The sequence below is a fragment of the Fundulus heteroclitus genome, chromosome 22, assembly GCF_011125445.2.
Source record: "Fundulus heteroclitus isolate FHET01 chromosome 22, MU-UCD_Fhet_4.1, whole genome shotgun sequence".
Classification (NCBI taxonomy): domain Eukaryota; kingdom Metazoa; phylum Chordata; class Actinopteri; order Cyprinodontiformes; family Fundulidae; genus Fundulus; species Fundulus heteroclitus.
Window position 1 is genome coordinate 9,158,466 of NC_046382.1, and position 121,896 is coordinate 9,280,361.

The 121,896-nt window shown below is 40.7% G+C and overlaps 4 protein-coding genes and 2 long non-coding RNA genes across 6 annotated transcripts in view; 1 reads left to right on the forward strand and 5 right to left on the reverse strand.

Annotated features, from left to right (window-relative positions):
- The window catches only part of btaf1 (BTAF1 RNA polymerase II, B-TFIID transcription factor-associated), a 17,816-nt gene extending 13,716 nt beyond the window's left edge, over positions 1 to 4,100 (reverse strand). Inside the window, 3 exon segments of the mRNA XM_036125937.1 lie at positions 297 to 411; positions 1,968 to 2,091; positions 3,673 to 4,100. Coding sequence (XP_035981830.1) covers positions 297 to 411; positions 1,968 to 2,091; positions 3,673 to 3,686 — 253 coding nt within the window. The 5' untranslated portion in view covers positions 3,687 to 4,100.
- An 8,309-nt stretch (positions 4,101 to 12,409) lies between these two features.
- Positions 12,410 to 18,773, reverse strand: ccnj (cyclin J). The gene is made up of 6 exons (XM_012862414.3): positions 18,636 to 18,773; positions 18,385 to 18,476; positions 17,553 to 17,763; positions 17,118 to 17,417; positions 14,680 to 14,839; positions 12,410 to 13,367 (listed from the first exon to the last, which is right to left on the reverse strand). Exons 2-6 carry the CDS (start codon positions 18,451 to 18,453, stop codon positions 13,004 to 13,006), a joined length of 1,104 nt encoding a protein of 367 aa, XP_012717868.2. The 5' UTR covers positions 18,454 to 18,476; positions 18,636 to 18,773; the 3' UTR covers positions 12,410 to 13,003.
- A 12,334-nt stretch (positions 18,774 to 31,107) lies between these two features.
- LOC105926145 lies at positions 31,108 to 39,594 on the forward strand. Its single transcript, XM_036125939.1, has 3 exons — positions 31,108 to 31,438; positions 32,203 to 34,083; positions 37,488 to 39,594. The coding sequence occupies exons 1-3, from the start codon at positions 31,381 to 31,383 to the stop codon at positions 38,120 to 38,122; spliced, it is 2,574 nt and encodes an 857-aa protein (XP_035981832.1). The 5' UTR covers positions 31,108 to 31,380; the 3' UTR covers positions 38,123 to 39,594.
- Positions 39,595 to 43,202: 3,608 nt separating this feature from the next.
- blnk (B cell linker) lies at positions 43,203 to 104,193 on the reverse strand. Its single transcript, XM_021316339.2, has 24 exons — positions 103,097 to 104,193; positions 102,884 to 102,946; positions 69,927 to 69,973; positions 60,140 to 60,205; positions 58,083 to 58,129; positions 57,486 to 57,523; positions 57,299 to 57,407; positions 57,094 to 57,185; positions 56,939 to 57,008; positions 56,737 to 56,811; positions 54,098 to 54,123; positions 53,961 to 53,989; positions 52,038 to 52,091; positions 51,894 to 51,921; positions 51,754 to 51,805; positions 51,326 to 51,389; positions 51,208 to 51,235; positions 51,048 to 51,078; positions 48,454 to 48,529; positions 48,277 to 48,305; positions 48,125 to 48,183; positions 47,962 to 48,045; positions 47,717 to 47,872; positions 43,203 to 44,726 (listed from the first exon to the last, which is right to left on the reverse strand). The coding sequence occupies exons 1-24, from the start codon at positions 103,163 to 103,165 to the stop codon at positions 44,610 to 44,612; spliced, it is 1,509 nt and encodes a 502-aa protein (XP_021172014.2). The 5' UTR covers positions 103,166 to 104,193; the 3' UTR covers positions 43,203 to 44,609.
- A 10,164-nt stretch (positions 104,194 to 114,357) lies between these two features.
- Positions 114,358 to 116,287, reverse strand: LOC118557210. The gene is made up of 2 exons (XR_004927706.1): positions 115,461 to 116,287; positions 114,358 to 115,351 (listed from the first exon to the last, which is right to left on the reverse strand). It is a non-coding gene; the product is annotated as an uncharacterized LOC118557210 (long non-coding RNA).
- A 2,873-nt stretch (positions 116,288 to 119,160) lies between these two features.
- LOC118557211 lies at positions 119,161 to 121,533 on the reverse strand. The gene is made up of 2 exons (XR_004927707.1): positions 121,492 to 121,533; positions 119,161 to 119,577 (listed from the first exon to the last, which is right to left on the reverse strand). It is a non-coding gene; the product is annotated as an uncharacterized LOC118557211 (long non-coding RNA).
- Between the last annotated feature and the right edge of the window lie 363 nt (positions 121,534 to 121,896).

The following is a 121,896-nucleotide window of genomic DNA, read 5'->3' on the forward strand; positions in this document are numbered from 1 at the left end:
TGCCTACCCAAATGTTTTAAGTCCCAAGAAACAGGAGTTATTGTGACATTTGTCGGCCATCTTTGTCAGAATTCACATTGTTTGTGACACAATAGCAGATCTCATGCTTTAATCTTGTTCTACACAAACGGTAAACTTGTTGCAACTTAATTTTCAATTGGGACCACTGCTCAAAATACAATTCTACAAGATGTTCAAAAGCCTGTCAGCACTACTGCTCCACCATAACTAGTAAAAAAAACTAAATAAAAGCAAAAACACAGCATTCTGGGAAGGATCTGGGTGGAGTTTCTCACCTTCCTTTGGCTTTGGAGCCGGGTTCCACTCAGGAATATTTCTCACGATGGCCTCCACGGCCTGGCCGGCTGCTATTCGAGTGTCCCAGCTGGGACTCCGTAGATAGGCCAGCACCTTGGAACCAGGAATTAAACTCAATTAAAACGCCAAGCTTTTCACCTTACGTCCACGGATTGGAGTTAATCGATAAAAGTTTAATCAGAACCAGGTAGCTTCAAACAACAAGGAATTGGATGCGCACAGATTCTCAATAACAGAGATATAGATGGTTGGATTGGTGCAAATAAGCCTCAAAATCTCTGTGTCCTCTGACCGTTCATCAGAGAGACAGCCTGGGGGAGGAAACCGTCTCTGTGGCGGCTGCTTAGAGCAAAAAAAATGAAAACACGCTTCCCTGACAGATTCGAACAAACTTTACGAGACGTTGCCTCTTGACCTAGTGATAAATAACTGGGATTCCGTGTGGCAGACGAATCAAAAGTGGCGCATAACTGCGAAATGGAAGGACAATTGTCCATTGTAGTCAGACACGAGGAGCTCTATTCAGAGAAGCAGCCATGACAAAAGCAAAAGCAAAAAAACTTAACCATGTGGTCGACATGCTGCGGCCCAAGACTACAGCAGCACACCACCCTGATAACGGCGCGCTGAAGCATCCTGGTTGCTGAAGCATCCTGGCGTCCGTGCGGCCTGACGCCTCCGCCCCCCAGCGGGGAGCAGAAAGCGAGTCGGAGCCGACAGGAAGACGGACGCAGCGTCTCACTGCAAAAACGAAACTTAAAATAAGTTAAATGTTCTTAAAATTTGTGTATTTGTCCTTGATTTGAGCAGGTAAATAAGATGATTCGCCAATGGAACAAGATTTTTGCACTTAAAATAAGAACAACTCATCTCCATCATCTTATTTCAAGTGCAGGATGTCTAATTATCTTATTTTAGGGGTCAAAATACTTATTACATTGGCAGATAATCTTATTTACCTGCTCAAATTAAGGACAAATATACTAATTTCAAGATAATTTGACTTATTTTTAGATCAGTTTTTGCAGTGCTCCCTGGGAGAAAAACCGGCCGGGATGCAGCGAACGGCTCCAGACTGGAGCTTCACCTTTCAGCGGGGTGATTATTCACGTCCACGCTGACCTACATCCACCCGTGAAGCAACAGTAAAGATCGGAGAACCTGATGAGCGCAGACGCTCTAAATCTGATTGGCTGTTCGGTAACAGGAAGTGTGAGGCTCTAGATCAGCAGAGCTGGTGGAGATAAACTCCAACAGACTGTCGGCAGCTGGAGTTCAGTCTACAACGTACCGACTCAGGAGGACTGAATGCAAAGCACGCCACACTTTTCAGATCTTTTTTTGTTGCTATTAATGTCATGACTTTTCTTCCATTTCAGTTATACTTTGTTGTGTGTTCTCTATTCCATGTAATCCTAATTAATAAAAAAAAAAAAAACAAAAAAAAAAAACAAACTTGTTCAGTTTGTGTTTGCAACATGGAGAAAATGTGAACAACGTCTAATCGTCTGCTTAGCAGGATTGCATGATGTAAAAATCTATATATATTTTAGAGAAAACATTCTACCCGTCACCAAATTTCCAGTTTATCTGTCAGGATTCATATAAAATAAAATAAAAAAATTGGTAGAAAACAAACAAATCCAAACCTTTGTCAAAAGGTTATTGAGTTCATGTGGATGTAGTTTCACCACTTCTCCAAGCTGCTGGGCCGCCGCTTTCCTGGTCACTGGCGTTGTTCCGGTGTCGAGCAAAATAAACAAACGGTCCAGTCTGGAAGTTAGCGAGAAAAAAACAAACCAAATCAACAAAGCAATAAAAAAAAAAAACAATATGTACGCTGCCCTCAACGAGTCTGTGGCTGCTGGTTACTCTCCTAAAAAATTTTTTTTTTTTCTTCTATTGCAGGTTACACTTTCGGTAAAAAACACCCAAATTAACACTTATCACCTCGTCCCCATCCAATGACTCCTGTTAGTGACGTGGCTTTGGTCCAGGTAGGTGGTGTTTAATTCATCTGAAGACCCCCTGGATTTATCAGAACTAGGAAAACTGCGCCAAGAACATTACTACGCCTTGAAACAGCGCGTATATGTAAAGTTAAAAAGAATAAAATGAGAAATGTACACGATGTACACAAGCAACACGTCCAGCTGACGGTTTGCAATCGGCATACAATTTCAAAAATCCAGTTATTTAAGGGTTTTGAAGGTTGATTTGCATTAAAAGTTTAAATATTCCCTGTGGTCAGAACCAGAATTAATTTAGAGCCTTCACACACACACACACACAAAAAGGATGAAATTAGACCTTTACATTCTGGGGCAGAACATTCTCTTATTGCCATTTAAAAAAAAAAAAAAAAAAAAAAAAATGAAAACCCCAAATTCTGCTGTAATAAACATGACCTTTAGGCTGGATAACAAAGGATAAATATTCATCCTAACCACTATAAAAAAGACAGCATTTAAAAATCAGACATCGGTAAATAATCAAAGACATTTTTGTGACTACAGCTTTTCAAAAAAGGGTTTTGATGTAAAAAAAAAAAAAATCTTCATTACTCTTAAATTCCTGTTTGCGTCCATTTATTTTTTAAAACCAACACATAACATCTTCATATAGTTATTTTTAATGCTCCTACAGATGCTCTAGGCTGTTTTTCCACATAAAAATGCCCTTAAAACCTTTGCCCACACGGCTGATTCAGAAGCTCAGGAATATAAACAGCACGGATTTTAGACGGGTTATAACAGCTTTGGACCTTATTAGTGCTCAGATCGTTGCATGGGGGGGAGCTAGATCCCTGCCTTAAATGTAACAAATGAACACATCAACTTAGAAACAAAAGTTGGCCAACTATAACCCAAGGCCAGGCTGCAAACACCTGTTTATTTAATCTCCTTTAGGTTAGTCCCAGAAAAGTCGCATAAACACAACAACAGTGCTCGGGGGTTGATCACACGCGGATAAAGGCTCTAATAATGAGCGGATGCTGCGTTTCCCAATCCCCATTTACCCACGCAACTTTCCAAATAACACTTCTTCTTTACTACAACAGACACAGACCCGATTAATGATAAAAGCCGATACCAATTTAAAATAAATAAATAAATAAATAAATCGTTTCGCGACAGCTGTAAACTTTAAAGAACAGGGACAAGTTAGTGTTAAAAGCAAATTATCCGTAAAGGCAGCAGGACGGAGTCCCGGTTTGGTGGCAAACGTTAGTCGGCCATCATGCTAACCCTGAAAGCTAGCGGCGGTTAGCATGTCGGCTAGCTGCGGGGGGGAATTATTGTAGAAACACCGGTTGAAAAAAAAAAAAAAAAGAGCCGCCAGGGCCCAGCTCACCTTGACACGGCCATCGTCGTTCGTTACAGGAGCTCCAACTTCCCACATCCAACACTAGTTGTATCCCTTCTTCTCTCCGGAGGTTCCGACGCGGCAGGAGACAGCAGGCGAAGTCATTAGCTGGTTAGCTGCTAGCAGGCTAACTCAGGCCCTGCCGGGGCTCCGTGATCCTCACTTAATCCAACGGTTCACTCCGAGCTCTCACAACCATGTCCTCAAAGCCCGTCCCCGCTGTCCCTGCGCTCTGTGTCCGCGCAAAACGAGGTCTAACGTCGCCAAGCCAGAGCCCGGTTTACCCTTCAGAACTCTTCGCGGATAAAAATTTTAATCTAATAAGGATTAGAGAGTTATTTTGTTGCTCGCTGAAGGCTACCGAGAAGACTGTTCTTATATGAGGAGCCATCTTGCATTTATTCCTTCCTCCATGGCAGGCGAAGGCTGATTGGCTACAAGCGTTTGGGAGAGCCAATCAAAATGCGTGTTAAAAGGGGAAAGGAATACACGGCTGAAGGGTGCGGAAGAGGGGGAAGAACCCACTTGGTACTTTTGTCGTTCTCCCCGTCATCCACACTCTTAAATTCAGTCCAGGGAAACCTGTTGGTTGGTCTATGTTTATTAAGCTTTTGCATACTTAACTACCCACCATTAGGTGATATTAAACTTACTTTAAATGTACAATATAAGTACAACATATGCGCACTATAAAATCATTTAGTGAAGATGCAGAACTAATGTTGCATTTCAACTCGGAAATCACGGTTTCCGACCGGGAAAAAAATCGCCATAGTCGGAGTTTCTGATCGGAAAGTCGGATACATTTTTTAAGTCCGATTGTCGGATCCAACATGGCAATTAACGCCTCGCATCAGCAACACCAAGCTGTGATAACATGTTTATTTTACAAGACACAGTTGTAAGAGTACGTCTAAAATCAATGTTATATGTAGCGGTTGCAACGCTGAACAGAACAAATTTAAAGTGTTGTTTGCTTGTGGAAAGCACAGCTATTAAAGGATATTTATAAGAGGTACTATGAACAAAACAACAGCTTTGCTGTCCTTTATTGATTATTGATTTAATTTTGGAAGCCCAACTTCTCCGACCATACTACCTGGAATGCTTTTTACTCGGGTTTACCCCATCACCACATCCTAATTTCGTTTTCCGAGGCAAATAGAATGCCACATGTGACTTGAGCTGACCATGGTTCTGAAAGAGAAAGAAGGCCAGCCAGAAGATATTTCTGTAAACCTACTACAAATGTTTGTCGCCTATTGAACATGTCATGGTCAGTTTGTTTGCTTATTGCTATGTTATTGTAAACCATCATAGAATCAAGATTTAAAAAAATCTATCTGTCCATAAATAAGCATTCATTGCCTTATGTGATAACACCACACAGGCAACTGGCCAGAGATCTATTCAGTAACCTTATTGTATTTTCCTAGTTTTGCTACTGTTTTTTTTTTTTTTTTTGTATCTATTTTTTAACATGTCACTTGCAAAATCGACTTTTTTAGCCCTTACATACATTTTCTTGTGTAGACTCTGGGAATGAAAATATTTGAATGTGGTCTGTTCAGATACTGCATAGATATCTTGGGTTCATATTTGTCAATTTCTCTGTTTTCTATTATGTTTTTTGAACAATTTCGTCACAGTATTTGTTGCAGGATCACTAAACAGGGTCATGGGTTTCTGGCTTACCAACTTTGCGTATGCAGGGGAAATGTGGGGTTAAATTTACCAAGAATTCAGACCAAAGCATTTCAGTTATATTTTATATTGACCACAACTGACTGATTTAAATAAAAAAAAAAATAAAAAAAAACCTGAAAACCACAATATGTCCCTTTTAAGAAACAATTGTTTTCTACTCTTGCGTTGCTTATTTTTAATAAAATTAGTCCTTTAAAGGTGTTCACATGTACTGTACTTCTGTATTACTGCAACAAAAAATGTTTAGCCCAATGCGAGAACAGTACAGCGTATAATCTGTCAACCTTAAAATACATTGACGTGGACCAGGGCAGACTGGAAAAGGGACAGATTTCTTAAAGATCTTGGCAGATGTATTCAATTTAGGTAATTTCCAAGCAGAACCACAGAACCACCCCCATTATGGACACACCTGTATATACCATCGCCACCAGTAGCAGAAAAACAACATCTACTCGCACAACAGTCAGAAAAAGATGATTGGATTCAGATTGCAGTGCTAAGTCACTGTCCAAGATGATATAACCACCTTTAAAAATTAAATCAAATCAGTTTCTCTAAATTGCACCGATTTACAACACATCTCGTCTAAAGGCTCTTTACTGAGTCAATTCAATCAAATCATACAGACTGGTTGGTCGAAATGTTTTCTGTCTAAGGTGACCTACCGGATTGCATCGAGTCATTGACTTTCAGCATTTACTCCTCCTGAAAGAGCGTGAAGCCACAGTGGACGGTCGCTTGCATTGTGCCATTGACTTTGCAGCAATCCCTCATACCAAGCATGCATGAAATGACAGTGGAGAGGAAAAACCAAGTTCCTTAGAACCACTATTGAGCATTTTCTCATGGATAAACCTTTCCTACACAAGCGCACTCTCACAAACACCTACAGGTGCTTGGATCCAGGTGCTTACAGTTTCACTTCTATACAGAAAACCCCTATCATCATCTTCAGCTGTCACTTTATGCATGTCGTATTGATTATTTCTGTATATACTTCAGTGATGGTATCAAGGCGTTACTTGATTATATCTGTAATACTTTATCAGCTGGTTGTGCTTTTCTTTTTACATCTCTCTTTGCTGGTGAAGAAGCAGACAGAGGATGTTGTATCGTTCTCTCCCTTTTCTCTCCTCTTTCTCTTTCCCCTTTTCTCATTTTTTTCTCTTCTACCTTCTTGTTTCAGTGTTCATTAAACATGAAATAATCCCAGCATTAACTATAATAAAGCTTCTTGCATGTATAAATCAAGCAGAGCACCAGTAAGGCTCCACTTGTCAAAGTAAAATCTGTTGGGCTCTTTTTGGCATTAAGACAACAATTCTTAATGCTACATTGCCAGACAGGACACTTAAAAAAATTAATAAAAAAAAAAGAAGCTCGACCAGCAGCTACTGTATGTCTATGAGTGAGACAGAGTTAGGAGAACATGAGATCACCAGCAGTGGCAGCTCAGCCAATATCCGCCTCCAGGACGGCATCTCTTGATGTTTATTTTGAAGCGATGACTATCCATGGAAACCAGTCGGATGGAAAAATACAAAAAGGAACACAAGCAGCTTCATCCCAGAATATCTCTGTGATCTCTAGCATTTGCTTCAGCTACACCATCCATGATAGCATCCATCATGGTTATACATGGTTTACCTGAGCCTAAGTTCAGGTAAACCACATATGGTTAAACTACTGTTGCTCAAATTCGACTACGGTGCTTCAGAATCTATGTGAAAAGCTGAGAAAGGCTCTTCATCAGTCGCAGTGTTGACTAATGTCAGCTGAATCTGCTGGATTCTTGTGCCTCTTGTGTGACGTCATCAACCCAAACACACATGCAGCAGAATTGGCCGTTGTTATTTTTTTTCTCTCACTGTGAAATCTCACCGTGAAAATTCACACTTCATTATCCAACTGTGTGCTCGCAGCCAATGTACGTTTGAAAAGTGAACAAAATGCATCACTGGATCCCGTCTTCCACCTCAAATGACTAAATTAGCTACAAACATTTTTAATAATAATAAAAAAAAAACATATACACCAGTTTTGCACAGATGGCGTTCACTAAAGACAAATTGTGCCTTGCATTTGATTTCAGGTGTATTAAATGAAGTGTGGAAACACAAACATGACAAGCATCCAGAAACATTCAGAGGACAAAAGCTGAACCTTTCAGTTTAAGATCATTTAATGACTTAATTCTGGATTTTTAGAGATTAACATCATTACGCATCAATAGAAACGTTTTCACGGTAGATTCGTTTTAAAATTGTACTTCGACTGCAGCAAAAACGTGTGAATAGCAGTTTTCAGCAGCAAGACTATTTTTAGCAGTCTGTTACAATGACATCAATTTATCTCTCTCGGCTTCCCCAAAGGGAACACTTTAAACATGTTTCCCATTTATGACGGCAGTGTTCTTGAATTGTTGTCTTCCAAGCCAGTCTTTCCTTGCTGTTCGATTCATCTAACTGCTGTTTCAGATCTAGACATCACTTGGGACCAGACCATACAGGATAACTGCACAGTTCCTGCAGTATAAAAGTATATTATTATTAAGAAAACCTCAACTCAGCTTATATGCTTATCAAATGTTGCTATGCAATTGCTAAAATAAGCTCCGGGCAGTGCGGCTTGAATTAAGCCAGTATGTGTCCACACATGCAAATATCAGTAAATTCTATTTAGCTTTATCTATACTCTTATCTAAGTCACCATTTATTGCACCACTGATGTATTATTCAACTTATTGTAATAGTAAAAGGCTTAATTGCCCCCACTTTACAACCTCGCCTTCCACTAAAGCAGATTTATTCAATGCATTTGGTGACAGGTGGGGGAAAACCACATGCTGATTTGCTTTTTATACAGCAGGAAAATCTGAAATATCCTCAAATATCCTTGTTCTGCATCTTTTGGTTGTTTTATTCAGTTAAGTTACTTGCAGTTTATTTGTATTGCGTCAATGCACAATAAATGGCATCTTAAGGCACTCAGCAAAATCATGTCCGTCCATAACTAACTCGATTCAAATTCACATGAAATGAATCCGTTTCATTTAAACAGAATAGAGTGAAGTCAGTGAGGCGGTACACGGTTGAACGGACAATAAAAAATTAAGCTGCCGACAGTATCGAGCGACCCTTGCAGCTAAGCGCCGCTTCGGCCTGTGTGGCGTCAGCATCGCCGCCTCCACACCTCTGGGCAGCCCGCTGTGTGATCTCCTACGTCGCCACTAGGTGGCAGTGGAACCAAGAGACCAAATTTCCTAAAGTAGCCTACGAGCTCAGGCAGGGTTGCCAGATCTGACAGTTTCCAGCCCACACATAAGGTGAAACCCGCCCAACTAAACTAAACTAAACTAAACCAAACAAAACCAAACTAAAATAAAATAAAATAAAATAAAATAAAATAAAATAAAATAAAATAAAATAAACAGTCCTAATCTCAACATTTATTGAACTCCTGTTAAAAGTGTAAAACTATTACACACCTGATAAAAACACGGCATAAGCACACAACTGCACTAAAGCAAAGAGAGAGAAAAAAAAAACAACTTTGCCCATACAGTCTCAGAAAATGCACAACCAGGCAACTAAATAACAAAGATCACTTTCCCAATCATGTTCTCAAAGCAACCGTAAAACTCTTTATCAACAGACTACCAACATGAGTTCTAAATCTAACTTGATACAAAATAAAATCTCACACAGAGATCAACCTAATATTTATCTTTCCCACACAGCCATGAAACATTTTTTATATCAGCTGCACACTTTACAATCTATTCTTTTACCATCAACATTGTCCAAAACCAACTTGAGTTAACCGGTGACGATTAATTAATGATTGATTAATTAATGAGGTTTGACAGATTCTAGATATTTAAAAAATAAATTAAGTAATAAAATGAGTGCACGGTAATGGCATTTAATTAAAATTTGCAATTTTTTGCTTGCAATTATAAAGGAGTTTCTCAATGAATGCTTCCTACAAGCCCGCCAAATGTTGTAAAAAGTAGGCCAAATTTTAAAAACCCACACAAAACAATGTTTCTAGCCAGGTTTCATTTAATCACATTCACCCTTGTGTTTTTTATTTTTCTCCCTTCTTATGCGACCTTTACTATTTCTTCTACCACACATTAGCACCTTATCGAGTTATTGTAGCTTCACTGTGTGTCGAGCCATGGTCACATCTAACAACATTGCTTTTGTGACGGGAACTCATTTCAATTAATGTCACTTCAACCCTCTTTGAATTTTGCATTCAGAAATAACAGGTCTGTTCAAAGAGTGTGAAATCAAAAGCTGGAAAGAAAAACTGACTCTAAAGGGCAATTTGTCTAGGAGTTAAGATAAAATGAGAGCGTGTGGTTCATGTCTTCACAAAGCAAAACAAATATTAAGCATTTGTTTCAAGTGAACTTTAAATTATCTGTTTTTTTGTTTTGTTTTTTTTCTGTTATTTTTTTCCATCAGAATGAAGGTAGCTGTGACAATGATTTAGCTGTATCACCTCATGCGGTTTATCTGGAGGAGTTTCAAAGGGACACTCAGGAAAATCTGAATAACATTGCAGAAGGAGCATGAAGGTGGATGGCTGAATTTTTATTTTTTTTATATTTCTCACTCTCATGTCTGAGCTGGTGAAAGAAGATTTACCAGCACATGAGAGAGGCAACGCACAAAATGAGTGTGGGAGATAAAACACATCCGTGGTGCTGATGCTGCCCCCTGCAGGCTGTGAACTGTCTCTTCAGCTGCTGCTTTGAGCCTCTACAGCAGGGCTGTGAAACTCATTTCTAAATTGGGCCACTTTGGCATCATGAAGTCATTAAAAGGGCACGTTGCTCTACTTTTGACGTCATAATTTCATTCCAGTTCACATAGAAATACAAAAAATGCACAGTAAAATAAAAGTAGCACCCTTAGGCCCAGTTTATCTGCAAGACAACTTGATAATGGGGGCAGTTTCACTTTAAACTCATCATTCTTTTACTCTTTTTGGACATTTCTGGGTTGGTTTAATGTGTTGTGGGAGCACTGACATCTAGTGGCAGGATGATTTTACTACACAGCTAAAAATCAACATCAGCGACAGAAGGCACAGTTTTAGCCACTTTATACAGTTTAAAAGGATATGTGCCTCTACTTTATGACATGATATCTGTCCCTCAAGAGGGACAGATATCATACCCTGAAATGCTTGTGATGTATGTGATAGCGGTTGTACTGAAACAGTAATTTCCCCCTGGGATTATTAAAGCATTTCTGATTCTGATAAATTGCCTTGACGGGCTAGATTCAGCCCGCAGGCCTTGGGTTTGGCACGTGCACTACAGCGAGACGGAAGTGGTAAAAACATAAAACCTGGTTCTTATTTATTTGATTTGTAATAACTAAATACAGAAAAGCATGCAATGCATTTTTATTCAACCCCCACAATTACAGTTGTGAGTCTTATGGGACATGTCTCCACCAGTTTTGTCCATCTAAAGATCATAACTGTTTTTAAAAACAAAATATAGCTTAAGCTAAGTCAGATGGATCAATTGATTGCATCTGTTAAGATTAATGTTAAAGGCTTGCCTCAGATTCTCAGCTGGATTAAGGTCTGGACTTTGACTAGGCCATTTACACTAATGAATAATGCTTTGATCCAAACCTTCCCAGTGGATTTCTGGTTGTATGATTGGGTCGTCGTCCTGCTGAAAGGAGAACCCCTGTCCCAAGTAACAAGTCTTTTGTAGCTTCTAACACAAACACTAAACCCCCCCAACATAAAGCACAAAATAATTTTACTGTGAATTATTTGCTTTTTAACTGATAACTGGTCCCAAAAAAAGGGGCTCAGACTTTAAATCAGACATAAATAAAAGAAAGGTTGAATGTTTTGTTTTGTTGGTCTAGAAAGATTTAAACAAAACCTGGCAGTTTTTAAGTCTCTTTGAGTAAAAAGTCATGTTTTTTTACCTACTCTGGGTTGTAAATAAAATTTATGTTCAACAAGATCTGAGCTTGCCATTAGAAATCTAATCCTTAAAAAGTTTTTTTTAATGTATGAAGTGTGTCTGCATCAGCTCCATTTGCTGGAGGGCCAAGTTTGTACCAGTCTTATACTGCGGTCAGTCCACATCAAAATTATTCCAAGGGCCACACTTTGGACACCCTTAGCAGGTTTTATTTCCAGTCTGTCTTTATCTGTCCCTACCAAAGCAAAGCATCTCAAAAGCACGATGCTGCCACCACTATGTGTCACCGCATTACTTATAGACAAGTAAAATGATTAGATTGGGACTGCATATGACACCTTTTAATCAATATTTATGTGGTTTCTTGTTTACCTTCACACAATTGCAGCACAAACCTGTCCTCTCATTGATAAATACTAAGTTTCTCCGTGTCCATAAACAGTTCAAACCAGCTGCTGTCTCTAAGCAAACCACATAAAAAGAAACCATTATTTCAGTTTAACCAAAAATCCCACTAGATCTTTCCTGTTTTAGTTGAGTTGAGACTATCAAGACTATTTCTATTTGCTGTGTGTCACAAGAATGAGATTTTAAAAAAAATCAGTGTAAATACATGGTCTTCATTATGCCTTTGTGTAATTCTGGCCAGATTATCGGGGTTTTGCAAGCTCGAAGGTCTGGAGTTGCCACTTTCACCTTTTCAAACAGGTCCAGGCATCATGGACCTTTCCAGCTGTCGATCTGATCAGCAGGGAGACGGGTTGAGTCTCAGACCGGGGCGTGTTTTTGGTGCAAAAAGCGTGAATTGGCCTCAGAACCAAAGCTGGTAAGAAACATCCTGCCCTGTGAAACAAACCCAGAACCGCCACGGGGCTGGAAGGCCACACGGACATGGAGATGTCACTACTCCAGAAGCATTGCAGCTTAATGTCAATAAGAAAAAAACAAAACATAAAAACCTTTCATATTCAGTGTGCGTAAACATCTGGTTTCAGCTGTCTCCCTCACACACATCCACATATATGAATTAAAGAAAAATCAGCCACGTATGGTTGCAGTCATCCATGTTTAAGGATTTTAATGCAATGAAGCAGACAGAATTTCAAGTTGTACCTCAACTATCGCTCACCTGCCCCCAAACAAACCCCCCTGAACAGGGGTCATCGTTAACATAGGCTTGTATTTTATTTAAAACTGTAGACGCAGACAGCACTATAAGACGGGGGATGATTTAACAGGCTGCACATCTACCATCTTTGTTTTTGTGCAAACAATTAGAAAACATAAAAAAAAAAGAAAACCACAAAACTCAAGTCAACACAAACAACACAAACTTTACATTAACCCCCTTTTCTGCAACGGCTAGCTTAACTTTTAGCGCAGGGTTAAATACGGTGCATCTGAATCACCTCACCATCAACATTCAGTCTTCATCTCTCAAAGATTAAGAAAAGAAACATTCTCACACGGGCCTTGCTCTGAAAACCACAGCCGAGCGGCCCATATTGCACACGCTGACGCACCCGGAGGCGCTGCACAAACCCTACAAAGTCTCTAGCGATTTAAAAACAACATCTTGTACGTTCCGAGTGACCCGGACGGCCGCGTCTGGCTCTCCACCGGAACGACAAACCCCGCCGATCATCTGTCGAAGCACGCGGCAGGGTAGCTGTAGTGCGAGCTCACTGGGTAAGCCCTGGTGGCGGCGGCGGGCTTTGGATCCAGGGAAGTGGCGACGGGTTGAGCGTCGCCGTGCTGGGGGGGGCCCTGCAGGCCGCCGGCCGAGTGGCCGAGGTAGGACGCAGACCTGTGGCCGGCAGCCAGGCCTGCCTGTGGAGCCTTCTGGGGGCAGTGCATGGAGGAGGGCAGCTGCAGGTACTGCGTCACAGTGGCTGGCTGGCCTGAACTGTGGAACACCGTCTGGCCCTGCTGCTGCTGCTGCTGCTGCTGCTGCTGCTGCTGGCACTTCTGCTTGTTGGCCTCTTTCACATCACTGTCATGTGCACTGAGAAAAAAAACAAAAAACATTAGTAACACAATAACTAACTGATGCCGTTTGGAAAGATTCGCTGTTGTTCATGTGGATTATGTGACCTGGTGTCTTTGGTGGAAAAAAAATGTTTAAAGTGTTTAATGAATGCAAAAATACTCGTGCTTCTTTAACTTTTCCACATTTTGTAAAGTTACAACCGCAAACTCGATTGTTTTATTGGTATTTTATGTGATAAGCTGATCCAGAACGCTGTTGCCCGCGTCCTCACTAAGAATAAGAAAGTAGAGAACATCACCCCAGTTCTAAAGTCCTTCCACTGGCTCCCTGTATCTCAGAGAATAGACTTTAAAATACTTCTGTTAGTCTATAAATCCCTGAATAGATTAGCACCTAAATACATCACAGACTTGTTATCAGTGCATCAACCCTCCAGACCACTAAGGTCTTCTGGCTCCAGCCTGCTCTGCAGAACCAGAAAGTTGGTTGAATAAAGGGTTGAGTTTGAATTCAGAGTTTGTGTGTTCTCCATCTAAAAATAGGTCGCTAAGCAACAGCATAAAACGGCCAGGGCTGCACTTAAAAATGTATATTTTGAATTTGTTGATAATTATCGATATAGAACAATATGATTTATATTTTATCAATATGCTTTTTTTCTATATCGTCCAGGCATTTAGGCCTAGATAATTATACTTTTAAATCTTAACATTATCTCACGTTTGCCTTATTAAAATAATATATGAAGATTTTAATATATGTCAGTAAAATCTAACCATCATTTATTTTACCATTTTTTCCCTCCCATTTAATTCACCAGGCTGGTAGCCAACATTCGTACCATTGTTGTCTTGAGGGCATAAAATCCTTCCAAGGGCCACAAATGGCCCACAGGACATACTTTGGACAACAAACCATATTTATGCGTTAGAATGGCCTAGTCAAAGTCCACACCTAAATACAACTAAGAATCTGCGGCAAAACTTGAATAATTATGTTCAAACACCATCTAATGTGACTGAACTTACAAAGAAGAACGGACAAAACCTCATTATCTTAATAAACAAAGCTGGAGGGGATATAACCCTATGGCTTTAATGCCAGGAAAAAATGGGTGGCTCTAAAAAGTTTCAACTCAGGTGGGGTTCAATACAAATACATGCTACACTTTTCATTTTTTTAAGTGTAAAAAAACTATTTGTGTAAGATTTCCCTTCCACTTCACTATTACGCACCACTTTGTCTTGGCCTATTATAGAAAACCTCAGTAAACACATAAAATTTCAGGAGACATGAAAACTTTTAGCAAGGCCCTGCAGGTACACACATGAGGAGCTTCTCCACACACGGCATGAGGTTCTCCCACGCGCAGCCCGTCAGGCGCTGCAGCCGCGGCGGCCAGCTGGGGGACAGGTGGAGGATGAGGCGCGACGCGGCCACGCAGGCCGCGGCCACCAGTGAGGGGGCAAAGCACAAAAAGACGTGATCTAAAACAAATCAGAGGAGAAGGAAGAGAGAACAAGACAAGGATTCTGTTTTAATAAATGTTTTTTTTATGTAGAATACCAAGTTTTTACATTTGTAGATTTCTTACAATCTTTTTCGCCAGACTTGTCTGACATTTTATAGCCACGTTTTAAAGTAGCAACAAAAATTTGTCATGAATTCATAATGTATATTTTTCCTACACCACTGAGGTTTTAAATGTGGAACCTGGGGAAAACAGGGAAGGCAGAGGGAAGGAGGTAATGAAGGAAGGAAGCAACGTCAGAGTCTTCATGAAGTTTGTGCATCGCTGCCAACAAGCAACCGGCACCACATCAGAATCAGAACCAGCAGATGATTCTGCTTCACGCTCTTAAAATACTTAACAGCTGTTAAGACTGCAATTTACACCATTTAGGATTTCCCACCAAAAAAAACCCAACAAGGTTCACCAGCAAGCTCGTTGGTGAAGATTCTCAGTGATCCAGGTCATGATCAATCCAAAAAAGGTTAAAAAAAAAAACAATTGGACTTCTGTTCTGAAGCTGAAGATGTCTGGCATCCGAGCTCCCAGCTTTATAGACCTGCTGGTCCCATTGGAGCTTAGATTTGTATTTAAATTCACCTGGAAGTGGTCGCCCTTCACAATGGAGAGTCGTTAGGCTCATCATTTGTTAGTGAAGATTCTCAGTCATCTAGGTCATGATCAATCCAAAAAGGGTTAAAAAAGAAAAACAACTGGAGCAGCAAGCTTAAAGATCCTCAGAACTTGAATCTCAGCTAGCAGCCTAATTCACCACCATTTAACACCTGTCCCTACTTCACTCTGTTGTTCCCACTAGCCTAGTCTACAGCAATTATTCCAGTACTGAAAAAGGCTGCAGTTTACTCTAGTGAAGACAAAAACTTTATTTCCTCAGGAAGTTAAAACATGCTCTCCTGCCTCAAAACCTCAAACTTCTACGGGTCAGAGACGGAGACTAGGGACGCACGATATAATCCACATTAACATCGGTATCGGCCGTTGTTCGTCATTTTTCAACATATTAAATCGGTCAGATAAGTAAAACTGGGCCGAATAACCAATGTTTGTTTCCATCTAGCTGCCATTTGTGCCCGTGTTTCAAGCGTCTAGACTATAACCCGCATTCAAAACTTTAGTTAGCATAGGTTTCAGTCAGTACAAAAGTTCACTAAATTTGGCATCAGTGAATATCGGTTATCGGACATAACGATATTTTTGTCGGATATCAATATTGGGCCCATATCGTCATATTGGCGCATCCCTAATGAGACCTTCCTGGTGTATTGTTGCACTGCGCGGTTCTCCAGCTGCTGTCAGCAGAACAGGAAGAACCTGCGGCGGGCGGTGAGGTCAGCGGAGCGGGCCGCAGACCCCAAAGGTAAGCCAGCGCCATTACGGCAGACTCCACCTACCCTGGGCGCTTTCTCTACTCCTATCTAAAACAAAACAAGGCTCCACAATCACTATCAAGCTATTTCCTTCTGGATAATTTTCACCTAAACTAGTGCACTCTCACAAACTCCCACAGGTGCTGGGTCCCAGGTATTAAATGTTCACTTATATACAGAAAGCTTATAATTTATTTATTTATGTTCTTTCACTTTCTTTTTTTCAGGTTTCACATTACACATGTCAGCTTACATAATAACATATATGATTTAGCAATGGCATCTAGGTGTTATTCGATTGTATCTGTTGCTTTATGTCTGTTGGTTGTGCTGTTCTTTTTGTGTCTCTTTCCAGGTGATGGAGCAGACAGAGAAGGTTTTATCATTCTCTCCCTTTTATCTCTTCTTTCTTTCACCTCTACTCTTTTTTTTCTCTCACTTCTTGTTCTTCCTTTACTCTCCCATTGTCATGTCCATATAATTTAAATTTCTCCTTGCAGGAATCATAATAAAGCTGTTTACAAGCATAAATCAAGTGGAGCATTATGGCGAAAGCTGTTCGCTCCACTTGTAAAAGCAAAATCTGTCGAGCTCTATCTGGCATTGAGACATCAATTCTTATTGCCACATTGCTAGACAGGACACTGGGAGAAAAAAAAAAAACAAGGCTCTGGACTATGTAGTAAAATACCCTGATTGCTGCTAACCCTTATTTTGTGCATTCTTAGTGTATTAGTTTTTGTGTTCATGTTGCCTAACGAGAGGTGCTAAACGGTTCTTCATTGTGTGAAACAATGATAAAACATTTCATTATGTTGTAGGAATTATTTATACTTAAACATCAACAGCTGCGAATGATATTTGTACCTTGCAGGGAGACTTCCAGGAAGTAGTCGGCATACTTGGCCATGTACAGCTTGGTCTTCTCCAGGTTGGCCATTGGCCAGCCATCATGAAGATCCCCGTCCAGCACGGCAATGGACAAGTAGTAGTCGATGAAATGAGCCGCCGTGGGAAGGTACAGGTTCCAGTTGAACGTTTCCAGCAGGAGCAGCTCCATGTGGAGTAAACCCTGCTTGGTCAGGACCAGGTTCAAGGAGCTCATGCACCTCAGGCTGTTCAAGGTTTCCAGCTTTGGCACGCGGTCCTCCCTATCCTCGAACTTACCTGTCGGGAGATCAGAGCCAAAGCACACCTGGTCAGTCCCATCAGCCAAGCGACAGCGTACTCCTGGGGGGCGGGGGGGCGGGGGGGGGGGGGGGGGGGGGGGGGGGGGACTGCGAGGTCACCGCTAACACGTACTTGCCAGAAGAAGACAGGAAAGCGAGACCATGTGAAGCTGCTGCACCGTAACGTCGTAGTGGTCCATGAAGAGGTCCAGCAGGTAGACGGCCAGGTGTCTGCTTGTGGGGCAAAGCCAGAAGCTGTTGCTGATGATGGAGATGAGGTCTGCAAAGTATCGCCTGAGGTTCAGCTGAGGGGACTGCCCCTTGTAGGGAGGCAGTTTGAGCTCCTGTTAGAAATCACATCCATTTTTTTTTAAATCAATAATCCAAAAAGAGAGGCCCAACTGTAAAAAGTGATCATCCACAAAATGTGCTGAACCAACGGAGCACGGTTAGGTTACGCATAAATTAAACACTGATCTGGCACAACATTATGACCTCTGCCTCAATGCAGCAAATTAACATTCCCCCTAAAAAAAAACTTTGATGTGACAAAAGCACGGATGTGACCGAGTCGGACGATAAACCAAACATGCTGGTCTGCCATGATGCCTGGGGGGGTTGGAGCCAACTGAGGTAGTAGGATGATTTGGTCAATGTTCTGCTGGAAAACCCAGAGCCCTGGATGCTACTTTGACAAATATCACCTAACTATATGTTGCTAAAATGACAGCTGTGGGCTCTTTACATTCCCAGAGCCACACCTCAACAGGCCATGTCAGAATAAAAGGTGGACATGCGCACTAAATAGGCAGGTGGTCATAATGTCATGCCTGATTGGAACAACATCAGTCAGATACAGCACAAACCAAAGTTGTCAGAAACAATACAGATGCATTGTAATAACTATAAATGCATTGGAATAAAATCATTATTTTTTTCTGTGCTGTGGCTTCAGTCGCCCTCACTTTGTTTTTGAGCGCCTGGTGAATATCTGCAGCAAGTTGTCCCTTCCACCATTGGTCCTCCAGCTCCATTTAACACCGTGCTTTCAGAGCGCCTGGAAGTCAAAGCAAAGGTGGGAACGCTCGCAGCGTTTAAAACGCAACTTTTCCCCGCAGAGTTTCTCTTTTAACAGCTGGAAGCGCAACAGCAACCTAACAGTTCGCTGTTAGCGACCCATGTGGTGGCACACGAGCGTGGCGTGGCGCAGACTCACCCAGGGAGCACATGTGCGGAAATGTGCGGTCAGGTTCACTCACTGCCGTAAGGTCCAGTTTAAACTAGCCCCACATACCCGGTTCGGCCTCATGGCGCGCAGGCTGCGGCGGTACCAGTTCTGTCAAACTACACAGGTGCGTTCAAGTGCTGCCCGAAAAAAAAAAAAACCCGCTCCGCACCCAGTTACCAATCAGGAAAAAAAGAAAAGAAAAAACACGCCAGGAGACCAAAATGTGTGATACAGAGAGTGAAATCAATATCAATGTATGAAAAAAGTCCTTTTTAAAGTTAAGTTAAGTTTAATGTACCAGTTATACTCCACAAGGATTGTGTGTGTGTGTGTGTGTGTGTGTGTGTGTTTTAATTAGGAAACCTAACATAAAGAGATTTTTAAATTTCCTACTTAAATTACGAAAACCAAGCCTATATAAAATTCTCCAGGTTATCCCTCCTACATTAAAAATGTTTTTTTGTGAGTACTTGAAAGCATCACACCACATCATCGTGCAACGGGCGCTGCTAATTAACAGGCCAATCCTTGCGCGTTTTTTTGGTAATTGGACGCACTCATCAAAAGCTTTTAGTAGAAAACAGATTTTTTTTCCCCAAAAAATATAGATAAGAAAAATAAAATAAAAATAGTAAAAAGTTTATCTTATTTCTGGTAAAATAAATAGATAGATAGATAGATAGATAGATAGATAGATAGATAGATAGATAGATAGATAGAAGTGCAGGCTGAGGTGTGGTGGGTAGAAAATGGGCCACTTCTTCATTTCTCTTCACCAGTTATTTTTTTTAATCTTGTATTACCTTACATAAGGAAAGCAAACCAAAGCAAACCACAAACTCAACTCATTCTATTTCAGTTCAATGTTTTGCATTTTAAAACAGACATCAAGGAGCCGCTCTCTTTTTTTTCCTTCCACCAAAACAATCACGGACCTCAAAGCTGGATGAATATGTGGGAAAGCCCCCTCTCACCCACATAGAGTGTGGAAAATAATCTGTGATGCTGTGGGCCCGTTGCTCTTCCAAAGTGCCAAGAAGGTCGTTAAAGCCGGTGGTATCATAAAGTTTTCTAATTATCAGAGAAGTTTAAATGTACCATAAAAGTGGACCCATGACTCCAGACCAGCATCCAGATCTAAAGAACGGTCAAATGTTTCTCCCTCTGTGTGCAAAGAGAAACGGGCATCTATCTAACATCAGATCAAGTAAACAGCTTCTCATATAGATTACCGCATGGAATCAGAATTCAGGTAAACCCAATTCATTTATATGGCACCAATTCACCGCGAAGGTTAGCTTGGAAGTTTTGGATCAGCTAATGAAACGTACTTGCCGCAGGTAGGTCACAAATAAAAAAAACCCCAATAAAAATATCCCATCCAGCGAGTCTTATTTAGAGATATCTGTCTTGTACGTCATCTTGTCCTGTAGTGGTTCTGTGACCCATCTCACCTTTGCACTCCTCATGGTTCTGGCTCATAGGAGGAAGCTCATGCAGCTTCCTGTTCTGTTCCTCTCTCTCATGAAAGTAAAAGTGGAAGTGAGCGACCAATTCTCCCGGCGCCTTCATGATGCATGTTTTCCAATAAAAACTGCGTTTTTTTTTTTTTTTTTTTTTTTGGCTTGTCGATCCAAAACCTGGACTTAAAATGGATCGTTTGAGAGTTTGAGCCGTTTCGTTGACAGAGCATGCCTACAACGTGAATCCGTATTTATTTTTTTATTGGGAAACAAACAAGATATAGGAAGCAATAACAGAAAACTTCAGCGTGCAAAACTGTTTACCCTCCCTAAAGGCGGTACTTTGTAGAATCACCTTTTGCAGCAATTCCAGCTGCAGGCACCTTAGGCCGTGGGCCAGAATCTGTAGGACGCTTCCTTAAGAAGTTTCGTATGAACTGTCAGGGGGCAACTTTCTTCCACCAGGATAAGTTGCTACACATAGCAGTGATCTCAAAACACCAATGTTCCCACGTTTTCGCTTGCACATTAATAAGTTATAGCCGATAAAAAATCTAAACTGTGGCGCTCCGGTCCAAGAGGTCACGTGATTCGATTTTTGCTGCTCAGCCAATCAGATCGCTGTATTGTCAGCTGTGCGCGTTCATCAGTTCATCATGGCTGCGCTCGTAAGATGTTTGTATGCATTTGTTTCCAGATGAAGAAAGCCCAATAATAGCATTTTCTGGCGCCAGCTGGCAGAGATCTTGATGGCAAGAAAAAAATAAATAGCCCAGACCATCTGTCCATCCATCCATCCATCCATCCATTTTCTAACAGGCTTATCCCCGCTGGGTTTGCGAGGTGCTGGTGCCGAGCTCCAGCTGTCAATGGGTGAGACGCGTTGTATAAACTCGTTGTGCCAAACGAGTTATCCCCTTCGGAATTTGTAGAATTTTGTATTGTATTTTTGAAATCAATAAAAGTTTTAACCTCCAGCTTTGTGAAGTCTAAATATTTTAAACATCACATTCTAGTAAAATGAAATTTATTTTTTTTAAACTCCTAATACGTTGTTCTATTTTTAAAAGAGACATATCTCGTTTTCTTAATACGGTTAATATCTCGATAAGGTTCTTGGTTGAATTAAAATCTTATTAAATCTGATAATTTTGGCTGTGCCTTTATTCAGTGTTCATTTGATCACACGTGAAATCCGCTTTATATAATCTATTCATGCGGGTTTAGCTACCAAAAAAGAAAAAAAGAGAACCAGCAGACAGCTGTGATGGACTTAGGAAGGTGGATTTTGGTTTCAGCAGACAGACATTCGACAATCTAATAACATAAAGCTAATATTTTCGTGACACATCTGGAAATGACCGTTTTCTTTCTCATAACGTATTATACTGGATGGATGGATGAACGATAATGTAACGACACCATTGCTATATTTCGTTAAGAAAAGTAAAACATCCTCATTTCCACGCCTAATAGGTTGGAAATGAGGCGGAGTTGACTAGATTCATTCTTCCAGCTGAATGCGCTCTTGGCGCAGGGAATACAAATTCTGGCGGGGATAAGTCGTTTGGCACAACGACACCTGTGCTATCCTAGCGCAGCAGGTCTTGGTGATATCACAGTAAATTGGGCAAAAGTCTGGACTATTTCTGCCCTGCGATGGACTGGTGACCTGTCCAGTTTATACAACGCCTCTCGCCCATTGACAGCTGGAGATAGGGACCGGCACCTCGCGAACGCAGGGATAAGCGTGTTAGAAAATGAATGGATGGATGGATGGATGAATGGATGGATGGATGGATGAATGGATGGATGGTCTGGGCTATTTATTTTTTCTTGCCATCAAGATCTCTGCCAGGTGGCGCCACAAAATGCTATTATTGGGCTTTCTTCGTCTGGAAACAGACACAACAGAAACAACCATCTTACGGGCGCAGCCATGATGACGTGGTAAACTCGCTCAGCTGACAATACAGCGATCGGATTGGCTGAGCAGCAAAAATCGAATCACGTGACTTATTGGACTGGAGCGCCACAGTTTAGATTTTTTATCGGCTATAACTTCTTAATGTGCAAGTGAAAACGTGGGAACATTGGTGTTTTGAGATCACTGCTATGTGTAGCAACTTATCCCGGTGCAAGAAAGTTGCCCCCTGACAGTTCATACGAAAAGTCACCGTACAGATTCTGGCCCACGGCCTACCTTTGGACCAGTCTCCGTGAGCTCGCCACATCTGGCCACTGGGATTTCTGCTCGTTCCTGCAGCCTTAACTGCTCCAGCTCCTTCACGGTGGATGGCTTTCACTTGTGAACGGCGAATTTCAAGTCTAGCCACAGACCCACAATACAGCTGAGGTCTGAACTTTGACTAGGCCGTTCCAACACATTTAAATGTTTCCCATTAAACAGCTGTCGTGTTTCTTTAGCAGCATGCTTTTCATCCATTTTTCCCTCAGGTCAGACCAGCTTCCCAGTCTCTGCTGCTGATAGACATCCCCACAGCATGATGCTGGCGCCACCATGTTTCCCTGTGGGAATGGTGCTCTTGAGGTGATGGGATGTGTTGGGTTTGCGCCAGACAAAGCGCTTTCCTTGGTGGCTGAAAAGTTACATTTTTGTCTCATCTGACCGGAGCTCCATTTATTTGCAGACCGTTGGGTCCTGGTGGGCAGCTCTCTCTTGACAGGCTTGTTGTGGTACCATGGATTTTCTATTTGAAGATGATGGATTTAATAGTGCTCGAATAGAAAATCAACGTTTTGGATATTTCTCTATAACCCCACCCTGACTTTTACTTCTCAACAACTTTGTCCCTGACTTGTCTGGAGAGCTCCTTGGTCTCCATGGTGTAGTGCCTCTTGCCTTGTGTTGCTTCAACCTCTGCGGCTTTTCAGAAGAGGTGTGCTTTATATATATATATATATATATATATATATATATATATATATATATATATATATATATATATAGTACAGACCAAAAGTTTGGACACACCTTCTGATTCAAAGATTCACACTGAAGGCATCAAAACTATGAAATAACACATGTGGAATTATGCACTTAACAAAAAAGTATGAAACAACTGAAAATGTGTCTTATATTCTGGTCCACCATCCGGCGTCTCAGGAGGGGGAAGCAGTGCAGCACCAACACTGTTTACAGTGGGGGTGGTGTGCTGCTGACCTCGACTCGGGACGTCGTGCGTCGGTGGGCGGAATACTTCGAAGACCTCCTTAATCCCACCAACACGTCTTCCATTGAGGAAGCAGAGCCTGAGGACTCTGGGTCGGGTTCTCCCATCTCTGGTGCTGAGGTTGCCGAGGTTGTTAAAAAGCTCCTCGGTGGCAAGGCTCCGGGGGTGGATGAGATTCGCCCTGAGTACCTTATGGCTCTGGATGTTGTGGGGCTGTGTTGGTTAACGCGGCTCTGCAACATTGCGTGGACATCGGGGGCAGTTCCCCTGGATTGGCAGACTGGGGTGGTGGTCCCCCTATTTAAAAAGGGGGACCGGAGGGTGTGTTCCAACTACAGAGGAATCACACTCTTAAGCCTCCCTGGTAAGGTCTATTCAGGGGTTCTGGAAAGGAGGGTCCGTCGGATAGTCGAATCTCGGATTCAGGAAGAGCAGTGTGGTTTTCGTCCTGGCCGTGGAACACTGGACCAGCTCTATACCCTCAGCAGGATTCTTGAGGGGGCATGGGAGTTTGCCCAACCAGTCTACATGTGTTTTGTGGATCTGGAGAAGGCATTCGACCGTGTCCCCCGGGGGATCCTGTGGGGGGTACTCCGGGAGTATGGAGTACTGGACCCTTTAATAAGGGCTGTCAGGTCTCTGTACGACCGGTGTCAGAGTCTGGTCCGCATTGCCGGCAGTAAGTCGGACTCGTTTCCGGTGAGGGTTGGACTCCGCCAAGGCTGCCCTTTGTCACCGATTCTGTTCATAACTTTTATGGACAGAATTTCTAGGCGCAGCCAAGGTGTTGAGGGGATCCGCTTTGGTGGCCTTAGGATTGCGTCTCTGCTATTCGCGGATGACGTGGTCCTATTGGCTTCATCAGGGCGTGATCTACAGCTCTCACTGGAGCGGTTCGCAGCCGAGTGCGAAGCGGCCGGGATGAAAATCAGTGCCTCCAAATCCGAGACCATGGTCTTGAACCGGAAAAGGGTAGAGTGCCTTCTCCGGGTTGGGGAGGATGTCCTGCCCCTAGTGGAGGAGTTCAAGTATCTTGGGGTCTTGTTCACGAATGAGGGGGAAGATGGAGCGGGAGATCGACAGGCGGATTGGTGCTGCGTCTGCTGTGAAGCGGGCGCTGTACCGATCCGTTGTGGTGAAGAGAGAGCTGAGCCAAAAGGCGAAGCTCTCGATTTACCGGTCGATCTACGTTCCTACCCTCATCTATGGTCACGAGCTTTGGGTCGTGACCGAAAGAACGAGATCCCGGATACAAGCGGCTGAAATGAGTTTTCTCCGTAGTGTGTCTGGGCTCTCCCTTAGAGATAGGGTGAGGAGCTCAGTCATCCGGGGAGGACTCAGAGTAGAGCCGCTGCTCCTCCACGTCGAGAGGAGCCAGTTGAGGTGGCTCGGGCATCTGGTCAGGATGCCTCCTGGACGCCTCCCTGGTGAGGTGTTCCGGGCACGTCCCACCGGGAGGAGGCCCAGGAGAAGACCCAGGACACGCTGGAGGGACTATGTCTCCCGGCTGGCCTGGGAACGCCTTGGGGTTCCTCCTGAGGAGCTGGCCCAAGTGTCTGGGGAGAGGGACGTCTGGGCCTCCCTACTGAAGCTGCTACCCCCGCGACCCGACCCCGGATAAGCGGAAGACAACGGACGGACGGACGGATATTCTGTTTTTTTCAAAGTAGCCACCTTTTGCTTTGATTACTGCTTCGCACACTCTTGGCATTCTCTTGATGAGGGTCAAGAGGTCAAAAAAAAAAAATCAAGAGTCAACCCTTTTATAGATCAGTTTTGTTCTGTTTTTATGTAATAAAAGCCCAGTTTCTTTTGTCTGCTGTGGTAGGCCCTGAAGCACTTCCTCTCCAGCTGCAGACAGAGTCCCACTCTGCACACCTCACATTGCCCTGTGGCTCTGGCTCTGGGCCCTCAGCTGTCTCTGGCTTGTAGACAGGGAAACGATTTTCAGACGGGTTCCTCTGTGCCATGTTGTAAAGTAAGACCGCGCACATCACTGTTTGTGTCCATGGGAATGACTCGTCTCTTGTTTAGAGAACAGCCTTAAAGTAAAACATATATGAACTAAGATAAGACAGAAATGTAGACATCACAAAAAAAACTGTAATATAAATATAAATATTAAGAAGTCTAACCCTAACCCTGAAGCGAACACTATTTCATTACGCATGATGAGAAATAATGATTGTATGCAATTTTTAGCAACATAGATATCTAGTGTACATGGATAAATAATACTGCAGTAAAGCTGAATCTAACTTTTAATCCAAGTAGTTGTCTACAGATGTAAACGGTCGGTTTGTAGGCATTTCTACATACCCTGATTTGCATGAAATCTGACACTCCTCATGGTCTTCAGAAATTAGCCTTCAGAGAGATTTGACGACTGTGGTGGACTTCCTGATTTTCATAATTTTATAATATATGTCAGTCTCCCATCACGCTCTCTTTCCTCACTTCTGTCTAACTTAACCCAATGCTGCGCAGCAAAATTCAGTTGCTCAGTGCAATGGCAGAGGTGAGTCTATTGTACCATGCAAAACACTGTTGGATAGCTCCTCTTCTCTAGTTTCAGAAACTGTTTGGGTGTTTCCGTGTTTATCCCATCTTAGGGAGCGGCGTGCTGCCACACTGCGTGCTGCTCGGCGAGCACTCAGTGCTCAAAGAGTCTTGCTCAGGCAGCTAGAGTGAAATACTAAGATTTGAACCAGCAACCTTTGCCTTTGCAGCCTCTCTGAGACACTAATACAGTGGCCGAGACGTGCAAACCAACAACACAACATTTGAAAAAATTACATTTCAGAAAACAAATTTACATTTCAGAAAACAAGTTAACATTTCAGAAAACAATTTAACATTTCAGAATATTTTTTTTTTTTCAGATAACAAATTCACATTTCAGAAAATGCATTTACATTTCACAAAACAAATTTACGAATGACAAAATCAACCGAAAAGGGAGCGTCATCTTCGAAGCTATCCCGGAAGTGACAACGGTTACGGTGTAGGTACCAGATCGACTCGGGTGGTCAGATTGACTCGGGGCCCTGCGCCTTCTGATGACGTCACTATACATGATTGGTTTAACGTTTGCACAATTACGCAAAACATTGTGATTGGTCTGGGCAACTTACTAAAGTAATTATAGCGGGGTGTAGGTTTTATTCGAGAGTGGGAATGCGGTTTGTAAAGATGAACATAGAAAAATGTGAAATCTTAGAAATTCAAAATAATCAACCCACTTTAATTGATAAAAAATTGGTAAAATATTTAGGTATAATGATTAACAAGGACCACACTGGAAACGATAGAACAAATATTCAAGCCATTTTACAAAAAAATCAACAAATATTTGACTCCAAAGTTTTGGAGCGGTATGTATAGTTCTGTACAATAATAGATATTGTACAGAACTATGTGCGCAAAAAAATTAGATGAGATAACATTTTTTTGTCAAAAGACAATTTCTGCATTTTGTGCTCTGGATGTGTGGGAGCCGTGTTGGGTCATGAAAACTGGGGCTGCTTGAGAAGCCTCAACATTTCCAGTAGGAGTTGCAGCTTGACGGGGGCCCAATCTGCTTGTATTGTGTTTCTGACCAGGATAATTGGAGATCAGACTTCTGTACACAAAGAAAATTACTCAATTATTGGTTTTGGAAATTTGAAAAATCTGGCTAAAGTCAATATAAATATAAAGTCCTTCCACTGGCTCCATGTATCTCAGAGAATAGACTTTAAAATCCTTCTGTTAGTCTATAAATCTTTGAATGGCTTAGCACCTAAATACATCACAGACTTGTTATCAGTGTATCAACCCTCCAGACCACTCAGGTCTTCTGGCTCCAGCCTACTCTGCAGAACCAGAATCAGAACCAAACATGGAGAAACAGCATTTAGTTCCTATGCTCCACTTATCTGGAACAAACTTACAGAAAACTGTAAAAATGCGGAAAGCCTGAGTTCCTTTAAATCAAGATTAAAAACACATTTGTTTAGGATCGCCTTCGACTGCTCTAGTTAAACTGTTTTAATGAATAAAAGCCTATAGAAATAATGAATTATATTCAATCCTTAAACCAAACAAAACAGGATGCACAAATGCAGAACAGTGACTGAAGTTTTAAGTTTAAATTACATTCAACTTTGTAGTCCAACTGTTTTTAACATTTGCTTTTAATTTCTATTTTCCCCATGTTTTATGTTGTTTCTACATTTTATTCCAACTTGCTTTTATTCTGTTTTATTTTCCTACGTTTTAATCATGTAAACCACTTTGCATCGTCTTTGTACTGAAATTTGCTATACAAATAAAATTGCCTCCGTCTTTGCCTTCAGGATACGAAGAGAACCCCTGATCAACACCCAGATCTGCCTGAAGTTGGGTTTGGACTTTTTATTTTTTTTATTTATTTATTTATTTATTTATTTATTTATTTATTTAATCAGGACAGTGCACATTAATGAACAATCATATACTCTTGTACAGATTGTAAATGAGCCAGATTATAGCATAGATGCTAATTTACATCTGTCGTCCTGAGGCAGGAACAATAAAAAAAACAACAACACAAGATAACAAAATACAATATCAGTCAAAATATTAGACACACGTTCAGACAATGACATTACAAAAAATAAAATTAGTGAGTGCATGACTGAGAACTTTTAAGAAACTGTTTAAGGTGCTTTTTAAATGTGCAGTAAGTGGGACATTCCCTAACGTTTGTTGGGAGGCTGTTCCAGAAGTGACCCCCTCTGACGGATAGAACAGTTTGTCCAAAGGTTGTTCTTCTGTGGGGGATCTCTAGGTCTCCTCTGGAAGAGGCTCTAGTGCAGATACGTCTGCCAGGTCTAATGTAGGTAGAAAGTGGAGGTGGGGCTAATCCATTCAGAACTTTGTAAATTAAACAACTATTTTTAAAATGCATGAAATTTTCAAACTTGAGCATATTATATTTTTCCAAAATGTTACACTGATGAAATGACAGGGGCTTTTGATCAAAGATTTTTAAGGATTTTTTGAATAATATTTCTATTGGTTTTAAAGTTGTGTCTCCAGTGAGTGAGTAGGTTGTGATGCAGTAGTCTATGTGTGAAAATATCATCGAGTGTATGTGTTCACGGTGATGTTTGTTCATTAATGTGCTCTAACGACCCTCTGAGGCCTTCACAGAACTGATGCACAGACTCAGTTAATACTATTGGAACCTTGAATCATTTCACTAACTCAAACACATAATATAGAGGTTGTGCATCACTTTTTAAATTTCCAGACTTAAAAATGGACAGTAGCCCTGAAAAATGTGCCAGTGATAAATGAGTCCAAAATCAGTGATAATCAGGGATGTACAATACTGGCCATAAGCCATGAGTCTTATAGTTCACGTTTATGACTTTTTCACTTAAAGCTGATGAAAACATGACATTTATGTAAGATTAGACCAATAAAGAAGTGTGGCCTTAACGAAGAGTATGTTTAATACTTTTTTTTCGCTGACAAGCAAGTTTCATCAGAAGGCGTCTCCTAATGTATTACATTTGACTGTGTATACTAAATAGATAGATAGATACTCATGATCTCCAGGTGTTTGGATTGTATTATAACTGTTTCTATGTTGTTATGTTTCCTGGATTTTTTTTTTAAATATATTTCCTTGTTGTTCTTGGACGTTTGGGTTCCTGTTCATTTTATTTTTTGTAGTTTCTACCATTTTAGTTCATTTGTTTTGTGGATTATTTAGTGGATTTGTTCTTAGTTCATTCTATATGTAGTTTGTTATATTCCCTTTTAGATTCCTTGAATGTGTTTCCCTTAAATGTACTCCTCTCTTTAGCTCATCTGCTTCACTAGTCTCGGTCGTTCATCATCTCCTCCTGGTTGCTTTCACCAGTTTTCTGCCTCACCTTTCTCCACATCTCCCTGTATTTAAGCTCCCTGGTTTTCATTACTCATTGCTGGCTACTTCCGTTTGGTTTCCTGCTTCCTGTTTCTCCCTTCCCCTCTCCACGCCCGGCATTCTGTTCCAGTGATTCCTGCCTGAGTGACAAATATTTATACGTTTTGTTTTTGTCAGTAAATTTGCTTTTTTTGCCGTTACCACGCTGTGCCCTTCCGTACTCCTTCACGCCATGACAAAGATCAGGGTTCTTCAATCCTAGTCCTGAGGACCTACTGCATTACATTAATATAAAAATGTTTTAGATGTGTCTGCCCCAGCACACCTGAATTAAATGATTGCATGATCTACTCAACAGACATCAGCGCTGCAGAGGCCTGTGTGTGGAGGCAGGCAAACTATCTATATTTGATGTATTGATGTAAGGTGTTTGATGTAGAGTGACCTTGAGTGTCAAGAAAATTGCAAATAAATAAAAATATTTTTATTATTATTATAAATAGTTTGATATGGTGCAGTGGCAAAAGTAAGGAAACACTGATGATGTGATGGTACTGTTATTGTTAATGACAACAATGTATATAAGACAGGGTAGCAAAAACAGCAAAATAACGATCACCTATAGGGCTGCACGATGTAGAAAAAAAGCACATCGATAAAATAGAAATCATATTGATCGATATCGATAATCATCAACTAATTCAAAACATATATTTTAAGTGCAGCCCTGGCCATTTTATGCTGTTGCTTAGCAACCCATTTTTAGATACAGAACACACAAACACTGAATTCAAACTCAACAATTCATTCAACCAACTTTTTACTAAAAAAAATAAATAAAATAAAGAACGCGTGCTCTCTGACGGGGACAGAGTGTTCCTGGATCTGCGTTGTGATTGGTTGGGAGGATGTTGTGACTGTAATATTAACCTACATGATTGGCTGGAATGCAAAAGGAAGGAAAACTGTTATTCTGTTGAACTTTTTATTGACCTTTTTTCTATCATCGATATACGTCTGTCGATTGATATATATTGTTATTGAGGTATCGTGCAGCCCTAATACAAGAATGCATATATATATATATCTATCTATCTACCTATCTATCTATCTATCTATCTATCTATCTATCTATCTATCTATCTATCTATCTATCTATCTATCTATCGATATTATATATAGATATATAGATATATAGATATATATATATATATTATATATATATATACATTACTTGTTAAAGTATGTGTTATTCATTTATATATATATATATATATATATATATATATATATATATATATATATATATATTATATAATATATATATAATACATTACTTGTTAAGTATGTGTTATTCATTTATATATATATATATAATATATCTATATATATATATATATATGTGTGTGTGTGTGTGTGTGGTGTGTGTGAATTGTAAAATATGTATAAAAAACTGAAAACTTACATGTGCATATGTAGCAACCCCCTTCAAAAGTTCTGGTGTGAAACCAATTACTTTGAAAAGTGATATATATATATATATATATATATATATATATATATTATATATATATCTATATATATATATATATATATATATATATATATGTATGTATATATACACATATATATGTATATATATATAGAAAAAAAAAATAAAAATACATATATATATATATATATATATATATATATATATATACATATATATAGATATATAGATATACACACATATTGTGTGTGTGTGTGTCAGTAGGCATCTGGTGTACAAACCAACTCTTTGAGCCAGTTGTAATGACTTTATTAGGGGGTGTCAGAGTAAAGGAGGCTGATTAGAAATCCACGCCCCACAGTCAATTTAGTGGTCGCAAAAAAAAAAAAAAAAAAAAAGAGGTGTAGAAAACCGTTCATTCCTCCCACGTCATGGCTGCGCGTTGCTTCTCTGTTGCGCGTAAAGCTCCTGATAAAGCAGCCTGAAAACGTTTTTAACATGTGCAGAAAGTTCAGGAGGGGCGAAGGGTTCAGCAAAGCAGTTTAAAAGCGCGACAGGCAGCTTTTTTTTGGGGGGGGGGGGGCATGAAAGCTGCTGAGAGTCAGTGGAGCTGCAGGCCTGGAGCAGCAGCAGCAGCAGCAGCGGAGGCTAAAGGCTAAAGCAGCTCACAGGCTGTAATCCCCGGATGAAACCATCATGGCTGCCACTCGCTGAGCTGTCAAGCTCTCCACAAAAGAGGAAAGGTAAAGAGCAGCAAACAGCGTCCGCGTCCGAGGCCACTCGGCCTGGATCGGGGAGTTTTTATCCCCGCCGGCGGCTCCGTCTGCGGGGGACAGGTCGAGGCGGCGGGGTGCGGGAACTTTTTTTTTTTTTTTACCGTGGCGCTTCGGGTAGGAGGAGGAGAAGGAGGAGGAGGGGGGCTCCTGCAAGTTATTCCGTCTTTGTAAGCTCCTCTTATTGCGCGTCGCGTTTAATTCAAAGCCGCTCCGTTTCTGACAGCGAACGTCACCAAATGCGGTTTTTTTTCTCTTCTTTTTTTTTGTCAGGGGGAAACGAGAAGCGGGACTCCTGCCCTCACTTTCCCCCTTCTCTCTGGGTTTGTGTGCATGTCGCGAAGCCAGTCTTTATGGCTTTGTTGTGGTTTAACTTTAACTTAACAATGGACTCCCCTCTCTCCACCCTTTGGCTCGTTTTAAGTTTACGCGTTGTTCTTGCTTTTTTTTTTTGTTATAGTTTTTTTTTTTTTTTTTACCACAAAGTAACATATTTTTAAAGTGAATATGCAGCTTGCAGACCGTTTTCTGCTTAAAATAAATAAATATCCGTGGTTGTTGTGACTCCTGACCACCCATTGGCATTTAAAAGCAGGGCCAAGCAACAGGTGTTCGCTTTTTTATGCGTATTTAAGGCGAGTTATGGATATTTTTAAACTCACGGCCATGCTGTTGTTTTTAAACAATCCTTTTTTTATTTTTTTAAATTAACCGATGCGTATGTTCTGCACCAGATAGCAGAAGAAACATGGACGTCTGCACAGCCTCCTCCAGGGGCCACGCAAAGCGCCGCGTCGGCAAGAAGAATAGAAACTGGCACGGACGGCTCCACCTCAGGAAAGCCGTCGTTCAGCCCCCAGCTATGCAAAGCCCAGATAAGCACGGACCAAAGAAGACAGCCAAGCGGTGGGAGCCGACCGCCGCGTGGCCCCCGTCGACGGAGCCTCCGCAGGAAGCCGGCGTGGCGAGCGACGGCGGAGGCGCGCTCCGGTTCCCCTGCTCTCGGTGTGCGGACGCGTCGGAGTACGCGCCCAGAGACCTGGTGAGGCACTTTGTGGAGAAGCACCGCGGGAGCCCGCCGGTGTTCCCCTGTCACCGGTGCACCTTCAGCGCCCGCGAGTTCTCCTACCTTCAGGTGCACCTGCTGAGCCACGAGGACACCTTCTCCAGCTGCAGCATGTGCGGGGACAACGTCCAGCGCACGTGGCCCGAGTTTAGCGCTCACCTGGCGACGCGCCACTGCTCGGACGGCAGCTACTCGTGCGGGACGTGCGGGAAATTCGCCACGTTCGACCTGCGGGAGTTCCTGGAGCACGTGTGCAAGCACAACCCAAGCGTCGGCGCCGTTGACGGACGGGACAAGGACCGGCTCCCGGGCCCTCCGGCGCCATGTTGCCAGTTCTGCGGCTTCGAGCCCTCCGGGAAATGGCTGGCGAAGAACCGCGTCAGAGGCGCCCACGTCTGCCAGAACGGTGACCAGAGGAAGGACAGGAGGCAAGTTCACTCCGTGGCGACGAAAGCGAGCGACCCGCACCCCAGGGCGAAGACGAGGCTGACGAGGAGTACCGTCCGGGACACCTGCTGGTTGACGCACGACTGCCTGTCTCTCCCGGGGAAAGAGTTTCTGGGTAAATACTGCCATCTGTCTGATCCCCAAACCACGTTAGAGGAGACCCAGGAGTTCTTGATGCAGTCCGTGGCCGGGGAAACCGACGACCAGAAGTGGACCAAGGCTCTCCAGTCGGTTCTGTCCAACGTTCCTCAGAAAAGCCCGGAAAATGGCGTCGCGGCGGACCTCGCCGTCCTCACCGTCAAGAACAAGATAACAGTGGCGCAGAACGGCGGCGCTTACCCCAAGAGGCTGAAAGTGACCCCCGCCGACAAGGACGTCGCACGTCCCGAAGGCGAGGGCGACCGGAGCGGTCCGGATTTGAACCGGAAACGTTTGGCGCCGCAGGCCGACGGCGAACCCCGCGACGACTGCTCCACGTCCGGAGAGAATCGCAAATCGACAACCGGCTCAGAAATCCAGGAGAACGGTCGGGAACCGGAGGAGCCTGTGGAGGTGGAGGGCACCTGCAAGTCGAGGGGTTTGAAGTTGACGAGCGAGGGCGAGGCGAAGGCGTCCGCCGGCAGACTCTTGACGAAGGGCAAGGCACAAAAACGGCGACGGAGGAGAAGGGCCAGATTTAAAAAAGCGCAAAGAAGATCGGCTATACAGGAGAAGCAGTGGGTTCCTCAAAGCTCTTCGCCTCCACAGGATGAGGCTCACCTGGTGGGAATTGTCCAACCGGAGCACCGCGTCGACCAAAACTGCACCCAAGGTCCCCCGGCAGACTCCGCTGACCCGTCCGAACACGCCGCAGTCTGTCAGTCTGAAGACAAACGTGACCCGCTCGAAAGCTTTCCACCGACGCGTCAGCGGGCTCCGGACGGCGTGGAGGAGTCACGGGAGTCCTCCGATGAAAGCACGTCTGACGAGGGAGCGGAGGAGGCGCATCCACCGGCGGCATCGGGGACTCCTCGTGAGGATCTGCCGCTCCAGGAATCCCGCCGGAGCTCAGAGGGCGAAGGATCAGAGGAGAGGAGAGGCGCCACTGCCGGCACGCCACACGGTAAGACGGCTGTAGCCATGCAGGAGTTTCCTGGTTCGGTTCGGAGAGTAGAGCAGGGCTGCCCCTCCCCCACCTGTTGCGGCGCACTGAAATTTGGCTGTTTGGAAATATTTCGGTTCATGGGGAAAAAAACTAAAAATGTTCAAACTAAAGTGCGCTGCGGTCCCAAGCAGACTAAAGAACTGGCTCGTATCACTGCGTTACCTTTTTATAAAGAGCAGGGTCTCATTTATGAAACATACGTGGGATCCATACTAAAAGTGTTACGTACGGCCAACAACAACAAAAAGTCCAGGTACCGCCTCAGGTTCTGCCCTCTACACGCCCACATTCACCCAGAAATGGTCGACGCAAAGCACCTCATGTACGTTAATGTGTGTTTGTGTGTGTTTAAAAACGGGTCAGCTGATCATTTATTTCATCACAGCCGCGGAGAAAAGGCAAAGAAACTTGGCAAAAACTTCACAGGGATTTTAAATTTGTGAATCATATGTTGCTCACTTACAACGAAACCCGATTGTTGTTTTAAACTCCGGGTTGAAATTCCTCTGAGGCTGTGTTTAAAAAAACAAACGCCACCATTAGGAAGCCAATGGACGCTGAGCATGGGCGTAGCCATCATCTCAGAGGTGAGCGGGATTATTGAGTGATTTATTATCCTCTTCGCTTTCAATCGCACCTCTCCTTTAGTGCGTAAGGAACCACTTGATCACCAACAGCGTCAGTACAGCACCTGGGGACTGAGTCCAGTTCTTTAAACTAACAACTTCTAAAGTTTTAGCTGCCAACCTCCCGGTTGAGTTGACACAAAGACCCTCTGACGTCCGCAGGGCAAGTAGCCGGACCGTAAGGCGCCGAATGGAAACGCCGAACATGAGATGTTTGGTAAAACAAACAAACAAAAAAACATCCAGTAAGCAAACTTCTGTGATTATTTGCGTACAGGAAGCGTGAGGAAACGGTATAAATCCCATTAGGATATTGAACGTGGCACAAAGATACCAGACGATACTGTAATAAGCCTCAGAATTTCATTTATTGGCATGAACATGGAAAAGTGACGCAATATGAAAATCCACGTTTTAGCCAGATGTGCAAAATGAATCAAGATTAAGAAGAGTGGCAGGTTACATTCCTGCTTCCCTTTTTTAGAACGCAGACGTCAAATCATATCTGAGAATGAATCTTTAACAAATAAAACAACATCCCCTGCTGCAGCCCTGTCTCTGCCCTGACCCACGGGCCTTCTCCCTGGGCTACCTGATTACAAATTAAAAATATTTTACAGTCTGTATGAGTTATTCTGAAATAAAACCCTCTCCTGATGGCTGCTTGGTTCCTATTTAAATGTGGAACGCCACCATGAGCACAAGTTCCACACAGAAATGAATTACGGTTGTGTTTCTCTCCATGAACTAACTAGCAAAGGATGTAACACAAACGCTAATGGTGCGTTTAAAGACGGCTCGGTTAAAAACACGTTACAATATGTAAATAGCGGATTAAACGGTCGTAGCAACTGAAAAAGTGTGTGTGTGTGGGGGGGGGGGGGCATGTCCTGATAAAAACCCAGATTTAAAAACCCCGATAAAATGTTGAGCGAACTTTTATTTAGAGTTTAATTTGGCTTATGGGCATTATTTATTTATTTGAAAGCTTTTGTATATTTTAAGTGTCACCAGCGCAAGCATGAATAACACAGGTGCTTATGATGTAATCGATCTATGGTTAAACTCTCCTATGGAGTGAAATTGAATGTCTGAGAGGAATCATCATGCAGTTTGGCTGCAATTCACCACTTCACCATTTGTGTCGCCAGTTTCCCCCGTTTCTAAAATGAGCGTACAACTGGGTCAGAGTTGCTGTGGGGACCGCACGTTTTCCCATCAAGTTGTCTTTTTTAGACCACAAATAAATGAGACCCCAGAGCCCGTTTTCAGAAAGCTCAGGAGCCTTTAACCTGAATCTAATTATGACAACAATTTACTCTGTGAAACGACCCTGCTACCCAGCAGAGTTGTTTGGGCAAACTCTGAGTTTTTCCTACTTTTTAACTGAGATCTGCACAAGGAGGTGTTGGAGAATCCTGTATGCTGGAGAGCAAATACTCCACAGAAATCTGTCAGGAGAGGCTGATCAGACCACGATTAAATGTCTGAACATTTCTGGATTCATATAGTTTCAAGCGTTGCCGTTTTTCACCGTTGTCATTGATTAATCTCAATATCCTCAGCCGACACATCGCTCCTATAACAAGAGGACGCTCTCAGTTCTGAACAATTTCTTTGAGCTGCTCTTTGTTTTTATGCCAACAGCAGTTTTTAATAACATAGGAGATGCAGAGAATCTTTCAGAGGCAGCTGTATGTCAGGAATGTTACTGTTGCTCTCAGTTATAGTAGAGATTAATATTGTTCCATAGTCAGAGACCCACAAGATTAATACAAGAACTACACAGAATGAAAACAATAGTTTATTCTGTATCAAATTTTGAGACTTCCAGCTCTAATTTTCCATTCAGACACCCCCTGAGAACAACTGAGAACATCCATTTTCAAGGTGTTCCACAGAGTCACTCTTACATTCAGTACTAGGCCAATCTAACACGTGAATATGCTTTGATGTAAACCGGGGGAGGGGGCTATCGTCGTTGCTGACAAGCCGGCGGCGTGCATGCTTTTGACACGAACCAAAACAAAGGCTCAGCAGGAGGTGCTTGCAGAGCGTGTTAACTTTCTGAGGAGGTGATTCAGCCCATGGAGCTGGGGCACCGTCTCAGCCGGTCACCCCTGAGGTCCACACCTCCTACTGCTGCAGGGTGGTGAACGTCTGCCCCGGGAAAGGCTGGGCAATATATCAAGATTTTTTTAAAAAAGCAATATAATATGAGACTTACTGTCTTTTGTATTGAGACGGTCGGCGTTGCGTTAGTATTATACTTTTATGTATGCGAGTAGTTTATTTTTTAGCCGTTTCTCATATTTATCTCCAGCTGTTTGGTAAAAAGAATGTGCCTGCGAGACATTTGGGATAAAGCTTTGATTCAGAGACTCATTTTTATAATTATTTTTATAAAAATAAAAATGAACCTATCGAGATAAATATCGTATATCGGCATTCAGCCTAAAAATACTGAGATTATTTTTGGTCCATATCGCCCAGACCTGGCCCCAGGCCAGCCTGTTATGTGGTTTTCTTCCAGGATTGTCCTTTTTATTTATTTAGCTTCATCCATCTTACCCTTCAAATCTGCCCAGTTTTCCTCCCCCGGTGAAGGAAAAGCATCCACACAGCATGATGCTGCCACCACCGTTCTGAATCCCACGCCTACTACAAAGTTGTACCAAAGCATTTTACTTTAAACCTTTTATTCATCTTCTTCTTTTTTTTTTTTTTTTTTTACAGAGGAGGTACATTTGGTACACTCCAGCCTCGATGATCCCACGGAGCAGCGCCACCAGATTGCTGAAGGGTTAAGAAACGAAGAGGTGCCGGCACCCCCCAGCCCCCGTCTCCTCCAACAGGAGCCCTCGCCGGCCGCCGGCCGCCAGCGGCAGCCGCTCCCCAAACACCAGCAGAGGACCCTGAAGTTGGTCGCCATAAACTCCTCCCAGCCGGTGAAGCGACCGGCGGGAGACCAGCCAGTGGTGGTGCTGAACCACCCGGACGCCGACATCCCCCAGGTGAGCCGCATCATGGAGGTGGTGAACAGGTACAGGGAGGTTCGGAAAGTCCTGCTCTCCCGGCGGACCCTGAGGGCCCTCTCCGCCCCGGGCGGCGAGGCCCCGGAGGCGGACGACGACGACGCGGCGGCGGCGGACCAGGGGGAGATCTCCGTGCAGGAGAGGTTCACCCTGAGGCTGAAGTTCCGCAGGCTGAGCAGGAAGAAGTACGAAGTGGTGGGCGTGGCGTCGCCGGGGCGGGACGCCGCGGCCAGGTTCTCCTGCTGGTTCTGCGGCAGGGTGTTCACCAGCCAGGCGGAGATGATGGCGCACCGGCAGCGGCATCTGATGGACTGGAAGAAGCCAAACTGTGAATAGTCTCACACACTGGATGGAGAAAAAACAAAAAAACAATAAAAAATTAAATCTGGAAAAAGGAAAAATAATGTTGGAAACAGTTTTGCTAGGTCTTATTTGGGATTTGGTGAATTTATTTTTCTATAAACTGATGATGCTTCCTGGAAGGTTCACATCCTCAGGGTAAACGCTTACTTTTTTTTTTTTTTTTTTTTTTTACCCCTCATCCAGCTCAGCTCAGCGCAAAGTATTTTGTTGATTGGTAATTATTTGTTGGCCGTGTATATATTTAGTTAATTTTTATATAGTTTTTGTCTCCTTCAAGGCTTTATTTAAGGTGATTTAGGTACACTGTTATGTGGAATCGTTTATTAAGACACTGTAATCTCTTCCTTTTGCCATACCAGCTGTTTTTCGGAGCAGATTACGTACGGGTAGGCTATACAGTGCGGTAGCTGTCATATTTATGGTATTGGAGGCGGAGAGCTGTAAGTTACTCAGATATACCAAATCTGTGTGTGTGTGTGTATGTGTATGTAAAAACAACAAAAAAAGTCCAATAAGCTGTTTTTATTTCAACATTTATTTATCCTGCTTAGGTTTAGTCTGTCAACGCTTCTTGTATGCATCATCTTTGGACGTCGAAAGGAATCGTTGTATTTCTCAATTCTTTTGTATAAACTTCGAATCGTGCTCAGAAGATATATTATTTACTGTGAGAGCTCTATTTTTCATGCACGCATGACGTGGACGGTAACATCCCTGGTCGCCAGACTGTTTTTGTTTCCTGATGTCCAAATTTACAAAAACGAAGAAGAAGAAGAAAAAAAGATTTAACAAATTTTTTTTTTTTTTTTTACCTAGAAGATTTGAGGTTCCGTTGCTTTGGACTTTAAAAGATGCTAATTGTTGAATTGCACTATGAAAGGAGGATTTGTTTCTCGTCCCCCGTTACCTCACCTTATTAGGCCTTAGCCTTTTTTGACAATCTCAAATCGGTGTCCTGCTGTGGCCTCGGTCTCTCCTTAATGCAGCCAGTCTCCTGTATTAGAATGGGGAAATGTGTGCAAAAAAAAAAAAAAAAAAAAAACCCCAAAATGTGTGATTTAAAAATGTTTTAACTTAATTATCCTCGTATATGGCCCCGCTGTAGGTGCTGTAAATTTTTGTTTTATACCCTGAGAATACTCGCCCAAGTGCCTGATGATTATTACTATGCAATAAATCTACATGGGTGTGATAGCATTACTTATGGAACAAAGAATGAAACATGCTGTTTATTTTTCTCTCTCTCTATCTCCCTGTTTTTTAATGGGTGAGTGATATGAACAGAGTCAGACAATAAGACACATTTTTTTTATTTAAACATTTACATTAACTGTTAAAATAAAGAGTCGACCTCCCTCTCGCTGCAGCGACGGCGTGTCATTCCTTTTCCTGCCTGATCATGAAAAAACAACAAAAAACCCTAATAAAACACAAGTTAAACAGTCTTTCTGATGAGTCTGTGGTGCTTTTGGTCTCTGTTCGGCCAGCGGGTCGGTTCACAGGATCCCGGCTGAGGGAAGCTGAGGTCCAGGGACGGCTCGTAAACTCGTTTTACTTCCTCCTAGTCGCGGAGAACACCTGCAGGCAACGCATTTCTAACCGCTGAACGTCTTTGGTTTCACACGTTCAGTCGTTTGCATGGTTTAAAGGGACAGCGCCGTCAAACAGCAGTCACATAAAAGAAACCGTTCATGATCAGAACTGAAAGTCGAAGGGCCTTTGAAGGTATTTACAGTCGTTAAAATAATAATAATAATAATAATCGGAACCACAACTTTTATTGTGCTTTCTTTAAGAGTAGTTTTTTCCTGACATAAAGTAGATCGTAATTGTAAATTGTCTTTTGGGGTTTATATGTCTAACAGTGGAGGTGTTAATATTGAAACTGATGTGCAGTGTCGGTGTTTTGCATGTAGGCCAACAGAAGAAAAAAAAAAAAGTCTAATTTAGATTTTTGTCTAGAACATCTTCCAGATGTCTGCAGGGTCTCCTGCATGGCTTGTTCGATCTGCAGACGGGACTTTTTATGACTTCATTTCAACCATGGTATCAGATCTGTGTAGAGTACGACCGATAGTTGTCCCGTCAACAGATTCGTCCAGCTGAGCTGTGAATCTCTAACCTGACCCTAGCCATATGGATGTCGCTCCGCCTAGCTTCACTCACATCCATCTGGGACATCTCCCATAGAGAGTGATTTCTCCAACCAATTTTATGGTCTGGCCAATCAGGACGCAGGGCTGGAGTTTCATAGATGTGATGTAGTGGAGAAGCGACCGTGACGTGAGACTGTTTTGATTCAGACAACAATGGCGGCTCGCATCGAGGAAGCAAGCGTTAACATTGATGCTGCTATTTCTTTCATGTTGTCCAATCTACCTGATATTGTTTCATTAAAAGAACATCAGAGAACGGCTCTGAAGGCTTTTGTTGGTGGAAACCATGTTTTCACCCTTCTCCCGACCGGATTTGGCAAGTTTTGTTTTCCTGGGCGCGCCCGTGGCGGACATCTTGTCGGTTAGCGCAAACCATGTTAGGAGGCCTTTAGTCCTCGACGCGGTCGGCCCGGGATCGACTCCGACCTGCGGTGCTTTGCCGCCTGTCTTACCCCCTATTCCTGTCCGCTCACTGTCAATAAAACGCGTGCCACTAGAGCCGCAAACACATTTAAAAAAAAAAGTTTAGTTTTTTCCTGCGTCGCTCTCATCAGCGTCACGGGTTGGCTTCGGTGTGAGTGGTTGAAATAGCACGTCAATAAAGATGACAGACAAGTGCCTTATCCAGTCATATGCAAGGATTTTTGATAAGGCCCAGCCTTCAAAAAAGGCAATTCCTATGGATCTGTCCCAGATGGATGTGAGTGGAGCTAGGCGGAGCGACATACATCTGGCAAGATTCAGGTTAGTGAATCTCCCCCAGGGTCAACACCTCAGTTGCTTCTGATTCATGCTCTCTTGCCCAGCTTGTCCATGTAAGGTGAACATTCATGTCTTGGGAGGTTTGTCTACTTCTACCATAGTCTTTCAGTGCTTTGAGTAAGGTTTTATAGCCTAACTCTGCCTTAAATATCTCCACACTTTATCACTCACCTGACTGCAGTTGTTTTCTGGTCTTCAGGATGCCGTTTGTCCACTGATGTTCTCCAACATCTTCTTCAAAGAATAGCTGGATTTGTACCAAACTGAAATTTCACACATCTGTACTATTTTTTTTTTACTAGTTAGGTGACTAGTCAGGTAGTTTGTTGCACTGGATTTTATTTAGAGGTATCAGAGGAGAGAGCGCCACACCATGTCTGGCGTTCTGTTAACTGTGACATCATCCAGAGAAGACGGCTCACCCGCTATTACCATCTAATGTAGACCAGATTACTGGATCAATGTGTGCTTCTGTGCTTTTTTGTCTCTCTTGTTGTGTCTCTGTTCTGTCTTCTGTAACCCCAGTCGATCGAGGCAGATGACCGTTCATACTGAGCCTGGTTCTGCCGGAGGTTTTCCTTCCTGTTAATGGGTGGTTTTTCTTCCCACTGTCGCTTCATGCTTGCTCAGTATGAGGGATTGCAGCAAAGCCATAGACAATGCAGACGACTCTCCCTGTAGCTCTACGCTTCTCCAGGAGTGAATGCTGCTTGTCAAGACTTTGATGCAATCAACTGGTTTCCTTATATAGGACATTTTTGACCCAATCTGTATAATATATGATTGAACTTGACTTTGTAAAGTGCCTTGAGATGACATGTTTCATGATTTGGCGCTATATAAATAAATTGAATTGAATTGGACCATGTGTGATTGACCTTCCACTTTTATGGACTGCTTTGTTTTGCTCAATCTCCTAAATCCAAATAAAACACATTAAAGTTTGTGCTTTTAGTTGTACTTGCGTGTATTTGACTAAATCGCTTTCTGTTATTGCAGAACAGTTGTCGATGACGGTCTAAATTAGGGATTCTTCGGCGCCAGTCCTGCAGCTTTTCTATGTGTCTCTGCCTCAACACAAGTCCAATAATCAGACCATTAGCAGGACTCTGGAGAACTTGTCTGCATCCAAATGCTTCTAATTATAGCTCACAGCTCTTGTTCCTAGTTCCTGTTCCACAGGGAACAGTCATCAGATCCTTCAGTAGATCCAGACAAATCGAATAGAATTTTTCTAATCTGTCCAGAGTTCAACAGTGAGAACTCTATCGTGAGCTCGGCTGATTCCAGACAGCCTTTAACTCCGGTGATTCTAGTTAAATCCGGGCCTACAGCCTTCCAAGAAAGAACTATAAAGTGTGCGATCTTTTAGTTAATTTCTGAGGAGGGCTGTGCGTATATGTCATGTATAAGCGCATGTCACACAAAGAATTGTGAGATTCCTTATATCTTATTAGTGCCGGTAACGGACCTCGTGAGGTTCCTATGCTAAAGGAGTTCCTACCTCCTTCCTTACTGACTGCACTATTCGGACAGCACTTATCATGGCGACCGCTGACGCACTTCCTGTTTGGCTAAAGTGTCCTTTAAAGTGTTCTTACCCAAAAGACGTATTTGGATGCAGCCCTTACCTGCATACTGAGGATGTAATCCAGCCATTTGATGGTGTTGAACCAGGGACACAATCTAACTGGACAACGGACCTTGAGGACTGGAGTTGAAGGCCCCTGTTTTATTTATTCGTTCACACATTACAGTTTAATCACTGTTACTTTAAATATGATCTTTGTCTAATAGTGTATTTACTCACACTTTGGTATTTTTGTCCCATTGGATTGAGTTCAATATTACATATTGTCAAATGCTGTTCAGAATTTGGAAAAGCAAGATGTGGAAGGTATGTTAAGCATGAAGAAAAGACATTAAATGCACAAAATTATTCTAACTTTTTTAGTTGTTCCATCTTCTAACATACAAATATACAAGGTCCTAAGAAATCAGTGTTTAATTTTCTTTGATTTATTTCTGATTAAAACCTGTTTTTGTCTAACTTGCTGCACGAGATGTTGAGTTTTATCACACTGAATCTACATAAATGCAATGTTGTTCAAAATTAAAAGGTAAAATCTCAAATCAAGCATCAAAAATGGTTTTATTTAAAAAAAAAAAAGACATTTTACAACCAGAATGTATATATCAATGTTCACAAAATGCTATAAAGAACAGACATTTAGTTTAGGATAATCCAGACCGACCCAAGGGCTACAGATCATTAAATGTAGCCAAAAAAAAAAAAAAAAAAACAACTAAAAAAGTTCTTTAACACACTACCATTAAGAATAAAGCTTCTACCTTATGTTGGATTATAATTTCTGGATCACAGATCCAGCTACCATCCATGCATTTTCAAGGTACATGTTTCCTACTCTAACAACCAGAACAATATCATCTGAAGAAAAAAAATTTGAAATTTGAAAAGTTGAGGAGCTTAAACTAAGAAATGTTTACGAGTTGTGCCCTTTGTGATGCACTTAGACATAAGAGGGTGCATAAAAACTCAGTCAATAACACCTGAGAAAATCAAAAGCAACCACAATATGAGAAAAAGAAAACAGCAGCAGAACAAATCTTTAGGGAAAAGGTCGTGCAGCGTTTCTACAAAACTACTACGCCCATTTTTACAAAGAAGATATTTAATAGAAGAACGAACATCCGCTATTTAAAAGGCGAGTCGTCAAGCAGAGGAAAGAAAATGTCTGATCAAAGAAATCTCTTTAGGTGACGCAAATGTCGCCTCTAAAACACTCTCAGGGGAAGCACGGTAGTGGCACTGTCATGCTGTGCCGCTCTTTTTCATTCAGAAAAACCAAGGAGACCGGTCACAGCTGAGGAACTGATAGGTGGAGGCTAGAAGAGCAACAGGCTGTACACACTTTACAACAACGATCTATAATGGAAGAGCGAACAACCGAAACAAAAACCACAAACAAAGACGCATCGACTCATCAAGTATATCAAAGAAAGTCTCCCCGAGGAGTGTTTTGGTGAGCAAAGAGAGCTCTGTGTGTAGCTACAGATGCTTAAAAAAACACCTCAAACGCCCTCGGTGACGCGTGGAAGTGACCTGATCTGTTTCTTTGAGAGCACCAATGAAAACGGTCCCCAACAGGACAACGATGGGTGGAGCCAACAGAAATGTCATTTGAAGCCAGGACACTATGAGAACTGACAAAGAGAAAATGAGCAGCGCTGCTCCTCATAACCTGTGAGAAGAACAGTGATCCAGGATATTCCTTTAAAGTCTTTCTCCCACCTAAACACCGATGAAGGCCTGTCCCCTCTGCAGTGGAAACCCGCAGGAAGCTCTTGACAGTAAACACCATCCAGCTGCATTTTAAACACCTGCAACTCCGGGCTTACTTGGACACATTTTCATAAATGTAGGCGGTGCGGGAAATGCGCCAAAGTGACAGAAGACGGGCCTCGGATTGTGAACCTTAGAGGTTCTGCATCAACCATTCGACTAGTGGGGGCGGGGTCATCTACGGCTTTACAGGGAAATTCAGCTTGGTGACGTCTTTGGTGTTGCTCTGACTGTCGATCAGCACCAGCAGATTCCTCTGGTGGTTCTCTATGATGTGGGAGACGCTGCTGAAGTACTGAAGGGCAACAAAGAGAGAAAAAACAACAACAAGCATTTTTATCGTTTGAGAAATATTTTCTAGAGTCAGAATGCTGGACTGTTTCGTGAAACAAGTAGCGGCACATATCTGATTCAATTTAGACATTTAAGCTTCGCTTTAAGGCATGTACTGAATGAACGTCCTTTTAATTTTGGTCTTTTGACAAGTCTTTACAACAAAACTATTTAACAGATTGTAAAAATAAGAAATAGGGGGGTAAGCTTTCATTCATTTTGGATTTTCTATCTTCCACGGAGGGTCATGCATAAAGTGTCCATAGGAGCAGGGGCGGCCCAAGGTTTTATGGGGCCGTGAGCAGAATTGGATTCTGGGCGTTTCAGTACAGTTTTGGTGCAATCTGGAATAAGTTTAATTATGGATAACTGGTTATTATTTGCTGCTCGTTGTATTTGTGAACAAAGCTAGCTCTAACACAAAGACATTTTTTTTAATATTGTAACTATTGTAAAACAATGCATATTATTGTTTTTCACATTTACAAGGTAAACTTGTCAATTACCTCAAATCTTAAAGGAAAAATAATCAATAATGACACCGAGTATTTCGGAACAACACACAAAACAGATTTTTTTTACTGGCTTCCATGTTTGCAGATTGCTGATTTTTTTCCCCAACACAAAATACCAAAAGCTGCGCTCTGTTTGGGCAACCCTGGGAACTCTCATATGATTGGCTCCGGAATCAGGAAGTAAACACGGGCTACACACTGCCCTTAAAGTGATCCTGCACCGTACTTCTAGGTTTGAATGGAGAGGAGAGGACTGATTGTTTCCATTCGGGGTGACAAATGAGAATGATTTTGGTTAATTTGACAGTAAATTTCTTACTTGTTTCTCCTTTAAATTTGAAAAAGATATTTTAATTCATGCTTAAAGTGTCAAATTTCATAGTATTCTCATTATCAGTTAACAAATATAAAATTTATACATCCATGGTATGGGTTGAAATTGAATCATTTTGGTGTTCCCTTATTGGTGTGGGGGCCCTAAGAAGTGGCCGTGTTTGGTCATGCCCTGGCCCGGCTGTGTATAAGAGCATAAGTATATAAATATATAGTACTTCCAACTAATTTGGGAAAAATTGCACTTATCAAGTTGCAAAGAAACACCACAGGTACTGGTATAATTCTGGCAGGATTAAAGACCACCCATCTCGTCAGATTTGGTAATGATCGTAGAAATCGGCAGCTTGCCTGGCAAGAACCCGGCTTTTACTTGGGGTCCACACGTTTTCTCTCGTACCGTTTCCAGAAGCTTAATGTCTTGGCAGCTTTTTCCATTCTAAAACCTGTTTTGATGTGAGTTAGAAGACATTGGAGGACCTATATTTGTCTGAGTTTCAATCATCTAGTTCAAGGGTCTGCAACCTGCGGCTCCTCAAGGCCCTGAATAGAGGCCCTAAAAACAACCTTTGACCGAAAATGATAAGCAGCCGAGCAAAGTTTTAAAATACAGCCTAATAAAAAAAAAAAAGAAGAAGATTATGCTGCCGGTAGTTTTTCCTGTTTTTATGACACATCTTTTGGTTAGGTAGTGGTGTAAAGGCTGCATACACCTGATCTAGTTGATGATTGGAGGTGAAGTGAAGAACGTCTCACATTAATTATTCCAAATACACTGTAAAAAGGGAACTAAAAGTAAGTCATGAATTGAATGTTTTTTTTTCTTTATTTAAGCAGGTGAATAAGACTATTTGCCAATGGAATAAGATTTTTGCACTTAAAATAGGAACATTTCATCTCTATCATCTTATTTCAAGGGGAGGATATCTAATTATCTTATTGTAGGGGTAAAAATACGCAACCTTATCTTTTTGAGCTATGGGAGGAAGCCGGAGTACCCGGGGGGAACCCATGCACGCACAAAGAGACCAATGTAGACTACAGAAAGGCACTGCCTAGGATGTGAACTTAAAACCTTCTTGCTGCGAGGAAACGATCCTAACAACTGCAGCCCCATCAAAGCAGCATGTTGCTTTATCGTTCCACCCTGGATGGCTTTTCCAGAACGCTGCAGCCTGCGTCCTCACTAAGACTAAGAAAGTAGAGCACATCACCCCAGTTCTAAAGTCCTTCCACTGGCTCCCTGTATCTCAGAGAATAGACTTTTAAATCCATCTGTTAGTCTATAAATCCCTGAATAGCTTAGTACCTAAATACATCACAGACTTGTTATCAGTGTATCAACCCTCCAGACCACTCAGGTCTTCTGGCTCCAGTATACTCTGCAGAACTAGAACCAGAACCAGAACCAAACATGGAGAAGCAGCATTTAGTTCCTATGCTCCGCTTATCTGGAACAAACTTCCAGAAAACTGTAAAAGTGCGGAAAGCCTGAGTTCCTTTAAATCTAGATTAAAAACACATCTGTTTAGGATCGCCTTCAACTGTTCTAGTTAACTAAATTACCACTTCTTTGTTCTAATTTCTATCTACATTTTATTCCTACTTGCTTTTATTCTGTTTTATTTTGCTATATTTTAATCATGTAAAGCACTTTGCATTGTCTTTGTACTGAATTGTGCTATATAAATAAATTTGCCTTGCCTTGCCTTACCCTTTAAGGCACTGTTAAAAAAAAGTAAAAAATTAATAGGACATTCCAAAAAAAGGTAAAAAACAAAGCAACTGGACTTGTTTTCCGTAGTTGAAGACGTTTCGCTTCCTCTCCCGGAAGCTTTCTCAATTCAAAAAGAATGAATTGAGAAAGCTTGAGAAAGCTTCCGGGAGAGGAAGCGAAACGTCTTCAACTACGGAAAACAAGTCCAGTTGCTTTGTTTTTTACCTTTTTTTGGAATGACCATGACCTGGATGACTGAGAATCTTCACCAGCTTAATAGGACATTCATCACCAAGATAAATGCATCTACAGTAACATTCATCCTGCAACAGTCTGACACGTTTTTAAATTAGTCTGACGTTAGCGATCCTGATGAGGAAGCCGTACCTCCTCTCCTTTCTTCTCTCTTCCCAGAGCGTACTGCCTCGTGCTCGGCATGTAGCGGATGGGGATGTTGTAGACCCTGCTGTTGTAAAACACCACTAACGTGTAGGGCTGCTGCACGTCCTGACTGGAGCTCTTCCGCACCATGAACGCGCCGTCCTTAAAGAGAAAACCCACCGGGTCAAAGCCCAACAGCTCAGTGGAGGCAACGCTTGCTCCCCTCCACGTCCCCGGATCGGGATCCATACCTTGTTGCACTGCATCAAGGCGTCGTCCGCGGCCTTGCGGTCACACGCGCTGGCGAACCAGGGTTTGTTATGAACGTCCGCGTCCTGAAATCAAAGCAGTTGCTGAGCTGAAACGTCTTAAATCGTCTTAACTCTGCGCGTGGAAGTGGACCGGAGAGCACACCCTGTCTTGGTCGGATGAGGCGTTTTCAGGCGCAGCGGCACTTCCCCTCTCAGCGGGCTCTGGGACAACAAAACAGAAGACCTTGGATCAGTTCATTTTGAAAAATGAGAGGTTTGAACATGCTTCTGAACCCGGTGAGGACCAGAACTTACTGGGTGGTGTCAACTGTGGCAGAGGGATTCTGCAGGAAAGTAAAAAAAAAAAAAAAAGTAAATTCACTGCAAGAAGTGGCGATTTAAAGGCTGATTTTCTTCATGTTTTTAGCACTAGAAACGCACTGGCAAGGGTTAAATTAATTGTTTGGGTAAAATGCGCGTAGCACGCCTTACTTTGGTCGTTTTAGATCCAGTGAGAAAGCTTTGGGGGGCGGCTTCTGCTCAGTGTGCATCGCAGGCAGGGAGGCACCTTCGAAAACACAGACAGCCTGAAATTAGCTGTTCCTACTTTGTTATTAGCGTGAAGACAGTTTCCCAAAATAGCTTCATGCAGAAGTACTCGCTCCCTTTCAACTGTTTCACATGCTGTAATAACAGGAACGCGAACCTCGATGTGATTAAATTGGCCATAAACACAAGGCAGACGGATAATTATATATGGTTTGTCAAGTTTTTTTGACGTTAACCCATTTGGATACGATTTAATTTTGGGGTATCAGGGTAAAGGGAGCTGAAAAGAAATGCACACCACACCTTTTAGCTTTAGTTTCTGAAGAAAAATGGAAAGCAGTGCATAATTGTGAAGTGGAAGGAGAATGAAATTCATCTACGTTTAGATGCAAAAGAGTTAAGGGTGTTGAATGAAAAAAGGTAGATCACTAATTTCCCTGCCTCTTCACAAATATGTATAAAAGGGGCCTAGTCACATATTTTGATCGTTAAAAGAAAACCTAAAAAAACATATATTCATCTTCAAATTAAACAATATATGCCACCGTCATATATTCACTACTGATAGTGTTCATTTAGTCTGAAGAGGTTAGATACATTTCCAGAATCTCTAGGAATGCAAAAAATTTGAACGTAGTCTCTCCAGGTACGACGAGGTTATCTTTATATTCTGACTGGGTCATATTTTTGAAGTTGTTCAGTTTTCTCTGTTCTTTATTGTGGTTTTTGAACAAGTGAACGTCACAGTATTTTCTGTTGTGCTGCTAAACAAGATCATGGACTTCCAGCTGACCAATTTGATAAAGCCAACGTTTTTTTTTCCTCTACAATTTTGTAGTCTAAGCTGAAGGATGCTGAAGCTACTAGTGGATAAGTCAAAATGTTCATTACACTGTCCCCCAGCATGCCACCAAAACGTCCAAACGGAGTGGTGAGAAACACTCTGCGACTGGGAACGGTGTGGGGGTGTGAGGTGCCTCCTTTGCATTTAAAGAGACAGCACCGAAATAAGTTGCTCTCAGACGCGCCTCAGAACGAGGGTAAAAACGGGGGATGTGGGGCAACAATAACGATGAATTCAGACCAAAGCATTGCAGTTCCACTTGATATAGACCACAACTGAATGGTTTAAATGTGAACAGGAATGCATTAAAAAAAACAAGATGTGGCTCCTTTAAATTGAGTCATTGGCACTAGAGACTGGAGATTACACCAAAACAATAAACGCTACTTAAAAATAGACCTTGCTTTCCGTTCAGTGGAAGGAAGAATCTTGTTTAATAACCTTTTTGCCCCTGTCAGATTACTGATGATGTCGTTTATGTTAATGCATCCGCTGCCTCTCAGCATATGCTGGACGCTGTCTATCAGGGAGCATTACAGTTCTTCACTGTGCTTTTTATTCTCGGGTCAACTGGCCATCATTATCAGCCCGTAGACTCATGCGTTGGGACATTTTTCATCTATAAAGCTGTCCTTGGACTGTTCCCGTCTTATTTATCCTCCTACATGACTACTTAGACAGTCCAGCCACATTCTCAGGAGCTTATCTCCTTCAGTGCTCCGTTATTACGTACGCAACTTGGAGAGAAAAAAAAAAAGCATTATCTTAGTTCGCCACGTCAACTTTAGCCACACTAAGGCAGGATCTGAAACTATCCACTTTGATTCCTCTGGGATTGTTTAAATTTATAAAAAAAAACTAAAGTCTTCCTACGAAACTTGCTCTTGTCTTTAGGTCACATTTCATTGGCTGTTGTAACTTGAATGTTTTAATTTTTATATTGTTAGAGTATTTGTGACTTTATTGTATAATCAAAACAGGTGGAGCTCAATGAGAAGATTTGTAGAGAAAAAAGTTTAAGAAAACAAATGTTTATTAAATAAAAATAAATCCCTCCAGCTGCTGAATTTTTAGGTCGGCCAGATCTAAATTCCTTTATCCTCTTTCTTTTCTCTCCAGCAAAAGCCTTGTGAAATTATTACTTTGTAAATAAATGACTCGGAGCCTGACTCTTCTCATCGGTAAGTCCGGGTGACATTCGCGCCTGCACATCTAATCTGCCCGGAGTGTGACTTTGATTCACAGGTGTCATGAATTAATCCGATCGGATGAAGAATGACACTTATTGACCACGGAGAATCCTAAAGAATAAAATTAGAGACCAACGGGAAGTCACATGGAAACCAAACGCTATAAGAGAACAGATATGATTATTACTTTTTACGCTTTTTAATTTACGTTTACTGTTTCTATGCTTATGTACTGCAATTTTAATGCCCCAGCACCCCCTATTAGCAAGCTGCCATTGGTCTATCAGAAATAATCTTAATGAAATAAATATAAAGTTGGAGTTGTGATCAACAGACAACAGATGAAAAAAACTGTACTTGTATGAATGCTTTTGCACTGCAAGGAGATCTTTATGCTTTATGATGATTTACACTATACAAATGAGAAACAATTAATGCAAAAATGCATAACCTTTGAGGGAAAAATATGGCCACAGCACTGACAGTCTCTTTATTCCACTTACTTTCAAATTGTCTTGGTTTCAAATCTTGTCTCTGCAATAAAAGTCATCATTAGTGTTCAGAATCACATAGTAAAATGTACCTTATCAGTGGAAAGTCTAGTTAAATAGCCTTCCCAGAGGGAAAGCTTCATCTATGAGACTTTATTATAGACATTCCTACCGGCAGTGCGGGCGGTTTTGGTGACCTCCTGTAAAAACAATGACTTGTCAGATACTTTCTGGATCCTCTCTGACCAAGTAAACATCAATCATGCGTTCACAGGGTGAGTAATGCTTACTCTCGCGGTAAAGGTTTAGGTGGAAGCGGAAGGGGAGGAGCTCCTGAAGGTTTGAGACTGGGACCTATGAGAGAGAACAGAGTACAATGTCTCTAAAATGTCTTTTTATGTCAACACAGCCAGCCCAATTATTCCAAAGCATATTTTTGAACACATTCAAAAATCTTTTCATTTAAAAGAGCTCTTTGTCTTTTGGATCCAAAAAAAAGGTTAAAAGGTAAAACAGGTGTCTATAAAGCCTGGAACTCCACACCACTCCAGATATTTTGAATTGAGAAAGCTTCCTGGATGGGAAGCAAAACGTCTTCAGCTTCAGACCAGAAGTCCAGTTGTTTTATTTTTTTAACCTCTTTTTTTTTTTTGGCTTGATCATGACCTGGATGACTGAGAATCTTCACCAACAGTTTCTCTTTCGAACGAATACTCACTGTCATTTTGATCACAGAGTTCATATTCGTCGTCGTCTGTGGGTTGCTGGGCCTGGAAAATATGTAGACGTACAGTTCATGTCCAATTTCTGCTGAGTCTAGATTTTTAAACCCACCGTTTCACGTTCGAGGATACTCACAGAAGGCGTGGATCCCCACTTGTTCAGCCTGTGAAAAAGAAATCGTTACGGGTAAAACATTGGCAAAACACTGTTCCAGTTCAATGAAACAAAAAAAAAAAAATTGAATAAATCTATCAAGTGTTTTGATTGAACTGTTCCTACCTAGGGCTGGGTTTAGGCAAAGAAGGACACTGTTTTAAAGGCGGTGGACAAAATCTACAAAGGAAAAAAACAAGATTTAAGAAGTATTTTCAAAAGTTTTTTTTTTTTATCACGATTAGGAGTATTTTCATCATTTACTCAAAACTAAGTACAGTGCCACGCAAGATTTGTCATACCTCTTGATTTTTTTCTAAGGGTTATGCTGTAAAAAACACACACCTTCATGTGTTTTACCGTGTTAGACCAACACAAAGTAGAGAAGAAATGTGACATGAAAGGAAAACTATAGTTTTTAACATTTTTTACTAATGAGTATCCAAACAAAAATCTTTTTGTTCACATGAACCACCTTTCTCCCTTTCACAGCAGCAAGTTTTTGATGGTTGTCTAGCTTTAGACATCTTTCTTGGTTAGAATCAATAAAGAGCGTCCAGGAACGTACATTTTCAAGGTTTATAACAAATCCTTAATTGGATTTAGGTCAAAACTTTGACTAGGCCATTGTAACGCCTGGAAAATGCTGTGATATAAACCTTTCTGTTGTACCTTTGGCTCTTTATTTAAAGATGTCTGGTAGAAAGTGAACCTCTGCCCCAGTCTCAAGTCTAATGGAGCCTCTAACATATTTTTAGATTTCATTTGTGAATAATGTTACAAAATTGCTGTATAATTCTTCTGTCTACACCACAGTTATGCATCATTTTCTTGGTGGTCAGTAATGTTTAATCTTAATAATATACACTGCCATTAGTTGCTGTAAAAATGTGAAAAACTAACAATGGGTATTAATACCTTTGCAAGGTTCTGTATAAAAAAACATAAACATAAATTGCTGTGAAATGGCTGACTGACATAATACTTATACATTATGATTCCTCATTTTGCAACCAAGGTTTTATAATTAATGTTTTTTTTTCAGCAGCTTGTCTTCACTTTTTGTACAGTTGCAGCTGTTTTAATCATTTAGATATATTTCTAGAGCGTGTGACGAGATAGATTAAAGGAATTCTGGTGGAAGAAATGCTTTTCTAAAATCTCCATTTAGGTTTTCGTATAACTTTGGGGGCTTTTTTTAATTTATCTTTATTTTTTTTTTTTTACATTTTATAGCATCACGAACAAATCCTTCACTGTTTTTTGTGACAGACCAACTCAAAATAGTGCATAACTGTGACAAGGAAGGAATATGATCAATGCCCTCTAATTTTGTTTTACAAATAAAAACTGTTGTATTTATACGTATGTCAGCCTATTGAGGATGAAACCCCTAAATAAAATAACGTGGAGCCGACTGCCTTAAAAAGTCAGCCGTTAGCCTACATGTCTGTAATCTATTCTCAGCATAAATTCGGCTGTTTTATGAAGGCCTCAGAGGTTTGTCGGAGAACAATAGCAAACAATAAGCAGAGAAAAAGTGGAACAATTTACAGGAAGTGAGGTTAGAAAAAGATATCGCAAGCTTTGGACATCTCACTTAGCGCTGTTTACTTCATTACCTGAATGCATGAGTATGATGCAACTGCAACAACTCTGTTGAGGCCAAAAGTGCCTTTTTTATCGCCTAAATTCAAAACATCTGTGTGTGAAGTGAAAACTAACATCACCCTGAGCATACCATCCCCGGTGCAAGCAGTGGTGGCAGCATTGTGCTCTTTCCCTGACACAACCGGGAATCAAACCCAGTATCATAAACACAGATAAAATTGTGTTTATGATACAAAATTGTGTTTATGATACAAAATAATTTTCCTTTCCACTTTAGAAAAACACACTTTTTGGTATTGCTTTATCACATTACATTTCGATTACACACGCATTTAGGGTTGTGGTTGCACAATGGAAAAGTTCAAGTCATGTGAAAACTTCTGCTGATGCACACACAGCATCTGGAGCCACGGCACAGCGACGAAGTCTGAAACTGACCTGCTTTTCTGGGGAGGAGTATATGCCTTCTGGAGAAGTGACAAAAATAAAAGTGTAACAAAACTGTGTTGCACATATCACTGTTCCAGTTGGATAATTATAGTTCACTGATATATGGTGAAGTTACAACAGCATACCTCTTTTTCAGGTTCTTCGTATAAATCTGTTAAAAAAACAAAGACAGAATCGGTCAGGCAGCAGAAGGGTCACCTCTGTCTTTGAAGCCATGTTGTGAGACCTTTATTCTTCTAAGACGTGCAATTGAATAAACTATCGGACATTTTCATTCATATTTAATTATGTTTTACACTTTTCAGAGCATACATGCATCTTACATGTTTAACTAGCCTTATCCTTCAGCTACTTGGATTTACCGTCAGACTTTAGCCACTTAGCGGTTAGCCACTATAGCCTTAGCCTAACACCTGTAGGACTAGCTAAAAGTCATTGTTTAAACCCAGTTAACAAATGTTAGCATGCTAAAATGTAATGCTACATAATATACAAAGAAATGCCTGTTATCATGCACACATAGCATTTGCTCATACTTGCATGTACACATTATTATCAGTAGCAGCCATCAGACATTTTCATTCATATTTAATCACATTTTTAAGTTTTCAGAGCATACAAGCGTCTTACATATTTAACTAGCCTTATCCTTCAGCTACATGGATTCACTCTGTCTTTATCCGCTTTGCTTTTAGCCACTAGCCTTAGCCTAACACCTGTAGGACTAGCTAAAAATCATTGTTTACATCCAGTTAACAAATGCTAGCGTGCTAAAATGTAATGCTACACAAACTACAAAGAAATGTCTGTTATCATGCACACATAGCATTTGCACACATAGCATTTGCACACATAGCATTTGCGCATGCTTGCATGTACACATTATTATCAGTAGCAGCCATCAGACATTTTCATTAATATTTCATTATGATTTACACTTTTCAGAGCATACATGCATCTTACATGTTTAACTAGCCTTATCCTTCAGCTACTTGGATTTACCGTCAGACTATAGCCACTTAGCTGTTAGCCTCTATAGCCTTAGCCTAACACCTGTAGGACTAGCTAAAAGCCGTTATTAAAACCCAATTAACAAATGTTAGCATGCTAAAATGTAATGCTACACAATACACAAGAGAAATGCCTGTTATCATGCACACATAGCATTTGTGCATGCTAGCATGTAAACATTATTAAATAAATCAGAAGGGCTGGTACTTTCTAAGCGGGAGACTGTTTTGACAGTCCCAAAGGTCTCGCAGGCACTTTCTGCATCACATATGGCAAATAAAAGTGCTGTGTAGGGCTGGACGATATATATATAAAAAATCACATCAATAAAATGGAAATCATATTGATTGATGTGCAGCCCTGACCAATTTATGTTGTTGCTTAGCAACCTATTTTTAGATAAAGTACCCACAAACGCTGAATTCAAACTCAATCCTTTATTCTACCAACTTTTTACCAAAACTACTTTTTTCTTTTTTAAAGTTTTTAAAAAAGAAAAAAGAACGCCTGTTCTCTGAACTTTTTGAAGGGGGCGGAGCTTAGGTGGGTCTGTGTTTGTGATTGGTTGGGAGGATGTAACGACTGTAATATTAACCTACATGATAGGCTAGAATCATTGATACAATGTCTATAAATCAATATATATTTATATTATCGTCCAGCTCCAGTGCTGTGTGGTGAGCTCAGTTTGGCTGCATTTCACCACGGTGGGAAATTATTTTGTCATACAACGCTATTTTAAATTCTGCCATCTTTCATTTGCTACGAGGTGCTGTTAGGACAGTAATATGAACCTCAGAAATTGTTGGACATTTAGCAAACTGAGCTACCTTGTGGAATTCAGGTGGTGCTTTTAATACAAGTAATACAACTAATACAAGCTCCATGTGTTAGTTTGGTATTTGGTAAGATCACCTGTTACCTGTGCAAGTCCGGTCTACTTTTTGCCAGGGTTAGAAATGTGTCAAATTATCCACTAAAATTAGCCAATCAGAGAGTTGTTCCTCTGTGATGCCAACATTTAGCTTTTTGACTAAAGTACAAAATCAGTTTCACATTCCACATTTTGACATATTGTACATTCAGCACCGAGCCTTACAATGACTAATCCTGGGTTCTTTTAAAGTGGTTAACCTTCAGGACTTGATATGTTGTCTGATATCAGAGTCCATTTTACTGAAGGTGGAAAAAGGGTTTATTTAGTCTGTCAGAGACATCAAACTCTAGCAGGCAAATTTTGGAGGTCAGGAAAGCCGAGTCAAATATCCAAGCTCAGTACATGCTGCACAAACAAAGCTGTTTTAAGCCTTTTAAGAGAAGCTGTTATACTGCTCTCTCCCTTTCCTCTCTTCTTTCACCTTTTCTCTCTTTTAGCATTTTGTCTAATCTGTTTCACTTCTTTTTTCCCCTCTTCTACCTTCCCATTTACGTGTCCATTGAACATGAAATAGTGCCAGCATAAAATCTAAAAAAGCTTTTTGCATGTATAAATTAAGCAGTAAAGCTCCACTTGTGAAAGTAAAAAAAAAACTCTTTTTGGCATTAAGACAACAATTCTTAATGCTACATTTGCAGACATGACACAAAAAAGGGGGAAAACAAATCCTGATTAATTTTAAATTTCTCCCTGTTTGCGCAGTGTATTAAAAATTTGCATCTATTTATTTAGAAAAGGCTAAATAAATTACAAAGTTAAAAGTAAGGTTTCAAATAATCAACATTATTAAATGAACCCTTGTGAAGTGGTACCCACCGTCAGGACTGGATGGACGCTCTGGTAAAGTTGGAGGCAATGTGGGATAGTCGCCTCCTGCTCGTTTTCCACCTTCTACTGTAGAAAATGAGGAGAGGCAAGAAAAATATTGGTCAAATTATTAATAACCCGTACATGAATTTGCGTTCTCTGGCGATTGTATCGATGCGGCTCTTTTCTGTTTTTCCCCTGAACATCTTACTTGGAGATGAATTTTCTGTGGGTTCTACGTAGTCATCATCAGCTTGGCTATCTGGGTCGATGTAGTCATCCTGCAGTTAAAACAATTTTAATCTAACTGAAGGCATTTATTAATATGAAGCAAAGGTTAAACTGAGGGAACGGAAGCTGCCTCACATCTGGATGGGGGGGTTCAGGAGGCAGCTGTTTGAAGCTTTTTACAGGGGGGAGAGGCTTCCCTGGTGGTCGGCTGGGTCGGGCATTGCAATCTGGAGAGAAGCAGTCGAAAGACAAGAAACATGACTCATATTGTGTGAAACAGATGAGTAAATAAAATATTTCAGATTCTTTCCAGTAGCAGGAAAGAAAAAAAATCACTGACCAATATACTCCCCCCTTGGCAATGAAGCAAAGGGACTTCTGGTGAACTCCCTCTGGATTGGAGGAGGCTCATAGTTATAATCGTCAGGTGTGTCGTCGCATGGGTCGTTCTAGAAACAACAGGCTGGTGATGATTCAAACAAAAAGCCGAAAATGACCGGCTTTTTAGTTTCAATGCAGCGACTTACATATTCCGGATCAGAGCATTGATCATTTTCTTCAAAGCCTGCAAACACAGAACATAATTCCATCATAAAGGGAAACAGAAACCTACCGAATACCCAGGATACCTAAAAAACAAAAAAAAAACAAAACAAAAAATAACACGTAATGTGCAGGTGTTGAAGCACTTTGTCTAATTTGAAAAAGATGCTGTAGCTTTGAGTGCACCGTGCTGCTGTTTGGGTAAGCGGACCGTGCCGCCAAACCTCCCGAACAGTGAAATAGACTTTCAGCAGAGAGATTTACGATGCGTTTTGAACAAAAACTGCAATAATATAGCTTAGAAATTTTCTCAGGCAAATGCTGGGGAAGTGAAACTGAAGTGAACCAGAAGTCCTAACCTAAAAAAAAGCCCTGATAAGAACATTTCAATTGACTGAATTCAAATCTGTGCACATGGACTGTGTGTGATTGATCAAACTGGGTATTTTGATTACATTTTAATTGTTCCAGTCGTTCTGGGTTATCGTCGTTGTGTGATGAATGTTGTTTCCTATTTCTCAAAAATTTTAGTTTGATATAAACGCAGAAAAAAAAAGAGGAGCTAATAGCTGAATTCTCACCTCTGTAGTCTCTGGCAGGAACGTTCGGACGTGGTTTGGTTTTCAGTCTGTCATGAACAAACAGCAACAGTGAGAATCATCATATGCAATGTATGGATTTAGTGACATCTGCTGCATCTGTGAAGACATATTTTCTTTGCACCAGAGTCGGCGCCTGGGCTGTGAGACTGTAAGAGTCAGAGTCTCGGTAAGAAAGAATATAATTTAAAAGATCATTCATTTTAGCAAATTCATTGAAAAGGGTAAGAAACAATAGCTTAACCACACACAGACTGATGTATTTTAGGTGTTTTTTCTTTCTATTAAAGTTGGTGATTATGACCACCAGCTAATAAGAACCCAAAACCTATTTTATCAGAAGATCTGAATATCATGGAAGACCACTTAAAAAAAAGAAAAGAAACAGGTGTACATGGATTTTACAGGATATGCACTTAACAATTGGTTGGGACTCCTATTGCATGAATTATTTGGTCAATGAAGTGGCATTGAGGTGATCATCCTGTGGCTCAGATGAGGTGTTCAGGAAGACCTGGTCACTTTTCAGCTCTAAAATGTATAACTGTAAAATGTATAACTTTGGACTTGCTAAACATGGCAGACCATCATCAAATCAGTTTATTTATGTCGCACCAGTTTGCAACAGATGTCACCTCAAGACACTTTACAGCCAATTCAATCAGATTATAGAGATTGGTCAGAAAGTTTCCTCTCTAAGGAAACCCAGCAGGTTGCATCAAGTCTCTCCAAGCAGCATTCACTCCTCCTGAAAGAGCGTAGAGCCACAGTGGACAGTCGTCTGCATTGTTGATGGCTTTGCAGCAATCCCTCATACTGAGCATGCATGAAGCGACAGTGGAGAGGAAAACTCCACTTTAACAGGAAGGAAAAACCTCCAGCAGAACCAGAACCAGGCTCAGTGTGAACGCTCATCTGCATCGACCCACTGGGGGTTATAGAAGACAGAGCAGAGACACAGAAAGAGGACAGAAGCACAATAGCAGCTCCTGAAGGTGGCTTCCTCTAGGAAAGAGACATAGCCAAGCAGACAAACACCCAACCACCATTCAGGTCAGCGGCAACCCAGCTAATATCCCCCTTTAGGGTGGAATCTCTGCTAAACAAAAACGCAGCGAAGATGCAGCTACTGTTACCTCCACAAGCTGACGTGACCTAAATCATCCCTGATTGTGGACACTTCACTCTGGACCTCAAGTAACTTGGATTCTGGGCCTCCCCCCTCTTCCTCCTGGCTCCGGGACCAAAAATTTCCAAATGTAATACAATTACTTATATGAGATGGTTCGGAAGTCGTCTCTGGTTCAATTGTGGCTTAAGACAACGATTGTGACGGCTGTAGCTCACATCCTATATAGGAGAGTCTTCAGAGGCTGTTGAGGCATTAAACCTTTGCCTCGTTGGTGTTAATTGTCGTTATATTTGGGGTTTTCATTAGCTATAAGCCACAATCATTGCAAAAACCAGAAATAAAATCTTGGAAATACGCCAATCTGTGTGTAATGAATCTGTACAACATGGGAGTCTAGCTTTGGTAGGCAAATCACTGAAATTAATCAGACCCGGGTGTGTATTTGCAAAGCAGGATGGGAATGAATATCATCTCTTGCATGTATGCTGGTGAGTTTTGAGGCCGGCTCATTTCAGGAAAGGAAAGTGAGAGAGCAGCCATCTGTTTTAGGTATTTTTGTTCCACGCGGTGCTCTTTCTTTCCGACGTTTGTGAAAGAGGAATTGGCATTCTCCAGTGATGCATGTCCTGTACGCAAACCACACGGAGAATTTTTAGATCAGGAGGTATCTAAAAACGTTTCGTCCCATGGTCCAGCACATGTTGACAGACATGTTTCAATCGCACGTTGCTTTGGCATTTCTGAATGCAGCCAGGAGACACATTTATTCACAAGCGCTTTGAAAGCAACACAACAGTGTCGATCAGATTTTATCCAAAGTGCAAGAAGAGGACACATAAAAGACGGCATAAGAAGCAACTGCAGTACCAAGAATGCACGGAAAGCCGGGGACATCGCAGGGACTGACCTTCTGATTTTATTCAGCAGACTGCCATCGTTTTTCTTGATGTCTTGAACCATTTTCTGAAGTTGCCTGAAATCAATCAGTCGTCATTTTTATTCGTCATTTCAACCTTGTGCATTCCTCTGAAACGTGTCCTCTGCATTTAACCCATAGTGATCAGCGCCAGAGGAGCATTCTGGGGTTAAGGGTCTCGATCAGGGACCCGGAGCCGTAAGTCTGTGGGATTCAAACCGGAGAACTTGAATCCTGCTCTGACAGTTGCCGGATCACCACTCCCCCATTCTTCTGAGTGACACAACAATGTATTCCAGAAATATCTAATAATTCTTCAGTACAAGATTAAAAAAAAGAGTTTTACTCTTTCAGGGTATAAAGTCTTATCATATAATATCTACATATATAAGAAAGTAGTTTGGTTCCTTGTTGCAGAAAAAGAAATACCTGTTAGTATCTATCTATCTATCTATCTATCTATCTATCTATCTATCTATCTATCTATCTATCTATCTATCTATCTATCTATCTATCTATCTATCTATCTATCTATCTATCTATCTATCTATCTATCTATCTCTCTCTCTCTCTCTCTCTCTCTCTCTCTCTCTCTATATATATATATATATATATATATATATATATATATATATATATATATATATAGTTTGGTTCCTCGCTGCAGAAGTAACCAAACCTTAGTTAGTTAGTATTTAAAATTGACTCCTTACCGAATCTTTGCTGTAGCTGGCGCCGCAAGTTTATTCAACGTATCCATATTTACATTAAACCCAATAGTTGACATTTTTTGATCCTTGTTGCTCCCCTAGGTTTGGACTGTGCTGCCGGATTATTGGCAGGTTAGCGAATGATCGCTCTGTATGATTGTCTGTCTGTCTTAAAAAAAAAAAAAAAAAAAGGGGGAGTGCTTTTGCTGCAGATGCCTGAGTCAGAGAAAACCAACAATCACTTCTGGTTTTTGACCACACTTACTTGCATCACATGGTGTTTTGTGATTTTCTTCAGTGTCGCCTTTTCCAGCAGCAGGTACTGCACTTTTTTTTTTTTACAAATTGTATAAGACTACATGAAACATAGAGACAACTAAAAGAAATATAAGTTTATATCATCATTTACATATGATCTATCAATATATCAATCAAAAGGGAAAGCTGTCCTTTAGGTGCAATATGTCAAACCGTTAAGGCATGAAATCATAATCATGCCACGATATTACATCAGCAATAGAACATCCTATATTTGATAGGGTGATAAAAGACATATCTGCACATAGACGGAGGGATCAATCAAAGTGTGGCCATGTTTGTTGTGTCACGGAAAGTACCGTGTTGCAACACTAAGATTTAGCTATTTATAGTGACCTCAGGAAAATGAGTCTGCAGCCTGTCCTGTGTCAGGAAGTTGACCACATATGCGGTTGCCATGTGGTATTCTTTTTTTTTAACACTCATTTTTATTTGATAATGATAACTGCTGGCACAGCACATGATCACAATCATTAGTAACAAAAACCCCCCCCAAAAAAACAGGAAAGAGTTTTGCGAAACACGCATATAATTCCCTGGTCAGGCTTTGGGGTGACATTGTCCGTGTATGATTCATGTGAGAAAAACAGCCTTTTGCTACTCCGAAAAAGGACAACAAGAAGTTGTATGGTTATTCTGTGAGGTGAGTAAATTTAGACATCCTGCTAGTCCATCGTCCATGGGAATTAGAGTCCACCTCCACATGTAGACAATTCAAAGCACACATCGTACTTCTCTAACGTTCAGCCTCTCTTCAGCGCTCCATCCAGGATCTAATTTTTAATTTTCACTTCTCCATCTAGAGCTCTAAATAATCAGGTTTACAGACTGCAGATTTACTCTTTTGCTAAAACTTTAAAAGTAATATGAATGGTGGCTCTTGTAGTCTTCAGGTTCCTCTTCTGTGGAACAGGCTCTCAGTATTTTTTGAAAGAACGACATGTGTTCTTCTAAGATTAGACATTTTCTCTTATGATAAAGGTCAGAGCGCGTGACGCAATGCCCAGCTATCTCTGTTGTTGTTATTTTTATCCAGCATAGGTTTAGATTTCTGGAGGACATGGTGACAACATTTCCTCACTGTGGCATTTTTACACAATACTCTATTTATACATTATTTGCATGCACTGCTCGTATTTAACTTGGAGTTCTTTCCATGGTAGTGACACCTGGCCGTGTGCGTCTCGGTTTGGCGGTGGCTATTTCCTGGTGAAACGGCTTTGATCGAGCTATTATTGGAACTCACTATGTGTACTCTCATAATTTTTTTCCCCCTGCCATGGAAAGTACACCTGGGTCAACGCTTATATGTTTTTCTCTGTGTTTCTTCCACCAACAAAGACTTTGCTGGAGCTAATGTTGCATCCAAACCTGTCGACTCTTTTTGTTTTTACTTTCCCGCGCAAGGCCACCAAATGTAGCATTGCTGCAATTGACTGTGTGTACGAGTTTTGTTTTTTTTCCCCATAGAAAGTAGTCCTTGCTCAATGCTTTTACGTTTACCAGGGGTGTAAATCGCCCCCTTTATCACAATACAATGTTGTGTCGATTTGTTTGGACGACGACAGATATTTGCCGATATCTGTTACGATTTCCAATCAATGTGATCAACATAATGCAATATCCCCGTTAATGGGGAGTTTTTCTTCCCACTGTCGCTTCATGCTTGCTCAGTATGAGGGATTGCTGCAAAGCCATGTACAATGCAGACGACTCTCCCTGTGGCTCTGCGCTTCCCCAGGAGTGAATGCTGCTTGTCGGGACTTTGATGCAATCAACTGGTTTCCTTATATAGTACATTTTTGACCAATCTGTATAATTTGACCCAATCTGTATAATATGATAGAACCTGACTATGTAAAAGTGCCTTGAGATGACATGTTTCATGATTTGGTGCTATATAAATAAAATTGAATTGAATTGAATTGAATATCATCTGCACATCTAACACTATTGTTTACATTGATATTAACCAAAAAAAACAAAAAACAAATATGATTTAACCATTTTTTTTCCAAGCAGGCATTTGAATCAAAAACAATAATAAAAATAACAAATCACCCATTCGCTTCAGTCTCACGCCTTGTGAATTTCAAAATAAAGGAGCATCTTAAAAATGGCGATATGAAAAACAAAAACAAAAAAAATGACTATATGGATCGACATTTTCATTTTGCATCGACGTTGTTAGTGATTTACTGGATATATCGAAATGGAGCCGTGTGTTGTTACACCCTTAATGTTTACTTGTGCTTCCTTCCTGAACAGAGACAGCGATGGCGACACTGTTGCCATCACACTATCTGAGATGTTGACTTTGTTTCACTGTTTTTTACTTTCTTTAATTTTATCACTACTTTTCTATACCGTTGTGCTTATTGCTTTATGAATGATCATGTTTGTATCTTGTGATTGTGTATAGCACATTGGTCCTGTGGGTATGCTTTATAAATAGAATTGGTATGGTATGGTATTACCTGTCTACTGTTTGTTTGTCAAACCTACACCTGGCTTAGTTTTCGTGTTTTTTTTTTTTTTTAAATCTGCTTCATGTCTTACCAACGTCCTGTTGGTTGTGGCAGATGGCTAAACCAAGTCTGGTTCTGCTGGAGGTTTCTTCCTGTTTAAGGGGAGTGGTTCCTCTCTAGTGTCACCAGATGTTTTCTCAGGATGTTTACTTTACAGATACCTTTTTTTTTTTTTTTTTTTTTTTTTTTTTTACCAACTGGCATTATATGCTCTGGTGAATTTGACTCCACTTTATAGCATTGTGACCATATTATAAAGGAATTACATCGATTCATATGAACTGAGATGATTTGGATTTGAATTGGATTTTATATACCTGGATGTGAATTATAGCTGTTTGTTGCGACATGTTGCTACATAAATGAACTAAACTGCTTCACTATATCAGTTTTAAAGTTTTGTAAGGCACAGTCTGTGGCCCGCCATGTGAGACAGTGGAAAGTGTTGCAACATCACCGTCCTATAGCATGTGAGCAAAACCATGACATGCAGTTACACATAATACCCCGACACAATGAAACAGCAGGCCAGCACATGTTGTGTGACTCTAACTTTAATTTCCTGGTTCGACAACTACACAATGAGCTGTAATAATAATGGAAAGGATTAGTGAATGGGATGAGCAACGAGTTGTATTTGTAGGGAACAGTTCACATATTTCATTTATTCAAGAGAAGCTGAATTCCCACAGCCCAAACATAGTTCATAAGTTTGAACTTTATGTTAGGAGAGCCATAACGTTTGAGTCGTAGTTGAAAAAAGATTTCATAAACATTGCAACTTTTTATAAATGTCTTTTCATTGCTTCCTTGTGAACCTCTGTCCCAGTCTCAACTCCTTTCAGGCCTCTACATGTTGGCCTGTATTTAGCTCCTGCTGAAGAAAAGTGTTCCCGCTGCATGACGCTGCCACCACCGTCTTTCACCGTAAGGACGGCGAGGGCAGGGTGATCTGCAATGTTTTGGTTTTTTTCCCCTACAGAAAATGTTTTACTTGTCGATCAAAAAACATCCATCTCTGTCTCATCTGACCAATTCAATTCACTTCAATTTTATTTATATAGCGGCAAATTCATGAAACATGTCATCTCAAGGTACTTTCCAAAGTCAAATTCAATCAGATTATACAGGTTGGTCAGAAAAATGTCCTATCTAAGGACCATTTTGAATCATGATGAGAGGCTGATGTTATCTCTGTGGAACGTGTGGGAGGACCGAGCTGTAAACACTGGGGAGATGGAAACGTAATCCTCCCCCTCTGTTTAGTGATGGCTTTTCTCTTTTGAGCAACATGGCTTCTTTCACCCCTCTTTCAAACCATCTGTTCTCCCTGTCCAAAATATGGACATCATTGTCATCAAAAGAGTGTCTTTTGTTCTTGAGGTGCAGGAGGACTGCTGGATCTTTCCCCCGAGCTGATGGCACGACGCCGCTCAGCTGTGGTTTGGCTGTTCTGTCTTTGGGATGAACCGGTTTCTGTCCGAGAATGTGATTAGGTTTGAAATTTACGGGTATGTTGTGTTTTGTATGTTGCAAATTCTCCTGACACACATGGAATGACAATGTTGGTACGTCTCTTTGCTTTCTCCTCTGTGTTTTGTTGGTCGACTTGACAAACGGCCAGTTTGGATAACCACAAGCCTGCAGTGATTTCCTGACACGTTCTTTTTGTTTCTCCTCTGTGGCAGAGGGAACTTTGTCCGCCCGGTAACTCAGAGTTCTGATAACAGAGAGTTTGTACTCCAGTGTGTGATCTGAATCAAAATGCAGATATCAGTCTGTGTGTGTGGGCTTTCTGTAAACATCAGTTTTGAGACTCCCATCCTCCTCAATGTGTACGACACAGTCCAGAAAAGGCACCATGTTCTTGGTGTCGTCGCTGGTAAACCTTATGTTGCTGTCCACTGAGTTGATGTGGTTGGTGAATACCTCGACTTCTTTGGTTTGGATCTCGACCCAAGTGCTCTCCACCTCCTCCATGTGCAAATTGGCCACAATGGATGACACTGGGGCGCCCATGGCACACCCATGTTTCTGTCGGTAAAAGCTGTCTCTGTACTTGGACTATGCAGTTGATGGACAGTGGTCCCACAAGTCACAAGTTGGGCTTGGTGTTAAATTGGTTGGATCCTTTAGTGGTTCATCAATGTTCCAGATGGTCCCTGGCAGCGTTCACCGCCTCTGCTGTAGGAATGCAGGCGGAAGGAGAGGTGACAACAAAAGAAGCAATGGTTTCACCTGGTGCCAGTGTCAGGTGTCTGGAAATGAGGTCTGGAGTTGTGTATGCGGTGTGGAGTGTTTCCATCCAGCGGAGTCAAGATTGTTGCAAGATGTTTTGCAATGTGTTTGTAAAAGGTGGAGGTAGGAGGATGGGCCTCCATGTGCTTAAAAAACAGCAGCACTCCAACTGCAGGTTGCCCAAGAAGTGTGAGCAAAGACTCCTGGATAGGTGTCGAAAACATTTTCAGAAAATTGAGCGAAAGTCTGATTGCCTCCAATTTATGTAATTTTCTGGTTTCTGTTCTGGTTTTATTTTTTAGTCATTTTCCTCTCCTGCTTTAGGTTTTCTGCTTGCTTTGAGTTTGTGTCCTGTCTGGGTTTTTATTTACTGTTAGTTTATCCTGTTTTGTCATTTGTTTTAGTCTTAGCTTTATTTTCTGTTTTAGGTTTTTACTTTAGAGTGATTTTGTTTCTTAGTAAGTTTCTGTCCACTTGTCCTGTCAGCTTTTTAGCTTTGGTTTCTGGTTTATTTCTTGTTTTGATCCTCTGCACTGATGTCTGTTTTAATTACTTACTCTACACACCTGCCTTACTCCACCCCTGTGGCAATCATCTCTGACCGGTTTCACCTGCTTTCCTCCTCCATATAAACAGTCGAGACCAGACATCAGTGCCAGGTCGTCTTGTTGAGTTATGGGTGAGTCTCCTTCTGCAAGAGTCTGTTTATGATTTGCTTTTGGATTTTTGACCCCCTTTGTCTCCAGTAACCTGAGCCATCCTGTTCTGTCTGTTCCTGCCCTGCCTGCACAACTGGACTGTTTGTTTTTCTGCCATTTTTGTTACAACAGGTTTTTTTTTGGGATTTTGTCTCTGTTTTTGATTTCTGTTATTAAAATCCTTCCTTTTAAAGAAACCTCTGCTGGTCTGGCTGAATTCTGGGTCCCCTGCCTCTGATCATTACAATTTAAGCCTGTTTGCTGTCTTTACTTCTTGTTTCCACTGTTTTATAACCTAAACATACTTTAAACCTTTCCAACACTTTACCTCTGACCCATCTGCTGTATTCGTGTTCATCAATGTTGCCTAACAAACCTCTGAGGCCCTCACAGAAGATGTGGATTCACACAGAGCTTAGGTCATACACAGGTGGACTCAGTGTCCTAAGGTAGGTGACTTCTGAAACCAGTTTGTTGTACATATTGTGTTTAATGCACACTGATGTGAGATTGTGATGTGATAAAATGTGTAAAGGTTTAATAGCTTCAACCAGGTACTCTGTAGTGGAGAATCATTTTTTATTGTAAATAGAAAATGACAAGTACCCCAGAATCATCCAATCATCCTCTCAGTGGGACAGGATGTGGTGAGATGAGCACGATCTCTGTTATTCTTCTGACACACCTCTGCAACCTTTTGGCTTCACAATATGAAAGAGATGCTGTATAAACATGTTTATGGGTATGACTTGACTTTTACATTCATTTATGTATTAATTTAATGCACCTTGCATTCTTTAGTTAGCTGGTGACTACTGTTTCTCTGCAGATATTTTATTATTATTATTATTATTATTATTATTATTATTATTATTATTATTTTCTTACATGCCACCTAGACACCAGTTAAAGTCCACGATCTCAGGATCTAATTCCTCTCTTTGTTCCCTCGCTCCGTACAGAGTTGAGAAAAACAGTCTTTTGCCCGGAAGCATCCTCGACAGGAACTGAAACTGCCGGATCAAATTTCTCTGGGGGGTTTTATTACTCGTTTATAAAAACAAAACAACACCTTGCAACAATGTCAGAAAGCTCTTGCTCTTGTTCTTACATTTTAATTAACTTTTGTCCGAACTATTTTGTATTTTAAACATTGTGACGCTGTATTTTAGTAAGTATTGTGTTGTTCTGTGCAGGTTTTGTGCTAACAGGCCTCTCTTGTAAACGAGAACCCTTGTAAACACTCAGTGAGATCTGTATAAACAAAAGTTTAATAACGATGCATTTGTATTATTCTTAATTTAGCTTTTGATGTTTTTTTGTTTTTTTTTGTGTTGTCCCAACATTATCGGTGGCCTCCACCTGGCTAGCCAATATGCACAGTAGAATATGAAGATGAAATGATGAATATGAAGAAACGCATTCAGAGAAAAATGCATGTGCAGCCAGGCATAATACATCTTGTCCGTCTGTCCGTCTGTCTGTCATCAAACCAGCTGCTGCAGAATTGTAAACACACACGTGGCGACGCAATGCTCGCCGTGTCTGAACTTTCCATCGTATTTCCAGGGAACCCAGAGTCTGAAAGTTTAGAGCTTTGGTGGGAGGGGCCATGTTTCTAACGTATAGCCTTCTGGGAATCACCTTGTTTATGTGGGCTCATCATTTCATGTCTTTTCATGTCTGTTAAAGTTGTTATCTTTGGTACGTTTCACTGAAGCAACGGGGGAAATGTGAGCAAATCGTGTGACCGTGCATCATGGCGCTCGCGTCACATCAACTAAATAAGTTGTTCTGTGTAGAAACAGCTCTGTTTTGTGTGAGGTGGATTTTTTTTTATGCTTTATGGGTCAATGGTAGGTCTGCTGTCTATTAGCTGTTAGAATGAGCTGCAGGGAAGGTAAAAATATAACTTTCTGTTCATTAAAGGTTGCAAACATGTTGACTGTTTTATTCTATTTTTAAAAAAATTCATTGTGTTGTAGCTTTGTTGCTGTGTTTGTGATCATTGTTTCTGACAGAAAGCTTCACCTCTGACACTCAGAGGAGTTTATGGTCGACCACAGGGTATGGTGTGGCTGGAAAATGAACCTAATTCATTTCCAGGGGCGTGTTTGAAAGCTGGTGTGAGGCATTTGTGCTGATGTGTTATGTTTGGGGCTGTGCATCATGGCCAATCTGGTCAGACGACCTTGCTGCAGAAGCTGTGTGGCTCATTTTAACTTTCCAAACAACTGTCATGGCGTCGCTGAGGTATTTTGCAGTTTCTCTGTGCATTAAACGATCTGACCTTTAACCGTCCAGTGAATTGTGTATAATTGAATAAACCGTATGATTTGGTTTTTAGAAAGGATGAAACATTGGCTCATTTTATTTGATTTTTTTTTTTACCTTTTGACATCGAGGCAACAAACATGACTGCTTTAGATATTCTGTTTTTATAGAAGTTGCCACCCTTGCAGAGGAGGAGTTTCTAAAGCGCATTTTATTAGCGCCATCTAGTTGTTACATACCCTCCTGATTTAAATGAAAATAAGAATTAAGTCAAGATGAACATGGTTTCCGTCTAAACTCAGTCGGAGCTGCCACTGGCTTTCTGACGATGTCAGGATCCCCAGGGGGTTGATTACTCCTTGCAGCTCCTTGGGGATCCTGCAGCCTGTTTATGTTTTGCACTTTAGCATCGTTCTGTGTTACATAATCAGCTCCTGTTGGTCAGTTTTCTGTTCTCTGTTATTTTAGTAGTTCATTCTTTCTTTTATTCACCTTCTGTTCGTTGTGATTTTGGTACTTCTGTTAGATCGTTATGTTTTGCTTGTGCTTCCTTGGTTAGGTTTGATTTTTCTCTTACATCTGGCCCTTCTCACGTTTCCCTGTTAGATTCAGTTCTCGCTCTGCCCCTGCCAACTCACTACCCTTCTTTACGTTCTACTTAATTGCCTTTTTGCTCTTCTCACCTGTGTAATCTGCTCCACCTGCTGCTCCTTCTGGCTCCTGCCCCTATAAGTTCAGCCAGTTCTGTCATTCCACCCTGTTCTGGTCTCATCTCTGCAGTCTTGTTTGTTCATTAGAATAATCATTTATCTACACGCGACTCCTGAGTTCTCGCCTGCACTTTGGTCCACAAATCAAAACTCAACCTGTGACAGACGACTTATTTGCTCACCAGTAATCTGACGTTTTCCTTTCTTTCTTTTTTTTGTACTATAATATCCTGAAATGTACAACTTTATGGGAGAGTTTATATCCCTATTTTAATTTCTACATCGATGAAAATGTTACTTACGGCTGCTGAAGAAGGCTGAACTTCCTGAAGTCACTCTCGGTCAGATTCTGTAAGAACACCAAATAGAAATAAAAACACAGAACTTACATGAGCGTCTTGAGGAATGAGAAAAATAATCAAAAATGAAATATGTTTCAGTAAAACGCCTGCGGTGACTTGGGACTTGATAAAATATAGTGAATCAACACCAGCAGACACCATGTCTCAACAATCGTCAATGACTGGAAACTTTGCACTGGACCAAAAATGATGCGGACTCTGTTTCCAGTCTTCCTCCAGACTCTGGGACCTTGATTTCCAAATAAAATACATAAAGTTTAACTTTCATCCATAAAGAAACCTTTGGACACTGAATCATGGACCAATATTTTTCTATGTCTCCCAAGTTATGCTTCTGATGTCAACTTATTAAAGCAGGGGTTCCCAAAGTGGGTGTCAGGACCCCCCAGATGGGTTTGGGAGATAATTTGATGCTAACATATTAAGAAGATTTAGTCATTCCTGCAATAAAAAAGGTATTTTAAAAATATGACTCTATCTTTGTAGTTTTCTAACTTTATTCCCCTAATATTATGACTTTATTCCCCTAATATTATGACTTTATCCTTACAAATTACTTTATTCTGACTTTATTCTTACAAATGACTTTATTCTTACAAATCACAGGTGTCTGGTGCTGTTATTTTGGGGGTCACAGAAAGGGTGGCTTAGCACAGGAAATGTGATACCCTGGCCTCTGTTCTGGATATATCTGTGTGCAGTGACTCTGAAAGCTTTTACTCCAGCTGCAATCCATGCCTTGTGAATCTCCCCAAACTCCCACAGTGTCTCCTTCCACTCAGCTTTCCATAATCGTGCCTGGATGCAGCAATCTATGAACTGCCAGCTTCGTTAACGATGACCCATTAAGGCTTTTTCCTCTTTTTTTGAGGGCATGATTTTATAAACGAGTCTCCCTCTGTCAATACAAATAGAATATATATGCACTTATTTTGCTAATTGATTGAAATTTACATTTGAAGGATTCAGTTGCACCAACTTGGACAGGCGTACAGCAAATGCATCAGCTCCTTAAAAACAGTAGATGGCAGCATATATCTGAAGGCCGTTTCACAAACAGCACTCAGGTAAACATTTCCTGCATTTATTGCAAGCTAATTGGAAATAGGAAGTCTGCAGATCAGACACTTCCAAACATTGCGTTTCCAGCTATGACGTCATTCTTTTATAGACTAGATTAATACAGCAACTACGTCAGATAGTTAAACATCACCACAAAGGGAACATAGTGTTTAGCAAACAAAGCAAATCATTTCAAATAGGGGGTGTTTTACCCTTTCAATTAGTAACACTGAATGTATCTAGTAAAAACACGATCAAACATTAAAAGTGAGTTTACCTGCCTATTATACTGTACTTTATTTTTGTCCCATTTCAACATGTGTGTTGTTGCAGAAAGGTAATTGTCATTCCTAAATGAAAGGAAAAATGATTAGCATAAATTATGCAACAAGCGCTGCTAAATTATGTATTCCCCTCTTCATTCATAATGCATGGCTCCAGGTCGTTATTCGCTCTAAGTCGCCTCCGTTTCAAAATTGCCGTAACGTGATGAAGACCCATGACAGCAGATTTCTGAAAGAGTTCGCATTTAAGTCAGAGGGATTAGCAACGGCGGGAGAGTTCGTCCCAGGATGGCTATGCGTGAGATACACGGTAAACACAGTATAGATGTTGATGATGTAGAAACGGGCCAATGTGAGCATTTAAATGCACAAAGCTTATTCTATAGGCCTTTCTATCAAAGCTGTTTGAAGATATTATGGCATATTTCACGTAGAAAAGCTTTGCAAAGCAGCTCGCCCCGCCTCAGTGTGTTGATATGGCAGAAGAGGGGCAACAAAAAGGATGTATTACCTCTAGGAATAAGCCCATGGCATAGCTGGGAGCCCTTTAGGCAAAGCTTGTGATTTAATCTTTTGTAAATCAGAGAGGGAGATAACTTAATATGAAAGGCTTTACCTCGTTCAAAGGACTGAACCTTGGCCTCAGAGAAACACACTTAATCATCACGCCGGCTTACAGGAGAGCAAAAAGCATCCGTATGAAATCAGACTTAGCCTTTTGACACAGAATAAAATATCAAATAGTCTACCCCGGTGGATACTCAGGTGCTACTCCGAGCTTGAATTATTTATAGGAGTGTCTGTGCTTGTTTAAATGAAACACGGCAGCTTCTCTTTTGCTCCACAGACCCGGAGTCTGCACATTCAGCTTCATTTTAATTCTTATGGTGCTTCTCCAGGTAACATCCAGTCCGGTACGTGACCAGAAAAAACGCCTCCATGTAGTCCTTCACAGCATCGGTTCTTCTCGTTTGGATGTTGCAGAAAGCACTTTCTCAGCATCGCCACCTTAACGCGGCTTCTCCTGAGGGCTGCGTTTCGTGAGGCTTTGGGTCTCTGCAAAGTACATTTATAAATGATTAAATTACACGCCGTTTGCTATCCAGTGTGAAGTCGTTAACCAGAGGAAATCTTGGACAGGTTTTCATCACAGCTGCAAGGGGTTTGAGTCTGTGGGGCCGCAGAATTATGAAGCAGCTTAGAGTTGTGTCCCCAGCTACATATTATTGAATTATTAGGGGGTGCCTGGTAGCTGAGCCTTAGCTGCTGGAGCTCCACATGGGCCCACCACCTGCTGGGTGGGAAGACGAGGGCAGGCAACTAATCACAGCATCATAATCTGGCTATTATTAGGAGACTCGTGGTAGACTTCAGTTTTTCTTGAAGCAATTATATATCCTTTCTGGGGCGAGAACACTTTAGGATGCATTACAATAAACCTGTCAGTGTGGAGAAAGAGATGTTTGGGCTTCGCTTCACTTATAGTTGGGACAAAATCTTGGAAAAGTGAAAGTTGCAGATGGAAGGATGGATGGATGATGGATGGATGGATGGAGTTATGGACTGATGGATGGATGGATGGATGGATGGATGGATGGATGGATGGATGGATGGATGGAGTTATGGACTGATGGATGTATGGATGTATAGATGTATGTATGTATGGATGGATGGATAGATGATGGATGATGGATGGATGGATGGATGGATGGAGTTATGGATGGATGGATGGACTGATGGATGATGGATGGATGGATGGATGGAGTTATGGATGGATGGATGGACTGATGGATGTATGGATGGATGGATGGATAGATGATGGATGATGGATGGATGGAAGGATGGATGATGGATGGATGGATGTATGGATGTATGGATGGATGGATGGATGGAGTTATGGACTGATGGATGTATGGATGGATGTATGTATGTGTCGGTTCGTGGCCTTTTGAGGCTGGAGTTTCAGCAGGAATGATGACCAAGTGGCAGTATGTGGAAGCAGCAATACATTTATTTGTTGGTAGCAGCATTCACTCTGCCAACCAACCAACAACCAACTTGTTTTACAGACACAATCACTGCCTTAAATACCCTCTGCTGATTAAGGGTCAAACCATTCTGCACTAAACAATTTACTATTAACTTTACCTATAAAATACAATATTTACATAATACAAATACACATACCCACCTATTTTTTATAAATATTTTATCTTTTAAACCCACACCTAAAAAACCCTTAAAACAAATGTGCAAAAGTTCCCCCCTGCTTTTCCCATGGTCTCTCCCGGAACCTATAAATGGTGTCTGGACCCCTGGGGAAGCATTTGTCCAAACACCCTGGAGAGGACATAGAAAACAGGTAAGTCACCAACTTCTAACACTTTGTTTAGTCTCACACTTCTCACAGATTCTACACCACCATTTGCTTAAGTTTCCTGACAGTAGACCTTAGCTCTAAATAACAATTCTTCTTTTCACAGAGCCCACACCATTTCCCAATGAGGAGCAGCTGTGCAGAACCTGAACAAAAGGCTACATGCTAATTATTAAAATATCCAATAAATATTCAATAAATAGTTAAAACTTCTTGTGTGCAAATGGTTATTTCTGTGCAAAGTCATGCTTAAAGTGCTGTGCAAAACAAAGTGCTAATTAAGGTGCAAGTTTACAGTGCAAAAGTATTCTTAAAGTGCAATACCAGTTACTTTTCCTAAAAACAGTCCCAGTAATGAAGGCATCTTCATTACATTTCCCTCCTCTTCTTTTCAAAGCACAGTATCTCAATCCTCTGTTATTCTAGATAAACAGTCAGCAACCACATTAGCCTTCCCTGGTTTATACTGAACCGTGAAGTCAAAAGGCTGCAGAGACAGGTACCATCCTGCAATGCGGGTATTGGCATCTCTCATACGTCTTAACCACTGAAGAGCTCGATGGTCGGTCTCCAGAATGAAATGACGTCCCAGAAGATAATACCTCAGGGCTTCGATGGCCCACTTCATGGCCAAGCATTCTTTTTCCACCGTTGAATATCTTCTCTCCCTCTCAAGCAGCTTCCGACTCAAGAACACCACTGGTTGTCTTTCACCATCCACCTCCTGTTGAAGGACAGCTCCAAGGCCCACTCCTGAAGCATCTGTTTGCAAGATGAATGGCTTGCTGAAGTCTGGGCTTTGTAGAACTGGATGTGTACATACTGCTTTCTTGAGGTCTTTAAATGCTTGATCACATTCTTCTGTCCAGCGCACTTTGTTGGGGGCTGACCCCTTTGTTAGGTCAGTCAGTACTGCTGATCTCTCTGCAAAAGAAGGTATAAATTTCCTGTACCAGCCCACCAAACCCAGAAATCCTCTCACCTTTTTCTTCGTGGTGGGAACTGGGAAGGACTGGATTGTCTCCATCTTTCCAACTTGAGGCTTTATCTTTCCAAAGCCAATGACAAAGCCCAAGTACTCCACTTCCCTCTGGGCTATGGTACACTTTTTAGGGTTAATCGTCAGCCCAGCCAGTCGGATGCAGTGTAGCACCTCCTGTAGATGAGTCACATGCTCCTCCCAAGACTTGCTATACACCACAACGTCATCCAAATATGCCGCAGAAAATGCTGACACATCTCTCAGTACATGATCCATCAAACGTTGAAATGTTGCTGGTGCACCCTGAAGCCCAAATGGCATGACTTTAAATTGGTACATACCAAAAGGTGTTTTAAACCCGGTCAGCTCTCTCGCCTCTGGTGCCAAAGCCACTTGCCAGTATCCTTTGCACAGATCCAGAGTCGTGATGAAGTTTGCTGAACCAACTCTCTCCAATAGGTCATCAACCCTGGGCATTGGGTAAGGATCAAAGTTGGACATGGCATTTAAATATCTGAAATCAATACAGAACCTCAGGGAGCCATCTTTCTTTGGGACCAGCACAATTGGGCTGCACCACTCACTAGTGGACTCCTCAATTATTCCCAAATCCATCATCAGTTTTAGTTCTTTTTCCAACACTGGCACCAACCGCTCTGGGATACGATAACTCCTTTGACGGCTTGGTGCATCCTCCTTCAGCCGAATCTTGTGTTGAACCAGTGACGCGAATCCTGGAGTTTCTCGAAAGAGCTGAGGATCCAAGAGAGGTTTTATGGTGCCCTGCTCCATTAGGGACAAATGAGACAGGTCAACTGAAGCACAATCTGACGTGCTAGTTGGGAAAAATTTCTCAGTCACCTCCTCATCCTTAACTGCACGCACAAATAACCCTTGGTGCACAGGCTCCTGTTGGCTATGAAACTCCTTTAACAGGTTGACATGAAATGTCTGATACTTCTTAGCTCTTTCTGGCATGTACAGTTCATACACGACTTTACTCACTTGTCTAGTGATCTCATATGGTCCATGCCATTGTGTCAGCAGCTTGTTGTCACTGGTAGGAAGTAGTAACAGTACCTTCTGTCCCGGAAGGAAAACCCGGTCTCTGGCCTTCTGGTCATACCAGGTCTTTTGGTGTAGTTGAGCTGCTCTCATGTTATCCTGTGCAAATGATGCCATCTCCTGCAATCTCTCTCTCATATTGATGACATATGCTGCAATATTTTCACCGTCTGACTTGGGGTCTTCCCAGCAGTCCTTCAGCAGATCCAGTGGGCCTCTCACTTGACGCCCATACAAAAGTTCAAAGGGTGAAAAGCCTGTGGAAACCTGTGGAACCTCCCGATAAGCAAATAACAGGTAGGGAAGCCATTGGTCCCAGTCGGTACCGGTGTCAGAAACAAACTTGCGTAGCATATTTTTGAGAGTCTGATTATATCTCTCCACTAGCCCGTCCGTTTGGGGGTGATAAGGGGTGGTCTTAAGTCCCTTAATCCCTAACAACTTGTAAACCTGCTGCAATAATTTGGACAAAAAATTTGTCCCACAATCTGTAAGAATTTCTCTCGGCATTCCTACTCTAGAAAAAAGCTGCAGGAGACAGTTAGCGACATGACGTGCTTTAATGGACTTGAGTGGAAAGGCCTCAGGGTACCGAGTAGCATAGTCACATACTACCAATATGTAACGATGACCTGCAGAACTCCTTTCTAATGGGCCCACAATATCCATGCCTAGCCTTTCAAAAGGTGTTTCAATGATTGGCAGTGGCTGTAGCTGGGCTCGCGCCACGCCCTTGCTTGAAGTCAACTGACACTTTTCACAGGAGCTACAAAACTTAGAAATCTGAGTATACATTCCTGGCCAACTAAAACGCCTGCTGATTCTACTCAGTGTCTTGTGAAAAGCCATATGGCCTGCCCAGGGAATTGAATGTCCCAGCTCCATAACTTTAAGTCTAAATTGCTGTGGGAGGGCTAAAGCTTCTGACTTTCCCCTCTTCTGATACAAGATGCCCCCTTTAATTACAAAAACAGTGTCTTCCAGGAAGTTTACCTGGCCGTGAGGAGTTCCCTCCACCCCTGTCACCTTTTCAAACCAGGGCTTTAGAGTAGGATCCTCCTTCTGGAGTGCCCCTATATCTGAGGGAATGTCAAAATCAAAGAGGTTGGATGGTTTAGCCAACTGTGCTGTCCCCTCACTACCTGCACCTTTAAACTTATCCCTTCTTTTCTGAGCTCTAGACTTCTTTGTCTTTCCCAGCTCTGCTTCCAGAGATTCACCAAAAAAAGGCAGCTCTTCAAGATCTCCCCTTGCACTTTGTGCTCTTGTTATTACATGACAGTGTTTTAGGTGTCCCCCAGCTAGCCCTTGAGTTTTATCCACTGAAATCTGCGAGTTTGTGTCACTGAACCCTTGGGTATCATACTCTAACTGGTGTAGAAGGTCAAAGAGAGTGGGGATATCATTTCCAAGAATAACTGAATATGGTAAAGAGGGAACTACAGCTACCTGTACCAGGTATGTTTGACCTCCCACTGTCAAATACACCTCAGCTGTAGGATAAACGTGTTCATCTCCATGTACACAACTTATTTTAGCCCCCACCCCACTAAGTTTCTCTTCTGAGATCAAACTCTTATGCACCAGAGACTGGAAGCACCCAGAATCAAGTAAAGCTTCTTCCTTCTGTCCATTAATCAGAACTGGAACAGTGCAAACTTTCTTTTCTGCCATCTCTCCAGCTGGTCTTGGAACTGAACACAAAAGTGAGGGCTTTGATTTAAGGATAGGGCAAAAGTGTTGTGTATGGCCAAAATTATTACAGTTATAACATCTTACATCTTGGACTGAGGATTTGAAAAATGACTTCTTAACATTCTGTCTTTGGGAAGGGAGATGCCTTAAACTTGAAATATTTCTAGGCTGAACTTGACCAGAGCCCTGTTCACCCCCAGTGGACTTACTTGGTTGGGCATAGTGGGTCTCTCGGCCAAAGTAGGTGCTCTTGCTCCCTTTCCTGGCGGATGTGAAGACCTCTGCAAGGCTGGCTGCTTCTTTTGCCGTCTTCGGGTCACGCTCACGTATCCAAATCTCCAATTCTGGATTAACCATTCTCAAAAACTGCTCCAAAATTATCTGCTCAGATATTTCTTGCACAGTAGATTTTTCAGGTTTAACCCATCTTGAAAACAAGTCTTTCAGTCTTACATAAAGTTCACGTGGCGTCTCACCTGGTTCAACCTTCAGGGATCTGAAGCGGCGTCGATACGTGTCAGCAGTGATCTCATACTTGGCTAGAATTGCTTCTTTCACCTTGTCATAGTTCTCAGAGTCTGCAATATCCATGAGAACGTAGGCTGTGCGAGCTTTTCCTGTCAATAGGGGGACGAGGCGAACCGCCCACTCATCTCTGGACCAACGACACACCTGGGCCATCCTCTCGAACGTTGTCAGAAAATGTTCAATGTCGTCCTCCAAGGATAAGGGAATAAACTTTGGCTCCATTGTGGACCTGGAACCATGGGCCACCTGGACGTCACCCCGATCAACTTCATGGACCTCAGATGTGGTGGGGGAAGGTTGTGCTTCTGATAGGTCAGGTTTGTCAAGTATAGAATTTACTTGAAGTTGAATTTGTTGAAATTGGTGTTGCATGCTTTTCCACCTTTGCTCCTGACGAACGAAGTCCTTCTCCAACTTCTGGTCTCTGGCAGCTTGAGAATGCACCAGAGATTTCACCAGCACTGCCAACTCCTCCAACTTGTCCCCAGGGTTGGTTACTGTCATGGCTTCCAGATCAGTTGACGCTCCAACTCCATCATCAGGCACCTCCTCTTGGCCTGGCTTTTTTCCACCTCTCGTCATCATTTTCCCACTGAGCGTGGCAAATCCCACTCCTGACACCACTTGTCGGTTCGTGGCCTTTTGAGGCTGGAGTTTCAGCAGGAATGATGACCAAGTGGCAGTATGTGGAAGCAGCAATACATTTATTTGTTGGTAGCAGCATTCACTCTGCCAACCAACCAACAACCAACTTGTTTTACAGACACAATCACTGCCTTAAATACCCTCTGCTGATTAAGGGTCAAACCATTCTGCACTAAACAATTTACTATTAACTTTACCTATAAAATACAATATTTACATAATACAAATACACATACCCACCTATTTTTTATAAATATTTTATCTTTTAAACCCACACCTAAAAAACCCTTAAAACAAATGTGCAAAAGTTCCCCCCTGCTTTTCCCATGGTCTCTCCCGGAACCTATAAATGGTGTCTGGACCCCTGGGGAAGCATTTGTCCAAACACCCTGGAGAGGACATAGAAAACAGGTAAGTCACCAACTTCTAACACTTTGTTTAGTCTCACACTTCTCACAGATTCTACACCACCATTTGCTTAAGTTTCCTGACAGTAGACCTTAGCTCTAAATAACAATTCTTCTTTTCACAGAGCCCACACCATTTCCCAATGAGGAGCAGCTGTGCAGAACCTGAACAAAAGGCTACATGCTAATTATTAAAATATCCAATAAATATTCAATAAATAGTTAAAACTTCTTGTGTGCAAATGGTTATTTCTGTGCAAAGTCATGCTTAAAGTGCTGTGCAAAACAAAGTGCTAATTAAGGTGCAAGTTTACAGTGCAAAAGTATTCTTAAAGTGCAATACCAGTTACTTTTCCTAAAAACAGTCCCAGTAATGAAGGCATCTTCATTACAGTATGTATGGATGGATGGATAGATGATGGATGGATGGATGGATGGATGGATGGATGGATGGATGGAGTTATGGACTGATGGATGGATGGACTGATGGATGTATGGATGGATGGATAGATGATGGATGATGGATGGATGGAAGGATGGATGATGTATGTATGTATGTATGTATGGATGGATGGACTGATGGATGGATGGATGGATGGATGGATGGATGTATAGATGGATGGATGGATGGATGGATAGATGATGGATGATGGATGGATGGATGGATGGATGGATGTATAGACGGATGGATGGATGATGGATGGATAGATGGATGGATGGACTGATGGATTAATAAATGATGCATGGGTGGCTGAATTTATAATGAATGGACAGATAGACTGACAGTAGATGTATGAATGTATGGATGGAGTGATAAATAATGAATGGGTTGATTAATATATTGATGGATTAATGGGTGATGGATGGATGGATGGACTGATGGATAGGTTGATGAATAATGAATGGATGGATGGATATATTGAGGGATTAATGGATGGATGGATAGATGGATTGATGGATGGATATTTAATCTCTTGTTCCACTTGGTTTAAACAAAGGAGAGTCTATAAATACTCCTGATGCATTTTCTGTGGCCAACAAAAAGACTGCTGATTTACTCTAATCATCTCATTTTAAAACAGCAGCATACGAGAAACTAGACTTAAATATGTCTATTAGCACTGATCCAGAGAAGTAGCTCCTTTGAACTCCTTTTTAACACTTTTGTGTAAGGTAACAAAAGTGTGACACCAAAGACGATACTGGAATTATTTTCTGCTTGTTGGAGATAATAAGAAGCTAAAAAAATATATCTTTGGAAGCCATCTGTATTTGAGGTTTTAACGTGTTATAATACAAAATATTTGTATTTAAAAGTATAATTTTCCAGTTTCCAGGTAAAAAAAAAGAACTATAATAGGTTCTGTTCTAGGGACTGCACATTAGAACTGATGCCTTTGGGTTCAAATCCCAGCCTGGGGTCTTTCTGCATGCAGTTTGCATGTTCTCCCTGTGCCTGCGTGCGTTTTCTCTGGGTACTCCGGCTTCCTCTGATTTTAATCAAAATATTGGGCAAAAATACAAAAGTTAGCATGTTAAGGCAAGTTTATATAAATAGCACCTTTCAGTAATGAGACTATTCAAAGTGCTACACACAAACAAAAAAAAAAAAAAACATCGAGTCACTGATCTAAAATACTAAAGTAGACAAAAAAAATCTGTCCTTAAAAATCAAGTAAATCCTTCAGGGTCTCTGATCTAAAATAGTTTTGTCCAACTTTTCTAAGAGCTACAACCAAAATGAAGCAGGCCTAACTGTTTATATTCATAGGCTTCTTTTGTTTCATTGTAATAAAAACAAACGAAGTAAATCCTTGGGGGTCTGTGATCTAAAATAGTTTCGTCCAACTTTTTCCGAAAGCTACAAGAAAAACAGAAAGCAAGCAGAATCGCAGCGGAGCAAAGGAAAGCGCAGTGGAGGCAGTGAGTTGGGGGGGGCTGGGGGGTTATGAGGGAGAGGACAAAGAAAAGCGTCTTTACTGACAGCAAGAAGAAAAAAAATAGGCAATCCTTTATTTAATTAATGTATAATATTTTGTATACTCATTTATTTACTTGTACCTTTATCATCGGATTTGGTTGCAGTTTAGGCACGACTTACATCCACGACACAGCAAGTATTTTCTATGTTTCTTGCAGTAATTTAGTCTCACTGATCATTGGCCAGTCTTATATATTGTATGTGAAATTACTGCCATATATTGTTCTGATAAGTACCCAAATCATGTAAGCTTCATTTTGTACCATTTTACTAAGATTGTTGTATCTGGTTTCTGATGTATTACATACAAGTTTCAACTAAAATAGATAAAAACATTATAAGAATTATCTATCTATCTATCTATCTATCTATCTATCTATCTATCTATCTATCTATCTATCTATCTATCTATCTATCTATCTATCTATCTATCTATCTATCTATCTATCTATCTATCTATCTATCTATCTATCTATCTATCTATCTATCTATCTAAACATACTGCATGTATTTCCTCTAAACTTCATATATTTAATATAATGTATAATATATAATGTCTGTACCCTGCAAGACTGTGAAACCGAGGTCAAATTTGTATGTGCACACATTTTTGGCCAATAAAGCAGGTTTTTAATTTTTATTTTGGTTGATTAGTTAACAAAACAACAGCTATAGCTAACACAAATAATATTCCTACCATTACAAACGTCTTAGCAAATTTTTTATTTTTTTTTTTTGAAGTTTCAACACTAGATTAAAACAAGAGAAACCTGGATTGGTAGCAGTGATAAGCATTGCACCTGCATGTGTTTTCATGCCGGCCCGACTTCTGGACAAGTGTGTGAAAAAGTGTTGTGTGAAATCTCGGTTTCAACCAGAACCAGGCGCACGTGACGCCGCCGCTGTTTCTGGTCATGTGTGGCCTGCTGCTCAAATGACAGCCAGCCAGCAACGCCGCTGCTGCCCTTGACAGGTTTGTTTGAGCGGGGTTTTTTTTTTTTTTTTGTGTGTGCTAAAAATGAGTTTAATTTGGCCACGGACAGAACAGCTTCTCTGCTACATGCCCGCAATATTACCTCTGGTTGTTTCACAGCAGCTGCAGCGGGTCTCCTGACTGCCATTAGCTGGGAGGCCTCAGCATGTTCACAGGTCGGCTTGAAATGTTCCAGAATTACAGATGTGACAAGCTAATTCCTGGGTGAGGTGTTTTCTTTTCCTTCATAACTCCAACATTTGGTCTGTTTTTGCCTTTTTCCCCTCCCATCACTGTGTTGTCCCAGACTGCATCTAGTGAGGATAAAATTGGATTTTATCCTCAGCTAATCCGTTAAGGCTTCTAACAGATAGGCTGTTTAAGTTTTGAAAGACCTTTCATGTAAACTGGATACTTGAGACAACCACCAATATATCGTGTACTACTTTTATTTAATGTGTTGCTGTAGATGTATACATGGGCTGTCCTCTTCTGACTGGCCTTTGTTTGTGCTGTTGTCGTGATACACAAAAGCTAAAAAAGTGACTTCTTTGCAAAGCTGCCAAACACCGGCAGCATCCCAGAGATACTGGGTGACACTTCTTTGATCTGCTACATGTATTTTTTCTTTTTACCTTGTCTACCCGTGTGAGCAAATCTGACTTCAAAAAGAGAGATTACCTTTATCTTCACTGCGCTGACTGGCTGTCATCCTCAACCGTGCGGTGGTATTCACAATAACACTGTATTTTCACACCTTTTCGTTCTACCTGATTTACTGACAGGGAAAGCAAGAGGCTAACTCCTGCTGTTTCTTTAAAATGCTCCTAAACAATCATCAGTACTAACGTCATATTAAATTTGGCCAATTAATCACTTGTTGGGACTGTTTTTTTTTCAAGGTGGAAGAACTTAAATCCTCTATAAAGATGAGAATTGGGGCCCCTGGGGTACATTCAGAAATATATTTTCTTGTATATAAAGGAGTCATACCGTGAACCTGTGTAGCTGTTGCATGCTTGTGTTTTTATTCTCTGCCATGCAAGCCTTTCCCTTTTTTCACTTCACCCTGTTGATTACCCATGAATGAGGAACATCTGGTGACTTGAGAAACCTGTGGCGAGGAAAAGTATTGAGGAGGAGCAGAAATGGTAAAATGGTAAATGGCTCGTACTTGTATAGTGCTTTCAAGTCCAATGACCCAAGAGCGCCTTACACTAGTCAGTCATTCACCCATTCACACACATATACACACCCTGACGGTGGTGAGCTATGTTAGTAGCCACAGCTGCCCTGGGGTAGACTGACAGAAGCTTGGCTGCCAAACATACTCTGACTACTGCCAACAGGCAATTAGGGTGAAGTGTCTTGCCCAAGGACACTACAATTGAGACGGCCGGAGCGGGACGACCTCCCTGAAAGGCAAAAAGGAGGCTCCATCCGAATACCCTTATAGAGTAAGGACTATTTAGCCAAAGCGATAGGGCGTCAGCAGTCGCCACGATAAGTGCCGTCCGAATAGTGCAGGAGGCAGGAATAAAGCCTTTATGCTTCCTCTCACGGCTAGTTTAGCCTAGGAACCTCACAATGTCCCTTACCAGCGCTAAGGGGATGTAAGGAATCCAACAATCCTTTGCATCCCTGAAAATGGCCGGAGAGAAGAGAGCGCACACTTTGTAGTTCATTTTCTGAAGGCCGTAGGCCCGGATTTGACTCGCATTATCCATCTCCGTTTCTGTCACGTAATGACGTCGGAGTTAAAGGCTCTCCGGAATCGGCACAGCAGTCCGAAGCTCCTTTCCTCCCCGTGATAGAGTTCTTACTGTTGACCCCATGAAAGGTCAACGAACAGGAGCTAGGAGCTATTATTAAGGCAAAGCAAATTTATTTGTATAGCACATTTCAGTACAGAGACAATACAAAATGCTTTACATGACTAAAACATAGGAAAATAAAACAGAATAAAAGCAAGTAGGAATAAAATGTATAAAAATGGAGAATAGAAACTAAAAGCAAACATTAAAAACAGCTGGACTACAAACTTGAACTAATAATGTTTCAGTAAAACAGTTTAACTAGAACAGTCCTAAACAACAATTCTAAACAAATGAGTTTTTAATCTTGATTTAAAGGAACTCAGGCTTTCCGCACTTTTACAGTTTTCTGGGAGTTTGTTCCAGATAAGTGGAGCATAGGAACTAAATGCTGCTTCTCCATGTTTGGTTCTGGTTCTGGTTCTGCAGAGCAGGATGGAGCCAGAAGACCTGAGTGGTCTTGGGGGTTGATGCACTGATAAGGGTATTCAGATAGAGCCAGAGAGACCTCTCCTCCACGGGGAAAGGAGTTCAGGAGAGAATAAGCAGCAGCAACAGTAACGGTACAGGAGAACAGCAACAGAGACCAGCAGTGCAAATCCATGAGCACTCAAGAGACCTGGCTTTTTCTCCTGAATGTTTATACAGTGCTGCGATGAAAGTATGTGCACGCTGAACAGTTTCTCCCTTTTTCGCTTTTCTATCACACCTGAACGTTATGTTGGTGTAGAAGGACTTCAGTAAAAGCAAGAGGCAGACAGACTCATTAGAAATTATTCTGTCTGCCCAAATAAAAGCAATCTTACAATATATCTGGAAGTAAACAGTATAGTGCTGAAAGGAAGGGCTGTCATAGTTCTGATCATATTTCTTCAATTTCCTGTTAAATCAAGAATATAATTTGAAATTCTCCTTCTCACGTGTTAAACTATAGGTCTGTTCACGGCCTAACCTGCTTCTTTTATCTGGTAATGTGGTGTTTCTGTTGTAGACTTCTGTAGTGATAAAAAGACTCTTCAAACTGTAACTATATTTTACCATATTTAATCTAAAATACAGAGGAATGTTTACAGTTTCAGTACTGGGTCCTCATAACAACACAACACAACCGGTACCAGATAACTTCGTTTGTTCTCACACACAGACCTTAAATAGGAAGCATGTGTCCACCCATTCAGGGGTGGGCACAGTATGATATCAGCGTTCCGTTCACCACATTGGTGGAGAAGATCATGCAGTGATGCAGACGTGTCCTCACTGACACATTTTCCCCTAATCTGCCATTCTGTCCAGTCTTAGTATGTCAGGCTCTGGCCTTCAGTGTCCGTTTATCTGTAATTACCATAACAACCAACTTTGCAGTCCAGTCTCTGTAATCCCATAATCTCTTACACACGTATAAAGCCCTTAATAATCAAGCTCCATTATATATCAGAGCTCTGATTACCCCGTATGTTCCTAACAGAGCACTTCGCTCTCAGACTGCAGGTCTGCTGGTGGTTCCTAGAGTCTCTAAAAGTAGAATGGGAGGCAGATCCTTTAGCTATCAGGCTCCTCTCCTGTGGAACCAACTCCCAGTTTTGGTCCGTGAGGCAGACACCCTGTCTACTTTTAAGACTAATCTTAAAACTTTCCTTTTTGACAAAGCTTATAGTTAGAGTGGCTCATCTTACCCTGAGCTATCTCTATAGTTATGCTGCTATAGGCTTAGGCTACTGGAAGACATCAGGGCCTATTTCTCTCACTCTGCTGATTTCTCCTACTTTTCTCCGATCTGCATTGTTGTCATTTCAACTTTTAACTTTTTGTTCTTTTTGTTAACTTTTTGTTAACTTTGTGTCTTATTTCTCTTCATAGAAGGTACACCTGGTCTGGTGTTCTGTTAGCTGTGACATCATCCAGGGGAGGCAGATCCGCTATTACCATCTTGTCATAATCTGGGTTTTGTTTTGGTTTATGTTTATTATTTGATCAGTTGTTCCTCTCTTCCACCTCAGGTCTTGTTTTGGATTCTTCAGCTTATGTACTGTTTTAGTTTATCCGGTCTTTGTATTAGTTCTGATCTCCCTTCTGTGCTCTGTTTATTCTTAGTTTATCTTCTGTCTTAGGTTTGTTTCTTCATGGTTATTTATGTTCTAGGGTTGGTTTAGTGTCTGTTCCTTTCCACGTGTTTTCTGTCAGCTTGTTTCCTCCTGCAGCCACTCCCCTCCCTCTGATTACCTCCACCTGTTTCTGGTTAATTGACTCAGTCTCTCTCCTTTGTTCTCCTGCCTTTTTAAGTCTGTCCCCTCTGCCACTTCCCTGCCAGTTCATTGTCATCTCTTGTCATGTGCTATAGTGTCTTTCCATGTCTAGCCTCCGGTGAGTTTAAGTTCCACGTTTTCTGCCATATCCCTGTGTGAGTTTTTGGATTATGATTTTGACTACTGTTTTGCCAACATCTTCTCATTAAATCCTGCATTTTCACTAACCTCGGTTGTCTGGTCGAATTCTGGGTCCTCCTGTCTCTGAGCCTCCCTGACACATATAACATAGAAAGTACTCCTGGGTCAATGTGAGCTTCTGTGCTTTCTGTGTCTCTGCTCTGTCTTCTCTAAGCCCCAGTGGGTCGAGGCAGATTACCGTTCACACTGAGCCTGGTTCTGGTTCTGCTGCAGGTTTTTCCTTCCTGTTAAAGTGGAGTTTTCCTCTCCACTGTCGCTTCATGCATGCTCAGTATGAGGGATTGCTGCAAAGCCATCAACAATGCAGACGACTGTCCACTGTGGCTCTACGCTCTTTCAGGAGGAGTGAATGCTGCTTGGAGAGACTTGATGCAACCTGCTGAGTTTCCTTAGAGAGGAAACTTTATGAACAACCTGGAGGATCTGAATGAATTTGACTTTGTAAAGTGCCTTGAGATGACATGTGTTGTGAAATGGTGCTATATAAATAAAATTTTTATCAAAATTGCATTGAAATTTTTTTATTGAATAAGGAAACCTAAACAATGAAACAATTAACAATTGACAAGGAACAGATGAGATTAATTTAAAGATATATAGCCATGTTATATGTCTATATCAAAAAGACCAAATTCCAGTTGAGTATGATAAAATAAGGCTATATATTCCAAGCGTCCAAAAGCAGTGTAAAACAATGAGGAGAAAAACATATCCGTGGCCTCCAACTACAAAGCCATTTTTAGGGTCATCTAATGTTGCCCTTTAATGCATCTGTTGTCAATTTCATTAACACCTGAACAGTTGACACTGATTAACAATGCCCTCTACAACTGAACTAACTAGATCAATACTCCACAAGTTTAATTCAATTGATATCATACTCCTTTACTTTAAATGTTTTTCAGCCGTGTATAGAGAGAAACTAAAACAAACCCACATATCAAATGCAATGCCAAACAAGACAAAAGAAATAATAAAAGGTCTAACAGAAAAAATCAGGAAGTAAATAAAACCCAGTAGGACTCAACAGAACTACAAACTAGATTTTTAAGATCTAATCAAAACTACAGTTTATAACAGAACCCAAACCAACACAAAACACATACATACAATTTCTTAATTTGATCCGGAGACTCAATCTCGACCTCGTCTGACTATAAAAAAACTTCTCCAGAAGCTTTCTGTCTAGTTGATGGGGACAGCAGCCAATAGTCCAGCTTGCAGGTGCAGATTTTACAGCATTAGCATCTTTTGGTTTTTCAGCAACACTTAAACCCCGATTCACTGTAGATGCGGATGTGTCGACATTTTACCATTATAGACTAGGCTTAAAAGCCGGGTTCATGCCAGAAAATCCTTAAAATGAAATGCCCTCGGTCGGTTGTTCCCAGAACAGTGGTTGGGCACACAGCTAGATTAATGCAAAACGCTGTTGATGCCTTAAAAAACCTGTGGCTGATGAGTTACTGGCTGAGAGGCATTTCTCTGAATACTGAAGGGCACTGGCGGGTGATGTCCATGCTTCTACCTGTATGTATGATTTTGATCCTGTGTGAATCAGTGAAAACGTATAATAAATTCAAACCTGCAGCGCACCCCGATTCAAGATTTAAAATCTTTGATGTTAGATTTTTTTTTTTAATCGTCCCGGCTCCTAATTAGTCCAACAAAACTCATAAATGTTTCTTTTTCTTCTTCCACCGACATCCCCCCTCGCTCAGCAGCAATGAAGACATCCAGCTGTTTTACATTGGTCAAAATGAAAGCCTTCCCAATTTATGCATGACCGGGGCTCATTGATATTGCCAAGACATGTTTCAAGAAATAAAACATGTCTGTAAAAACACGCAGAAACGTTCTCTTTGTTTTCCCAGCAGATTTTCTTCCTTTCAGTTTCGATTTAGTCGAGATGTCTCTGGGTCTTTCTACCTCACGCGTCCATTCTGGACTGCGATTGGGTTTTCCTTTCACAACAGAGTCCTGCCACAATGCTGTGCATGCGTTCACAACACTAGGGAACATTTCACTGCCAGAGGAAAACTCAAGCCAGGTTGGAAGAGGAGCTGTGCTCTTAGCAATGAGCAGAAACATAGGGCTGGGCGATATGGATAAAAAGCATGTCGATAAAATTTAAATCAAATTGATCGATATCGATAATTATCAACAAATTCAAAACATATCATTTAAGTGCAGTCCTACCCATTTTATGCTGTTGCTTAGCGACCTATTTTTAGACACAGAATACACAAACACTGAATTCAAACTAAACCCTTTATTTAGCCAACTTTTTTACCAAAACTGCAAGTTTTTAAAAATTAAAAAGATGGCGTGCTCTCTGACCTCTTTGAAGGGGGCGGAGTTTGGCTCCTGGGTCTGCGTTGTGATTGGTTGGGAGGATATAATGATTGTAATATTAACCTACATGATTGGCTAGAATACAAAAGGAAAACTGTTCTATTGAACTTTTTCAGGAGGAGTGAATGCTGCTTGTCAAGACTTGATGCAACCTGCTGGGTTTCCTTAGAGAGGAAACTTTCTGACCAATCTGTCTGATTTGATTGGCTTTGACTTTGTAAAGTGCCTTGAGATGAGATGTGTTGTGAAATGGTGCTATATATATAAAAATTTTCTTAAAATTGCATGGATTTTTTTTTAAATTGAATCAGGAAATCTAAACACTGAAACAATCAACACTTGACAAGAGTTAACACTTGACTCAACCCTTTATTTAGCCGACTTTTTACCAAAACTGCAAGTTTTTAAAAATTAAAAAGAAGGCATGCTCTCTGACCTCTTTGAAGGAGGCGGAGCTTGGTGACAGAGCATGCCTGGGTCTGCGTTGTGATTGTTGGTAGGATGTAATGATGTAATATTAATCTACATGATAGGCTAGAATGCACAAGAATGCACAAGAAAAACTGTTCTATTGAACTTTTTATTGACCTTTTTTTTCTATTATCGATATACGTCTATCGATCAATATATATATTGTTATTGAATTATCGTCCAGCCCTACAGAAACAGTGATGGTACAAAGTGGTCCAACGACGGTGAAACAAAGTCTCTTTTACTATACCACCTCCAGAACAAATCGCTTTAAAATTTTGCAGCCATGTACATTGATATATGTATCTGGTTTGAGTGAAACAATCAATTATAAATCCTTGTCCCATATCTGATTGACCCAGAGCTTTGAAACGTCCTCCTCTACTCACAGCTGTTTGACACCAAGGCTGTTTGATGTATATTTTAAACAATTTTACTTCTTAGTCAATTTTGGTTTCAAATGCACTGATTATTGTTCTTTGTGCTTTTATTGTTTGATAATCAGTGACTGCTGGTGATCTTTCTTTCTTTCTTTTTTTTAAATTCATCCACAGTTGCTTGGATATTCAACTCTAAACAGTCCTGTCCCGGTTCCCTAATCTTCTTATTGTCCTCCGGTGAGATCCTTGTGATATTATTTAGTAAACAATAATATATAAATGACCAAGCTTTCTTTTGCCGCACCGTTCTCCCCTGTCTTGTCGTTGTCTGACTTTTCCGTTTGCATCCGTTCATGTCTGAGTGACATTGGCGTATGCAGATCTGAACTGCTAGGGGTGTGACCTGGAGACTCATACTTGACAGGTATTATGAACTAATCCGATTGGATGAAGCACAGACACAAAAAGCACGGATTGTCCGCGGGCGCAGAGTGCTGTGGTGCGAGGAGAACCTCTAATTAACCAATCAGAGACAAGCAGGAAGTCATAGTCTAAAGAAGTATGTATGGAATATTAACATGCAGCGTACAGTCATTTTCATGTTTCACAATTTGCTGACCTTAGCTTAGTTTTTCCATCTACCAAAACAGACTGTAGCAAAGAGATGGAGGTTAGTAAGGGTCGCTAAATAACAATGGATGTTTGAGGTCAGATCGTTTTGCATAACAATCAACAACAAAAAAACGTTATAATGTAGGAGAACCTTTTAAATCTTTATTTTCAATGAGCTCATATTATTTCTTGGGTCAAATATCTGTTCATTGTGAGGCACAGAAATGTTTCACAGGTAGGTAAAATATGTCTACAAGGACGTGAATTAAACACAGATGGGTTTGCTTCCACTCACTTTGGGATGATAAGGCAGAAGGCAGGATAAAATCACCATTTAAGCAGATTTGTTTTTACTTTACACCAGGCTGATCGCGTGAGCTATCAGCAAATGTTCACAACGTTGTCACATCCCAGGTTCTGTCTAGCTGTGCTCCAGCACAGCAGTGGCTTGAGTTATAAGCCAAAAACCAGCACGCTAGTGTCGCCACAGAGAAAACAGTACCCCAGTGTCGCTGAATATCAGCGGGCATATTGCTTCTCCGGAGATATTTGATCAAAGCAGGAGATCATTAGTGTCGTTTGGGTACGTAATTTAGTAAACAGTATTATTATCTCTATTGTTGATGCAGGCTACAGACCAGCTGAGACAGCGGCGGCCATGTTGAGTCTCCCAGTTGAGATTTGTCACAAGCCACTAGAACAGCCCAATTGCACTATGAAACCATAATATAATTTAAGTATGGTTGATCTGTGAAGAAAAAGGGATGTTACAAGTAAAAATATTTCTAAAGAAATTAATGGCAGCACCACTGATGCATCAGTCAGACGTTTCCCTTCTTAAAGTGGATTGTTTTGGTACCTAATGATGTGTAGTGAGCTGTATTTCTCAGCTAACCAGTTAGTTTTTGAGTTTACACTATTACCACATCTAACAATCCTATGTTTAAAGTTCAAAAAGCTGAGCGTCTCTGCTCGTCGCACTGTTTGCAGACAAAGCCCAAGCCGTGGGTGCAGCTGATACATGTTAAAGATGAATTATTCAGAATGGGAATCAGAACAAAAGCGACCACGCAAAGCCCCGCAGGTGTGCTCCCTGTGATCGGTAATATTTCATTACTGCATGACATCCCAGCAGTCTTTCCATCCCTGATTCTCATCCTCAATCAACAGCAAAAAAAAAAGATTCCCGCTGAAAAATAGTCAAATACACAACTAATGTTCTCTGGGGGACTCAAAAGCACCAAAAATGCCAAATCAATACTGAAATTAATTATATTTCTACCTCCGTTTTTGTCTGTAGCAGTTGAGTGGACCTGACAGATAGATATGCTGGAAATGATTTTTCACTCTATTTCCTCAGCTCATACCCACCAGTATTTAAACATACCGCTGTAACAATTTTATCCCGTTTAAAATGTAAAAGCTGAGGTCCCCACATGTTTTTACAACCATATTTTCTCTGTAAGAGGTTTTCTTTTTTTAATGTAAAAGAGCTGGACTGGAGATTCCCGGTATAATTGGTGCAGTGTATCTTGTGATGGAAGAATATGGTGGATCACACGTAAAAGACAAAGAAAAACCCCATCATGTTCCCGTAAAGAGGCAGCAGTTCCTAAATATAAAATCAAATGACACAATCACAAGATTAACTCAATTCATGCATCAAAACTTTCTTCAGTTTTTCCATCCAACTCAAAAACAGTTAATCTAAGCATGTTTCTTGTTAATGATTTTATAGAAGGAAATTGGTGGAAGTTCTTAGTTTTGCTGCGTTTAATGAATATAAAACTGACCTGCCAGTGATATTTGGTTGATTCAGACCTCTGGGTGACTGATTGCTACATCTCCAGCTAGGAAGCTTTAATAATAGCTTTTAAAATGAATGCCTTTTTAATTTATGATTTACTTTTTGAGGTTGATTAGAGTTTTAAAGAGGTTTCAGCACTTTTTGCCAGTACGAGACACTAAGTCTTCTCGTGTAACATTTCAGAAGGAAAAATAAAGAGAAAGGGATCTCCGATCATTCCTCATTGCACAATTTCTTTTGATTATCCAGATTCCTCGACCTTCTCTTATGCTCTCATCTCTTCAGCTCACCCCACACTTTTCTGTGGGATTTAGGTCTGGGGATTGAGATATAAGGTTGATTTTGTCTCTTTTTTTTTTGCATTACTTTGGTGATTTGATCTTTATTCCTACCAAAAAGACCCACTAGCAACCAGTTTTCACACTGCAAAAACAGACTAAACTAAACTAAAAATAAGTTAAAATTTTCTTGAAATTAGTGTATTTGTACTTTATTTGAGTAGGTAGATAAGATAATCTGCCAATTGAATAAGATTTTTGCACTTAAAATAGAAAGAACTTATCTCCATCAACTTATTTCAAGTGCATTATATCTAATTATCTTATTTTAGGGGTCAAATTACTCTTCCCATTGGCAGATAATCTTATTTGCCTGTTCAAATCAAGGACAAATACACTCATTTCAAGAAAATTTTACTTATTTTTAGTTCTGTTTTTGCAGTGCAACTGTCTGACGGAGGCTTTGAGGTTTTTATCTAAAAGGTTCTGACATAAAGTATGACGCCATGCAGCTCAACAAGGTTCCCATTGCCTTTGGAAGAGAAACAGGTCCGCACCGCAGCATCATACGCCCTCCACCATACTTAATAGTGAGCTAAAGGCGGTAATCTCATCTGGCCAAAGCACACGGCTGCGCCTGGACTCACAGTGGTGTTCGGTTAGCTCGCCGTGTTTGTGACTGTTGGACAGAAAGCATTTTTTTTCTCCTGACATGCCTCCTGAACATCCACTTTAGAAAGCAACTAAAGGGTGTTACAATACATTGCTTATCAACCGTTAGCTGCATTTCTCTAACGGGGAGTTTAGGGAATTTATTTCCTTTCTTACTGTTATCTTGACTGTGTGCAGTGGCAAGATAAACCTGGCTCCTCCTCCAGCCTTAATGCCCTGCAGATAAAAGAACTGAGTCTCTATGGGTAAGTCTTGTTTACAACCAAGGGAAGCAGTCATGGATTACTCACTAACTACGAACTCGATGGCACAATATCCAACACTCTCTTGAAAACAAGTGTAACTGGAGCATTTTGCAGTTTGGGGTCAGGCTACAGGGTAAAAAAAAAAAAAAAAAGAAGAGTAATTTATGTTAAGATACTTTAAACATCTTCACAAAAGGTGGCAATAAATGTGGCTGTCCCTGTGTGCCAGTGTGGGAAATCCCTATAGAAGCTCGGGGGCTAAACATAAAGATGACAAAATAAATTACACATTTTTAATTAAATCAGTTTCACCCCCAGTTTCACATACATTGAGAAAGCTCAATGAGGGGCGTGACGTTCTTTCATTTGAACATATTGCTTTTAAACTGTCTGGTCCCACCCCTCCAGTCATTGCTGTCGTTTATCCACCCCCTAAGATAAACCCCTTGTTTCTCTCTGATTTCTCCTACTTACTGACCCAACAATGAGCCATTTCACCTTTAGTCCTCCTTTTTAGGTGATTTTAACTTCAACATCGACAAGATGACCTGCAAACCTGCTGCTGAGTTCCTGGATCTGTCACACTGCCTCAATTTCACACAACGTATTAATTTCCCAACTCACTCGCGTGGTCACACCCTGGATCCTGTCTGCTCCTCCGCCCTCTCAATACATCAGGTCTCTAGCCTCAGCCTTGACATCTCAGACCATCTGGCAATTATTGGGTACATCAACATCCCCATTCTCATTCCCATTTCCAAGGACAAACGCAAAATAACCTTCAGAAACCTCAGATCCATCACTCCCTCTGCCCTCACAGCCTCTCTTATCACCAAAATGTCCTCCTCCCCACATCTTTCATCTGGTGAGTCCTCTGACGTTGTGACCTATTATAACCACACACTCTCCTCATGTCTTGATCATCTGCCTCCCATCAAAACCAAAACTGTCACTTTCAGGCATTCTGCGCCCTGGTACACCATCAAACTCCACTAAACTATCAGGTTATCAGGCTCCTCTCCTGTGGAACCAACTCCCAGTTTTGGTCCATGAGGCAGACACCCTATCTACTTTTAAGACTAATCTTAAAACTTTCCTTTTTGACAAAGCTTATAGTTAGAGTGGCTCATGTTACCCTGAGCTACCTCTATAGTTATGCTTCTATGGGCTTAGGCTACTGGAGGACATCAGGATCTATTTTTCTCACTCTATCGAGTTCTACTGTTCTTCAATTATGCATTGCTTGTCATCATTTCTGCTTATAACTTTTTGCTCTCTCTCTTTTTTTTCCTCATAGTAGGTACACCTGGTCTGACGTTCTGTTATCTGAGACATCATCCAGGGAAGACGGCTCACCCGCTATTACCATCTAATGTAGAACAGATTACTAGATCAATGTGTGCTTCTGTGCTTTTTTGTCTCTCTTGTTGTGTCTCTGCTCTGTCTTCTCTAACCCCCAGTGGGTCGAGGCAGATGACCGTTCATACTGAGCCTGGTTCTGGTTCTGCTGGAGGTTTTCCTCCCTGTTAAAGGGAAGTTTTTCTTTCCACTGTCGCTTCATGCTTGCTTAGTATGAGGGATTGCTGCAAAGCCATCAACAATGCAGACGACTCTTCCTGTGGCTCCACACTTCTCCAGGAGTGAATGCTGCTTGTTGGGACTTTGATGCAATCAATTGGTTCCATTATATAGGGAATTTTTTACCCAATCTGTTTAATATGATTGAATTTGACTTTGTAAAGTGCCTCCAGATGACATGTTTCATGAATTGGCGCTATATAAATAAAATTGAATTGAAATTGAATTGAATTAAATGAAATCCAGGAAGCCACAGCTGGAAAAACTCAACAAGAAAACTGGATTAATTCTCCATCCCCAAGCCTACACCGACTATCTTCTCCAATACAAAGATGCTCTTAACTCACCTCGGTCCACCTATTACGCAAACTTCATACTCTCTGGCTCGTCTAACCCCAAGGCTCTTTTCTCCACAGTAAATAAACTCCTTGAACCCAGTAATAACATCTCCAACTCCTTCACAGTAAGTAAATGCAATGCCTTTCAGTCATTTTTTCCACAAGAAATAGACACTATTTACAGTAATTTAACTACTACCACCATCGTCTCGTCCTTCCTGTGTGATTCTTTACTTTCCAGCATTCAGCCTCTATCTCAGTTCTCTCTTGTGACCCCAGTGGAGTTGGTCCACTCATTTCAGGCATGCAAAGCTCCACTTGAGCCCTGGACCCACTCCCATCGAAGTTTATCAAGGATCGTCTCCCTGTCATTTCACCACTTATCACTGACATTATCAACTCCTCCCTTCGCTCAGGTTCAGTCCCTCAAACTGGCAATATGAGCAACTTCCGGCCCATTTCCAACCTCCCCCTTTTTGTCTAAAATATCGGAACGTTTTGTTGCCAATCAACTCAATCTCCACCTCACATCCAATGACTTGAATGAACCATTTCAGTCTGGCTTCCGTTCAGGTCGCGGCACAGAAACTGTCCTCCTCAACGACACCAATGATCTCCTCCTTTCCTCAGATTCTGGTCATCTCAGCATTGCCCTACTGTTAGACCTCACCGCAGCCTTCGACACCATCAACCATACCATTTTTCTGTTCCGCCTGGAATCCTCCCTGAACATCACCGGTACCGCCCTCTCCTGGTTACAGCCATGTCTCACAAACAGGCAACAATTCATCAACATCAATAGCTACACATCCTCCACTGCGCTTCTCTCACACGGCGTCCCCCAGGGTTCGGTGCTTGGCCCTCTGCTCTTCATCCTGTACATGCTACCTCTTGGGTTTCTTCATCCGTAGCCATGGTCTTCACTTTCACTGCTATGCCGATGATGTCCAACTCCACATCTACACCAAATGCATTACAACTGGAACTCACTCCACCCTGACCAGTTGTCTCACTGAGATAAAAGCATGGATGAACTCAAATTTCCTTAACCTCAACTGCAACAAGTCAGACATCATTATCATCGGTCCCAAATCCCTTACCAAAACCACCGACAACTTCCGTCTCACCATTGTCTATACCTCTTTGTCCCCTTCCAATGACATCTGCAAGCTTGGAGTCATCTTCAATGACAATCTCTCCTTTGAACGCCGCATCAACCACATCACAAGAACCGCCTGTTTTCATTGAAGTAATATTGCTCGTCTGCGGCAATGACTTCCCTTCTCGGCTGCTGAAACTTTCATCCATGTCTTAATTTCCTCCAGACTTGATTACTGTAACAGTATTCTTCATGGTTCATCATCCAAAATTCTCATTAAACTCCAGTACATACAAAACACCCATACCCCCTCCTATGATCCCATCCCCCCCAGTTCTCCAGAACCTCCAATGGCTCCCTGTCCCTGGGCATTTCAGAGTCCTTTTTCTCACCCACAAAGCCCTCCATAACCAAGCCCCATGCTGCCTCTCCAACCCGCTCCACCATCACACCACTGCCTGCAGCCTTCTCTCCTCAGATGCTAACCTCCTGTCTCTCCCACTCAGAATCAAGCACCGGTCCTAGGGTGAAAGATTCTTCTCCACAGCTGCTCCACCCTCTGCACCTCTCTTCCCAAACACATCCATGACTGTACAGACCTTTCCACATTCAAATCATCTCAAAACTCACCTTTTTCTAATAGTTTTTCATGTATGATTGACGTCCTGTTGCTAGTTTTATGTGTATGAATTATAAAGCTATTTTTAAAATAAAATAATAAATAAATAAACGTCCTGTTTTTATGCTCTCCAGCTCTGTGTATTTTGAGAGTTTTTTCCTTCTTCTTTTATATTGTGTGATCTACTTAACTGTCCTCTTTGTAATTTTACTTGATTCTTGTAAGGTGTCTTTGTGTTTTTAGAAAACCACTATACCAGTAAAATGTATTATTATTATTATTATTATTATTATTATTATTATTATTATTATTATTATTATTATTATTATTATTATTATTATTATTATTATTATTATTATTATTTCACTCCAAAAACAAAACAAACAATAACCAGAAAAGAAAAGAAAAAGGTGAGCTAAGCAGTATCAGAAATTGTTGCCTTCCTCTACTACTACTGTCCTGCCAAAGAAAAAAAAAGGAATAATTTGGTTAACAAAACTCCAAACAGCACCAACCATCTACTGATTAGTTTGTAACGAGGAGAGGTTTGGTAGACTTGGAGTTAGTAAGACTGCAGATATTCACAGCATGCAATGGTTTACTTTAGCCTAATAGAGCTCTGCTGAATCTCACTCACTGTGGGATCTATCAGTCAATACTCATGCTGTGTGTATAAGTATTTTTCAGCTCTGCACTAGCACCTTGCACATCAAAGCCTCTGCTCTGAAACATTCATCATTTTTTTTGACTGATCATATTCCCCGTTGAGTCTCCTTTAGGGTATATATGAGCCTGAGAGATATAAGCCTCAGCTCAAGGTGAGTAAATAAAAAAACATTGTACATTATTACCTTCATGTGGCGTGTGACAGCTAGGATATGTACAGTGCCTTGCAAAATTATTCATACCGCATTAACTTTTTCCACATTTTGTGAGGCCACAACCACAAACATCAATTGGGATTTTATGGTATACAAAAATAAAATAAAAAGTATAAATAGAAACTGATCAAAAGTGGCCTACAGATGTTATCAGTCTCTTTTATAAGATAATAACCCTAAATAAAATCAAGTGGTTCTGTGAGGTTTGTTAGAGAACATTAGTGAACAAACTGCATCAGATGTTTAAAGGAGATTATATATACCAATTAGCACTGTGTGTTTAGTTGTAATACATTACATTTTCAAAAAGTTAAACAATGAAGAATCTTAAAGTTAGAATATAAAGTGGAATATTCAAAAGTTGTCTGACTAATTCTGGCCTCAAAATCTAATATGGCTGCAGAATGCTAACAGCAGTGGTAGAGACCCTAATGAGCTTTTTATTTGCTCTTGTCATAGTTTTAATCTCATTAAATGTCTGATACAATTGTCACAGTGCAACATCGATTGATGAACGTGTCTGAACACATAAAATGGAAAGAAACATGCTTTCACCTGCTTGCATTGTTAACTTTAACTAGCTTATCAGTAAATGACAGAACACAACAATTAGCATATTACAGTTTTTCCGACTTGCACCTGGAACTTGGTAAATATGGTTTTGGAGTCATTTTCAGATTAATATTCTGACGTTAGAGCTAAAAAAAAAAAAAAAAAAACAGTAGCTAAAAAAGTTGGTTCTTTGCAGCCTGTTGTCCGCTTTATATGTGCCTTTTAAAATGGTTGGTACAATAATTTGTTGCGAGTACTGCTAAGGATAACCAAAGTATTACCAGCCAACCATGGTGATGGGGGTCACGCGAGAGCCTACACGTGAAGATGAAAAATCTTAACTACATCAGGTTTACTTGTGTGGTGTCCGGTCAAACAGAAAGCACAACACACGACACATGAACAACATTCAGATGTCAGACGGGAAATCTCGCAAAAAACTCTCGAAATCAAACGTGGGTTCAGAATATATAAACATGGCCGACGAGGAAGAACAGGAAGAAGTTTGTGGACTAATTTTGAGAGAAGAATCATTACAAAATAAGGTTAAAGGAGTGGAGACAGCGGCTCTACATTTGCTACACTATTATATGGAGGTGGTGCCCCCCCCCCACTCCTTTGTGTTTACATCACCTCTCTTTCTGATTTGGGAAGGGGAAGATCAGGGCGACAATTGGGTTAATTAGCTTGGCGAGTGAACCCAGCTCTCAACTCAATTCCAAATCCTAGGGTTTAAATTTCAAGTCATTGACAAGTCATAACGAAGTATTCCTAAAATGTTAATGAATAAAAAGGAAACAAATGATACATGTTGATATATATTATTTTTTAACACTTTTTGCTTGGTAAATCTTTGAGTTACATGAACGCATCAAGTCATTTCATGTAAAGACGCTCAAGTCTAAGTCAAGTCAAATGTAATTAATACTCAAGTCAAAATGGAGGCACAGGTATTTTTATGACGTAACCAAGTAAAGCCTCAAGACTCTATGGCTACGTTCACACTGCAGGTCTTAATGCTCAATTCTGTTTTTTTTTGTGAAATCGGATTTTTTTGCGTGGTCATTCACATTTTCAAATATATGCGACTTGTATGTGATCTCCTGTGTGAACTGAATGCGTTCAACCTAAGTGTCCCGCATGCGCACTGGAGGACGCGATGACGTCACACGTAGCAAGCGTCCTCAGTGTTTGCGGAAATAAACATGGATTATAATGCTGCCGCGCATTTTGGGGTAATTAATTTATTTTCTAACCGGAGCTTTCTCTCCCTTGACTGCTCTCCTCATTGTAGTCCGCTATGGGTGTTGTCTTTCTTTCCGCTTCTGCATAGCAGGACGCAGAATAGTGACGTTTGTCGAGTATCGGTGACGTACAGGTCGGATAAATGCGACCCGGCCGTACAGACACAGGTCACATTTGAAAAGATCAGATACGCATCGGATTCAGAACCACATATCCAAGTGGCCTGGGTCGCATTTGAAAAAATCCGATCTGTGTTGTTCAGACTGTCATAAAAAGATCAGATCCAGGTCGCATATGGGCAAAAAAAATCGGAATGGCGTACCGCGCACGTGACGTCACCGTCTCAAGAGCAACGCCCCTTTTGCCGCTTAGGTTGGACATACAGGAGAGAACGCATACAGGAGAGAACGCACGGATAACCCAGCTATTACAAGCGCAACAGAACCAGCGATATGACCGACTTTACAGCCGTTAAACTTTCCCAAGACGATGTCCCAGGCACACGGTTTACTGGTCGCACTGTTGAAGAACACACCAACCTTCAGCTCAAACGATGGCTTGAGGTTCAAGGGCTTAAAAAGACTGGAAAACTGGCCGAGTTGATGAACGGTAAGCTTTGTTTTTTTTTTCCTGCGCGGCGATCATGGCAGCGTCGGCCGTTTTTTTTTTTGTTGTTGTTTGCAATCACCGTCCAGGAATGGGTATATGTTTAATGTTTGTCTCATTTGAAATGTTTTTGAGTAAGCTATCCTGGTAGCAGGCTATCATGTTAGCACCTGCTACCATGATAGCCTATATGCTGTCATGGTAGCAGGCGCTACTTTATTAACATGTCGGCCACCAAAATAGTCTTACCTGTTCACTACTTGATGTCGCTGGAATTGGGTCAGGATGTTCTTCGGTTGTGCCCTTTCCTCCGACAAAATGCTTGCTACATATGTACTTGAATTTGGTAACTTTTTCCGGGTTGAACTGTTGTGTAGGCCGACCGCCCCGGTCCCAGCGCACACATTTCTCCTTGGCAGTCTTGAAGAAAACATCCTTCATATACGGCCGATCAGCGTAACTCGAGTCGCTGTTGCACGTTCCATAGCAACAATGTTTAAAAACCATGGTCTTAGATTTGGAAAAAGCAGTCGTTTACCGAGTAAAACCTAGGCTAACGCACGTCTCTTTTACAGCAAAACAGCGGCGGGTTTCCGGAGTTTGCCCCACTGCGTACCACGTGATGTGACGTCATCGTGACGTTGTGTTTCTAAAAATAGCTCGCGCGCGGTACCCCATTGGGTCACTTCAGGCTACAGTGTGAACGTAGCCTAAATCTGTGACTCGAGTCTGACTTGAGTCATCAAGTCAAATTCCACAGCGGTTGAATTTATCAATAGTAAACCATCAGTGAGGCGCTTCACAGCTCTGCACATGCCCCTAAACACACCATCTTTGTTATAAAACATGGTTTAGCAGCATCATGCAGTGGGAGAGGAAAGCTAGTCAGAGTTAATGGAAAGCTGGAAGGAGCTAAACACTGGAGTAAAACGTTTTCCTGTGAAGAAAGCTTTTAAAAGAGGAAATGACTTGAGATGGCACAGAACATGCAGCCAGAGCAACAATGGAATGGTTGAGATCAGAGCATATTTATGTTAGAACGGCCTAGTCAAAGTCCAGACCTACTTCCAATTGAGAATCTGTGACATGACTTGAAAATTGATGCTCACAGATGCTCTCTGTCCAGTTTCACTGAGCTTAAGCTATCTGGCAAAGACGTCAAAAGCTGGTAGAAACACTAGGGTGACCATATTTTCATTTGGGAAAACCAGGACACCTCGGAGCGGGGGGGGGGTGGGGGGGTGTTGTAAGGACGAACGCGGCCGAGCGGGGGGGGGGGGGGGGGGGGGGGGGGTTGTAAGGCAAACGCGGCAGAGCGGGGGGGGGGAGACAAGCGCGGCCGACGAGCGCGAGGGAGGACTATATCTTCTGATTAATAACAGGGCTGCCCACACTGACGCGGCTCAAGGATTACGTCACACGCAGCGTGACGTACCAATGAAGGTAATTTAAAAAACAGGACATTTCCTCACTTTATAAAAAAAAACCGGGACGCCCGGGACAGGACGTGAAATACGGACATGTCCCGGGAAATACGGACGTTTGGTCACCCTAAGAAACACGCCCAATAGACTGCTAGTTGTGAAGAAAGGTTACTGCAGATTATTAATTGACCGGCTCTAAAAACACGCGCTTGCGACGCTTCAGAGATTTTTATTGATTTTTTTTTAAACCTTTTATTTTGAAAACCATGCATCCTCTTCCTTTCACTTCATACTTTTACAAAACATCATGGTGGTCTATCACCCAAAATCTCTGTAAAACACATTTATGTGGTTGTAATGTTGCAAAGTGTGCAGCGGTTCAAGGGGTATGATTATACTTTGCAATCCACATTAACAGGCATGAAAAGCACATTGGGCCACAAGCTATTTGCTTTGCAGGAGCTTTTACTGGAATGACAAACAGATCATATAAACATGTATAATTCAGTTGCGAGATCCCAGTGCATCTCAGTTAGTTTGTGTCAAATCCAATTTATTTATTTTTTATCTTGAATCGAACATAAAGAAAGCTGCACCTGAAGTCTTTTCTGGGACTCCTCAGTGGCTTTACTCAGACATGCGACGGAAATAAACAGAGCCAAGTCGTTGAGAGGGATTGTTAAAGCAGAAGTTACAACAGATTTACCGACATTTGTATGAGGAAGGCCAAACTGTGGGAAGTAATGCGAGCCGCGGCGCTCAAAGCGCTCATTGTTCATTGCGTGTCCTGTCTCCTCTGTTTCTCTGCTCGTATGGATTTACATTGACGGTAAACTATGCTCTTCTGTTTTGTGAAGTAACATTTAACTAATTATTCAAAAAAGCAGAATACACATAATAAACAGAGAAGGGGAATGAAAATGTTATACAGCAAGTTCAACTGTTTGTTTTCTTTTCTGTTGCAGGGAACGCACTTATTTTGCCCTTTTGATAGCATAATCCCCGTTTTGATCATTTCTTGAGATAATCTGTCAGTTTTTATGTTAGAGAACAAGGTGGACACTAAATGCAACCACATGTTGTTCATACTGAGCCCGGTTCTGCCGGAGGTTTTTCCTTCCCGTTAATGGGTGGTTTTTCTTCCCACTGTCGCTTCATGCTTGCTCAGTATGAGGGATTGCAGCAAAGCCATGGACAATGCAGACGACTCTCCCTGTAGCTCTACGCTTCCCCAGGAGTGAATGCTGCTTGTCGTGACTTTGATGCAATCAACTGGTTTCCTTATATAGGACATTTTTGACCAATCTGTATAATCTGACCAAATCTGTATAATATGATTGAACTTGACTTTGTAAAGTGCCTTGAGATGACATGTTTCATGATTTGGCGCTATATAAATAAATTGAATGTGAGATAAAACTTTTTCTTTTCTGCAGTTTCAAGCAAGAATTATATATATAAAAAAGATTCTGACTCACCAGAAGTTTGAGTCCATCAATTTTTAATCTGGTCACAGTTGCAGCACAGTCTTGCATGTTATTCTGATGGTAATCACAAAGAATCTAACTCAGTAACAGTTTCTCTCAGTCACCTGAGCAACAACATGAACCCCCGAACATCTAAGTGCTGAGGAAAACAGGTCCACGCCATCAGCTTCTTGCATCGGATTAAAAAATATTTTTTCTACCCACCTTGCACATAAACAGGGCCACTTTCACCTGGTCCCACCCTTCACACTCCTCTCTGGACGGCAGGTTCATGTCTGTCGCCGCAGGGAACCTCTGGACTGCAGCCCGCTTCTGTAAGTTGTGGTTCCTGACGGAGTTTCCACGCACCGACGGTCCAGCGCAGCTTCGGCTCGGAGGAGTATTCACACTGAGGTCACCTTAGACTGAAGATGCACTTCATCCTTCGTTATACATAAACATGGAATGTGCTGGAAGTGTAACTAAACACAAATAAACATTTCCTCATTGACTGTCTTACGGCATCGACAAAAGGGAAGCTGGAACTTCCTGAAAAAAGTGTCTATATTAAAACTGAAAGAAACCAAATATGTCACAATACTGGAGATACTGTATGTTTTCCCATCTCAGGTCAGGGTTGATTCACTGTTAGGCAAATAAATGTACAATGTATAGATTTTTTAATTTTATTTTAAGGTTAAATATAAAACGTCAACTCCTACACTGAACACATACCTCAGATTTGAAAGTTTAATATAACACAGTTTAATATAGCCACTCTCTCTTATAATAACTTTGAAAAGACACGTTCAGTTACACTTTGATGTACTTTTATCTAACACATGTGTTGCCATTGTGTTTAATGAAATACTGTACAAAGTTCAAAGAACAGAAATAGTGTTCAAAAAATTTCCTAAAGCCAATCCACAAGTGAGCTCTTAAAATAGTGGGATTTCTGATAAAGTTTCAACAGGTGGGGAATGAAATGCCTACTGACATGTTTTAGTTAGTTTTCCCACATTCTTTCTGACATCTCTGTCAACATCCGTGTAGCTGAAGCAGCGGAAAACCGTTTGAGGTCTTGTGGTGAACGGATTGCTGTGGTCACCCCACATTTTGCCTTTTCATAGTAGAAAAATTATGTTGACAGGGTATTTTACAGGAGCCATACTGGAATCAAGTATAAATAGCAAAGTCTTCCTAAAGATGTCTGAAAAACAGAACAAATAAAATCAAACCCGATTTCACAAAGATTCTTAAAAACAGGAACAAAAAAACAAGCTTAACCAGCCTGACATTAAGCAATTCCTCATTTACTGTCCCGTGTCCTTTAAGACAAAATATGACTGACATATTAACACCTCAAAATTTATAACATTGAAATCTCACAAGATTATTGTACTTTACCGTGTGAAGTTGTCAAACCACCACTTCATGTCTGTTGTTATTTTGCAACGCACATCGGCATGTCTAAAGATGCATTTCACGTAGGTTTAAAGATGAAGAAATTAACCACATTTGATTGATCATGGGCCCCTATTTTCTTAGTGCATGCACATTTTGATGGCTGTGTGTGAAATATTTAACCAATTTCATTTAACCGATTTCTGGTTACAAATGAGAGATGCTTAACATGCTACATTCTCCTTTTACTCTGCATTTTTTTTTACTCATAATCCTTTAAGCTTGGTAAATCATTGGCTGTCAAAATAACCCAAATTGTAATATTAGATATTACTATCAATTATTGCAAAGAAGATGCCAGTTACAATTAACTATCGTTTGTCTCAGTATGAGGATACCTCCATTTTTTTTTTTTTACTTTTAATCACATTGATATTAAGATTATTACAAAGTACTGCTTTATTAAAGCTGCAGTAGGTAACTTGTATAAATGTATTTTTTAACATATTTTTTAAAACTATCTCTATGTATTCACAGTAAAATCTGAGACTGATAATCTGTGAAAAATAATCAAGCTCCTCTGGCTCCTCCCAATGGTCCTGCTGTTATTTGCTGCAATACATCGCTCCCGGTCAGAAACAACCAATCAGAACCAGTCTTGTGTACGTGCTGCTCACACCCCCTCCCCTCATCATTCAAGCTCAAGATTGCCGGTGGGCTGCAGCTGTGTGGAGAAATGGCGAAGAAACAACCTTTTTATACAGAAAAACTGCCAATTTCTTGGTTGGCACCTTTTTAGAAAACAAAGACAGGTAAACATTGGCGAGGCACAGCAGACTCAGGTTGTGGGGGATGAGCTGTAGAAGGAGCGGTCTAGCACTGCAGAGAGCAAAGGGGAGGGACCAGTAAGGTGTTCTCGTTCAAATTTTAAGGCCGAGTCCACCGTTGTCTCAAACTCCACACTGCAGCTTTAACTGCCAAAGAAATAAACCATATACAAAAATAGATAAGGAATAGTTAAATAAATGAGTCTAAAATGGTATTCTCATAAGTACAAAGAGGAAGTAGGAATTAACTGCTGGGTATAAAATAGGGTTCTATGCCAGGAAATGCCAAAACTGAGCCTGATCCAGCTAAAGCAAATATAGAGTATCCCCTCAGAAAAGACCTTCACTATATGAAATAAAACGACTTGACTATGAATGAGTGAAAATTGGAAGTAATAAAAATTTAAAAAAAACATTTAGAAATCCTGGAGAAATGTTGGTTAAGACTGTGTAAAAATGTCATAATAGTGTTATTAAAATAATGTTGTTTTCCAGGACTTTTTCTTTGCCTTTCCTGCTTCCTGCACTTGTCTTACCCGTTTGAACACAAATGGTGTTGCCTTCAATGTTGCTACATCTGGCACACGGCGCTCACTGCAGTTCTCATTCTAAATAGAGAAAATCTTCCAGTATTTAGCAAGTGGTAGCCAAATAATAATCTAGAGGAAGTACATTCCTTAAATATAACTGCATCTACAGTTTCACCATGTGAGCATTACTTTTAGCCAAATTTTTTTACTTTTTGTTGTAGGATTTGAAATAAGTTATCCATTGAATGGTTGTGATCAACCATACACAAGCTAATGCAAAATTAAACGTGCTCATTGGCTCAAGTACACTTCCTGTTTGGCACTGCATTGATTATCTACATGGAAAGATATAAAAAGGAGCGAAGGTGGATGTACTTGACGGACAGAAGTGTTGCCAGACAAAGTTTGCAAGGGCAGAATTGCCACATATAAGTGGCAGTTATGTTTTATTCAATAAACCATAACTGTGACATATTCTTGGTAAGAGGATCTCAAGATATTTACAAGACAGCCTCAAATGACCAAAATCACAAACATGCTGCAGCAAGAGTTCTCAAATAAAAAAAAGAAGAGAAATCTCTCCTATTTTAGCTTCCCTTCATTGGCTCCCTATTAAATCCTCAATAGATTTCAAAATTCACATATAAAGCCCTTAATAATCAAACTCCATCATATATCAGAGCTCTGATTACCTCGTATGTTCCTAACAGAAGCACTTCGCTCTCAGACTGCAGGTCTGCTGGTGGTTCCTAGAGTCTCTAAAAGTAGAATGGGAGGCAGATCCTTTAGCTATCAGGCTCCTCTCCTGTGGAACCAACTCCCAGTTTTGGTCTGCGAGGCAGACACCCTGTCTACTTTTAAGACCAATCTTAAAACTTTCCTTTTTGACAAAGCTTATAGTTAGAGTGGCTCATGTTACCCTGAGCTATCTCTGTAGTGATGCTGCTCATTCTGCTACATTCCCCTTTTAAACTGTTATTTAAGCTTTAAACTTCATGTTCTCTTTTTTTTTTCCTCTCCATAGTAGCTACATCTGCCCTTTCGTTCTGTTTAGCTGTGACCGCGTCTTTAATGCAGGGAGGTACTGCTGCCAACAACAGGAGTTTTCCTTTCCATTGCTACATGTGTGGTTGACATGAGGGATTGCTGTGAAGTCAGGGACCCAATGCAAGCGACTGTACACTGTAGCTACATGCCCATCCAGGAGGAGTGAATGCTGGAATGACTCGATGCAATCTGCTGGGTTTCCCTGGATAGAAACCTTTTTAACCAATCTATCTGGATGATTTGATAGAAGTGATTTTGTAAAGTGTCTTGAGATGACACATATTGTGAATAAATATACCAAATTGAAATTAATTGTAATACCATCAGATCAAATAGTCTGATGTATGGCCATTTACAGTCCAAATCCCCATTTTCAGTTCATATTCAGCTGATCGATCAAATTTAGTTGACCCTAAAATGCAAATTGGCAATAACATTCCCCAAGGAAGCCCATCTGAACGCACTGTTTTATTGGTTAATGCTATAATCCATCCAGTCATCTGGAGAAACAGGTGTGAGGAACCTCTTTTTCTTTTCTAGCAGAACCAGCCTCAGTGTAAACCCCCATAGGCCATGACTATGGGTGTTTACACTCAGGGTTTAGAGAACAAAAACCCATAGAAAGCACTGAGCCATGAGGACTTTCCATGAGAAGGAACACCAACTGGGGTACAAAAAATTAATGTTAGGGATAGTCCTATTATTTGCATTGTCCAGGAAAGCCAAAAAATGGTCACTGGACCATTTATACTTAGTTTGGGAAAGAACAACAGAGCAGGATCACAAAGTTAATGGCAGCAGTAACTCCTTTGATGACGCCATCCAGGAAAACATGCAGGTACAGAGGATCACTGAACAGGGAGTAACCTTATATGGTACGGCACACAAAGGGAGTACACAAAGTCAACAGCAGCAACAGCTCCAACAGTGACTTCACTGAACACCTTGGCCAGGAGTACTTTCTATTGGAAAGAAAAACAAAGAGTACACAAAATTAATGGCAGCAACAGCTTTGAGGTGTACATAGCCTCAAAGCCATTATGCAAGAGAAATGCTGATGTGAGCAGAATTTCCTTTGGGGAAAGCATTGTTGTACCCACACTTTATCTTAGAGATTATCTCACAGAATCAGACATTACTGTAACAATAGAACCTTAGGGCTTGAAAACCTAAAACGGAAAAATATGAGTGAAAATCAGTCTTTTTTTATTTGTTCTTGAAGCAGACATGCCACTTTAACAAGACTTTTCTAAAACAACAAGAGGCTTCAGTTATATTCACTAAACTAGGAGGGCACAAGCTTACAGACCTATTCAATACAATAGAATACCATTGAAAACCTTATTTGTTTCAGTAACTCAATTAATCCAGCAAGACACATATAGATTAATTACTTATAGAGAGACTACATTTTCAAACCTTTCTTTCTGTTAGTTATGATGATTTTCCTCTTATGGCTGATGAAAACAAAACATTTAAGATTACATTATTACATTAGAGCAATGAAATCATCTTTAATACAAAAACATGCTTACTGCACACTGAAATGCATGTTTATCACCTACATGAAGGTTGTTACTTTCTAATGGTAGTTTTAATCTGACAAACAATATAATACGATACAATATGGCATACAGTAGCTTTATTTTCAGAACAAGTCTGAAATTTGTCTTGCATCACAGCAGTGTTGTAAACAGACATATTTACAGAAAGAATTAAAAGTACACATTGCAGGACGAGCAGATGATGGCAACTCACACTGATACATGTACATGTTCAATTTCAGGATTGGTAGACGTACCGAAGCATTTTACAGTTTAATCTTATTAAACAGTGGAACCCTGTACCTCCGACCTGATGGTAACGGCCTCAATTGGCACAAAGGAGAGAAGTTGTATATTGTATTTTATTGAATATGACTGGACATGGATGGTGAGATTGCATCTTTAATCGCAACATAAAGCTCATCAGGAAGATGTTTTCCAATTTTGTGAGCAACAGTTAGGTATAGCAACAACACGCCTGTTTTCACAAGTCTTTGGTAAATGATGGAAAGAACATTTGAATGTAAATGTCATCTGAGTACTTTTCTCTTTAGAAAAAAATGCACATGTTGTTGTAAAAAGACTAATTGTAGACCAATTTATAGTTGTGTTTACTGGTGTAACAGATTAACATTTTGACAGTTGAACCGCGGTGTGGATTAAAATTGGTTTACAACAGCTTTTAACTCTCTCTGTGTGGTGCTGGTTGATTAGGTCTGTAAGCTAATGCTCTAAGACAACTGTCTCAAACTCAAACGCTCGAGGGCCGGTGTCCTGGGACTTTTAGATGTGTCCCTCGCCCTACACACCTGAATCAAATTCCCCACATTGGAGTCACATGTGGGGACTGAAAGATGAGACCACTGCTCCATGATAACATCTCTCCTAACTTCACCCTCCTCATTGGATATATCATATTTATATTTTAAACTCTTCACTATATGAACTCACATGTGAGCAGACCACAGACCTTGCTATTACTACTTTTGTCTAGGGCGGACATTCTATTCAGCACAGATGCCATGTTTGCGGTTGTCAGTGCTCGTCAGCTGTTGTATCCTTTGTGCTTCATCTCCTCTCATTACAGGGTGTGACTGGCAGGTGTGACCACAGCTGGAGCTTGTTTGGACCAATTAGGAGGATCATAGAGAGGAGTGAGTTCCCTAGGATAGACGGCAGATACTTCTCACTCTGTAGCCTCTTGAATCTGCCTTCTGGGTCACACCGTGGTCCTTCCAATCTCTCACTTCGTCCCACTGGCAGAAAGTGTGGGAAATGATGGAGGCTAAAACGTCTGTCAGTGCCGTTGTGTTTTAAATCATTGAACTCCCACTACAGTAAAGTGTTTCTGCGAGTTTGAAATTTATTTTCATCTTGTTCACAATTAGATCAAAGAAGAACCTGGAAAATAGACAAAGGCAACTTGAATTTCATTTACCAACAAATAACAAGATTATTCAACCCCTTGGTCCTTAGTACTTAGTTGAACACCCGTTGGCAATAATAACGTCCTTCAGACATAAAACAGAGCTTGACACAAGTTTCTTGCAGCAATTTACAGGTATCCTCGTCCATTCCTCATTGGCAAAGGCCTCCAGTTCATTGACATTGTTAGGCTTAAAGATTTTCTGTGGGATTTAAGTCAGGAGATTGCGATGGCCACTCCAGATTCTACCAGCCTTTTGTCTGCAACCAAGCTGTGGTAGATTTGGAGGTATGTTTGAGGTCATTGTCCTGTTAGAAGGTCCAACGCCTCCCAGGCTTCAGCTGCGTCACTGACTGCATGACATTTACACCAATATCTCCTGGTACTTATTTGAATTCATGATACTTTGCACACGTTGGAGATTCCCTGTACCTGCAGAAGTGAAACAGCCTCTGAGCATGACTGACCCTCCGCCATACTTGACAGTAGGCAAGTGGTTCTTTTCCTTATAGGCCTCATTATTCCTCCTCCAGACATATTGTTGATCCAGTGGCTCAAAAGGGTTCCAACTTGGTCTCGTCGCTCCAGAAAACAGTCGATATACTGGAGTCGACTGTTCTTGTGCTTTGGATTCAGCTGGGTGGTATGCCTCGGAGTCCTGGCATGTAGGCCTTCAGCTCTCAGTAAGCGCCTTATTGTCTGGACTGAAACTTGACTATCTCCCTCTGACAAGTCTGTCTCTCTGCCACTGTTCCTCAACTGTAACCCGTGGATTTTTCCCCACCTTTTAACTCAGGCACCGAACAACAATCGTCGTTATACACTTCTGCAAAATTCTCACTCTCTACATTGACTTTAAAGGAGCTATATGTTGTGTTCCCAGCGACAATACGCTAGCACTGTACATCTTGCTCAAGTTTTCCTTTAAGATAGTTAATGTCTCATCCTCAAGATCTGGGAGAAATCTAGCTGCAAAGACATTTGCAAGCTTCGTTCTAACCACTCTTAGGGTGTTTTGCACGCCCGTACCAATAATAGGTGCTGGTCTTTAACGCTCGGGTTTAATATGGAGCTTTAACAGAGCAGGATGGTTCTCATCTCTTGTACGTTGCCTGTTTGTTACGACCAAGTTCCAATTTATAGGATTAGCCGCAGGATAGTTCGGCTTATCACTCACTGGGACAGCCTCCCCAGTAATCCTGAAACAACCTGCATTGGTCCCATTCATGCTCAGGGCCACATTATCAGCGGTAAAGTTACTGCAGTCTGTAGGAGCGGAGGAGTCTACATGTGCTGTCCCTTCTCCTGAGGTGTCAACAGCTGATGCCATATCACTGGCGTTGGAAATTCCCAGAGTAGACACGTAGGTGTTGTTCGATCCTCCACTGCAGGACGCCAAATGTCGCTCCATTACCGCAACATTAGCAGTAACCTCACGCAACCTCTCCTCGGCATCTAGAGAGACATCTAGGCTGTTTAAGCTCATCCAGGAAGTGGGAAACAATGTGTGGTATATTTCCCCTGCACTCGTTCAGAACCTTTAAATAATGGCATCCACACCTTCCTGGTTTCCTTCAAAGGCCACATACCGCTGCATGGAGTTGGGACCCAGCTTGATTTGATCCATTCAAAGTCAAATGTGTTTGATGCAAGCAGTACAAGTTTGTCCTAGCACATAGTCTAAATCAAGTTTAGAAACTCATCTTCTACTACAACCTTTCTATCAGCATTCTTGTAGGTCTGCGGTTTTGTTCAAGGGCGACTGGAGTGAAGACCTCCAGTGCCTAGATCCTCACCGTTTGCCAACTATCCTCCCATGATGGTTCCTTCAGTTCCTTCTCTTCCAGCTTCCATTGTCTGAGACATAAATAATCTTGTCAACGAGGTAATCACAAAAAAACACGTGTTGTGTTGTTAAAATTTAACTGTTGAAATTCAGGTTGCATTTGTCTATTTTAGAGGTTCATCTTTGATCTAATTGTGAACAAGATGAAGATAAATTTGATAAATGAAGATAAACTCACTGTAACACCAAATATGAGCCTATACCGCATCAGGATCCACACTGCACACGTCCAACCTTCCTACCTCAACATCTGTGCATACGCTCGCCCCCTCTCCTGGGTCCTCGCCATCTACATTGACAAGCAAGCCACCGTCTGAACACAGAAGCTCACCATTAACTCCAATTGTCCATTCCTGCAAATAACTACCCTGTCCACCCCAGTGCCATCCTCGAGCCTGGGAGAAACATCAAAATATGTGGTGACCTCACCATCTGTTGTTTCCTGCCTCAGGCGACATTTTACAGCTGTCTTGGGCTAGCTCCTCTTCTTTTTAGTTTCTAGTTATTTTTTTTTTACATGTTTATTAAGTTCAATATATCAGTCATATCAATGCTGCGCAGGTTCATAGAATTAAACATTAAAATACAAATCAAGCGATGGAATACAACATCTATCGTAAAGCTGATGGAATAAGAGAAATGAAAACAATAAAAAGATTTCAGATATGGAAATATAACCGTAATGAGGTACAAGCCTGTTCAGTTATCAGTTCCTAACTACCTAAAAACCTTTAAAGGTTCCTTTAAATGTTACTTTCAAACATTCACTATATTGTAATGGCCCTACTTGTCACCATTGTGTGTATGAAACTGATCTATTTTTGACATGACTTAGCTTTTATAGGTCAAATAACCAAAATTACACGTATGTACAACAAAGTGGGGAACTGGTGCCGATTGAATTTAATGTCACCTTCTCAAAGTTTTGTTGAATGTGTGGTTTTGTTTTACTCTTCATGTTCCCGTGAGCTTTTTCCACTTTTTGTTGTCTGATCTTTGTCTTGTCTTTTTCTTCCCAAGTGATAGTTTTGTTCTCACTATGTCAGCCTGATGTTTTAGTTGTCTCTCTTCTTAAAATTCTTGCCTTGGTATGCCAATTTTTAAGATTTTTTGATGTTTTAGAATAGTTTATTTTTGTTTCCCACCGGCTTTGAGAGCCTTTCTTGCTTTTGAGTACTCTTCTTTGTAAAAAAAAAAACAAAAACAAAATCTCTTTATGCCCAAAAGTTGTTGCGCCAAAACCTCTGTATTAGTAATAATGATCAAATACAAAAACAAAACAAAGGAAATGCACTCAAGCTGACCTCTTTCCCCAGAGGAACAGCAACTTACTTTCCATTAGAGACGATTAGTTTTTTGTTATGCGTCACAAAGAAGTTGAGAAAATGTAAAATTTTAAATATTACAGAACTGGAAGTTCTTATTCGTTTAATGCCAAGCTTCACTGGTTTCTTGTTGCAACGTTCCTCTGACAGAATGTTCAAACACTGGATGCAAATATGTCTGTCCTATTACTACTACCGTCTTCCTGTCCATCTATATGCAGTTGAAATAAGAAATTTACACACACTGTGTAAAATCCTTTCTGTTTACCAATAAAGTTTTTTGTTTCTTCAAAATAAGATGTTAAAATGCACAAAGATTACTAAGTGAAGATACCATGATTATCTAAGCTTCTCATAGGTTAGTCTACAAGTATAGTATCTTAGCTGATTTCTTTAGATTTTTCCATGATGTCACACAAGTAAGCAGAGTGTTTGAGGTGTACTAATTAATACATCAACAAGAGTGCAATAATTAAGTTAAGGGATTAGCCATTTACGTCCCCGACGTCACCTCCTAATAGTCCCAAACCGACGTCTTCATAAAAATCAATATTCAGGGAAAACATCTGCAGTTATATGCATTTTGATGACATCTCTAGCTAAAAGTATGCATAATATATTTATAATCTTCGTCCAGGTAAGGTAGACAGTCTTAATGTTGTTTCTTATATACCAGGATCTCGGTGAAAATCGGTGACGTAGAACGCTGCATCTGTAGCAACCATGATAGTAATGTAATCGCCTCACGTCCTTCTGAGAACGCACTAAAATATTTAGCAAAACTAATAAATAAAAGATCATCTACCTTCCCTGAACGAATATTATGAAAATAACATGCATATGTCTTGCTAGAAATGTCATTAACATGCATATAAACGCTGTTGTTTTGCTTAAATATTTACTTACAACGGCAGCCATGTTCTTTTTACTCTGGGGGAGCCTTATAGTCACATGACCTTGTCCCAAGCCAATGTAAATGAATAGGCCAACTAAAAAGTAAGACTGAAATGTATTGAGGAGCCAAATTGTGCCAGTACTACGTTTTCCCCGGTGGACCAATGTGGATAATACGCGTTTTTCAGTGAGATTGAGTTGACCAAGGAAATATATCAAAACTACAGAATATAAAGAAAATCAAAAACATATAAATACAAAAAAAAAAACTCTCAAAATTTCTCTCTCCTGCTATTCTGACATTTAGCAAATACAAGTTATTTTGGTTACCCTGGGTGATCCAAAATAGGAGATATTCTGCCCAATTTAAGGTTAGAAAGTGGAAAAAAGTCAGTTTGTCACTTGATGCATAGTGTATGTAAATCTCTGGTTTTCAACGCAGGAACAACGTTTTTTTTTAACAGTGAATAAAGTTTAATTAAATATCCAGTTTTGAACCAGTTTTGTTTCTTTTTTAATTGAGCATACTTAACACCCGGGTGTTTTGTAGATTTAACCCTTGCCCAGTGAAACTACCATGCTGTTACGACCCCAAAGGTCTAGGGGTACAGGGGAGGTAACATAAAAAGCCAACACTAAAGAGTATGAGAAAAAATGTAACAATTTATTGATAAGTTGGCTATAGAAACAATATGTACACTACCAAAAAGGACAGGACATGATCTAATGACAAAAGAAACCCAAAGATGACTTAAGGCCACAAGAACTAAGGTGTTGATGCTGGAAACAGCATCAACACTAAACAAACCACAAGACAAAACCAAAACATCAAACTAGTAACACAACCAGGAATTGACAGGCTAAAACCGAGTGCCACGGCAAATTGCCAGACGAGTGACACAGCCTTCAATACACAGGTTAACAAAGTGTCACAGAAAACAGGGGACGAGTAACACAACCAGGAATTGAGAGGCTAAAACCGAGTGCCACGGCAAATTGCCAGACGAGTGACACAGCCTTCAATGGTCAGGTTAAACGAGTGTTACAGTAAAACAAAAACACATCACAACAAACAAAACACAACACAACCGGCAGTGTGGCAAGCTGCTCTAAAACACAGCTGCCCTGATTGCATGGGAGAACTGAGTTTAAATAAGGAGTGCTCCACACGGATTGGTGAGGCAATCAGGCGAGTGTCCAATCCAGAATGAGGATGATGACAGAAGGAAGTGGCTGAAGGTGAACTAGGAGGAGGGAACTTCAGGAGGGCTGCAAGTTTCCACAGTGGCACCAGCTGGCAGGAAGATGCAACTACACCTGCAAACATTAGAAGGAAAAACAAAACAGACAAAAAGGCCACTGGCCGTAACACCTCCCTTCCTAAAATTCAAACCAAAAGGTTTGGATACAACACAGTCAAACAAGCTCTTGGTGAGCGGCGTCGACAGAGCCATTTTACACTGCACAAATTGGGACCAAACATCAAATGGCCACTGAAAAGCTTGCGCTATTTGAGTGTTGGGAGGTACCTGGAACCTTAGTGCTTCGAGATCCAACTGATGAAGCCTCACAACCTTCTCTGCTTCCACCCTTTTCACTTCAATTCAGAAGTGTTTGAGCTGGGCGTTCTCCTCAGCCTCCAATTACACGGGCCAAACAAACCAGACAAGCATCAAGCTTTGAACTAGCAGTTTCAGTTGACACTGATTTTGAACCGGGAAGGTGTGACAGGAGTCTTAAACCTACCAACCATCTCATGATCAACCTCTAGTGTCTTCCACTGTGGTTCTCTAGCAACCGTATGAGAGGGGCCAGGCGAGGATAATGCTGCAGGAAGCACGTCAGCTGGCAGATCTGCTTAGAAGGCAAGAATCAGGTTTAACTCAACCAACTCACAAGCAATCAGATCCCTCAATTCCTTAATATTTTGTTTTAAATAAGAAATTGGGTCGTTAGCAATCTGAGTCAAGTTAGCTTTATGGCAACTAGTAAGTTGCTGAAGAGAGGGGTTTCCCAAAAACTGAGCCATGTTAAATTGAGCCATCTTAAAGCAATAGCGCAAACTTCACAGGTGCACCTTTAACAGAAACAACTTAAATTGCAGTCAAAGGATTGTTGTAATTCAACTCCCGGACGAGCCCCCACTTACGTTACGACCCCAAAGGTCTAGGGGTACAGGGGAGGTAACATAAAAAGCCAACACTAAAGAGTATGAGAAAAAATGTAACAATTTATTGATAAGTTGGCTATAGAAACAATATGTACACTACCAAAAAGGACAGGACATGATCTAATGACAAAAGAAACCCAAAGATGACTTAAGGCCACAAGAACTAAGGTGTTGATGCTGGAAACAGCATCAACACTAAACAAACCACAAGACAAAACCAAAACATCAAACTAGTAACACAACCAGGAATTGAGAGGCTAAAACCGAGTGCCACGGCAAATTGCCAGACGAGTGACACAGCCTTCAATAGTCAGGTTAAACGAGTGTTACAGTAAAACAAAAACACATCACAACAAACAAAACACAACACAACCGGCAGTGTGGCAAGCTGCTCTAAAACACAGCTGCCCTGATTGCTTCTTCTTCTTTTCTATTATGGCGGGTCGCAATCAACTTTAAGGTGCATACCGCCACCTACTGTACACGAGTGTGTAGCAACTGTATTCTACATCAGTCATATTCTATTTTTTAATTTTGTGTTATGAAGAAAAATAAATAACGCTTTTCTTATCATACAAATATCCATTATATTTCCATCATTTCCCAATATTCCTTTCAAACTCCATTCTTGATCTGTCTTTCCAACTATTCTTCTCAATTTCTCCCTTTCACGTTCATATGTTTTACAGTTCAATAGTATATGTTCTACATTTTCTTTCTCTCCACATTTTTCGCATTTATCATTATTTTTCTTCCCTATTAAATATAAAGTATCATTTAAATATGTGTGCCCTACTCTCAATCTACTCATTATTATTTCTTCCCTTCTATTTCTCTCCTTAACATTTCTACTAAATATTGACTTCTGTATTTTATATAATTTCCTTCCTTTCTTATCTTCATTCCATCTTTTTTGCCATATTTCCATTTCTTTATTCTTAATAATTGATTTCCCTTCCCCTTTGCCAATAGGTATTTTAATCGTTATTGCCTGATCTAAAGCCCTTTTTGCTAATTTATCTGCCCTTTCATTGCCTTTTACACCTTGATGTGCTGGTACCCAACAGAACCAAACATCAATGCCACCTCTGTATAATCTAAATAAGCTATGTTGAATTTCTAGTACTAGATCTTTCCTATTGTTTCCTTCTCCTTGAATACTTTCTATGACTGCTCTGGAATCTGTGCAAATTACTACTCTGTCTGGTCTCACCTCCTCTACCCACTGCAAACTGATGATAATTGCCACCATTTCTGCCGTAAATACAGATAGTTGATCAGATAGTCTTTTAGATATGTCAATTTTAAACTCAGATATATAAATTCCTATTCCCACACATCCTTTTGAATTCTTAGAACCATCTGAATATATTTTAACATAATTATAATATGAGTTTCTTAAGTATATATCGGTTTTTACCCCTATTTCTTTTAAATACCAATCGTTTTTCATTTTAAGTAGTTTTATGTCTACATTTACTGCCGGAAATATCCATGGAGGGCTAACGTTAATTGGATTAAATTGAGCTATTTCTTTATCTTCTAATTCATATATTTTAATCCATTTGTTTATGATCCATCCAAATCCATTACTATGGAACTTTGAATATTCCCAACAATATTTTAATATTGTTGCATTTACATTTTCATCTTTTTTACTTTTTATTTTCATCCAGTATGTCAAAGCTAATTTTATTCTTCTTATTTCTAGTGGAATCTCTCCAGTCTCTACTAGAAGGGCATTAATAGGTGTCGATTTTACTGCTCCTGTACATATACGTAAAGCCCTATTCTGTAAAGTATCTATTTTTTGTAATGTTGTTTTAGCTGCTACTCCATATATAAAACTACCGTAATCTATTGTTGATCTCATGAGAGCCCTATATATGTTTAATAATGACTGTCTATCTGCACCCCAGTTATTTCCAGCCACAGCCTTTAATAGATTTATCACTTTCTTACATTTAGTTTCCAGATTCTTTGTATGCGTTTTCCATGTATATGATTGATCCAACCATATTCCCAGATATTTAAATTCTGCTACCCTTTCCAATGGTTGTTCATATAATGTTATTGTACCTATGTCTATGTTTTTCTTATTTGTAAAAATCATATAACAAGATTTACTTGTTGATAATTTAAAACCCCATTCAAAGGACCATTTTTCTACTTTATTAATCGCTTTCTTAATTTTACCTATAACAAATCTTGTATTCTTTCCTCTCATCCATAAAACTCCATCATCAGCATATAATGCAGATTTTATACATTCTTCTGTTTCAGAAAAGATATCATTTATCATAATATTAAATAGTATTGGGCTAATTGCACTACCTTGTGGAATTCCATTTTCAATATTCAATTCTTTTGAGTAATCATTTCCAATCTTAACTTTTATTTTTCTATCCTTCAAAAAATTTGCTATCCAGTTAAACATTTTCCCTCCTATTCCCATCTGCTTCATTTTTATAAGTAATCCTTCTCTCCATAATGAATCATACGCTTTTTCTATGTCAAAAAATACTACAATCATAATTTCTTTCATTTTTAAAGCTTTCTCTATATCATTACTAACTCTAGTTATTGCGTCCATTGTTGATCTTCCCTTCCTAAATCCGCACTGATTTTCATTGATTAATTTCTTATGATCAAGAATAAATTCTAGTCTATTAATCACTATTTTCTCCATCCACTTACTTAAGTGTGAAGTTAATGCTATTGGTCTATAATTATTTGGATTTGTAGGATCTTTCCCTGGTTTATTAAACGGTAGAATTATTGCTCTCTTCCATCTATTTGGTATTACACCTTCTTTCCATATTTTATTAAACAGTTTTAATATTAATTCTAATGTTACTTCAGGAATCTGTTTAAACATAGCATAGCATAACTGATCTTCCCCAGGAGCTGAATATCCTGTCCCTTTCAATACTGCTTTAATTTCCTTCATAGTTATATTTATGTCTAATGTTGAATTATATGTTTGACTTTTTCCCAAAATATTTTTATGTTTGCTAATTTTTTGATTCATCTGTTGTCTATGAATGTTTGTAAGATGTTCCCCACTATGTACTGCCGCAAATGCTTCCCCCAACAACTCTGCCTTATCTTTATTTAACACTACAACTTCCTGATCTCTGACTAAGGCTGGTATTTTAATACCACTCCTTTCCCCAATCATTTTCCTAAACATTGACCATACATTTTGCAATTTAATTTCAGATCCTATTGAGGAAGTATATTCTCTCCACGTTTTCTTTTTGGCTTCTTTAATAATTTTTCGAGCTACTGCTCTTTTCTTTTTATAATTAATAAGAGTTTCAAGTGTTAAATTTTTCTGCAGTATTTTAAATGCCCTGTTACGATCTTTAATCGCTTTAGTACATTCATCATTCCACCAAGGGACTACTTTTTTCCTTCCTTTTATTATTGTTTTTGGTATACTTGAATTTGCAGCATTTAAAATATGTTTTGTTATCTGGCTTGTACACTCTTCTATGTTACCTTTTAATGTAACCAAATGTCTGCTTTCCTCACACTTTACTTTAAATTTTTTCCAATCAGCTTTATTAAAACACCATCTTGTGATTATGACATCTTCTTGCCTCTTTATATTATCATTAATTATAGTACTTACTGGAAAATGATCACTCCCTATTGTGGATTCCCTGTTGACGTTCCATTCACATGATCCTACCAGACAGTCAGATACTAATGTAATGTCTAGACATGATGTTGTATTTTTATGTACATTAACTCTGGTACCTTTTCCATTGTTAAGACAAACTAGTACCCTTTCATCCATTATTTCTTCTATTATGTTGCCATTTTGATCTGTCTTTTTGCTGCCCCAGAGACTATTATGAGCATTAAAATCACCGCACCATACTTCTCTTCTATGTAATTTCCCAGCCATTTCCTTAAGCTTTTTACAATCAAGATTTTTACATGGATTATAATAGTTTATAATTTTAATATTACCATATTTTCTTACATTAAATATTTCTATAATAATACATTCTAATTCATTATTCATTTGGATTTTCTTATAAGCTATTCCATCTTTAATTAAGGTAGCACATCCTCCTCCATTACAATCACTTCTATCCTGTCTTTCCATGTTATATCCAGGGATCTTAAAATCTAGATTTGGTTTTAACCATGTTTCTTGTATACATATAATATCAGGTATTATTTCTAATTCATAAATATACTTTTTAAATTCTTGTCCATTGGCTATTAAGCTTCGAGCATTCCATTGAAGTATATATAGAACCATTAAAAAGAACACTTGAATCCTAGTCCTGGGTATTTCCTGTAGTTTCAGTGGCACTTAGAATGGTATGTATTTGATCTGCTTGTATTTCTTTCATATCTAAAAATCTTCCAGCTGCTGTAACTATTTCCTTTATTTTATCACTTTTCTTCTTCATTTGCACTGTTACATTAACAATATGGCATATAAATGCTACGAAGTTTTCTTTTTTCACCACCATCGTATCTTCATCCACTCTACATTTATGCAAGCATGCATTTTGGATATTTGGATTTGGAGCCAGTATTTGTCTCTGCCCGTTCTGCACTTGATTTATATTCCAAGCTGAGTTTCTTTGACCTGTTTCTCCCATTCCTCTATTACTGTCTTTCTTTACTCTTTTTAAGGCTTCAGCATATGAAATTCTTTCTGTAATTTTAACTCTTTGAGCTTCCCTAGCTTCCTTTTGTATTTGACATCCACCATAAGCTGCACTATGTTCTCCTCCACAATTACAACATTTGATTTTTGCATCTTTCTCACATTTTCCATATTCATGTGGACCTCCACATCTTGCACACCTGATTTTTCCTTTGCATTCCTTTGCAGTGTGTCCCATTCTTTGACACTTGAAACAGCGGAGGGGTTTAGGGATATACTCTCTAACTCTATAGTTCATGTAACCCAGCTGGATATTTCCAGGCATACTATTTTCAAACTGTAAAATTACTGCCATAGTATCTTTAAGTTCTCCGTCTCTTTTACTTTTAATCCTAGTGGCATCAGTTATTTTCCCTCCTTTGATTTCTGCTTTTACATCTTCCATTGTCATTTCCAGCGGAACTCCTGAAATCACTCCTCTTAGCCTCGCTAACAATCCTGGTATATGAGTTCTAACTCTTTCCCCCATTAGGTTTTTCATTTTCATGATCTTTTGTTGCTGTGATTCGCTGTTAGCATGTATCAGCACTCTTCTGTTGTTCATGATTCTAGCCATTTTTATTTTTCCTATTTCTGCCTCTATTGCTTTAGTCAGTTTTATGGGATGTATAGCTCCCCCCTCTTGCTTGAATTCTACCACAACTTTATATTCTGCTTCTAAATTAACTTGACTGTGTTCATCTGAATTCGCCCTTTCATTTGTTTTTGTTCTTTTGCTAATGTCTGCTCTTGTCTCACTTTCTTCTGACCAACTTCTTGCTCTTTCTTGTCTTTTCTTAATTGTTCTTTTCATTCGTGATGATCTAGAAATCATCCATTCCATCTCATTCCCACTATTTCCTCCTGATGTAGAAGCCATGTAGCTACAGTCAATGTACAGTTTATGCTAACCGCCAAAATTCAAATCCTACCGCCTTGTTTGTTCCGTTCACTCTCGAATTCCTGCTTCCTCCCCTGGGAGTCCTGCCCTGATTGCATGGGAGAACTGAGTTTAAATAAGGAGTGCTCCACACGGATTGGTGAGGCAATCAGGCGAGTGTCCAATCCAGAATGAGGATGATGACAGAAGGAAGTGGCTGAAGGTGAACTAGGAGGAGGGAACTTCAGGAGGGCTGCAAGTTTCCACAGTGGCACCAGCTGGCAGGAAGATGCAACTACACCTGCAAACATTAGAAGGAAAAACAAAACAGACAAAAAGGCCACTGGCCGTAACACATGCGAAGACATGTAAAGTGATATTTTCAGATTTTAAATGTCTTATATTGAACTTTTGAACACAGACCAATTGCACCTACTTATTCAAGGCTTGCAAATTA

Bases quoted from the DNA above. Each gene is read 5' to 3' on its own strand.
- blnk (XM_021316339.2), bottom strand. From the start codon at position 103,165: ATGAACCTGCCGTCCAGAGAGGAGTGTGAAGGGTGGGACCAGGTGAAA. The intron at 57,186-57,298 runs GTCAGTGATTTT...GCTTCTCTCCAG, and splicing joins GCCAAGGGGGGAGTATATTG to ATTGCAATGCCCGACCCAGC. The intron at 51,236-51,325 runs GTAAGCATTACT...TTGTTTTTACAG, and splicing joins CCTAAACCTTTACCGCGAGA to GAGGTCACCAAAACCGCCCG.
- ccnj (XM_012862414.3), bottom strand. From the start codon at position 18,453: ATGGAGCTGGAGGACCAATGGTGGAAGGGACAACTTGCTGCAGATATT. The intron at 17,418-17,552 runs GTACGTGTTAGC...ATCTCCCGACAG, and splicing joins TTCCTGTCTTCTTCTGGCAA to GTAAGTTCGAGGATAGGGAG. The intron at 14,840-17,117 runs GTACAAATATCA...GATTTGTTTTAG, and splicing joins CCTGGAAGTCTCCCTGCAAG to ATCACGTCTTTTTGTGCTTT.
- LOC105926145 (XM_036125939.1), top strand. From the start codon at position 31,381: ATGAAACCATCATGGCTGCCACTCGCTGAGCTGTCAAGCTCTCCACAA. The intron at 31,439-32,202 runs GTAAAGAGCAGC...GTTCTGCACCAG, and splicing joins CTCTCCACAAAAGAGGAAAG to ATAGCAGAAGAAACATGGAC. The intron at 34,084-37,487 runs GTAAGACGGCTG...TTTTTTTTACAG, and splicing joins CACTGCCGGCACGCCACACG to AGGAGGTACATTTGGTACAC.